This window comes from Hirundo rustica, chromosome 10 (genome assembly GCF_015227805.2).
Source record: "Hirundo rustica isolate bHirRus1 chromosome 10, bHirRus1.pri.v3, whole genome shotgun sequence".
Classification (NCBI taxonomy): Eukaryota; Metazoa; Chordata; class Aves; order Passeriformes; family Hirundinidae; genus Hirundo; species Hirundo rustica.
In genome coordinates this window covers 14,876,526-15,011,689 of record NC_053459.1, presented here as the reverse complement: position 1 = coordinate 15,011,689, position 135,164 = coordinate 14,876,526, and the positions used below count along the sequence as shown (strand labels likewise).

Sequence of the window (135,164 nt, the reverse complement as noted above, 5' to 3'; positions counted from 1 at the left end):
TGTGAAAACACAGAGACAATTTCACATCACTCTCACTGCACTGGCTGCCCCAAAGTTACTCCAAATGTCTCCATGCTTAGGACAAAGGCTTGAGCTCTTTCAGTCTGGTTACTCATCTAGATTTGTAAATCTGTTGCTTTTGAGCAACATCAGAAGGTTACTGACATTTCTGGGGTTTTCTCTTAAGAAGTCCTTCATTAACTTATTTTCCTCAGTAATGCCATTATTTCTGCTTCTGCCTTATATTAAAAAGATTCTGAGCTTGTGTTTCACAAACAGCTGTCAACAGCTGTCACTACGTCTCTTGGCTATTTCTGTGATCTTGTCAGTTTTTAGTGCTTTAATACTCTTTAGCTATGTGTTCAGAACAGTACAGAAAACAAAGCTAAATTTATTACAAGAAGCTCATGTGCAAATCAGAAGCTGAATTTGAAAAAGGCATTGAGCATGGATGATTTTTTAAAATTACTGAGTTGGAGAAGCCAAGAAATCCAACAGGTTGATGCTATTCCAAAAACATCTTGAGGTCTCTTACTCCTTTGAAATATCTAAGCAATATAAATGAGCATGTAATTCCCACTGACAGTGAAGTTCCCTGCATCGTATATAGAGCTCTGGCACATGTGAATAATAAATATGATATGGAGGAAGATGCCAAGAAGCAGTCAAAGTTCCCATTGTCTGCAGAGACAAATGCCATCATTTCATTGCAAGATGGCTTTAGCAGCAGGAATGTCAGTCACGTGCAAAGACTGAAATCCAGTGAGAAACTCCCCCAGCTTTCAACCCATGCAACTCCTTTTCTAAGCAACCTACAGCAGACATGGCCAAAGGGTTGCAGAAAATGTGTCTGAGTAGAATTGCATGATCATGGCAGAAAGGGAAAGGAAATGAAAGTTTGGCTTTGAATTTTGTCCAGTTAAAAGTATAGCAAACAAACAAACAAGGTAGCCTCTGGCTCCTGCCTCTGTGCCAGTCTCGCACACAGATCTGCATCTCCTGCAGTGGTTTATTTTTGCCAACTGCTGAGAAGTCTTAGTGACCATTTTATAGGTGGGATTATTTTCCTCTCTTCTTCTGCCCAGGAAACTTCAGAGTAGAAATTGCAAAAGTCCTTGGAGAAGAAGCATAAAAACATGGGAAAAAATTAATCTCAATGGAAATCCTTGACTAATTGACAGGTTGGAATAAGAATGACCATAGACCCCAAACTGTGCCAGGCAACCAGCCTGCTCCAGGCACTGCAAGCTCACTCAGCCAGCCACATGCCTGGCTGTTTTGCTCTGCCAGCTTTACGTGGCCTAATTAGCTTTGTTCCTATTGTTTGTAATTACAAAAGCAAACAGCCCTTGGAGAGTGAGGGACTAGAGGAGGCAGCTCCTTGACTGAGCTTAAGAAAATGTTTTAAATACAGTTTGTCTCTCATCACAAGTACTTAAAAATTTGAAAGGGATGAACTCAAAACCCCAATGAACAGAAAAAGGTTTCCAGGGCAGGTAGAAGGAAGGGGATAGAGCCTTGTTAGCCTGGAGAGGCATCAGTGCAGGTTAGAAGACCCCATGCCCAACAGGAACCATTCTCTACCAGGCCTGCAAAAAATAGAATGTCAAAATAGAAGCACAGTACACTCCCTAAAGGGCTTTAGAATGAGATGAAAGAGTCCCATAGGGATCAGCAGGACTCTCACTGCTCTGAAGGCAGAGCACCTCTCCTGGGAACACCTTGGCTCTGTGCCCCATCCCTTCAGCTCCCACTCCCCTGCAAGGGAGCCATCTGCCTTCCCCCTACCCCTTCCTGCTCCACCCAGGGTGCAGCCTGCCTTGCCAAGGAGCAGAGAAGACCTTCTGGTTCCTGGGCTGCAATCAGAGCAGATTACTGGGTGAGTTTCTGCCAGAGGCCACAACTGCCTGACTCACTGCAGAAGATCTGTCCCCACCTATGTCTGCTGTAGATACACAGCTAAACAAGCTCCATCCTGGCAGGCATGCTCCCAAAAGCCCAAGTCCCACTCTTCACTTCTATGTGCACCGTTCCAAGTTCTGCTCAAAAACAAGAAATGAAGTAATAGTCTGAATTTCCTTAAAAAAGTCCATTTATTGAAATTGTTTAAACACTTTGTACAAGTTCCCAATACAAGCATCTGTTCCCTGGCTCAGGGTTAATGCAAATACAAAAGCACAGACTTCAGCAGCTCTTCAATGTGACCTGAGCTGCTACCTCCCAAGAGAAGAGGTCTCCTGAGGCAGCTGCTGTGCACAGGCAGTTCCCCATGGAGAAGGGGAAGCCACATAGCCCAGCTCCAAGTCCAGGCCAATATCAACTCGAGCCTGAAGCAAATGCTCTGGTTGGTTTCTTTTAGTAACTTTATGCTGCAAGAGTCAGGTAAAACAGAGGTACAAGCCTTGTACAGACCACCAACGTGGTACATAGCTCAGCCAGAGGCTCTCCCTGTCTACAGAAGGAAATCAAGAGATCTGCTGCCTCTGAACATATACACAACTATAAAGCCTGGTCAGAAGCACCAGTTTCCTTCTATACAAAAAAGCTGAGCTTTTGGAGAAGTGGCACCATCCCTCTAGGAATCACAAAACTGAACACCCAGTGTCAGCCAACACCAAGTGACTGACTGGGTGTTTCAGAGGAAGAGGTGGGAACCTTTGATGAACAGTATTATTATTTTTTTAGATATGACTCAATATGCAAGGATGGCTATATCTTTAAAATGTTTGTTTCTTCCTCTTTGGTGAGCTTGGATTACAAGCAAATGCCATAACCTTTGGGTCAGTTTTCTTGGAATTTGCCTTCCTATCATCACTGAAAGTGTTTACAAGAAATAGACAGGATGGAATGGCAGCATGTGAGGTATCTTTGGGGAAACATCAGGGAGTGGCAGTGCATTCAGTTTGGTTCAACACAGCTAGCTGCATCAGGCAGAGATTGGGAAACTAAGCCCAAATGAGAAAGCCTCGAGGAAAGAAGAGTGTTAAAGGTGACCTGTAACACACACAGGAGGATAAAGCTTCAAGCTCAGCTGCCAGGATGGGAACATGGAGAAACAATCACTGGCAGCACTCGGCGTCTAAGGAACAGCCACAGTTCACCAGAGACACACAGTGAAAACAGAAGGCAATCCTTTTCCTTGAGCTCTTCCCTGGCACCAGGGAAACCTGCAGATGCTTTGGGAGTCTGGTAACTTCTGTGGTCTCTACCTTACACTGCATCTTCCATTAGCCAACAGCATGTGCACAGACAGTGTGGATTTCCACTTAAGTCACAGCAATTTGTTTCTGACCCTTTGCATGGAAAGGAGGGTACTGAAGATGATGTCAATAAGACAGTAAAAGAGCATTTTACATCTCTTCAAACATTCCTACATGTAAAGTCTTTTCCCCAAAATTATGTTTCCCCTTAAGCTATTGGTTTCATCATTTTGTATATAGTATATGTTCCTTTAATTTCTACACACACCACACTGGGCTCTAACTTAATGGGATATGGGACTGAATTGTTACCATCTATTAAAAAAAAAAAAAAAAACAAACAACAAAAAAAATAACCAACTAAAAAAAGCACCAACATCCGTCTATAAAAACAGTATCATTTTCCCTTTTGCTCCCAAATACTAAAATTAACCCAAGCTTGGAGGTTTCATCTTTCCAGTGGCAATACCTATGAATCTAGGCTAGCCTTCCTCCATGGGCTGGGAGAGAAAGGAGAAGTTACGTCCAGTAGCAAAGAGGATTACAAAAATATACACATTTTTGGGAGAAGAGGAAGGCAGAACCTAGAGCCTGGATTCTGCTCAAGACAGTGGCATTGTAGTGTCCTCTCCAAAATGCTTTTTCACTACCAGTGCTGGCGGCTCCTCTTCTTTGTTCCATTATACATAATCCTTCCCTGTGGAGGAGGCATTTTTGGGGTAGCCTCGGGTGGGTGGATATGAAGTTTCTCTCCGTGGACAGGAGCAGCAGAGGAAGGATCCCCCCAGTATGGCCAGAGATGAAGCTGCCCAGCCAATGAAGAGAGCTGAACCAAACTCAAATCTGGAGAAGGAAGAAGGGAGAAAGTGTGAATCACTGTAATCCAGGGGTATTACTTGTAGCAATACGTTCACACAAAGCAGAAGAAAGCCGAAACTGGAATGGATGTGGCTTCCTACAAGGCAGCAGCTTGGAGCAGTCAGGCTTTGTTGACCCCCAAAGCTCAGAGCTGGGCATCTCCAGTATTTTGGGTCACTCCCAACAGCTGCAAGCCAAGCTCTGTGTAAACCAGGCCTTGGCATGTAGTGGGGTAAAAATCACAGAAGTCACACCAGTGAGGTCTCTGGCAGTGATGTTACCTTAAAGCCAAGATCTAAGACCACACGGATAATGGGATCTGGTCCCAGCTCTTCAGCACAGCTTGAAGCCAGCTCAGCTAGTTCAGAATTTTCTTTTGTTTTGAGTGACTGCTACTCAAAACTAAGCCCTGGCAGTATTTGTCATACTCAGCTACAGTGTGTTATACCAAATGAGGCAGTACCTGGTGTTGACGGGGGTGAAAGGGTCATAAAAAGCCCGAGCCACTCTGTTGCCATACCACGACGTGGCTACCAGTGCTGCCAGACCTGCACATAAAGAGAACAAAATGTCATGGCTCAAGAAAAAACCATCAGCAAAGTCATTGCAAAAATAAGGATGCAGCAGAATCAGCATCTGGAGTAAAGCTGAGCTGCTGCAACCCTGGAAGTTCTGAGCTGTTCCATTTAGTGCTGGCTGGGAAAGAAGTTAACAGTTGGAGGTTTCCCACAGTTACACTGCAGCAAAGGCAGGACTGCTCTGCTGACAGCCTTTTCTCCACTGAAGCAGGGTCAAACTCAGCTCTGCCCACAGATATGCCAACAGAGAGTGTAATGCCAGTGCCAAGGTGCCTCAGGGAGCCTGAACCAAAGCTCTCTAAGGAGTTTCCAGACCACAATGCACTTGGATCAGCACATCAAGCCCTCCCACAGCCTGCAGAGGATATATGCCACCATAGGAAAACAGCACATTTAACACTCAGCATATCTGCACTTTACCAACCTGAAATGATGAAGATCACCCCACCGAAGACAGCCATCCTCATCTTCTTCACCTGGTCATCCTCCATGCACTTCATGCATTTCATGCCTGTTACAGCAACAAACACTCCAACGAGCCCCAGGAGTATTGAAGCCACCATCAAAGCCCTTGTGGCCTGCAGACTGCCTGGAAGACAATAGGACTTGAGTTACCCACAAAGCAAACTCAAGATACAAATTGAAATTCAAATTACTGGGCTCAGCAGTCTTGTATCTAAATCCTGCTCCCCGGTACACAGGAAACATCCAAGCAAGCCATTCCTTCTCAGCTTTAGTCTCAAGACTGACTTGCATCAGGATCAGAGGACTATCAGCCTCCTCTAAAATGCATGGCAAACAAGGGCATGCAGCGGGCTTTTTGCAGGAAACGACCTGGGAATTGCCCTCAGACATCTTTTGTTCCTTGATCATTTGAATCCCAATTGGAAGGACATATCTGTTTATCAAAAGAAGTATTCAGATTTAGGCCCTACCTTGACAGAGTGCTTAAGCACACGTTTTAATATGAATAGTGACATACATATGAATAGTGCCACAGCAGACAGCAAGGCCCATTTACTGCTCAACACTTCCAAAACCTGTCTTTTATACAAATAACTCAGTGCTGATTTAGATTTTTTTTTCTGTGCTACAGCAGTTTGCATCCCAGAGGGTACAAAAATACAACTCCAAAAGAAATAGGACTTTCACAGCCAATTGAAAAATACCTTGCTTTCTTTTCTACTTAAAATATTTAGCTTAATTGACTCAAAGATACCCAAATGCTTTAAGAGCCTCTTGTGCTTTTGAAGAGTTGGAGCAGGGGGTGATGCCTCCCATGGGCAAGCACTGAATTTGGCTGAGTTCTCAGCAGACAGACTGGATGTACCTTGGGATTTGTTTTTTATATGGATTTACCTGAAGTTGTGAAGACACGCTCACCTAAGAATGTGAGCTACTGAACTTACCAAAGAAAAGTAGTAATGTAAATTAAGTCATTACTAAAAAAAAAAAACCTCAGGTGACCGAACACCTGACTAGCAGTGAAATAAGAGCCTGAGCTTTATTGTCTAGCAAATCAGGTTTGTTTGAACAGGATGAATTTTCATATACAGCCCTGTAAAACCCTGAGAACAAACAAGGCTGGTTAATAAAATGAATGAGCTTCAAGGAGCATGCTGTAACCAAGGCACAAGTGTCCCCTGATACAGAATCTCAGGTCTGGAGTTCACCCCTCAAAACGCCCTGACTCCATCCTGGTAGAGCTCTGCAAAGCGTTTCAGGCTTGAACTGCAAGGTTTGAGCCTTTAACAGAGCACCTGCACACTCAGTCAGGGCTGGCATGGTGAACCCACCCGAGTCCTTGCCACAACAATGGGCTCCGTGGGCAATCTGAAACTCAGAGCTCAGACTGGCACCGGCCAGAACAAAGCCACACAGCCATCCTCCGCAGCTTCTTTACTACACTCTGTCCCACAGAACTGCTCATGGAGGAAGACTCCTGTGACCCACACCAACACCAGGCTCTAAATCTGCTCTAAAACAGATCTTGATCTGCCCCTTCACACACAACCTTATTGTTCTGGAAATAGATTATGAAACCAGACAGCAACAACACAATAAGAAGGCAATAATCAAAGCAACAGGAAGGAACACACTTTCATAAGATGAGTGTTGGCTTTCTTGGGAAAAATTCCTCAATCAGCTGGGTTAACATCATCTCTCACTTCCTTCAAAGGGGAACGTGACACACCTCTGCACCACCCATGTGTTAATCAAAACCCGTCTGCTGCACAGATGTACAGAAACCCATTAACAAAGCCATTTGTCACTTTAGCATAAATCACCACTGCCGTATCCTAACTCATTCTTAATTGATTTATCTCCAATGTCAGGGATTAAACTCCAAGAGTAATTTCTACCTTACAAAAGCGATGCCAATGTTCAGAAAGACTTCAGCTGACAGGTTGCCACCCAGGCAACCAATTCAGCTGCCATACATTTAAGGCTAAATTGTGCCCTACAGCAGAAGCTCTGGAGAGGCCCGTGGCTGAATACCAGTTTGTACTAGGCACGGGAAATCATCATCTCTGCAGACACCAAACCTGTTTTATCAAGGCTACAGTAAGTTTGGCTCCGTCTTGCTGCAGAAGAAATTACTTTATAGGAGATGGTTTTGAAAGAGTTCTTTCATGAAGCTCAAAATAGGCAATGCTATCTCCAAAAACTAGAAAAACAGTTATAAGGGTAGGAAGAAACATTTCACCTTCACACACAGTGCCACGGGACAAACACAGGAAAATGCTGGAAAAAGCTTCTATGACCTCTAAAAACCCAACTATGAAACACACTAAAATCTCAAGATGTATAAATATTAACTGGATGCATGCCATGACAGCTTTGCAGAAGCAGCTGAACAAAATACAGCATTGTGAGCATTCCCCAGGGCTGCCCACTCTCAGTAGACACTGGTGGGACAACTCCTACTGCCCTCGCCCCCTCCTCATGCATGGCTCCATGGCACAAGGGGACAGAAACATGTAGGAAACTTGCAGTGGGACAGCAGAACAGGTTGGAGCCTTTGCAGAACGTTCTGTTCCTTTGTCCCAAGAAGCTGTAATGTGACATGACTGTGTTAGCCAACCATCCTCCACCCGCCCTGTGCTCCCAGCACAGCCTGGGAGGCAGTGCTTTTGTTCTCCAACCACTTTTGCAATGTGTGCAGTGCACTGGCCGCAGTTAATCATCATACAAGCTACCAGTTATTAACTACACATTAACAGACGCGCTGTGAATGGAAGCTGCACATCCAGGGGCTGGGAAAGCTACTTTAATAATAGTTCTGTTGTTCACATGGGCCTTTTCAGATGCTTTAAAAATCCAAAATTATACAAGTACAATATTGTCTCAACCTGCTAAACAGGACAGGCTGCCGACAGCAAGTAGAAGTAATCCACAGCAATTTAACTTTACAACTTCTACCAAATTAGAGGGAAAACAGGATTTCCCCCACACTCCTTGCTGCTGCAACTGTCTCACCAACAGGAACAGGAAAGCCCAGGCAGTCTTGGGAACCCTTGGGGAAAAAAACAGTCCTACACAAGGTGAGACAAACTGGTCTGGCACCAAACAACAGCTGCCAGATGGCAACAGTATTTTGTCAATACAAACCAGTATTGACTCTGAACCCAAGCCTTTTGATTGCTAGTTAGCAATGAGAGACACGGCCTGAAAACCCTATTGCAACAAAGCAGCAAGAACTGAAGAACAGAGACTTAAAAGTCCTGATAACAATTAATAACAAATGTGCATTCTGCAAGGCATAAAATACCACCCAAGTCCACAAACATGCAGCTGCTGCTTACACCTGTTTCACACAATAAACCCCACATGTTTTAGAAAAATACTAACAAAGCATTCAGTTATTGTTAGTAGTTTTGGACACAAACACCCTTATTCAGTTTATCTGAAGCCTAAATAATAAGTTTTCCTTCCCACAGCTATCACTAACTGAGACAGAAGTAATTGCTGGTAACTGCTTTGCTATATAAAAAATACTTCAGTACTTCACCTGCAGATGTTTGAGGGTTTTCTCTATCATCCCATTTCCTTATTCAATCTGTTTATGTCATTTATATTACAGAAAAGCTGTTGGAAAAGTGCCATGGGATTTTTGTAATGCCTGTTTGTAAGGCAAAATTGCTGTAATGGCTCTGTGTGCAGATTATTCTCTGATAGGGATGCTCATCAACTGCCTTAATTTAAAATAAGGACTTTTCCTTCCCTTCCCATGGGCCTTCATCCAACTAACTGATGACAGAATACAGGTGAAACAGATGCTGTGCAGTTCCCTCTAATCCTTATGAGGGAAGTTCCCCAGGAGTCACAAGCACCCCTGCAGTATAGGAAGCATGTTGTTCCACCGTCCACCTCCGAGAGAAGTCAGCAGCCTTCAAAGCCTTTCCACCAGGGTTTCATGAAAGCTGGATTCCCTGGAAGGAGCGAGAGCTGAGATCCCGCTGCCCTACCATGCCAGCATGTGAAAGTTACTTTTGTGCAGTAGACAGGGGATTGAAGATCTGAGCAAGCCAGCAAACATCTCTCACACTTTGCAGCTGTTCTCACTGCACCCAAAAGCTGCTAATGGCTTGGAGGCTTTACCAGACCCTGTAGAGGCCCACCTTGCATACCCATCAGCATCTGATTCCAGTCTCTTTCAAAGCACTTCCCTACAAGTCTAAAAGACTGTACCGAAGTATCAAGGCAGGACAGGGGCTCTGGATCCTTTTTTTTTGACAAAATGGGAAGGTTGGGAACTCCCCACTGCATGTCCAGTGCATAAGAGGCAAGTTCAGTAGGTGACAGTGGCCTTGTACTCTGCATATCTGAAAGCAAGTGATGCCCTCCTACCCTCACTGACAAATAAAGATTGGTAGTAAGACAAACACGATACCACCATTTCCAGATTCCTGGTCAGAGGAGACCTGTTTTCCCACAGAGTCTGGAAACTCCTTTACCAAGAGATTTAGTAACACATAGTAACATCAGCTACTAAAAGCTGCTTAGAAGCTGCCTGTAGAGCAATAAAGCCAGTGTATTGCAACAGACTCCCATCCATCCCCTCTTGCAGACACTCCAGGGCACTGCGCAGGAACAGCCTCGGTGGCATTCCAAGTAACCCTCTACCTTCTCAAAGCCGGCACAAGTGAGACTGTTTTATCACTCAATCATGATTTTTCATCAGGAAGGAACAGGGATTGAGAAACACAGTAGCAAATTAACCCTTAACCCACATGAAAGCACAGATACCAGCAGGTTCTACCTGCTTAATCAAGATCTAAAGATGGAGAATTGGACACATGTCTCTCATGCTTTGTCCCTGCCTGGGCCACTGTCCCAAGTCCCCTACCACCACAACTGAGCAGCAGTAACCTGAGCATGAACCGTTCCTTTCCCCCACCCATTTCTCTTCCCCAGCTCCTGGAACAGGCTCAGCCAGGGTGGTAAAGGTGTAGGAGGGAAGATTTCACATTTCAGCCATGTTGCTTGACCCAGAGGGCATTCAAAACCTTGTTTATTTTCTGGGCTAGGGCACAAAAGCTCATTGTGGATGTACTAGGTTTGGTGATGAAGTGATAGATGAGTCTCAGCTTGTCTCAAGCACAGAACCTCTCCCAGAAAAAAAACCAAAGAGGTCGATGAGTATCTTCAGCTAAAACAGCCTAGACAGGATCCAGAACAACATCTGCTCTGAACAGGAGAATGTGGTTAGGTGGGGCTGGAAACTTTCAGAGACAGATACCAGGAGCCCTACTCTCTCCTGTCTAAGAACATCCCTCCCAAGACCCCGAGGAGTACAAAGGTACCTAAGCTTCATGGACCATGCTGGAGAGCCACAAGAACAATGCTGAGGCTGTGTGCAACAAAGCCTTGTTGCAAGGGTGGCATTTGTTGCCTCTATGTCTGCGTGTGGCCACGCACTGCTTTTCACGTAAGCCAGCAAAACGCAGCCTTTCTGTTGCCTGAATAGGAGCAGTGACATAAGCCCTCAGCTGAACACAGCTGCAGGACAAGTGCCAGCACGGGTGCACTCCAGCAGTGTGCCCACACGGGAAGCTGGAGGCCCCTCAGTTGGCTAATGGCGCTCATCAGCTTGTGCCAACCCCATCTCTGCCTTGCAGCCAAACACTGACAACATCCAGAGGAATGGCAACAGCTACCAGATATTCCAAAACTCGCTGGCAAAGCCTTCCAGCATTCCCCAAACCACGAGCCACTGCAGGTGCAAGAAGGCTCAGGGACAACGTAATTACAAATCTGAGCCTCTCCCATCAGGGCATGAGGCTCTGACATGTGGCTCAGAGCACCTGGGGCATGTGAAGCCCTGGCAGGAAAGCATGGCGAGGCAGAAGTTCTGCCCACACAGCTGTGCCACCTTCACCAGGACACAGATAAATGCAGTAAGGGAGCTCTCCACTGCACCTGTCCCGGGGTGCAGCTGTTGAATTGGGCATAAATTGTTCGGGGGGTTTGATTTGTTTGGTTTGTTTTTCGCACCTCCACCCAAACCAGCACTGCTGGTCCCTGCCCGGGCCTATGTGGCTGCAAGACTTTGAGGGGTCACCAGGAGGGAAAAGGACAGATAAGGTGCATGTCCCCAGGCATGATCTGCTTAAAAACAGGGAAAGGTACAGCCTAAGCAAGCTGAGGGACAGCAAGAACGAGGAGCCAGCCCTCACTTGATTTTCCCTGTGAGGATAACGTATCCCGTAATCTCCCTGTTATTTGAGAACTCCCAGGCATACTGTCCTGCAAGAGCTCGGCCAGAACAGAAAAGATCACCACAAGCTCCTCATCCTCGGTCCCTGTCACCTCCCTCCCCTGTAGCCCTGGAAGAGAAGAGCTCATATTGTTCGCGGCACAAAGGTGAGGGGAGCAGCAGGTTTCGGCGCTCAGCCATGAATGGGCCAGCTCCGGAGGGCCCGGGGCAGGTTTTGGGGAGCCTGTCCAAGGCGGGCTCCGCGGGCGGGTCTCATTTACAGCACAATGGGCTGCGCTCAGCCCCCGAGGCAAGGTTACCTTTTGCAAGCCATCCGGGGGGTGGATGGAGATTCCTCAGCCACTGCTGGCATCTTCGCCCCCCACCCCCGGTGAGAGATAAGAGGCTTGAAGCTGAGCTGACACATAATTACCGCTCCAAGCACTCCGGACCGCGCGCTCAGCCCTGCCCCGCTCCCTGCGAATGCCAAGCAGGTGCGCGGCACTCTCAAGGGGCGCAACCCGCACCTCCGCCAGCTGCGGGGCCCACCGCGGCTTGGGAAAAGGGAATAGGAGAGGAGGGACACACGTGGGATGCGATGGCCGCGAAGGTGGGTCCGGCTTTACCCACAGGTAAAGGCGTGACACACAGGATGGGCCGGTGGCAATCGCACTCGGGGACACTCCCCGCGGAACTCGGCTTACGTGGGAAAGAGAAGGTGACCAAGGTGACAATCATTATTTTATTAATTAGGGAGGGATGAAGGTGTTTCAGGACTCGAGATGAGACGAGGGATATTGAGAAAGTAGTTTTTTAACCCCATTAGGTGCAGCATGTTATCCGCCACAGCGCTCTAGAAACAGCCCTCTCTGAGGCTCCAGCTCGGCTTGAGCATCCGAATGACACCCCAGGCAGCCGGGCTGATGCCCCAGTGACACCCCAGGCAGCCGGGCTGATGCCCCAGTGACACCCCAGGCAGCCGGGCTGATGCCCCAGTGACACCCCAGGCAGCCGGGCTGATGCCCCAGTGACACCCCAGGCAGCCGGGCTGATGCCCCAGTGACACCCCAGGCAGCCGGGCTGATGCCCCAGTGACACCCCAGGCAGCCGGGCTGATGCCCCAGTGACACCCCAGGCAGCCGGGCTGCAGCTCCTGCCTGCACGAGATGCTTCACCGTCCCAGGACAAGATAAGTGACTCAAAGATTACCGTGGCATACTAGCCTGCCTAAAAACTCCAGGCAGTGCTACCTGGGCAGAAAGCCAGCTCACCTGCCAGCCCTCCGCTTAAAAGCTCCACGGGAGCAGCAGAGACTTTCCCAGAGAACAAAAGACCAAAACAGTCAAAGGCAAACAGGACCCGTGGTCGCAAAGCCCACTCCGGCCACGCTGCTGAGCTCTGCTCCCGCGCAGCTGTGCCCAGCGAGGACAGCCCAGACCCCGGCTGGACCTCCACAGCCAAAAGCTCTTGTTCACAAACACGGCGCTTTCCGGAACACACGTAGAGAATCTGACCCTTCCTCCCCTGGGGACATTTTGGGAGGGGAGGGGGGGATGGGGGGCAGCTCCGGCTCCTGCCCGGGCACTATCCCTGGAGCGTCCCCGCTGCCCTCCCGCGGAGGCGGCACTGCCGACAGTGCCCCAAAGGACAGTCGCCAGAGAGTGACCCCCAGCTTCGGCGGAGAGAGCCAGCGGGGAGCCCCAAGAGACGCGCACCCGACCCCCGACAGGATGAGGAGTCGTGTAAGAGATGGGGGACCCCGAACCCAGCACCTTCAACCCTGAAGGGACAGGCTGAGTAAATCCAACGGGACAGAGACCCTGAGACGCGACAGCAGCGGCACGGCCAACGCGCCAGGCACTCGGAGGTGGGCGAGGGGTGCGGGGACAATACGGACGACGAGGATGGAGATAGGATATTGGACGTGCAATAGAACTGGCAAACCCAGTCCAAATGTTTCAGCCTGAACTTCGACGCGACCGACACCGACGCGGGGTGACGACCCTACAGCACTGGTACCCTCCGCCCCGAGCGAAGCAAGAGGCGCTGGGGCGGAGGAGATAGCCCCGACGGGACGGACACCCCCAACCCCAGCCCCAACTTACTCTCCAGCTTGAGCAGCGAGTCGTACACCTTGCACTGGATCTGCCCCGTGCTCTGCATGGCGCACGACATCCACAGCCCCTCGTAGAGCGCCTGGGCCGTGACGATGTTGTCCCCCGCGTAGGATGCCATCTTCCACTGGGGCATGGCGGTGCTGATGATGATGCCGATCCAGCCGAGGAAGGCCATGACGAAGCCCAGGAGCTGCAGCCCTCCGCTGGCCATGTCTGCGGCCCGGGGGTGGGGGGGGGACGGTGGCAACCAGGGGACGGAGAGCGCGCGCTCCGCACTGGCCCGCGCGCCGCTCTGCCGCCCGCGCGCAGCCCCGCGCGCCTCTTAAACCCGCGCCGAGCGCGCCCCCTGCCGGCCGCGCCCCGGCCCCGCCCCGCGGGGCTCCCTCAGGGATCGGACCCCTCCCTCAGGGTTTGTCCTAGCGACCCCTCCCTCAGGGATCGGACCCCTCCCTCAGGGTTTGTCCTAGCGACCCCTCCCTCAGGGATCGGACCCCTCCCTCAGGGTTTGTCCTAGCGACCCCTCCCTCAGGGATCGGACCCCTCCCTCAGGGTTTGTCCTAGCGACCCCTCCCTCAGGGATCGGACCCCTCCCTCAGGGTTTGTCCTAGCGACCCCTCCCTCAGGGATCGGACCCCTCCCTCAGGGTTTGTCCTAGCGACCCCTCCCTCAGGGATCGGCCCTGGTGACCCCCGCACCGCCCCTCCCTTTGGACGAAGCCCACGTGGAATGATCCCTTCTATCCCCCACGGGAGTGCTGCACTGGCACCCCTGGATGTTTTGGCGCCTGGAAAGGGTGCCCTGGTTGTACTCGTGGGTCTGCCCCCTCCTCGAGCTGGGGGTGGTGAGAGCGTGAACCCCCGCTCGCCTTCCTTGGGACTGGCAGCCCGCCGCCGTCCTTCACCTGCTGGAGCTGGAAACTTGGCTCTCCGGCTCTCTCTCCCTCCCGGAGCCAGCACAGTGGGCAGGGCAGAACAGTGGGGACGGGGCTGTGCCAGTTCCAGCTGTCCAGGTGCTGTGTGTGTGACCGCCTTCCCCAGCCCACCTCAGTGCCGCCAGGAAAGGCACGGGGGCATTTCTCTCCTAGCAGATTCGCTGCCTGGCTCCTGGACATGCAGCGCACGTGGGATAACCAGCTACAGAGGAGGCAGTAGAGCAGCCATGGGAATTATGAGTCCTCTGATATTGAAGGGCTTTCAGAGAGGCAGCTGTGCAAACACTCATCATCCATGTACGAATCCAAACTTCTGAACCTACTGTTTTAACAGGGACAGTGTTCTGTACACCTCTGCATTACTGGGAGAAATTTTACTTCAGTGATTTGCTAAGGTTTATTGAACCAGGGGATTAGAGACCAGGAAGAAGTGTCCTCTCTCTTGGGGTGTGTGTTTGTCCAGTTACTGTAGTTTCCCTTTCTCTTGCACGAATATTTGAATATTGACACATCCGGACTCAGAACAGGCAAAGGGAGGAAACGCTGTCTCCTTCAGAGGGCACAGCATGGGCTGGGTGGTGCTCTCACCACAGGCTGGATAGAGGGGTCCTTCAGCCCGGACCTGCTGTAATCCCAGACTTTGAGATAAACGGGTGATAATTCCTGATAAAGGTCCTGCTGGAGGTAGGGATGGGGTTGCATTGTTTTGACACTGTGTTTTGCTGCATTCTGATGACTTAGGAGATTTTGCTGAAGCTGCTTCCTGAGATTTGCAAACAGACAAACAAACAAACTCGTGATTACCTGACCTGTCCTGTGCAATGCCAAGGGGGTCAAAGGGGAGAAAAGCCACTGCAATCCTGCTCCACCAGCCAGAGACAAAGCAAGGCTGGTTTGCTCTGAACACACTGGTGGCTGCAGGTCTCCAGTGTCCAGGCAGCAGTGCTGATGTGATGAAATCCACCCCAATTGCCTGGTAGCAAACTTTTCCTGTTATGTCTTTTTTCACTTTTGGAGGATTAGCTAGCTGTGATTCTGCATGTGAAGAAATGGTGTTCTCCTGTGTCTCTGTGGATCACAGTTTATACTTCTGAGAGTGAAGAAGGCAGCAAAGTTTTCTTTGGTAGATACATTTATCTGTGTATTAATGACGGACTCTGATAGAGGGAGCAGGGAAACCAGCATGGTGCTGGCTGTTAGAGCTGGTTCCTGTGAGGAACAATTCCTTGCCTGGTGAAGAGGCAGGTCAGAAACTCATGTGAACCTGAGGAGAGCGTTAGGAGTGTCTGGATTTGATCACTGACATCTGCATAGTCATTTCAGTCTGACAGTGTCCATCTTCAAAGACATGTGCAGTGTTCCTGGTGCTTCAGAGCACTGAATTGACTCACCCCTTTCCCGACCCTCCTGCCAGCCCCCACCCCGACAGACTGGGCAGCTCCTCACTGACTTCTGAGGTGCAAGGTCAGCTTTGGGCAGGGTTAAAAGTTACCAGGAGACTTTTAGCAGGTTTTGATTCTTTGTCTACAGGCTCTGAGCAGCCAGGAGGGTGGAGAGAATCATTCTGTATGGGAAGGTCTTGGACTTTATACTGAACCTTCTAGGAGAGTACAGGGACCAGTGATCCTGGGTACCAGTGATCTGACTGCACTGGTACTGGGAGGGACATCAAGAGTGATCTTGAGGAAATGTGTATGCCAGCTTGTGATACATATTGTAGCACCCTGACCATGCTGCTAGCTCTTGGACAGACTGAAATTCATGGCCACTCTGTCCTTGGGAAAATTCGGCTTAGGATTTATCTAAGAGTTTATCCTGGTGGCACTTTGTGGACAATTTGTGCCAAAACTGTCTGTAGTGTCAGTCTGACTGCTTGCTCATACAGTTGGACAGCATTGGTACTCATTTTCTTCCCCTTCCAGGAGGACACGGAACTTAGACTGGAGACAGCAATATTCTGTGAGGGTTACTGTGGGATTGGAGCCTACACCTGCCTGGAGATGGACGCTGTGCTTCTGAGGGGTTGTACAGCCACCCCACTGCTCTCCTGTCCTGATGGTGCTCCACTGACAGAGTGGCCTTGGGTCAGAGCCTATGAAAGACAATAGGGACACACATCCATGTGCTCTCAGACCTCTTGCAGTCCTCACAGGCTGCAGCACAAGCTGCCAGTGTCTCTTTGACCAGCGAACATCCCTGACAATCTGTACACAGAGTTTACACAGTTTCCTCATTCACAGTGCCAGCTTCATGAACACCTAATTTGTATTTTGCTTTCTAGGGACAATTTGAGGTCGATACTTTTTATTCATGTTTTATGAAAAATTTCAAAACCCAGAAACTATTTCTGTGGAATCATCACAAGGAATTTACATAGCAAGATAAACACTGAAACTCCACTTTTTCCCTTCATCACTCATCAATGTTCTCAGTGCTCTGGAATTTGCAGTGGCTTTTACAATATCCCTAAGAGCACCCAGGCTCCTCTTCTGAACTTCCTTCCTTTCTTTGAGACATGAGTACCTTATTTCTTTTCTTGGATAATTTTCTGCTCTGCTTCAATGGGCAAAATAAAACCTGTTTTTACTCCATTATTACTTTATTACTGCCTTTCCTCCTCTGTCTGAGGTGGGTTTGTTTGTTTGTTTGTGTTTTTTTTTTTTTTTTTGGGGGGGTGGGTTGTTTTTGTGGTTTTTTTTTTTTTTTCTTACATTAGAAGTCCCAAATATTTCACTCTATTTTCACCTAGTTTTTATACCTGACTTGTGGGAAATACCATTCCTTCAAATCGTTCTTCTCAGCTGAAAGACCTGGGCTTATCCAAGATGTTGCAATCTCCTCTGTATCCTTTAGGCTAAAGGTACTCCCCCAGTGACGGACCTTAGTGATTGGCCTGCCCTTAAGTAAACATGAGAGTTGGGGTTTTTTGTCCTTTACAATAGCATGACCAAGTGAGAAGAGGCGTGTGTTCAGACAGTCCCTGAAATCAAACCTGGCTGTTTCTGTCTGCAGGTAGAGAGACTCTAATTGTTCAGCGAGCTTGCCCTGTGTGCCACAGCCCTGGCTGCACCGGCCAAATGCTCAACACCTCGGTCATGTCGCTCCCCTGGAGGGGGTGAGTCAGAGAGCAGCCTCAGCCCTGTACTCAGCAGAGATCTCAGCTCTGTGGGTAGTAAACGATACCTGTTTCCTTTTCTGGCAAAAACAAGCTTTAACACTTGCCAGGACTTGCAGGTGAGCAGCCTGCTTTCCTCTTAGACATTTCTTGGGGAAGGTCCCACTGTGTGTGCCTGTGTTTGGGAAACACAGGCTCACATGTGGTTCTCTGTCCTTGTGTACTCTAAAGCTTGCCCCAGACTCCCTTGAATTCATCCTTGAGCTAAAACTCACGTCTGAGGGTAAACACCTGATTATAAGTTCTTATAAGTATGGGCAGGTGCACAGAGCAGCAGGTGTGCAGAGCAGGCACAGCTACATTATTCTGGCCTGAGAGTGAAGGCACAAGCTTCACAACTGGACCAGAAAATGGGAATGGCTAGACACCAGCCCATGTTTCTGGTGGCAGCTGGTTGTAGAACCAGGAAATAATGCAAAAACAGTGACCCTTCCCCAAAATGTGTTACAACCTGCCCTGATCCACATCTGAATATATCTTGAGCCAGTGCCAGTACTTTTAGCTTTAATTTTGTTCACTCGATTTTCCCTCCATGAATTCTGCTGTTTGTTTTTTTTTTAAACTTCTGGCACTTGTGGCGTTCTGCAGGAAGGAGTTTTGCAGATTTACTCTGTGCTTCATAGGAAAGTGCAACACCTTGTTTCTTTTGAACTTTGTGACTTGCAAATTCATTTGAAGTCCCCAAGGTTCTGGAGGAAGAGGGCAGACTGGTAGGACCACATGTGTTTATTTCAAGTTTAGATTGTCTAGAAAAACATTAAAAATACTTCGTTGTTTATCTGCAGGCTGCGTTTTCTTCTCTCACTCCTCCATCCGTTCAGGAGAAACACCCCTGCTGAACCTTAGCTCCAAGCACTGTTTTGCAGGCAGCGCCCAAATGTCTTTGCCCAGATGTCAGGAGGATCTAAGACCTCTGGAAATCTTCCCTGGGATTAGTCAGGATTGTGTCCAGCCTGGTCTGCAGTGAGGGGCAGACTGTGTTTGACCGTGGTAGCAGCTGAAGCAGCCAAAGATCACAGTTTGCAGGGCTGGAGAGGGCAGCAGCACAAGGGAAGCTTAACCCTTCATCTGCTGCTCACTCCTGCAGGGCTGCCATTCAGTACAAAGTTTTACAAAAATGTTGTTGGAGAAGACTTCCTTCAAATGACTCTCATTGCCCATAAACCACAGGGCAGTGAACAGCAGCAAAACCAGAGCTTTTACCTACAGAGATGAATTGAAACCATCATCTCCAAGAGCAAAGCTCAGACTTCCTCTTTGGAAATTGGATTGATATTTGTGGTTGATGGAGGCAGCATCCATTGGAGGGACTGATGGGACTTATTTGATACTGATTACACACAGGGAATATATTCTGAAAGTACAATTTAAAATAAGCTGTAGTAATTATTCATTCTCAAATATTGAGGACAGAAACAGCATAAACCTATCTATGTTTGGTCAGCAGACATGACCTGGAATTCCTAATCAGCTGGAGATAAGCCAAGCTAATAATCAACTCTCTTCTTGCAGTCATTCAAACATTCATATTTTCCCACAGGTTGTAACAAGGTTACAGTTTTTGGAGTACTTTAATTCCGCTCTTCACATGATGGATTTCATCTGGCTGTAGCTAAAATGTGCTTATATGTAACACACTGAAGTTGTGTGAGGCTGGCTGAACTCCTGACTTCTCCCCAAACCTCTCTCTAGTGAGGACTCTGAAAGTAATTGTGTTTCCTCACCAGCTTCTCAGTTTTCACCTGTTACCTTTGTTTTTTTCTTCTCTTCTGAATCAGCAACCAACAAATGACTACAGGGCCCGAGACTGCCTCAGAATGCCCCCAAAACACTGGAATCTTTCTCATCCGTAATAAGTGGTTTTGGCATGTGTAGAGCTGCCCTTTGTGTGTCATTACCCACAGCTCTCAGATCTCAGGGCTTGCCCGTGCAAGGCAGTGAACTGCTGAGGAATAAAGGTGGTCCTGAACTTGGCTGCTCATGTGTTGTTTCCCAGAGCAAAACTTGAGGCTCTGATAGAGATTCCATGGCACAAAACCCAACCCTTGGAGGCCAAGAGATCTGACCCTATGGTAGGATTTATTTTGTTTTCAATTTTTCTATTTTAGTATTGTTCTTTCACTGGACATTCTGTACCCAGAGGCCAGATAGAAAACAAAAGTCAGACACAATCAAATTCCTGGAAACAATGAGTTTCATAGTACTAATGAGGTAATGGTGGGAAAAGCAGGGAGTTAAACGTTGTAGATAGAGGGTAGCTTTACGTCATATCAACAAATGTCATTTTCAAAATGTATGAAACTAACTGTGACGTCATGATGGCACAGGTGCGGTGAGGCATCTGGGAAGAGGTTCAGCAGTGACGTGGCAGATGGAAAGTGTGGCCTGTCAAAAGGGTCAACCACACAGTGTGGACACTTTCCCCACCATGTACCACTAGGAATACCTGGAGCACAGCAGTTCCTCGTGTCACAGTCCCAGGGCAGGAAAGGGGAAGCAAGGAGATGCAGTGAGACCCAGGCTGGACTGAGAGGGAGGTAGATCCATGTGTGTGGGGGCGTCATGTTCAGTGCATGAGCCATAAGACATGTGCACCAAGGCCCTGACAAGATAAAAATCATCCCTGGCACCATTCATGGAAGAGTTTTCTAAGTGCGTTTCCAGGAGATGGGCTCTGTAAAGAACCAATCTTTGCCATCTACCCATTCTGTTTGCTCTTATCATTTTCCTGATGCTTCCAAGGTCTTGGTCATGATCCTTCAGGAACAGTTATAGCAAGAATCACTTTTCTACCCAAATCTCACCAAGTGTGCATCAGGAACTCAGTGATGGATGGTGCCCTCGCTCATTTATGAACTTGATGCCCTAGTGAACTTCCTGAGACTGGCAAGAATCTGATCACCGTCAGAATCACCACTGAAAAATTTTCCTCTTTGGAATAACCCCAGGTTGCTCTTCCTGAAATCAGATGAAGGGAGGAAGGGGAGATTGGAATGATATTACAAAGAGATAGGGAGGAGAGAAATTGCCTAATGACTACCTCTGAGGTCCCTCCACAGGAACTGCTGTTCAGACAGTCCTGAAGACAGAGTTACCTCTGTGAAGTCAGTGTTACCACCATTTACATTGCCCAACCACTGAATGAGTGAGCCATCAAGATCAAGTACCTGTGAATCTGGTTTTGGGGGCAACCTTCACATCAAGGAAAAGCCCAGGCTGTACTCAGCATTTTAGAAATTACTCAGAGATTCTCATCTCAGGGTATGGCTATGTCTCACCTTTTTGTGCCTGGACCACAACCTCTGCCCTTTTCCTAAGCCCTTATGACATGTCAGATAATTTGTACTGGGAAGATAAAGTGATCCAGTGTCCTTCCTAGAAAGGCTCTACCACAAATTATTGCCAGATTTCTAGATCAGACTGTTAGGGGCAATGCAAAGATTAGGAGATGAAGTTTCACGTCTTTTTCAGGTTGCTGAACTTAGTCCCTCTCACATATTGCTAGGAATTCCTCTGGGGATCAATAAGATCAAACACATTTGTGCTGTCCTTGGACACTGGTAAAATTCAAGATACACAGATTACTGTGCTGGAGGAAATCCCATGACATGCCAGAAACAGTTAATAACTGCCCAGCATCCTCAGAGGTACACTGGCCTTGTACAACCATCTTCCAACAAGTAGCTGTCTCTGGAAACTGAGAGGAGCAGAAGGATGGGATTTGTAAGAATTGACATTCAATGTGGTCAGTTCTCTTTAAGACACCCAAATCAAAGCCAGGTATTTCTGAAGCATTCAGTAGCCCCTGCCATGACAGACGTGGCTGGATTTTTCAGTAGGGAGCGGGGTTAAACACTTAAAGAGTGTTTAAATGTGGCCAGTTATTCTAATGCCTGTAAGGAAATGAAACTCTTGAAAAGCCTTGGCTAAGTGCAAGACCCATCTATGCTGAAAGCAGATCTGTGTGTTGGCAGAGGAGGAGGGAAGGAGTTTCTTCCCTGGACTTTCCAACACACCCTTTATCGCTAGGACTGGGAGAGCACATTGGAAACCCAAGGTCATATTTCAATGCCTGGAGGGAGTTTAAAACCCCAGTTATCTGGCTGGAGGTCAGAAGCTGGGGGTGTTTCTCTCACAGCTGGGTCTCTGCTCCTGAAACTCTCCCTTAAGCCCGATGTACACAGAGCCTTTGCCGACGGGTGTTTCGGGAGCGCTCCTGAGCCCACGCCCTGTGCTGTTGACAAAGAAGGTGCAAATGAAGCTTTAAACCTGAAAAAGGGGGAGGGATGATCTCCTTTGGGAGAGTGTAGGTGAGGAACAACACATCTCCATAAAGAAGAGAAACTGGGCCCAACATGAACTAGGACCACCAGGGCAGAATCGGGGTAGGGTAAAAGAAAGAGGGAAAGGACATGCTGTGCTTTCAAGGAGGGAACAGGACAGTGAGTGTGTCGGCAGGGACAGATGTCAGGCAGGTGGGCAGACACTTTAAGAGTCACAGCCCCGGTGCTCTGTAGGGAAACTGCAGATCCTGTACCCAAACCTGGCCCCCACTCATCTGAACAGATCTCAAAACTCTCCTGTGTTGGTGGCCTGTAAATCACAGCAACTACTGTTCTCTCCGAGCCTCAGCTCTTGTCCTGCTGGGCTTTTTTTTACAGTACAAACGTCCTGTTACCAAACTGTGCATTTCTAACCCCGTAGTTACTTTCATCCCTTTCTCGTTGAGTCTCGTAGAGGGTCTTTCGTCACTCTGATAAGCAGGTTGGTGAGTATCAGCGAGAGGCACAGAGGTCTGAGGCGGATGTTTCTTGCGCAGTGAGTCACAGGAGGGGCTGGATTGCAGCCAGGAGAGCCCTGCAGGGCAGAGCGCACCTACGGCCGCTCCCACCGCGCTGAGGGAGCAGCCGCCCGAGCGCGGACACGGCACAGACCCCTTCCACCGCGGCACCTATTCCCTGTGCTTTTCTCTGGTACTCCGGAGAGTGCTGAATGCCCACGCTGCTCTCCCCTATCCTTCCTGCACCATTGCTAGTAGCGGCACAGAGCTTGTGCTTCGCTCGCATTTAATCACCTTGGTATCAGCGCACGGGAAAGTTCAGGCTCATGCTGGGAAAGGCACGCTTGGATGAGGATGACGCCGCAGGGACGTGGCAGGGCATCGACAGCCCCGGCGTGCCTGGGGACGAGGGCTGGAACTTGTGACATGCCGAGAAAAGGTGTGTCTGATCCACTGCCCGGCTCCTCCGTGGAGCTGGTATGCAGTGACGGGCACCGCGCATTCTCCGGCGGCTTTCAGGAAAGCCGAGTGGTCACACACGTTTTCACTGATAAGGATCTCACCACTCCCAGGCAGAGAGTCCTGCCCCGGTGCTAAGGAGGAGCGGGACTGTGACTCCTCGCTCTCGATCTAAAGGCCTCGTTTTCCCCAGCTCTGAAATGGGTTAGTAATACATCATTGAGATTATGTGTTTCTCAGGTGTGGGATTTCATAGGCAGCCATAAAGCTAAATTTATTGTACTGAGGAGAACGTGGTACTTTAAGAGCCTGAAAAGACTGTAATGAAATGCTTGTTTCACTATTTATTGCTTTGGAGTGACTAAAAAAAAGCTGTTTTAAAGGAGTGTGTGCATGCATTGTACCTGTGTGCATAATATACAGACACACACATATATACAGTTTTTATTTACCAATCCTTTAAGCTCTCATCTAACAGAACATGTCTTTGCTTTCCTATTTTCTTTTAATCTTAGGTATTGCCTGCTTGAAAAATCATAGGCTGCTCAGAAGTCTTATTATTTTCCTTGGGGTTACTGAGCTAAAGCCAAGCTAAATCCCAAGGTTTTGTGACTGCATGAGCATGGATGAAGGAGTACATTACACACTGCTCTGTAATTTATTTATGAACACATCTCACAGCTAAGGATGTGAGCACAGCTCTGGATGTGAACACACTTAGGGGCCGTGGATGGTGGTGTGTGAAGCAGGAAAATGGAGGGGGTACAGCCAGGAGGGAGGAGTGGGAAGAGGTGGGCACACAAGCCCATGGAGCAGGAGAGCTCTTAGGGAAACCCCTTCCAAAGCTCTCCATCACCCCTGACTCCTGAGCCTTTCCTGCTGGAAAGCCCCTGGCCCTGAACAAGAGTCACCTCACAGGCTGCCTGGCTGTTCGCAGAGAGGCCTGTATTTCATGCATGAATGCACAGCATCACCACTTCCTTCTTGCTCCAGGCCCTCTGCTACACTGTCTATTAGACACTGAGGGAGTAAAGGCAGAACACCACCCTTCTATGCTCATGGGACTGCAACTTCAGTGGGGTGTTGCTGTAAAAATGGTTTTGTCAGTAGACTGGTGACAACCACCTCCCAAGACCAGCAGTAGTTCCTCTCTCTCTAACATAAATAGCTTGGCCTTAACGGAGAACACAGACCACCTTGTGTTAATGAGTAATAAAAGCAATCGACCCATGGTGCGTTTGTCCCTGAGCTGGGACTGAGTGTAGTCAAGGTGATGAAACTCTTCCATTAGCAAAGTTTTGCTGCACTGATACCATGCAGAGTAAGATCCCAACAAGGCCAAGCTCTGACAATCGAATATTATCCTAATGCTCTTGTTGGTATCAAAACACAGTTAGCATATGTAATACAGCCTACAAATTCATTGGAAAGCTACTCTGAGTCATGTCAGCAGGGTTTTAGGCTACACAAAGACATGTTGGGAGATTATTTTGGGAGAGCTCTTTTCTGAAGATGAGGGGACATCTGTCATTCAAGTTAGGAAAAAAGACCATGATAAAAAACTGCTACAGACTTTGCTTCAAGAAGATGCTGACTTGTTTTAAATAAAGAGTATTACACATGTATCTTGCCATTTTCTGCTAAATAAAGAATTTTGTATTCTTTCCAGTAACTACGGCAGATTCCATGAGACTGGAGACACGGACCTAAAGGAGGACCAGATACTGGATTGGTCTCTCCACCAGGTGAAGAGTCACAAACAATCTTCATTGTGTTGGACACTTTGGAGCAGTCTTACACCAGGGAAAACTTGAGGATCCTGACCTGCTCTGCTGTCCTGGCCAGGATGCTCCAGAGCCCCAAGCTAGATGCAAATGGCCAGGGAGCCACTTCCTGTCCCCAGTGACTCATGGCCAGGGAAGCACTGGCATCCTGCTCTAGGAAGGGTCACTCACCTGCCATGCCCTACAGGGAAGGTGAACACAGGGAGGTGGAAGGGCCTGGGACAGCAACACATTGCTGGGCATGTGGAAAATAAACAAGACATCACCAGGACTGCAATAACAGCTGTGGAGAGATGGAGTGAAGCACAGGCAGCACTGGTGTCCCACATGCTGCCTCCACCCCTCAGTGGAGTTTGCCTCTTGATCTGACATCCATGGACATCTGATGGGCTGGGCTGGAAGAACAGAGTATGATGTGTCCATCACAAAAGCTTAGAAACAACTCTCTGGCTATTACCATGGGAGATTTTCACTTTCCACCTCTATCATTCTTGCATTGAGACACTTTCACCATGCACCAAATAAGAGAAAAACTTTCTTTCCTCTGTGCTTATCCTCTCTGAAAGCAGCTTGCATTTGGGTGCAGGACAGAAGGAGGCAAGGACATTCATGTGGCTATAATACATTTCCTGGTTAATGCAGGCTCTGTTGCTGTAAAACTCTGGTCTTGACACTGCTGAGGACTTAATGCTGATTGTGGGAAGGCTGTCTCAGATTTTTCAGGCCTTTTCTAGCTCACCACCACTTCTTCTGAGTTGCCATTAATAATAACTGACTAGGACACTTTTTTAAGAATGGGTGCAGACAGAAGTTAATGAACACAGTACGAGACAAATATAGGAAGATGATGTGTATTTTCAGTACCTGTCTCACACAAATGCAATCCATATACATGTATGTGCTAATGAAAATCATTATTCTTTATGGGACCTGTGTGGCCACTGCCATGTCCCCATGGGTCAGAACTGTTGAAAACACAAAGCTACCTTTGTCACAGAAAGCCATGAAGTAAAAATCATGGAGGTTGCTTTGACTTATCCAGATATTTGGATACCAAAACTCAGCAGAAATCGTCATATCCATATAACAACATCAAGACCTGCATCTGGGAAAGATGGAAGAAGAAAAGTTCCTCCCTTGTCAGCTTCTACAAATGGAATTAGGAAAGAGAAAGCAGAAAGCTGAAGCAGCAGAGCCTCCTGCATACCCTGGCTTTATCACATGGGACTTCTGTTCTCCACTTGAGCCTCCCAAAGGACGTGTTGAGGGATGTGCTCTAGTCCACAGAGTCACCTCTGAGGAGTGGAGTGAGCCTGGCATCAAGGGTAAAAGTCGTGTTCTCTGTCAGCGAAACAGTTTCACGAGGTTATGACTGGAATCACAGGAGTCGTGTATTGTAAGAATAAACGTCTCATTGCTGCGGTGTTGAAGGGGAGTCCCCGAGAAGCTTTGAGCAGCTCTGTAAAGGTGCCGCTTGGCTCCATCTGGAGGTGACGGCTGAGACGACAGACACCGCCGGGGCTGGAAGAAAGGCGAACGCAGAGCAGGAGTCTGCTCCTCTGCCCTGTGTCGAATATTTGCCCATTCAGGGCAGGTCTGCAGCCTGTAACTGCTTCTCTTTATATTAAAAAAATAACCATCGTTGAGGATGCGATCGTGTCTGTGCGTTTGTACCATTGGGGTGGGAGGAATTTCTGCTCCCATTCCTCTTTGGTTTTCCTGAAAGGTGCTCTGGAGCCCTGATGGCTTTCTCAGCACTGCAGGAGAGGAAACACTGAGAAGCCTCTTCCAGAGGCATCAGCCTTCTGCCCCTGGCAGCCTGTGTGACCCTTGCTCACATGCAGAGTCCTGCAGGAAAACAGAAGTTTGCAACCAGAGTAAGAAAGCAGGGAAATTCCAGTCAGCTGAAATCCTCCAGACTGGCACTAGTCTGAAAACGTCAAAGATTTCCACATGGGAGTTGTACTCATGCCATGAACAAATTGAGGCCCAGGACATGAGAGGTATTGAAGTTTGACTTAAATTCAGAATATAGAGTTTTGTATCTGGGATGGGGTGGATGTTGGCTCTGAAGGCCCATGACTGCTACCTTTGTCTTTTCCTCCCTGGTGACGTTTCTGCATTGACCTAGATCATCACTGCACCGGAGACCAACAGGGCAACAACCAAGGGACCTGGGATTTATACCAAGACACTTTATAATTGCTCCCTGTTGAGGCATAAACCATTGAACAGGAATAAATATGTGTGTGCACATAAGAGCTCCTCTCTGTGTCCCCCGGCAGTGCTCAAAACCTCTGCCCTGGAGAACAAGTTTTGAGTCTTTTTTCTAATCAGTATTTTGACAAACCCTGCTGTGATGGCTGCCTCCCCTGCCAGTCCAGGGCTGCAGTCACCTGCATGTCCCTTCTGCACAGCCCCATTTCTCTTCAGTCAGGCATGACAGGAGCAGTAGCGGTGCGGGGCGGATTGGCTGCAGCAGCTCCCGTGGGCGCTCTCACCCTCCTCCTGACCCCTGGCAGGTGAACCCTGCTCCTGCAGCCATCACTACCAGATGGCATCTGCACAAGTGAGGAGGTCCTGTCCTTCGTGGTCACCGTGAGAGGCTGATGGTCATCTGGGACACTGAGGCTCTGTCTCTACCCTGGCTTTAGGAACAAGGCTGGACGCTCTTGTCCGCACTCCCTGGATGTGCTGAGCACCTGCTGGCATGAAGTTTTTCCTCCAATATGTGGGCTGCATTTTTGCTTTTTTCTCTGCTGGGTTTTTGGTAATATCTACCTGGACAGACTGCTGGATGGTGAATGCTGATGACTCCCTGGAGGTAAGGCTGGGGTGAGGAGAACCTGATCACCAAAACCAGTGTGTCCTAGAGAGGGTTTGTCCCTGGTGTCATTGCTCCACTACACTCTCAAGCTCTTTCTCCCTGTTGTGCTGTATGAAAATGGATGAGAATGAAAATAATTACTGTGGCAAGAGTGGGAGAAAAGTGGTATTTTGTGTAATTCTCTTTGCCAGACTTTTTTATCCAGACTGTGTTCTTACTTAGTAAGTTCAGGAAAGATCTACAGGCTCTTGTTTTAAGTGTGCATGAACTTGAGAGGAGTTATCCTGTACCTCCAGCCCACATGGATATTTTGGAGATGTTTCTAGTATTGTAGTTCAGACTTCTTGGTGGAGACATCCAGCATGTACAACTGTGCTCTTCAAGTCTTTTTCTGAGCAGCCATTGAGCTACATGGCTACCAGAAGTTTAAGGGGAGCGTGGGGACCCAGCATCTCCTGGAACTCGTGTGAACAGTAGCACTCTCATATTAGAGAAAGGTATTGGCAAAAGTTAATTGCAAACAAGGGAGCAGATGGCTGCTTACAGTCAAGGTGTGCCCCAAAGACTCCAGGCCCCCAATCATTGCTGTTTCTCCAGCACTCAATACTGCAAATTTGTAATTTTCTTCCCAGCACAGACTTTCATTTCTATACATTCAAGCTGCAGGTCCACAGTGTAGGAATCTGCTCTCTGGCAAATTGGATTATTCAGGCAGCGAAGGTGAAACACCTTCCAGGACAGAAAGTTTGGCTGAATGTATCAGGAGGAAATTTTCTATCTCCTATCCAGTATATGAAAACACAAGCTCCTCTGCACTCGGTGATTGCAATGCAGCATTTAGCTACAGCACATGAAGGGGTGAATTACCCAAGGAAAGAAGGATAATTACAAAGAAGACTAATTACAAGAAAACTTTTATTTTTTTTTTTTCTCTATGCCACGAGAAATTCTGACAATCTGACTGTCAGAAACCCTGAAAGGTGGATGTAAGTGCTGAAGTGATGATCCAATGCAGCGCAGTTCCTGGTGGCTAGCGTGTCTGCTCAGTGAGCTTCTTTACAGGACAAATAGATTGCACCCAGTGATGCTGGATGGGATATGACTCTTCATTTGGGAAATATTACAGATTCCTTTCAGGACGTACTCAGATGAAGGTATCAGTACACTCAGAAGAGCCAAGGGAATCCAATTGTGGGGAAAACCAGATGAGATAAGCCCAGCTCCTGAGCAGAGTCCAGTAGAGAACTGGTCCATTACTCTGAGGCTGTGTAACCTTGTCTTCCTGGCACAAAGGCACCTGCGATGGGCTGTCCGAAGCGCTCCATTAACACCCAGTTTGGTTATTAGCAACCACTATTCTCACATTCCGGCTCTGAGTGTGAATACTAAACAATGGAGCAAAACGCCCCCAGCCTTAATACCTGACCACTGATCTCCTTAATGACCCTAATGACTCACTGCCTCTCTAAACAGGGGAATGTCCACAGTCAGAAAGGCTTAAAATCCACAATGACTCCTGTTTTCAGCTGGAAAAAGGGTAAGTTAGGTAACTTTGACTCCGGGAGAAGGGAACTCCATCCTTCAGCAGCTGCTGGCTCCTGGCTTGTTGCTTGGCTTTGACCCTGGCCCGCAGCAGCTGGGGAGGATGAAGCCCTCACTGTGGTCCCACTGGAGAGGAGCATCCCAGGAAGAAGAGGCCAGGCAGTGCCAGGAGCAGCCACCTCCCGAGAGGCTGCGGGGGCCCTGACTCGGCTTTCACAGCCCCTCACCTCCCTTCAGAAACAACAGGATACAGACACACAGAAAGTTGCTTAAGTTGGTGACTCCCTGTGAAGCATCAAGACGGGGCTGGGTCAGTTTTTGCGGTAGTTTGTAGTGGAAAAAGCCCATAATCTGCTGCTCAAGGAGTGCTGCATTGTGTAGACAGGCCCTCCCTGCTGCAGGTGGATTATAAATACCGCCACTACTGTTAAACGCTGCCTGTTTTACTCTCAAGCTGGGCTTGTAATCATTGTCTGCTGGCACCTTCTGAGAGTGCGGTAAAACACCGTGACTAACATCGCTTACGTGTTTGTCTTCTCCGCTTTCCCCAGAAGGAGAAGTGGGTGCTTGTTCTGTAATCTTTTATTTTTTTTCTGTATGAGAATTATTTTAATATTAATTATACATTATGAATAGGATATAATTATGTGTATTACAGTAATTATGCAGTTCATGTTTTACATGCATACTTGTGTTAGGGAAAGCAGCTCTTTGCAACGCGTTTCACAATCGGAGAGGGGGATGGGGAGCATGGCTGTGAGGTTTGGCTGCTCAGGGAATCCTCGGCTGGGTCCAGGGAACCTGGGGGAGATCTGCTATGGAAGGAGAGAGGTGATGGGGAGTTAGTGCTACCAACATGGTGCAGGGGTCCAGCCGTGGGATGGGGAAATCCGTGTCTCTACACGATGCCCCATGCCCTGACCCCTGTCCCCTTTACAGCAGTGAGTAAAGGGAGGTCTGTGCTGGCAGGGTAAGGGAAGATGCCCAAGGCTGGCTTGGGAGCAGGTTAACAACCAGAAGGATCAACAGGGCACAAAGCAGAGGGGAGCAAGTGTTGGCCCTTGAAACCAGAACAGCTCAGCAGCGGGTCAGGGCAGCCACAGGTCCCCACAGTGACCCCTGTTCCTACCCCTCTTGCACCAGGCAATTGGACATTTATCCCTGGCTGCACACAGGCTGTGTGGAGATGGGCTGGTTTCTACTTTGTCACGCTGGCTCTAGCAGGAGCAATGACAGTTGAAACATCCCGAGAAACTAAAAACATTAACCAAGTTTCTGTTAGTCTGGGAAGGGGGTTATTTCACAAGCTAGACCGTAACTGTTGTGCTTAAGACCTCTGTTTTGCTTGGAGGGTGACAAAGCCTGGAATCCTGTTAGTCCCTTTATAACTTAGATGTAGATGCTGCTTGTAAGATTTGAAAAACAGCAATAATATCAGCAAGTGAGGAAGTAAATGACATTATTAGCTGAATGCAGAGTAGTATAAATAAGCCTATGGTGGTTTGGGAGGAAAGAGAAATGATATAAATACAACGGGAACAAAATGTAATTTAGTAAAAATATGCTAATTTCAAGCACAGCCTGAACAGCGGTGAGTTAAGACAGAAGAGGACCTGCAACAGCATTAAGAGGGCCATGGTAAAAATACATTCAATGTAAACATAGAAAATTGTTTTACAAGACTCTGTTCTCTTGAAAAGCATAGAATCAATGAAATGAGGGTTTTTTCCATCAGTGCTTCTCATTTTTCATCATATTTTTCATTAAATATGCACTGGAATTCTCAGAAATGTTAAGCACTTCTCATCTTCACAAAACAAAACACATAGATTATTTTTGTTCATATATAAATAGTATCTCTTCTGCCAGTCTGAAGTAGCGAGTAATTTTCCTCACCTTTGATCCAAAGAGCAGTATCACAGAGGAGGTGCAGTTTGGCTCAGACATTGCGTTGTGGAGAAAATATTGTGGTTGGCTACAGACTTCAATACATCCTGAATAAGACTTTATTACGTGTCTGAGATATGTTATTATCTGCTTTGTGATTTACACAGTGCGAGAAAAATGAATTTATTGCATCACCCGAGCAAGCCTGGTCCCCTTCCCCTGCGTGAAACTCATTTGCTGGAAGTTTCTCTTTCCATTAACTGCAGCAGGTGTCGCTGGCAGCAATGGGCGGGCTGGAGTCCAAAGCTGCACCGACATTAACTCTGCTCCTTGTATGAGCAATTCCAGGAATATTTCAGAGGTGCTTGTTGCCATATTTGCATTGGTAATGAACACGCCTTCCATATTAAAGTGATTTATGGAAGGCTGGGCTGGGAATGGTATCTACAGCTGGAGGACAGCGGAGACGATTAACCGTGATGCTGCTGCATCGTCTGCCCCAGCCTGGATGTCTCGGTGATGACTGTGGCTTGGGCACACGTGGTCCCACGGCTGGCAGCACAGCGGCAGCCCCAGGGCCAGGATCAGCACCGGCTGCCTCTCATTTCATTTTCCAGCCAGTGTTTACAGCTGAGTCATTTGGGGGCAGCCCTCCCCAGGTGTCTGCAGAGGGGTTCACATCCAGACTCCTCTGCACTCCTCTCCCACTCTCTGAGCTGCTCCTCCTCCATCAGGAGGATGGTGTAAGGAAGGGGAGCGCAGGCAGCAAAGTCTCAGGTTGTCTGGTCCATGGCCCTGCCCAGCTCAGCCTAGACAAGTGTTTGGCAATGAGTGAGCAAACCTGTGCTTAGATCTTTCTGGTCAGCCACCCCCCAGCTCCTCCCAGAAATTTCCTTCAAAATTTTTATCCTTATCAGTAAGCAAGTTGTTGAGGGTTTTTTTGTGTTTTGGGGTTTTTTTTTGTGGTGGTTTTTTTTTGTTTGTTTTTGGTTTTGTTTTTTCGTTTGTTTGTTTGGTTTTTTTTCCCCTAATGTCTAGGGTTTTTTGGGTTTTTTTGTTTGTTTTTTGGTGGTTTTTTTTTTTTTTTTGTTTGTTTGTTTGTTTGTTTTCCCTAATGTCTAGTTTTTTGGGTTTTTTTTCCTCTAATGTAAAAACATTAGTAGGGACACAGAAAACATTGTCCTTTTCCTCTGTTCTTCTGCTTTTTCTCTTCTAGCTAAACCCTCTGGTTTACCATCATTGTAACTGGACCAGGATTTCTGTTGAAGGGCGAAGATGCCCACCTGCTATGTTGGTGGATATTTTAGCCTATGGTCTTTTCTGTCTTCTCAATCCACAGGTGAGTACAAAATGCCGTGGCCTGTGGTGGGAATGTGTCACAAACGTTTTTGATGGGATCCAAACTTGTGATGAGTATGACTCCATCTACGCCGAACATTCTGGTATGTAAGAGTCAGAGATGTTTCTACAAGTGGTGGGAATACTTGAGTGTAGAATAAGAGTATCTGTTCTACTCAGTGGCAGATAATTAGAGGCATGTTTCTTTTCTCAGTCAGGTGTTACTCCCAGGGGAAGCTGAAAAAAAGCTGAACACAAGAAAAGAAATGTTCCTATGGGTTCTGACCCCATTACCTGCCCACATTTCCATTCCTTGTGCATTAGAATGATCTGGTTTTGTCCTGCAGTGAAGCTGGTGCTGACCCGAGCCATGATGATAACAGCAGACATCCTGTCAGGACTTGGATTTCTCTTCCTGGTCCTGGGACTGGACTGTGTGAAATTCCTTCCCGATGAGCCTCTCATCAAGCTGCGCATCTGCCTGGCGTCTGGGGTTATGTTGCTCCTTGCAGGTATTTCCCTGCTGTGTCCCTATTCTGTAGGACACCCTTTAGCAAAGAGGAGAAGTGTTAAAACCTTCTTTTATTTTGGCTGGTGATTTTCTGAAGGAGGAAGGATCTTTATTTGTTTGTGTAATGCAGCTTCTTCTGTTCACCACCTGCCTCAAACAGCTCGTAGTTATCTGCTTTCAGTTCATGTTTTGACCGGGTGACTCGGCTTTGAGTTGACTGACTTCCACTTATTGCTGTTTCCCTGTGGAGCAGTCAAGGTGGTTGATATGGCAAAGAGACCTTACTACAGGTCTCCAGACCAGTTGCTGAAGGACTAAAATGTTCTGGCATCCTGGTTTGGTTCCTGGCTTCGCCACAGATTGTGTGACCTTGGGCAAGTCACTTAACACAAAATCTCTGCAGCTGATCTCTTATAAAAGGATAATAACATGTCTGTCCCTTCTAGGTGATAAATGCCCAACTAGCTGAGGTGCTTTGCTGTTACAGCCCGTGGGAGAATTTTAAATACAAAACTAAATAGCCGACTAGGTATCCAGTAATATAATTTGACTTTATGCCAATATGAAGCAGCTGCCTCTTGCTCAGTATAAGCAGATTTAATAACTCACCCCCACCACTGGGAGCACATTGTAAAACGTGTTAAGAAGCTCTTTCAAGCATCTTCCATTCACTTCTCAAAGTCTGTCTGAAAAGCATCATCGAAGTTCTGAAAAACAAAACAGATCAGAAAATTAAATTCTGGAGACAACTTTACAAGTAGCTGAGAGAGGAGGAACATTCTGCCTTTTGCCGCAGAAACCTGAGTGCTGCCAGTGTGCTGGAGGTGTGTGCGAGTTCCAAGCCATGTCCTCTGCCTGGCAGTACAGGATATCAGCAGGAGCCAGGGTGAATCCACCAAAGGCTGAGCATGGACAGAGGCTAAAACCTGCTGTGCCAGGAAGGTCTTCCTTCCTGAGGACCTGCTGTCTCCACCCTGAAGTCTGACCCAGCAGACAGAGCTATAGCTGTAGGTTTGACCCCTCTGTGGTTCTGTGTGTGGCTCCTCTGTCCCTCCCTGCAGGTCTCCCTGGCATCACGGGCTCAGTGTGGTACGCTGTGGACGTCTACATGGAGCGCTCCTCTCTGCTCTTCCACAACGTGTTCCTGGGCATCCAGTACAAGTTTGGTTGGTCCTGCTGGCTCGGCATGGCAGGGTCATTTGGCTGCTTCTTGTCTGGGTCCCTGCTCACCTGCTGCATGTATCTCTTCAGAGGTGAGGAAGCACAGCTGGAGCACAGCTCAGGGATGGAGCCATTGCTCAGGGTGTGCTACAGGTGCACAGCGTGGGGAAAGTCCTTTGCCATGGTTGCTCATCCTCAGTGGTGATGTTTTCAGCTGTAAAATAGGAATAGTCTTAGGCAGCTCTAGAAAGCACATTAAGGTCTTCATGTGGGAGCTGAGGTGTAAGGATGACATAAAGTGTGTTATTATGCCACATCTTAGAGTGCTGCTTTTCCTGAATAATGAAACTTTGCAGCTGAAAGTCACCAAGCACTCATTAGCAGTTCCTGTTTCTCTCCCTGTGCCTGACAGAGACCAGTTCTGGAAGACTCCATTATGCCTACTCCTCGAGGAAAGGCTATTCCTCAGCTGTGACCGTCGTAACAAACATGCATTTGCCATCCTCGCAAACAGCCACCTCCAAAATGTATGCGGTGGACACAAGGGTGTGAGGAGGAGGTAAGTGCTCCAGAAAGAGCTCTGCTTTTATTTGTAAGAGATTGCACAGAGACTCAAGTTCTTGTGGTTGTGATACAGATGCAGTTGAATTTCAAGGATCTACTGTATGCTGCAACATTTGCATTATGAGAGCTTCAAAATACCTTTCCTCCAAGAAAGTAAACTCTGAGAAGATCCTTCTTCCTGGAATCCTCTTGTCTTGGGTGCTGAGGCCACGTGCATAAACATGGACTGAAATAACCAACACAAACTCTTCTCAGCATTTGTCTTAACACTATTGGTAGAAGTGAGATAAATCAGCCATTCCTGAACCAGACAGCAGTGTTCTGCATGAAGATCCCCAAACTGCAAGATGGATCTCTTCCATCTCTGGCAATGTGTCAACAGAGTCTGCAAAGGAGAAATCCCTGGCAAAAGGAGGGACTGACTGTCTGACCAACACATCTGGACCCTGTGCACTCAGCGTGGGGGTCTGCCCCTCTTACAGGCAGCTGGGGAGCTTTTCAGGAGATAAGAGATGTGTTAAATGTCTGACCCTCTCTTTGGTCCATGAACCTCTGCACTGAGAAAAGAGTGTAAATGCAGCTGTGTTCTTCCCTGAAAAATACCGTCCTTCTCAGTCAGTGTTAAAAGGTACACTACAGAATCTCTAAACTCACTGAAATCTGGAAACCGCCAGCTTCATTCTGCTTAATAAAAACATTGCTTGGACAAAGTGAGTGAAGATCCAAAATCTGAACTTGTGCATTACAGTATATCTACATCAGCTAGAAACTAGGATAAATGATACTAAAATCTATTGTTCCTTTCCATCAAAAGGTATTTAAACCTAGGTCAGGACTGCTGTCCCCTCCTGCAATCCAGGCTGGATGGGGTTAGAACATCACCCAGGTCTTCACTAGGGTGGGGAAGGAAAAACCCTGTATGGCTTAATATGTTCCCTAAGGATGGATGTGAACATTCTTTTGTGCCTTTAATAGAAAGAGAAGCTGAGACATAGTTTTCTAAGGGCTGGTAGGAACTGTCCAAATTCAGTCCTTTCTGACTATGGGCACCACACCATACCATTACTGATTGAGAACACTCTCCCAGCACAGAGATTTCTCTGCTTAGGGGCAGAGGAGAAGAAAGGTGGAGTCTCAGCTGGGTGTGCACAGCTGTGGGTGCTGAAGCACCACAAGAGGTAGGATTCCTCCATGGACTGCTTGATGGGGAGGCTGAGTTTCCTTCTCCCAGACAGTATGAAGCGAAACCTTATGTTATGTGGGCCAGGGGGAGATGGGCTGGCTGAGGATGGAGTGAGCTGTATCCCAGGCAGCCCTTCTGATCACTCCTATGATGGAAAATGAAGGGCTGAGTCCTCTGATGGGCTATCCTGGAAGCAGCACCTTGTGCTGCAGCACAGAACTCACCGGCAAGGCCAAAACATAACGCAGCCCTGACACGGCTGCAAGTCGAGGAGAACCCAGAGCCTGGAACAGGCAGGACAACAGCAGGTCCACATGGCTGTGCTGCAGGCCCAGGCAGCTCCACAGGGCTCAGAACACAGCACAGCCACCTCAGCAGGAGCCCTGGTGGCAGCTCTGCTGCCCGGGCAAGGGAGGCTGGTGCCTGCAGAGTTTGTGCCTGCAGAGTTCGTGCTGCTTGGACTGGCAGATGTTTATGCCAGCCAAACCGAGGGCAGGTTACTGCCAACAGATGAGCTATATCAAACAGATGTAAACACAGTAGGAGAGGTGATGGAGGCTTTTTTACAAGGTCCTGAGAGACGAGTGCAAGAGTTATGAGCGATGTGATGAATTCACAGATCATACCAAGAATGCACAAAGAGGTGTGGAGGTGACAGGAATTTCTGTCTATTATTGCAGGAAACTGCATGCAGAACTTGGTGGTTGTTTATTTTTCTTTTTGAACTTTTTAACAGTCACATCAGAAATGTGTTTTCTGTGGGTCTTTGGGGCAGGAGAGCTGGCACTGCTGACACTCTCTGCCCGGGCAGGGAAACCTTTGTAACATTTGTGGGTCTGTTTCCTGGGCGGTGTCCCTGTGCTCCCCTGCTCCTTCAGAGACACACTGGGAAGGAGATGGAAGGTGAACACACCCCAGAGGAAGAGCTGTGTTCACTGACTGCTCCACTGCCCACATCCCCACTCCTGCCCAGAGAGGCAAATGCTCCCTCAGCCTCTCCGAGGGCAGCCACAGCCCTGCTCACCCAGCTCGGAAATGCTCCTGGGGAGGAGGTACCCAGCAAAGACATCATCAACTCTGAACCAAAAACTCCCCAGCCTATGCAGCCAGCACATTATCCCTCCCCATGAGTGCTCAGGGATGCCTGCCAGCCTCTTGCTGCTGTTTTCTATAGCTTTTTCTGAGCACAAAGGTTATTTCTTGCTGTGAAGATTTATTTTTTGTTTAGCACAGGAGAAATGCAGGTGTAATTACAAATCTCAGACCATTGATTTCTCCTGTTCAGTGCTTGAGGAGAGTTCTGGGCCTTTGTCCTAATGGTCTTCAGCTTGTTTTAAGGTGGTGGGGGCTGTTTTGTGACTTGCTACATGTGGGTCACACCAAGCAGTGGCTCATGGGCACTGAATATCTATGCCCTGATCAGGGATTATTAAATATTACTTTCTTTAGTCCCTCCAGCCCTGTGTTCCTCCTTGGGGTACACAAATGAAGCACACAAATACCCCAAATACTACCTTAACCCATCCTCCTCAAATAAAGTTCACATGCAAAGAATTTATATGCAAATATTCTTTGCATATGAAGAGGAATATTGCATCAGCATTTGTGAGCCTCTCTTCTTCAGCATCTGTATAGAGTAAGAGTTAATTCCTTAATCATACTTCTGTTCTAGCCAAACTCTATGGTAGGTTCTGAGGATCTATCTCCTGCACAAGAGACCGGGAAAAGGTCACAGCAACTCATAGTTTTGCTAGGTTAATGTTTTGTAACCAGTCCAGTACTGCACTGCTTCATTATTCAAATTCTGCTGACAGTCTATCTGATGTTTTGATCGACTGTTAATATTTAGTTGTTAATCTCTGTTTGATTTAATACTGCCACTGGTTTCATGACTGCAGGATTCACTCCTCATTAGCTCATTATCAGGTCACTTTGCAGATCTATTCTACTTTAATTGTATATTCATTAGCAAGAAAACTCCCAGAAAGTAAACAAGACATTTCTTTCAAAATCACAACCAGTCCCTAAGGCTAAAGATGTATCAGGTGAGCTCAGTTATTAAGGTATTTCCTTAAAACCTACCTGCATTCCATTCAGCAGCAGCTCACTAGAAAAGACAATAGACTGATTTTCCCCTCCCGATGGCCATTGATGGCTTACAAAGGCTTTTTGTTCAATTGCAATTTCCAGCTGAGATGAGGCCCAACATTTAATCCATCAGTTCCAATAATTTTTTTAGGTTTCTCCATATTTTCACCAGTTTACAAGGGGCATTTTTCTATGTTTGGGCACCTCAGTCTCCATTTCCCAGGGCATAGGGAGAGTCAGGGATTTAGCTGAGAGCTGGGAGTAGAACCTTTCCTCGCTGTGTGCCTGCCCCAGGGTGCTTCCTTGAACTGGGGCTCCCCATTGTCCTCTCCCCTGACAGCTCCATGCACTCTCCCTGGTTGTGGAAAACAGTAAAGTGTTTAGGTAAGATCTTTGCTAAGTTGATTCCATGCCTTACAGATAGCTATTGATTTCCCATTTTGATACAGGCAAGTGAGGGGAGATTAAAAAATGGCATCTGCATCTGCAATGGCTGTTCTTTTCTGCCTGCAGCATCTCATCCTCTCCCTGCCTCTATCAGCCTTGCTCATGAGGGCTTTTAATACCTCCAGCTTAATTAGTGCTCACTCTTATTGTGACCTTGTGAACCAGGCTATCTCCTACTGCAGCTGCATCAATGTTTCCCAAGATATGCATTTCCTGCCTTTTCACAGTCATTGCCGTGTGATTTTGGTGCGAATGCAGGAGATCCGAACAATTATTTACCGCAGACAGGAGCAGGAGTGCAGAACTGTGTTTTTCTTACAGGTTGTAACATCAGTGGCTTACAATAAACACAGCTGTCTTTGGGTGTTGCATCTCTCTAACCCGCATCCAGGTTTTGTTGCCAAGGTGCTTTGCCAAGTGACCTGCTTGGACTCCTGTGAGGGGAATCACGGCTCTCCTGCAAGGACACACAAAAGGCAGAACAAATAGGACCTGGGACATGGGGGAGTGATTTTGGAGGCTCTCTAGACCTTTGCTTGTAGCTACAGGCTCAGTGAACATCTGCAGCAATGCATCTTCAGCGGCTGAAAACTTTGTTCCAGCTTAGGCACTTCTGCTTCGAGTCATTTCATAAACTTTCCAAGAGAGAAAAGTAAAATTCCACCAAGAATACAAGATTTTCTCTCTCAGCTTGGGCTGGACTCCCACAGTTTGCTCTTCTGCATCTGTTAAATATTGTGGGCAAGTGATTAATGACTGAAATACTCAGTCCAATCGCCGTTATGGCAGCGAGAACTATTTTCTCCCTGCAGCTCCTGGGCTCCTGCTGTAAAATGCCTTTGAGCGAGAAAAGAAAAGAGCCAGAATTGTGCCATCTAGTGACCCAAAGAGAGCGGGCATCTGTCCCCAGCCCCGTCCTCATCCTCCCTGCGCACAACTACTCAGCCCATAATGAAGAATTTTGAGTGACAATTAAAAAAAAAAAAAAAAAAAAACCAAAAAAACCCCCAAAAAACAACATAATAATAATAATAATAATAATAGTAATAATAATAATAATAATAATAATAATAATAATAATAAGCAATTCCCGCCCCCCCCCCCATCTTTCATGTCCAGCTCTCCTGGTATTCCAAACTGACACCTTGTTATGGCTCAGCTACCTCTGGTTTTGCTCTATTTTGCCCGAGAGCCACTTTATGACTTTATTATTCAGCTGTTAGTCTGCAGAGGTGAAAGTCCAGCTGCGTGCCTCACCACATTCCCTTTGTCTTTTTCCTCCAGATGGTCACCAGGCACAATTGGCTCCTCGGCACTGCTCCCATTTCGCCCCGCAAGTCTTGCTGGTGACAATTTCCCCCACAAACACATCTGCATTCTAGTTTTTCTGCTTTTTTTTCTGGAGCTGTTTGCCATTTCTTCTCAAAGTCAGCAGGAAGTGTAAGTCAGAGAATGAGTGGCAGTCAGAGAGCCACAGCAAGAAAAGTGCTTTTCCAAGGTGAACCCTGTTCCCAAGGTGATGAATTAAAAGGAAATGGTTCTTCTTCCCTTGCAATTCTGGAAACATCAGCCAAACTGCATTAACTGCCCTCATTAAGAGCTGAGTGCTTATAAAAATATCAATTACCCAGCAAAATCTCTGCTTGTGTAAGAAAGGGAACAGAGGTCTGGAGTAACCTTGTCCATTCTGCTGGAGAACACAGGAGTGGGGTGGCAAGCTGGGAGAAGCAACTTCCACAGGGAATAATAGGTTGGTAGAGCCACCCAAAAAGCTTTTGTAGAAGGAAGAAACCCATCCTCTTCTCCATTCCAGTGACCAGGAAGCCAAGGGCCAGGGCCCTGAGCCCCTTCTCAGGGTGCCTCCTTCCCTACCCCAAGCCAGCAGCAATATTAGTTTATGTCCTCCCCAGAGCAACCCTACATGAGCTTTTTTTGCAGATACCTCCTGGCTTTCAGCAGTTTCTGGAAGCTCCTGTGGCTCCTGTCACGTTGCACAGGTACCACAGCACACAGGTTCTCCCACGCTGGTGACTCCAGATGGAGCCTGATTTTGTGACAGCTATTGCTTACTTTACCCCGAGCCACTTGTCGCAATTCTGATGGAATAATTTGATTCCTTTCGTGCATAATTAAAGCTCTTCAAACATGAAACAATGCACATGAGTCTCAGGGGAACAAACCCGTTCCCTCGAATATTTCTGTGTGCTGAAAGTCTTGCTTGCCCTCTGTTGGGTGTCTGGGGAAGGATTTACCACCTCGGGAATCGCTGGTCCTCAAGAAAGAGGGACGCAGAGGGATTGGAGGCGCTGAAACCTGAGCAGTCCTCGCTTGTTAGCCTCTTCAGCCATCTGATTAGAAGGTGACATTCAGTGAAATTAAAGGCAGCAATTTATTTAGAGCCAAGCCATTAATAAGCAGGAGGCAGTAATGTTTTATGCAGCACATAATGCAGGCAACCTGTGGAGTTCTCTGCCGTGAAGGGGTCACCGAAGCAAACTGTGTAGGTGGGAATCAAGTGACAGCTGATTTAATGCCCACTAACAGGCTATGCAAGCTGCAGTGACAAACATAATCAAATCTCATGCTTCGGGGCATAAATTGAAGGGGTTGAGTGGTGGAAGCAGTTATGTACATGAAAGATCTGATCCTGAGAGTTGCTGATTACCTGCAATTCTTACTAAGTTCAGCCAGCAAAAGGACACTCAGAAGTTGCTCGATTTCTCCCCTGGCTGAGTCTGTACTTGCTAATTTTCCTTATTAATAAATCCAGTAATAATTTAGCCTGCTGGCACAAACATTCATTCGGCTACAAGTAACATTTATTTCCTTTCACACGAGAGTCAATCATTAAAGCTGCTTCTAAAATAAGATTTTACGGAGATAATTTGCTGTGGTGCTGGCAAATAATTTTTTTCTCAAAATATGGTGCAATTCTTTATCTGGAAAATGTACTTACATAGAATCATCATGAGATATCATGATAACCTTTAGTGCATTTATCTTCCCAGTTTCCTTCCTGAGCACGGGAACTGGTGCTATCCTCACTCTACAGGTGGAGAGGTGCTCCATGAAGCAGGCTGTGGGCTTCCATTAATCTTCTGGGGTTCTAATCCCAGGTGGACCCACGTGCCCAAACTGGGCTCCTGGCTCCATGGGAGTGCAGAGCATGGGGTGACCTTACCTTCTGCAGCAAGAGAGCTCTGACTGCACCCCCAGCCCTCGCCACTGCGAGAGCAGAGGCAGAGAGGTCAGGCAGGCTGAATTCAGCCTTCAGTGACCTGCCCACGATAAACGAAGGGGAATCTTTGCTTTCATCTGGAATCCAGCTAAGGGGGAAATTCAGCATCTTTCTTCAGTAATTTGAGAACTAGTTAGGCTAATACCTCCAAAGAATGACTTTAGTTGAGCTGATCCTGCTTGGGAAAAAGGCAGTCTGGATGGCTTCTTAAGGTATTTTTCCATCCTGTCTGCAGCGATCACCTCAAAGAAAATGGCATTCTTTATCCTAATAGATTTCTGTAGCTACATACTAAGTACTTAAGCCCCTAATTCATGTTTGTGGGGAACTTTTATGTGGGTCCTGGGCCATTCAAAGCCTTCCAGTCTGCAATGCTAGGGCAGGAGTAGCTGAGGACAGTCACCATGAAATTCAGAACAGCTCAAATGAGCAAACTCACTTTTTTTTTAATGCTCTGTAACCAGCTCCTGCCACTGCTACTCCTCCATAACCCTGTCTCTTGTTTTCTCTTCCCTGGTCATAAATTGCTGCCTTTTTCACGAGACAAAACTGATACGCTGTGCTAAATATTTTAAATGTGGCAAACAATCCTTCATCAGAGTGGCACGATTGCATTGCGATGTATTAGGACAACATGACTTTGCCAGAGGGTGTTCCTTGGCACAGCGCCGAGTGAAGGAGGCAGCCCAAGCCCCAGAAGTAGCTATCGAGTAATTTATCAACATTTGGTCCTAAAATACGAGGGGTTGCACCAGCTAAAGCAGCCTTAGAGAGATAAATCTAGAGGCTGAGCCAGAAACCCCAAATACACACAGGCCTTTGAGGAAGCTTCCGGAAATCCAGAGATATCAAAATGTCAAGCTGAACTCCTGTGACAGAATCAACACACACTTTTCCCATTTATTCTGTTGCATTTAGTCTCGTCTTTCAGGTTCAGTTGAAATATGTGCTGCTTTTCAGTCTCTCAGCCAGCCTGTGGAAAGGGCTGATTTGATCTCACACTCCCTTAGCATGATGGAAGATCTCTGATGAACCAAGTAGGATCACTGAAAGCCAACATGTGGTGTCTAGAGCTTGTTTTCCTTCATAACATCCTCATAAGATGGAGGCAATTCAGTTCCCCCAAGGCTGAAGCATGGGGCAGGAGAAGAGGAAATCTCTGCAGCCATGCAGGGGCTCAGGGATCCAGAGAATGGGCACGGAGGTGCTTCAGTAGCTGGAGAAAAAGCAAAGTCACAACTGTAGAGCACACAGGCATGAAGGGCAAGTGTGGGAGTGAGAGGGGTGAGCCTAGGAGGAGCTGCCAAACCACTTGGAAACGAGAAAGGCATGGACGTAATTTTTGAAGGATGGCATCACAAAGTCTTTCACCACAAATTCCAGATACAAGAAGTTGGGACAGAGGAATTTGGGTGGGTTTGGGGTGGGTCCTCCCTATGGAGACACTGTCTATAACCACCCAGAAAGCAGATAATATGTCCTCTGGGAAGGGCTTAGCCTAATGACAGGATTAGCTTTATTTTTCTTGGAGGGATGTTGTCTGGCTCAGCCTGCTGATGCTGCTGGCCATACTCCAGGTCAGCTCTGGATGCTGCACAGTCATTATAGCCCAGTCCTCAAAATCTGGGTGCCCCTGGGGGAATGTTGATGGTGGCTGCCACAATGAACAGCACCCACCAGGACAAGCTTTTGACAGCCCCTGGGTGTGTTAGCCAGTCGAGCTGGCTACTGGGGTGGCTCAAGTCAGACAGTTTTGCCTGAGTGAGAAATGAGGGCCACATGCTGGAAAGGGCTGCCTGAGCCCTGTGGCTGCATGTCTTGGGCTGCTGAGTGGCCTGGCACTGAGGAGAAAGTCCCACACACTTCCAGTGTTTGCCTGGCCAAGCCCCAGCTAGGCACCTTTGGGACACATGGACACACAGGGACAGCACCAAGGTATGGCTCAGTGAAAAGTGGATGTGGCTTCAGCCCCCAGTGCATGGTCTGGACACGTCCCCAAATGCCAGAGCCGGGCACCCCACCGCTCACCACCAATACAGCCCCTGGCTGCATCCCAGCTCCCTGACTGCCTTTGACTGGGTTATGGGTGGACCTCAGGAAGGCCACCAGGCCCAGCAGGACCTTGCAGCAGGGACAGGACTAACCACAAAAGGAATCCGAGCTGCTGAGGGCAAAGACAGCCATGGTGCGTCGGGGGAGGCAGCTCCGCCGCTTCAGCCAGCACTGCAGGCAGCAGCAGATCCCGCAGGACAGGAGCACGGCCAGGAAAAACAACACCAGGAACCTAAGGCAGAGGCAGCAGGGGAGGAACAGTACCGTCACCATCTGCGGGCAGCACCGACAGATGGCTGCATGTCTTGAAATTAACATATTCATTAACATCTTTTGCAAATAGCCGTTAATTGTTGCGGTTTCCTCACCGGCGCACTGGACACGATCAAATTTCCCAGAAACCAACGTCTCACTCCTGAGTGCTCAGCAGAGAGTGCTGGCTGGAAATTCAAACATTTCTCCCTGAAATCATCCATCGTTTTTTCCCCAGCTCAGTTGTCAGCGTACAGTGAAGAGGAGATGGATAAATGATTTCCATTGCTTTGTAACGACAGAACACAGGGACAGCCCAGGAGCAATGCTCTCTAGCTATCAGTCTTTCTTAATGCCTTTCTCTCCATATATCCATCAAAGAATATTATTTGCCAGTTTTTCCCCTTAAAGCAGATCTGAGACTTACCACACGTACCAGCTGCTAAAGTTTTCATTGCTCTGTCCAATGCACCTAAAAAGGGAAGAATAAAAAGGACTTCCAGTCTGGTGTGAGGGGGCTGCTGTACCCACCCCAGCACATCTACCAACACGAAGACAAGCACCATCAGTAAGCAGAAGACTGAGAAGTTTTCTTCCATGCCCGTTCAAAATTTCTCTATGTGGATGGGAGCAATGCAGGCGGCGCAAGAAGCAGAGTGCCACTGGTTTGCCTTTCAACACTGGCACCCTTCACCAGTATTTTTACTGAAAACCCAAAGGGTTGCCAGCCTCCATTTCCTCTTTTGGAAAAAAAAAAAACCCACGGCAGCCACGGGTGAGAGAATGAAGCCACACTCACCTCTCGCCAAGCTCACAGTCCGACCCAGAGTCTGCTGACTGAAAACACACATGTAAATCAGAGAGGGCAGGCATGCTTTGTTTTTTACAATTTACCAGTATGATTACTGTTCTTTGAGTGGGAAGTTGGAGAGGAAGAGCCATACCAATGCCGGTCCTGCAGGGTTGAAACCAGACCTCTCCTTAGGGATCTGCCTCTGTGGGTCTCTGCTTTGAGCCAGCTCAAATCAAAACCAGCAGAGAACCTCACCAGGAGCTCAATAAATTCAGTAGCTTGCAGATGAAAGCTAGGCCAAGGAGAAAACATTCCTTTTGATGTGAAAGAGGGAAAGACAACAGCAGGGAAACACCAGCTGGAGTCTGAGACCTGCTTACTGCACTGGTCTTTGCTGTTCAGAAGTATCTGCTGAAAATGCCCCACAACCAAATTTTTGTTCAGTGGCTCATTTTTTGGGGGGAGATAATTGTGAATGTAGCAGTAAATTGGAGCTGTTTTGACCAGAAGTTTGCTCAATCCAGCATTTTCCTGTTTTCGGATAATAGTGGTGCATCATTCCCAGAGTCAGGTTTCAGGTATTGCAAATATGTGAACCTGGAACTTGTTTTTCGGGTATATTTTCTACTCTCAGCTCAAGCCAGTTTATTTTTGCAAGCCTTGTTATCTTAGCCTCAGTTTCATATTATCTGTGCAAAAAGTAACCAGAGCAGTTCATCAGTATAATTGAATCCAACTCAATAGATTTTTTTTTTTGGCTGACTGGTGTTAGGTGTGTTATTACCATTGCCCAATGCTGCTACCAAAAAAAAAAAAAAAAAAACCAACCAAACAACAACAACAACAAAAAAACCCAACAAAAAACCAAAAACAACAACAACAACAACAACAACAACAAAAACAAAAACCCACAAACAAACAAAAAAAACACAACAACAAAAAAAACACCAAAAAATTCTGATCAGGTATAGAATTGTGACAACAGTGGAAAGCAGAATGAACAAGATAGAGGAATTTAGACTTATTTCTCTGAAAAAAAAATATTAGAATGTAATTTGTAAATAATTACTTTGGATTTTCCTTTGCATATATCCAAAACACCTAGAGATTTTTGACTTTGAGTCCAACTGGAAGACTCTGTTCCAAATTAGAAATTCGTATCAAATATGCATAACTGTAAGATCTCATTTTAAATCTCTAATTAACAGGTTCTTTTTGTTATGCAAAGCTCAAGCCACTCCAAAGAGTAAGAAATCCTCCCCCCCCGCCCCAATCTCTATAATATGTCTGATCCTGTGCACACAATGTATTTCAGTCCCTTGTTTCACCAGTGGTCTTCAGGTGCAGTAAGTCTTTCATAGAAAGCAATATCTGTGAAATTTCATGAGTGGCTGAAGCCCAAATGAGGAAGAATAGAGAAAAAGACAGAAGCTTCAACTCTTCCAGACGTGTCCTTTTAAAATTGAGCTAATTTGCCATGTCACACATGCACCCTGGTGCAGAATGCTTTAATTCTTTTGAGTTTTTTTGCACTTCAACTGATTATTAAATAACAAGTCAAAAGCAGATAGCTGATTGCTGTGATTACATGTATCCTGAGTATTCTTCATGGCTGAATGACAACCCCTGGACTCTTATCATCCTTGAAACCAGCTCAGCAGAGCCACCTTAGCGTAAACTGCAGCAAAGTGCATCTGCTCTGAGGCAGGAGTCTGTCAGAGGAGCCAAACACCCACCCGTGCTGCTGAAGCCCCAAGCTCTTCCATTTCAATAGCCACAGACAGGATAAAAGACAAAGGCAGGAATGTTTTCTCTGCATTAATTGGAATTTTTGTGGGCATTAAATCTTCCCCAAATTCATTAGGTGCTCAAAAAGTCCTTCACAAAGTAATAATAGTAATAATAATAATAATAATGACTAAATTCTACAAAAGTTGGAATCTTCCCCCCACAAAATCCCTAAAATCAGCCCAGTGAAGGGTTTGGTTACCTGGAAGAAGGTTAAACACAGAACTCCAATTCCTGCTGCGATCCATGAAGTTAAACACAAAGCTCCAGGTCTCCTCATCATTAGTGTGAGAAACATTGTGAGGGCTTTGTTTGCAACAGTGTTTTACCCTCTGTAATTTGGTGTTTTTAAAACTTCTCTGCACATCGTGCCTGCTGCCAGAGAATGCGTTACCCAACGGCTTCCTGCGCCGCAGAAATTACCGCTAGCCAGGGAGCAAATTTGGGGTTGCAGGGACACAAACAGCCACCAGAAGTTAAAGGAACACTGGTTTAAGGTCAGCACCTTGCAGTTGTTTCGGTATTTTCATAGCTGTTCACATATTCCTGCTGCTGAGGCTTAGTTCCATATTAACCCACGGCTGCATTTAACAGGACCTGCTACAAATGAAAAGTCACTGGTGTCCGTGCAGTGGGGCCACGCTTTCACGGAATGCTGCCTTCAGATGGAGTATTGGCATTGCAGAAAAAGCAGAGGTAGCCCCAACCATGCCCTGTGCACTGTGCCTACCGCCTCAAACCTGTACCAAGGATGAAGGAAACCTTCCCAGCCTGAGACAGCCACCACCACCACCAGTACTGCTGTTACGCAGCTGTCAGCATTTGCCAGGAAAACGCAGCTGAAAAAACCCCATACATCCCCAACGGGTCTTACAAGGGACACAGAATTTCACTGCACACTCAATTCCCAAAGAGCCACCCAGGTGATGTGGTTAAACAGGGCGAGAAGATGGTTTGCACTCTGATCCACTCGGAAGGGACAATCCCAGTTTGTTCAGCAGTCAGTAATAGGTTGTCACTGAAGTTTACAGCCCGTGGCTGAAATGCACCATTAACTGTGGTTCTTCCAGATTTTAACACAAAGGGTGTTGCCATGAATATGTTTAGTTGTCACTCCGGAGTTAAGCATTATGTTGGGATGCCATTACTTCTGTAATGATTGACAAAGCCCAGCTGCTCTTGAGGTGTACCTCTGTGGTTTTGCTTCAGCTGAAAGGTCGAGAAGTCTAACCAACTATGATATACATGCACAACACAGGTTTGTTATTAAATGTTCAAGTTTTTCCCAGTCCCAGGCCAAGCCCTGGTGTTCTCTAATGCTTACTTTCATCTCAGCACTAACGAAAGAGGAGCCCCTGAAATGGTGCCTGCTGAGAAACATCTCTCATGATGGTGCTAAGCACACGTGCTACACAATACAAATGGTCTGAACATGCTGTCCTGCTTCAGACCAATCCTTTCCAGTGTTGCTCAACAGTAAATTGCCAAACCAATTTCTTAGCTGTTTTCTTAAAGAAAAAGCTCCTGCAGTATAAAATTGTGCGCAGCCTTGCTGGGAACTGTGCGACTCTTACAATTTCAGGCTTCAATGAGGTCATCCATCATTGAACTAATTTCAGTTTTCTTCCTCTCACAATTACTTCCCTCATGTCAGCACCTGGGGTACTTTCAATTCAGAGCCACCAAATGGATCAACCTCAGTATTTCAGGGGGCAGGTACCTCAATGAGCTCCTGGTACTGAAAAATAATGTGTACCATCTGTTCTGGATCTATTTCCAGAAGAAAAGTCAAAGGATTGAATTCAATCCCCGCTCAGCTCCTGGCCTTGAGGCAAACTTTGATGTTTTCTGATGGCTGGACCCATGCAGGGATCCCAAGGGATGATGGCAATTTGTGAAGCCTGTCCTGCGCTCTGTGTAATGACGTCAAGAGGAGAGGAAGTTGGCTTAAAGGGGGTCCATGAATAGCCCTGTCTTTTGCTTCGGGATTGATTCCAATACTGAAGAGAGCCACTGCCTCAGCAGGAAACTCTCCCTGTCCATGATTAGCTGAGCACCTTGAATACATGAATGTCATGAAGAGCCTCAGCACTTGCTCTAAGACAGCCAGGACTGGAAACCAAAAGCCCCGAGGAGGCTGGGATCCTCCTGCTGCTCCCTGCCTGCTGTGGCACTGCTGCATTCAGGTTCTGCAAAACTGAGACCCATCTTCTGGATAGCTCTGTGTCTGAGGACTAGCTCCAGTCAGAGGGATTTCTCCAGGCTTTTTGTCATCCTCCCATGAGGAGATATATGCACACGTACTTGCACACACACACATAACGATAACCTCTGCTCACTCCTCCTCTACTTACTGGATAACAAGTTTGGTGTCTCTTTCATCCTCAACAATATTCACCTCATTGGTGCACTTGGGAGGCTGCTCCCTGAGAGATGTTAACTCATGGCCATTAGATTTACATGCTGTTATTTCCTCATCACCTTATGTCGTTGCTAGGTGACAAATGCATCTCCCAGGCAGCAATGGGAACTACTGAAACATACAGCAATTTATGAGTGTCCATTATCGCTTTCCTTAAAGTGCCTGGTCCTTTCAGTGGGGAGATGTGCAGTTCTAAAAGGGTCTTTTAGAATTTCCACAGAAACCACCTCCACTGGGGGCTGGCTCTTGCTGGGTTTCATGAAAGGCATGAAAGGGAAGGCAAGATAGGGAGACAGGAGGAATTTGGGAGGAGCTGATTTATCTTGTCAAGTCTGAGAGGGCCAGGGTTGTGTCAGGGGTCTGAATTTCAGGAAATGGGCTCCAATTTGTATTTGTGTGCACTAGGAGTGATGGCCTATGTTTCACTGGGTGTCATACAATTAATTTCAGAACATGCTTTTAGACTGACCTAAAATTTCAGGGGACATCCTGGGGACTTCTGGATTTTGGTAAGAGTGGGAGGCAATTCACTGGCAAACAGAAGCCCACATAAAACACCTGGCAGCCTGTAAGCACAGGTACCGGCTTAAACTTGTTTCAAGCTCTCCCTAGGCTGTCTTCAGAGCATTTGGTGGTTGTTGAGGATGACTTCTGGGAAAAAAAATCACCTTGCTAGGTTCTGATCAGCCTCCCAGAACAGTCCAGAATAAGACTGTCAAAGACTCAGAAAGAGAAGAAAGAGAGTGGCAGCAGGAGAGGTGGGACATGGGACAGAATGGAGAACCCACAGACATGGAAGGGAGACAAGGAACATCAGGGCAGTCCCACTCTCTGTATTAAGGTCAACTGACAAGGGTTAAACATGTGATCACTTTTTTACACTGCAGTGTTTTCACATCACCGCCACAATCAATTCTTGCTCCAGTTCAAGGCCGCTGGGATCTCGCCTCTCCCTGCTTGCCTGCACCACCATGAGCATCTCAGTCTTTGCTTTTGCACCTACATCCTTGGCATCAAGGCTTTGTCAGGCTGCCACCGTCCCTCCTGGCCTGGCCTGGGATGGCTCAGCAGGCAAAGTCAGTTTACAGGCCAAGAGAAGAGCAGAGCAATGGGGAGGACTGAGCATTTCCTCTCTGCAAGGGGAGAACTAAAGCAGCTCCAGTCTCCCCCTCTGCAAATGGAAACCACAAGGAGCTGCTCGCTCCCCACACACACACTGAGATGACTAAATCCAGCACTGGGGAGAGCTTTTTAAGCTAATGGCCAGTGCTGGCACGGGAACAAATGAGAACAAACCAACCATGAATAAATTGCGGCTGGAAATGCAAAGAAGGTTCACCCCATCCAGAGCAGCAAGGTTGAGCAGCAGCTTGTCCGTGGGAGGAGCATGGGCATGAAACCAAACAGCTCCCGGGACACAAGTCAGTGAGCTCACACACGAGGTGTAACCACTTCAACAGGACTTTCTGACCCAGGGAGCCCTTTCCCCACCCCATGGAACCACCCTCTAACACCTTCTGAGGTCCTTAGACCCTTGAACCCCTCCACGTGCACAGGAGTCTGCCAAGGTGGCCCTGGGCTTGAGTGAGTGAGGAAGGATGAACATTTTAAACCAAGCCCTGGCAGAGCTGGCACAGCCTGTTGTCTTTCAGTAGGATTCCAGCCCGTTGCTGGTCCCTGATGAATGGGGCCCTTTGTGAGCCCGTGCGGGGGCTGTGCTGCACAGGGGAAGGAGAGACTCCGCGCAGGGACTGAAATGAGCGCGAACAAGGACGACGTTGTTCTGCTGCATCCTCCCCAGGAGCCAGGCTTCGGAGGTCACCCCTCAGATCTGAGACAACTGCAGCTACCTCGTCATGTGGGATGGTCCCAGAGAGCCTTTCTGTTTGCCTTGGTGTATCAGGAGGGAAAATCCAGCAGAGAACGGGGTCAGTGAAGGCTTCAGCCTGGCAGGAAGGTAAAGAAAAAGGAATTTCCTCTAGGTTATGCATAAGAGATTTCTCCCACATGTGCATGCATATCCCATGCTGAGAACTACAGAAAACACAATTCAATACACAGGTGTCCACATAGTCATGGAAGTCAAAACTTTAAACCTACCCAAAGTCCCAACATGGAAGTTTTATGAGAAATTGCTGTGATTTGTCAAAAAAAATGCTGTTCCAACCTTTTAATGAACATCTGAAATAAATACTGTAACAACTGAAGTATTAAGCTTATCTGGAAGGGCTGAGGCAGGAGCTTTCTTGCTCTGGAATTCTTGCACTTTGAGAATGTATATTTCCAGCAAACAATTTGTGTGTGCTGATGACTTTGGTGCTGTCTTTGGTCTCACCATTAAATACAGAAAGCAGTTTTCAGTGATTTACTGAGAGCTGTGTTGTGGTGGGGCAGGGAGAAGCTGAAAGAGTTTAGAGAAGTGGCTATTTCCTTTCCTCTTCCAAGCTGAGTTTTGTCTTTAAAATTTTAGTTGGATCCTAAAAAAAAAAGGAAAAATGTGCCAAAATAACAGGATTTGGATAAGTGTAGCAGTTGTTTCGTTGTATGAAAACTCAGAGCTCAGAATTACATTTTAAGATCTCCTGCACCTGAGAAACAAATGATAGTTGGGCTTCTCTTATTTCTGGATTGGACATTAGGACATGGGATAATTCTGAGCTTTATCACTGACTTCCCAAATACCCAGGGACTTCTGTGTGTTGCAGCCCACCTGGAAAAAGAGTTTAAGAGATCTTTCATCTCAGTTTCTCCAGATACCACCATACCTTACACAGAGCATGTCAGAAATCAATTCAAAGGGCTGGATAACCCTCAAGAGTTAAGGAACAGAAGACCAGAATTAAGGTTAAAGCCGATAAAATTAAATGAAGCTTGAAAAAAGAGAATTATGAAGTATACCAGAAATGCAAAGTCATCACCAGCAGATTTTTTCTCTTTTCATTTTCTAATGTGAAATTGAAGCTGATTACAACTACTTGAACTCTGAAGCCTGCTGCTGTTTCTTTGTACTCCAACAGGTTCTCCTACTCTTAATCAGTTAAAATTGTATGTGGATTTAATCATTAAAAGATATAGTTAGGCTTTGGTACTTCTTCATAATATCTCTTTCTTTGTTGTTACTCGGTTGCCAGGGGCTAAGAAATTACACTGAAAAAATTAAAAGCCTTTTGTATTTTTATGCCTCTAATATACTTAGCTGCTGGATGTAAAAAGACAAAAGGAGAATAAATTGCTTGAAAGCAAATAGAGGCTTCATTTTCCCCTGCCTTTGAGTTACTGATATCACATTGGACACCACATGGGACGTTTTGGCTGAGAAATCAGCGTGCGGCTATCTGGCACATCCTGAAACACATTTTCGAGGCAATTTTCCAGGCAGAACCGTTTAGCAATGAATGCTGAAATACATCGTGATGCTGGTCATTATCAGCTGGCACACGTGCTCCTTCAGCAGGAAACCCCGTGGTCCAGGGGCTCTCTCTGCAGGAGGGGTCATCTGGGGACAGGGACAGGGTCAGGGACAGGGACAGGGTCAGGGACAGGGAAAGGGTCAGGGACAGGGACAGGGACAGGGTCAGGGACAGGGACAGGGACAGGGACAGGGACAGGGTCAGGGACAGGGACAGGGACAGGGACAGGGACAGGGTCAGGGACATGTCTCCCGGGCTCCAGGCACCACGGGAGCACCCTGTGCTGTGTCCTTAAGTGTAGGCACCTGCTAACATTTCAGCCTAAGTCTTCCTCAGATGCTCCAAATACCCACTTTTACCATACCTGATTGCTCACCAGCCTCCCATGAATCTTGAATTCCTTCTGGGTGCCCTTTCTGGGTTTATTTTGAATTGTTGGGGCCTCAGGTGCAGCCTGTCCCCTGCCAGGCACCTGCAGCCCACCCGGGCTTCATGCAGGAGGGGCAGGGATCTCAGACCCTCACTCCTTGCAGGCAGAGCCAGTTCAGAGCAGGCTACAGCCACGCTCCTGGGTGCCCAGAATTGGTGAGGGCTGATACCAGCATTCAGGGATTCAAGAAACATGGGATCAGCAGGCTGCTCCCCAGCCTTCCTCCTGTGACAGAAAACATGCCAAATGCTCTGCCTGGGAACATGGTGAGCTGATGCTTGGGATGAGATGCTGTGTACAAACCCACCTTGTGCTCCCCAAGGATTTTGCAGGAACGTGTCTGGGCTCAGGGTAAGGATGAGACCATGAGCCTCCTCTGGGTTTGCTTCCCCTCCCCATGAGCCTTCAAAGCCCTATACCATGGCCAGGCTGCCCTCTGGCAACCCAATTCAGAGCTCACCTCCTCTCCAGGCTGGTGCCAGGATGAGAAACAACGTCTGGAAGACCAGATGGAGAGCTTGCATCTTCCTCCCCACTCTGCAGGAGTTTTTTGCATGTATAAACAGAGAGAGATATGGGGGATGCTTCCAGGGCAGACAGGGATTGCAAATAAGACCACGCAATAGGAAGGCTTAGCTTAGCCCTTTCTCCCCCTCAACAGCTTTACTGTTTTACTTCATCTCCCACTTTTACATCTTCCCCAAGAATATATCTGAAAAACACACTCCTGTTTATAATTTCAACACAAACAGCCAGGCTCTTCACACTCCTTTCTTTTAACTCACCCTTTGATTTCCCCACCAACTCCTGCTTCTGCTCTCTCAATTTCCCTCTGGCCAAGCAAAATTGTCCTAGCAACATAAATCTTCCCAAGCTCATTTCCCCTCCTTAGAGACCTGCTCAAATACACCAAAACCCCTTATCTTACTCTAAGGCAGATTTTTATAACCTCTCCATCTCCCCCAGGTCTTTGCAGCTCTGGAAGCAAAAGGTGCAAACTGGAACTGCCCTTGGAACAGGTGAGGTTAATGGTGTAGGGCCTGTTCAATAGGAAGGGAAAATGAAAATGAACCTTCCGTCCTCACTTGCTCTAATGATAATCTCTGTCTTCTAGAGCAAACAAACTCCAAGTGGCCAACTCCTTCCTTGTATTTGTGGGGGTTCTTTTTGTGCTGCAACAGCATTTAGATGTGCAGGGTGCCATGGGCTGGAGAAATGCAGGGTTCCTGATACATATGAGAGTCCAGATGTCAGAGAAGGGACACTTTCCAACTTCCACTTGGATGGCAATCAGAATTAGATGCAGACCTATTTTTTAAATCTCCCCTTTCTTACAAGGTATAACTCCTGCATCACCTCTCCACTGTGCTACAGTTAACAAGGAGCTCTAATCCTATGAGAGAGGAAGAAAATCTTTAGCTTCATTCCCAGCTGTGGTCCATGGACACATGGTTTGTGTGACAGAACATTCTTCCAGGGTCTCAGTGGGAGAGCTGGGGCTGGAACCCAGCCGTGCTGAGGTTCAGCTGTGTTGTGTGAAGTATAGCAGCTTCTACTCCTAAAAGTTATCCCTGAGGGATGTTTTCTAGAGGAACACCCTTACAGCAACACCAGTACAAACACTGAAAATCGCTGCTCAGACACTCAGCTCATCTGTGCACAGTCTTCTTCTTCCTTGATGTTCCCATCCACACTCCCATGCTCTCCTTACTCTTGAAATCCTGATGCTGGGGACAGACCTGGGACATTAGGCCAGAGGGGGCCTAATCCCATGAGATGCAGAGTTCCCAGAGCCTGCAGGCAGGGTGGATGGTGCTGGGTCATCCTTGGGGTGTAACCTGGGCACTCTGGTCCTGCCAGGCAGGATGTTGCACCAAGGGCCCAACATTGGTGCACAGCGGGCCCTGAGTGGAGCATGACCATCTGTGAATTTACTATTCCTTCTCAAATGCTAATTAGTTATTTACATAAAACTTTGGAACATTTTAATTAGTTGTGTTAATTTAGAATTCACAGAAGAGAGCTATAAAAGTCTATTATATGGGATGCTTATTCAAATGAAGCTTGAAATGGCACATGGTGATGTACTCACAAATCTCCTGCCAACACAGTGAGAAAAACGAGAGGGTGGCCAGGCTTCGAGTGAGACAGCGGGAGATTGGCATTTCTGATGCACTGGGTAAAGCTGAGAGGCTGGTCCTGGTTAGGGAGATGGTCCTTTCCCACTTGAGGTCTCAGTCTGACAGTTCCAGATTTATATTGTCCCAATGTTGCTGCATTTGATGTGTCCTCCTCCTCCTCAGGGAAGGATTAACAGTTCTCTCTTTTCTATCTTTTCTATCTGTCAATCTAATTTTTTTTTTTTTTTTTTTTAACTTGTAGGAAGTCATGATTAGGTTTGAGTCGGTTTGAGATGATTCAAATCAGGCTAAAAATGGCTGACAGTTTATAGAGCCAGAGGAATCAGATAGATAGACATCGGTTCATCAGTCGTATGTCCAAACCACACTGTTCCTCCAGGAGATTAGGTGATGCAAACAAATGTACTTCAAGTACAGTGCTGCCAGGTCTAGAAGCACCCCTTGCTCTGCTTCAGCTCAAACCCTGGGACAGACACCACAAGGCAGCAAACCTCCTCCTGCTCAGCAGCCCTGGACAGCATCACCCTGCCATCCCACCTGCGGGTACTGCACTGGCAGTGAAGGCAGAGTGTGCTGCTCCTGCCTCAGCTGGGCCTTTATTCTCAAGGCAGGTGGAAAAGGCTTTCCTTCATCAAGTTCATCTTTTTCACAGCACTAAACTCAATTAAAGTAAAAATGCCTGTAAGTGGCTGGACTGATAACTCTGTAAATCCAGCTGTCTCAGGTTGCTACAGAATCTAAATTACTCCTTCACCATTAATCCCAGGATAGAGAAATGTCCAAGCAGCTATTTAAAATGAGACACTCTGCCCTAAGATTTCATCTGGCAGGGAAAACCATTTTCTTTATAAAATACAGCCCACTTTACCTCTTGAGGTTTTAAGACTTGATTCAATAAATCTGGAATTACACTATGGAAAATCATCTTCCTCCATGGAAGGTAAGTGCCAGCATCACATCCAATTGTGACAGAGCTGCTGTCTGCCTGAAGAGCTTGAGGACAGCATGGAGCAAGGGAAACACAGTGGTCTATCCAGAATGTTATCAGCAGAATTCGTGGGTGGTGACGTCCAAAGTGAGAGGAAACAACAAATCTCTTATGTGGTCCATGACAAAACACCTGTTTTCTTGGTGTTCACGAGGTACCTAGGAATACTTTATGTCATTTTCTGAAAAACAACAGAACGGTGGGAGCATTGCACTAGGACAGATCCACTAAAATCAGTGGCTTAGCTGGGCTTCCTGTACTCCTCTGAGGGCCCATAATCTGGTGTTTTGCAGACTGTCAGGCACATAATGCTAGAAAGGGCATGTTTTCAAAACAGAAAGAAGGGTTGGGCTGCAGGGATTCCATGGATATCTATTACTCTGGAACATGTGGTTGTACATAGCAGGGAGAGATCAGAGGACTGCCATGAGAGGCAAGAGGACACTGCCAGGAGCAGGAGAGCTGCTTGTTGGTCTGTGGGTTACGCTGGCAGCATAAGAAGCAGAGATAAGTCTTGCTATAAAAGCTGATAGGAAGGGGAGTGGAGAACACGTTGTGAAGTTCAGCTTTATGCTGATGGACCAACCTAAGGATGGACTACTTCACCTGGAGATGAAAAAACTAACCTGGAGGTGTCCATCCCTAATGGCTTCAGGGGAAAGGACCGGGACACACCTCAAGGCTGTGCAATCCCATGACAGTAATTTGCTGATTTGATGGAGGCCAGCCTGAGATTGTTCAGTCTTTATCAAAGAAGATACCCATCATTGCCATCATCAAGGCAAGTCAGAAATATTCTCTGGGCAAGAATTTGCTTGATGACAACAACAGAAAGGAGTGAAGCTGGAAGGCACTGTCAGCCAACTGGCAGGTAGTTCATGGGTGTCAAATCCTTTAATCCAACCTTTCAAAGCTCATCAGAAGATTTTACAGCAAGTGCGTAAATGCCCTGTGGAATCCAAGGCTGCTGGAAATTATTTAGGACAAGAGCCCAACATAATTCAGGAAAAAAAAATTGGACATCACTATGGAAAATTTGCAGAACAATATTTTTTGGAAAGCTTTTCTGTTATGATGCTTAAACTAGATTCACACTAACAAATGCGCAGGAGAAACACCACTCATAATTACTCTCTTACTTTCCTCTGGCTGTAGTGGGAGCCAGGACACCAGAATTGTGCTCAGCAAAGCAATCCCTATTTCCAGTTTTGAGCTCTTACTGTTTATTCAGAGCTCACCCATTGACCCATCTTCCTGTCACAAACTGATGAAGCGCACATGTCAGAAGGATTGCCAGCAATCGGCAGCAATCACTGGAAAAGAAAAGGGAGCTGGAGGCTATGAAACAAGCAGCTTTTCACTAGTGACTTCACTGTGAAGGAGCTGGAAGCCATGGCAGGCCAGTGGCACATGTCAGGATAGTCCAGAGGAAAGATGGAAATGGCTGGGGAGCTCAGCCAGGAAGAAGTGCCCCCAGCCCTGCCTCGACCTGAGCGTCCATCCTCCTCCCCAGGTTCCTACAGGCAGGCTCCCAGGGTGGGCTTGGGATGGTAGGCACAGCATCACCTCTCTGTGCATGAGAGGCACCCCAAACCTCAGTCCTACTGCCTCCAGCCCTCAGATGCCTGTCTGACACTGCCCAGCATGAAAGCCTACATGGAGGAGCATCTTGCAGGAGGCAGGACATGCTGCCTGTCCCTCTGGGTGGACGGAGCAGGCTCTGAAATGAATAGGCTTAGTCTCAAAGTCTTCCATCTGCTGGATTAAAGCTGTGGTTTCAATTAAACCAAGGAGGAAAAGACAGAAGAGGAATGGTAAAAGAGAGTTTGGGGTGTGGAGGTTGTGCTTTGTTTTGTTTGTAAGTTCAGTATTTTGTGTGTGAGAAGAAGTGGCCCAGTATGGTAGAAACTGGAGTGAGTTTGTCCGCAGCATCAGGGTTGGGACATCATCTCCTGATGTCCCAGCCCTGGGGGCTAATCTGTGCCTTGAGTGACAGCTTTGACATCTCCCAGCCTGGCCAGCATTTCCCAAGACTGCAGGCAGGGTGAAAAAAAAAAAAATCACAAAGGGGTAGATGTTTCCTCACCAGCTGGGAGGGGTGAGTAGATCTACTCTACACTTCAGAAAACAGTTTTGTAAAACTTGTATACCCAGCTGATGAAGAACTGCACTTGGCAGATAGAAAATGCACAACACATCCTGTAAACCTTTTCTAAAAAGCAATCACAAATTAGTCACTCTGATTAAGTTCTTATTTTGTTTTTAGAACATCATTTATCAGTTTAATTTAACGTTACTTCAGTTGCTAAGGAGCCACGATTGCAAACCTCCACCAAACAGGAATTATGAACACTAATGTCTGGTCATCTAATTGGAAAATATTACAAAACTCAAGCTGAGGTCTACCCTCTCCAGCCACACTGCTCAGTGAGACATGGAAATGTTCTGTATTATAGACAATAACACTGTTTCTTAGTCAAGACTTGTAACTGTAGGAGAGAACAGCAAAATCACAAAAGGCTCAGCAGAAGAGACTTGCAAATTAGTCTCACTACTCTTGAAATTGAGCTGCTTTCCCTGCTCCTGGCAGAGATACCTCAAGGATACTGAGATTGCCTGTGTATTGCATTTCAGATCATGATCGTTCTGCTTTACACAGTAACGTACTAAGTCTCCATCAGGCCAGTGATGGGAAGGGGAATATTTACTTAGTGATGTGTGAAATGATGAATAAATCTTCAGGAATTATTCTGGGGGAGAGGGAAGTGAGGGAAGAGCTTTATTACATTCCCCGATCACCACCGACTGCAGAAATCCAGAAATTTTGCACATCTTTCAAATAATGAGCATCAAATGGGGGAAAAAATAAAAAGGAAGGTTCAACGCTGGTTCACATTTCTGCACTACCAAAAATGTTCCTTCATTTCAATTAAATCTTGACCTATTTTTAATCAAAAAAGCCTGCTGTGTCTTTGTGCCTCAGAAGGCTGACACTGTCAGCAGGATGCTGCAGTCCCAGGTCCCAGCCCCCTGGGCGGTGGTGGAGGCTCTGCTCCATGGGGCCATGGACTGCACCCCTCTCCAGGGCCCCTGTCCCCACTGCCATCCCTGCAGGGACTTACCTGGTGTCACACAGGAGGTGTCAGGTGAACCAGCAGCTGGAAGCCTAAGAATGAGCCAGGTCCTTCAGCTCCCAGCCCAGGCCTGGCACAGGACCCACTGTGGGATCACAGAAAGGGATCTGAGCTGGCACCGAGAGGGACAAGGCAGAGAGACAGCCCAGTAATATTTCTAGAGGAATATTTTCAAAGAAAAAAAAAAGGTAGAGCAATGTTTTGAATAAGCTCCTGTGACATAAATAATAAATAAGAAATATAAACTGTATATCCAGACATATACCCATACATGCATGCATTATGGAGAGCTCCTCTTTACTCATTAATTCCCTTGGGAGTTAGAAAATCGCAGCTAAAAACAATCATTTGCATGCAGAGATAGACTGCACAGAGAGATAGGATTTTCTGTTCTTACCAAGACAATAATGTGAGCCATACTCAATAATTTTGTCTAAACAAACAGCAGAAGAGATATTTTCAAAAAGTAAGGAAATAAAAAAAGGCTGATTCATTTTTATATTTGTAATTTCATAAGCTTTGATTTTATAGCACTCTTCTCAAGACCTGAGCAATTCAACCCTTGTATGGTACTTCTGAAAAATGCAGTGTTCATTGCACAAGCATGAAACGGGGCCAAGTACTCACCAGAAGAAAAAGGTAGAACTCCACATATTAGATTTTAAGAGTGTTTAGAACCATCTTTCCATTTTTCTGATTCACTACCAAAGCCAAAAGGTTCCCAGTTCTCCCAGGGAAACTCGTGTGTCTGACAAGTGGGCAGGTGAGCCACGAGCCAGCAGCTCTGCTTGTCCCTGCCACTCTCTGCTCTCACCACCAGCCACGGTGGGCACAGCCAGCCCCACTTCTGTCCCAGCTCTTCCACTTGAGGTTGCATCTTTAAACTACAAGGCACAAATCCTTGAGCAATAATATTCCATCTGATATTGCATAATCTGTTGAGTATAAAAAAATTAGGAAGATTAGAATAGTGCCTACCATCAGAATGAGTTTGGTGATACCGACTGATTAAAAAAAGAGTAAAAAAATACATGTTTTCTCTGGACATTGGGAGGATGAGATGTTCCCTTAACACTTGTTGGGACTGTCAATCAGTAATTCCTGCTTTTTCACGGCTTTTTGCAGCATCCCTCTGGCTTTATTTCTGATCTTGAACACTGAAGGTTTAATCAATCATTGCTCTTCCTGCTTCTGGAATCTAAGTGGCTCAAAGCACTCGTATTTACTGAATGTCATTAGGCCATGGTGATGAAGTAGCTCTGCTTGGATCTTTAATCCATTCCTTGTTATTAAAAAACCCCATAAGATAGAGCTGTCTTTACCTGGAAGCATTTTATCAGCTGAAGCCCTGGACACTACTTGGAGGGGAAAAGGAGTGATCTTCCACATTTCTCTTGGCTAATCTTAAGTTTAATAGAAAGTGGACAACAGATGCTTTGTGAATTATTGCTCTGCAAATTAAACCTCCTTTCTTTGTTGAAGGCAAGGCTGGAATGTTCCTGATTTTGTTAGGGAAACCAGCAGTAGTTGATTTGATCCATAGTACCACCAAACTTTATCTACTGCACACCTGGAGAGCTCCTTTCAGGAGATGACAGATGCCACCAGCAACGACAAAAGCACAGGCCCTTTGATGTGTAACTGAAATGCAAAAGACTCTTTTAGCTTCTTCCAGAGGTACAAGCACACCTGGCTACAGCAGGAGAGGAAAACTGGAGAGCTGCTCCCTGGGGACTTGAACAGCCCCCTCTTCTGCAGGCAGGCAGGCAGGAGGCCAGTGGGATTCACAGCCTCTGCCACTGCGTGTCCAGGCTTTAGGCAAGTCTCTAGGGATCCCCTCAGCTTGGTTTTTCACGGTACAGAACAAACTCCAGTGAGGACTCGTGCCATGGATTTTCAGAAACCCAGTTCCACAGAGCCACAAGACTTCACGGTGCCAAACCCTACCATGTTAGGGCTCATCAGGTGTTAACTAATGATAATATCTGTCATAAATACTTTTGGCAATGGCAAAACATCAGCCTGCATTGCAGTCGTGCCTCATTCTTTGTAAATACATGCTGAATATTTTGAACAAATAATTATTACTCTTCAGACTCTCTCCTTCAAGATTTTCCCCAGTGACAATTTTTGCTTCACATCGAAAGAAACTGGTTCTTCATTCAACAAATTAAATGTTTGCCAGAACGGCATATGAAGCATCATACAATGGTTTGGGTTGGAAGAGACCTTAAAGATCATCCAGTTCCAACACCTCTGCCAGGGGCAAGGACACCCTTCACAAGACCAGGTTGCTCAGAGCCCCATCCAACCTGGCCTTGAACACCTCCAGGTATGGGGCATCCAAAACTTCTCTGGGCAACCTGTGCCAACTTCTGGCCACCCTCACGGTAAAGAATTTCTTCCTAACATCTAATCTAAAAGACTCCAAACTCTCTGCCCCTCTGCTGCCAGGCAGGGCACATCTGGAGGGGACTCAACAGTGCATCAGGCAGGAGCTGCCCTGAGCCTTCCTTGAATCCCCAGCAAATAATCCCACAGCTGTTTTGCCTTGAACATCTGGAACACTTATTTTGTTTGGGCAAGTCATCAGTAAGTGTTATCTCCCCTTATGAACAAGAGCACTTAAACTTTTCCTTAATTTGCGGATTCCTATTTAAGGTTAAACTCCTGTTTAAACAACAAGCAATTCTTCTTCTTTTAATTAAGATTTATGCAGGTTCCCATGTGTAGATGAAGCAATGAAGTCCTAATGAGCAGAGAGTCTAATTATGATCATTCTGTAATTGAAATAGTGGTGTGCCTCAGAATAAGACTGTTATGTTGCCAGATAATGGACTAATGAGCACTAAAGAAGTAGTTAAAAAGGTCTGTAAAAGACTCCAGCAGTTCTTATGAGGACAGGCCTGCATGTGAACACCTCCATGTAGTATTCAAACATGTATTATGGAATATATAATGCAATCTGTCCAAAGATTTATATCAAGGTGTTGGAAGTGGCTGAAGGTCAAGGGCATAGCAAAAGCAATGGAATTAATTATTAATGCGAGACAGAAGAAAATAAGCCAGAGACAGCTGCATGAAGTGATTTAGGAGACAGATTAAAAATATAAAAAGGGAAGTCAGTGGGAGGCAACATTGGGAAAATTATCAACATCCACCACAATATTGGTCCCATCGGCTGAAACCAGCTCCCTCCATGTTCTGATTGATGAAATACACCAGAGTCCGATATTTTTTCTTGTCTAAATGACCAGCTCTAATCATGAGCTCTACACAGTGCTGCTTTCTTCATCGTTCAGCTGGTCAGGAAAGAAAAGATAATTACAGAATGTTTGTTTAGTAATTGTCTGCTTCTATTTTGGAGTTTGCTTCTGGTGCTAACGAATGTGACTCCATTATGTCATTTATCATGTGAACAGTCAGGTTGAGGAACAGTTTAAATCAGGAACTATTTTGGTTTGCATGAGAAATAACCCCACAGAACAACTGACAGCATGTGTGAGCAGAAAAATTCCATGCCTGAAAAGGATAGGTTAGGTGATTTCTCCAGATAAAAAGCTTAAGGAAATATCTTTTCACCAGAGTTGTACCCCCAGATATTTCCTCACAAGGAAGTCCAGATTTGAAGTTATTTACCTAGTTTGTTAGGTTACATTTGCTTTTTATTACCTTTTCTCCTATCACCCTTTGAAAAGGAGAACTTCCATTTCATTGGATGTGCTAAAAATTGTACTTTAAATTAATACCTGACTTAAATACAGGCAACACAGGTTGTAATTATATCTCAGGTGTGGTAAGAATAGAAAAGTGGCGCTGAAGGCAAGAACCAACCAGACGTTACCCACAGATATATCTGGAAAGGGATGGGGACTCACAGCTCATTTATAAAGAGCTCCCTCCCCACGAACCTGTGTTAATATCCAAAACACTAAATTCCCTGTGTTACAGTGTAGCACCAGGTACATGATGTGTTCCTGACTCAGTTCAGCCCAATCCCATGCGCTTGTCCATTCGGGTGGGATCTCACACGTATTCCCCACCCTGTGGACAGGTGTAATTCTTGGTGAACCTGAACACGGTGGCTGGGGCTCAGTCAAAAGGCTGCTGGGAGCACACAGCCATGTGAGAACAAACTGGGAATTTCCTCCAAGGGTATCTTTCAACTTCAGTTTGCTAGATGATTTCACAAGTGTGGGTTGAGAAACCTGTCTGAAGTGACTGGCCAGAGAAAAATCCCCATCCGTATAATAGGGTGTCCTCCCAGTAATAGTGGAGCAGAAGTTGTTTGACAATACTTTGGGTAATGTCTTGAGGACTGTAGATGACTAATAATAGCAGCGCCTTTTTTTCCAGAAATATGAAAGTCATAAAAATGATGGTTTAGAAGGACCAAAACTATTTATAAACTGAAGAAGAATTCAGTGAAGAGTTTTGACTAAAAAGGAGTGGAGGGGAGAATTTTAATGTGCTTGAAATAGAACTCAAAATCTTAAAGAAAAAAATGCAAATCTGAAGTATTTTAAGTGGTTTAAAAAAAAGTTGAGTGGCTCAAACATGAAAGGACACCTTTTGTTTCAGATCAGATGAAGATTTTATGTTTATCAGGATGAACAATCTTGATTTGAAATGTCCTCTAAGTTCAGCCTTCTCGGGACGGGCAGAGGACCCCAGTTCACTCAGGATCTTTCATCCATGCTGCACACAGAGAAATCGTAATACAGAGAATGTTAAGTAAAAAAAAATTAAAAGTTCTCAGGAGCATTGACTTCCATCATGGGGTTTTACAGTTAATTTCCTTTTGGCCAATTACTCTCTTCAGAAATGTCTCCTGCATATTATGAAGACTGAGTGTTAAACCTGGGAGGTCGTTTCGCTTGCAGCCTGTCGAGGAGATCTTTGCATTGCTGGTTAACGGCTTGTGAACTTCATTGTCAGATGCTGCTCTGCGACTTTGCATCTCCCAGCTGATGGCTCTGTGCCATGAGCCGAGCAACTGCCGGGGTTTGAGGGCGCCTCTCGCCCTTGTGAAATTCGAGTTCATTTTTTTCTGCTCCCCGCGCTTTCTCCCTGCAAATTTATGACTTGCTAACAAATGCGTTGCTCTTGATTCCCTCCTCTTCAGTGATCTTTAAGATCTCTCATTTCATAAGGAAGAGGCAGGTGGGAGATCTGCTTCCAAAAAAAAGAAGTTTCCATAAGCATGTTTAGTGGAGTACGGCTGCCTGCATATCCATCCCATTTCCATTGACTTAATTCAGTCTTTTTCTGTCAGGTTGCATAGCAGTAGTTAACTGCCCTAACCGAAGTGTTTTCCTCAAGATGCCCACATTCCTGAGAGCTGGAGGTTTTACCCACACATGCAGCCAGCAGCCTTTCCTCATTCTCCATATAAATTGAACACTTCCTCTGCTTGCCTTTACAGCTGTTCTCTGAACACCATCCACAAAACGAATGAAATATTCCTGTGGCTCACTCATTCCTTCAAAAACCTTTGTCCAGGCTTGTTTTGTCCTGGGAGGCTAACAATATTTTTTGCACCTTTGCAGTGGCACAGGGCCGCATTGCGCTGCTCTGGCACCTGGGAATCAATAGCAGTCAGGGTGGGAGGAAATACAGCACATTCCTAGTAATTGTGCAAATGCAAATTACTCCAAAATCCTCTCTAATGTAAATCCGGTGAGGTCAATAGAGGTAGAGCAAAAGTGGCCATTCTGCTTCACCTGTTATCCTCATTTTTATAAGGATGGATAGCAGCTATTAAGAGAAAGGAAGTTTGAAACTCCTGGAAATACACTGACCTGGGAAAAGAGCTGCAAGGATGCCAGAAATCACTCTCTGTGCAGATGGGTATTCTGCTTAACCAGAGCAATCAGCACTGCCAAAAACCTTCACCAGTGTGAGCTGCTACATCTCCATTAGCAGTGCTGATTAACAGGAGCACAGGGTCCTGCCCTTTGGTTAAACACACCAGCCTGTTACAGAGGAATTCCCGATTTTGGCAAGTAACAGCATCTCCCTGCATCAAGGCCTTGCTAATCTGCAGCTGCCCTTTCCAGAGATTGTGTAAGGTTTTCTGCAGTTTCTTGAGTTTGCTCCTAAAATGTTCTGTTGCGTGAGAACCTTTTTATGAGCTGCACAAAAGAATTGTTTTCCTTAAGGAATCCTTAACATATGCACAGATAAATGCAGAGACTAAAGGTTAATGTTGCTTCATCACTGCTGAAGTGAAATCAAAGAATTTTAAAGTCATTCTGCAGAATGATCTTGCATTTTTATGGGAAAATTGACTATAATATATATATATAATTGACTATTGTTATTGACTATAATAATAAGATTTTGGAATATGCTAATGGAACTTTTTTCATTAACCACACTTGATGCTCTCTTTTTTTTCCATAACCATTGCAGTTTGTTATGAGAGAGTTATCCAGAGAAGCTGGGTTTTGTTCAGAAAAAAAAAAAAAGACTGTTGAAAAATTATTAAAGCATTGAAACACCTGTATAAACCTATGTCAAGACAGGAGGAACTCTTAGAAGTAGGTAGGATAAAAATACACTATATTAAGCCTTTTCTTGCTTTTATAAGATCTTTTAATAGGCTCCATTTACCCAGGAAAGACAGTGTGCTAATTCAGTGCCTTTTCCCTTCTGCAATGGTGTCAGCAAACCATCAGCCAGAGAAACCAGGAGTTTGAAACCATCTCCAGAGACCATTCCCTGTAGAAAATACCCATCAGTACAGAATTGCCTTGATGCCAAGGCTGTATTCAGCCTATCTAGCTTTATTAATCTGCTGACAGCTTGCCACTTCTCACTGGCATCACTGAGCAAGGGAGGTAAACTGCAGCCTAATTAATGGCCAGGCTAGAGGCTTTCTTCAAAGACTGACTGAGACAGATGCTGGTCTTGCCCAGCAGAAATGCCAACCCAGTTTAAGTGCTCCTGCAACCTCCACAGTCAGGCAATTTATACAAATTTAGTGTGTTTGAATACAAGAACAAAGGATGTGCAAAAGGATGTCCAGGCATCCTAAACACCAAGGGTGTCCAACATGCTTGTACTTGTGGGTAAGACACCTGCCAAAAGCCAAAGTCCTCAGCAGGATGAGAAGACATTCCTCTCCACAACTGCTTTGAAATCGCTTTAGTTTGTATGAAACACGGACTCATAGGACTGGAAATACCTCCGGCCTTAGGCTGTATCAAAACATGTGTGACAGAGATTTAAATGGACTTGGATGCAGGTTATGTAAGGTCAAGTTTCCATTTAAGAACCATTTGCATTAGCAGTCCTACCACCGTGGTAACACAGGGGAAGAGACACTAATGATATTTAGCACATTAACATGGACAAAAGCTATTTGCTACATCCAGGAATAAACACAGACAAACTCATAATGAAGCTGTGTTTCCAATCCCTCCTCATTGTGCAGGGCTCTTACAGAGGCTCACACAGAATGCCTCACCGGGCAGTGAGGTCCAAGATCTGGTTTGGACATAGTCAATACAGCAAAGAATACACAATCTCTGTCAGCCAGGCTCACCTGACACATAAAACTGGGACTCCTCGTGCATTTTGGTGACCAAGCAGTCCATACCTGTCTGAAAGCCATGCCTGCCTGCTCAGCCAGGCACAGGTTCCTCACTGCAAGATGGTCTCAGCAGAAAATGTTCAGCTCCATGTGTGGGTAACATTAGCTCCCTTGGCAGAGGCAGATGGGAGGTCCATGTGCTGCTGTGTCAGAAATATCTGTCATTCTCCTGTTTTCCCTGTGTCCTGTGTCTTAGGTTATCAGGTGTGCTCCTCTCAATGCCAGTTAAAAGGCAGGTGTCAAACACAGAAGGCACATTCATTTATAACTACACACACTATAATTATATGTAGTCTAGGGCTTATTTCTTGAACTAGGAAGGAAGAAAAATGGGTTAGGTGGGTGTGAGTAACAAGCAAGAACATGTCTTTTAGAGGTTATGAAACTATCTTGATCTCCCAGTATCAGAAACGCTGCCTAAGAACAAACAAATCAGAAAACTCTGTGCAGGCTGAGAGTTTGGTCAAAAACAAGGGAATTGGGAACTGACAAGGGAATAGTAACAAGTTTCTGATCGAGGCTGGGAACAGAGTATTGCAAGCAAAAAAATGGAGGAGAAATATGAAGTCACCACTACACCTTATTTGCAGAAAGATAAGTGCAATCTTGGGATTACCAGGTGAGATATTTCAGTGAGAAATGGGGACTTTAATGTCAGTGTATGAAGCATCAGTGACACCTCCTTCCATTTAATACTCTAACCACTTTTGGTAATCCGTATGAACTTTGAGAATAATTGGAACTACAGCAGATGGAGGGAAGAGGTCGGAGGTGAACTGAGAGTCATTTAGGAAAGAAGATTGAAAAGCCAGTCCTGTGTAGCTCAGCGAGAAAGGGAGACAAGAACCATCTCCATAAAAAATACCTGAGTAAGGAGAAGTAAGCAAAACATCTGCTGAAATGAGAGCCAGTGCTGGTGCCAGAACACCTGGGGAAAGGTTCCTGACCACCAGGGACATGGACAGCCTGGGAGAATCTCACAGAGGGGTAACAGGCAAAAACACAACATTGTTTAAAGTTATAGCATGGTCCTTTCACAGGAAGGACCATAAACAACATTATTGCTGGCATGGCAGAGAACTGGGCTCTGTGATCCAGGATCCTCCTGTGCTTGTAACTTGAAATTGCCTAACGGGACTAGAACAGCAGCAAAACAAAGCCTTTGGCCACTTGTTACTGGAGGTCTGTGGAACATTTTCACAGCAGTTGCAATGCCAGAACTCCAATGTCCTGGCTCAACACCAACACATTCCTCTGCTATTTAAGTCCCCCCCGTGGTTTCACTTAGTAATGCTACTCGTTGCTCCCTGTCCAAAAATTGTGGAACAATGCTGCCTTTTCGAGCTTAAAAATGTTTTCTATTTACTGAATTCTCTTCAAAACGTAGTATAATTCACTCTAGGGTGTAACTGTGTTGCATTTTACCCTGCACAGAAATAGCATGTGCAAGTGTGGAGAGAGGATGGGAGAAAAAATAGCAGAACAAAAATATCATTATGACAACACTGAGTCCAAGTGAGAAATATTACCCTTATTTTACAGTAGGAAACTTTTGATTCTTTTAATACAGAAACAAATGGGTTTGAAACCTTTCCTGTGAAAACACAATGAGAAGGTGTGGCTTGGGGCTTTGCTGTCAGCTATAGCTTTTAACCAGTCTCTGGAAATATGGTCTTGAATCTTATTTTATGAGCCTTTCAACGAAGTCTAAAGTTGAATTCTGGCTTTTGATCAAGATCAGAGAAAATTAATGATCCGGGCCTAAAGACCCTAATTTGCAGTGGCAGGCTTGGAGTTTGGAACCATATGAATTTCCCAGGGTGTGTGTGTCGGTGACAGTTAACCTGCATTACCAGTATTGCAACAGTGCCTGGATCCTCCCAAACAAGAATAACGACATGTCCTGTCCCAGATCAGTATCTATGGATGGCAGATATGATGTAGAACAAGGAATCATTATTATTATTATTATTATTATTATTCAATTCTTGTACCAACCACCAGACTGCTGAGCTACTCCCACAGCTGCATTAAGTGTCATGACTAAAATACGCAACCCTTTTGTTATTTCATCTTCTATGAGAAAAGTGGACTGCCATATTTCAACAGACCATTTTAAGCATATATTTCTCGGTAAGTGTGTTGGAAAACACAGCTCATAAAATGTGCCTTGCTATTCCAGTTTTGTCTATATTCAGTATTGCAGTCAAGTTATACAGACACCTAAAGAAGCTCCAGACAAGATTGGGTCCTGGAGCAGTGCAGGTCGTATGGAACAAAAGACACCCTAATCAGTCCTTAGAGTGGGGTGAATTAGTCTTCACAAAGCTCTGCCTTAACAAGTTGCTTTAATATTTGGATGGAATTGGGTTAGAGATGGCTTGAGTAGAGCTGATTCTAAGCACAAGCCAAGTAGGCAGATTTTCAAGGGCATTCACCACCAGGACACAAAAGCTGCTGAGATAAGAAACTTTATGCCTAATTTTGCTGTGCCAGAACCCTGGGAAGGGAAGGAGAGAGAGGTACAGGAGGAAAAGTTTTCCTGCTGGAGCTGCAGGAATAGCACTGGCTTCCCACCACAGCTCCTTCCCTATCCTGTGCCACAGCCAGGCTGCAGCTCCTTTTCCTCAGGGCTGGGGGAGCTTTAGGTGTGCCCACCCTGGAGAGCTGGTGGGGCTGCTGAGGGCAGGGACCCCCTTTCACAGCAGCCACGTGTGCAGCAGTGCCTCATGCAGCCTCGCAGAGGGATCAGGACATGGGGGCCATCAATGTCGAGGATGCCTTGGCCAGACCCTGCTCCCCAGGACTGGTTTGTTGCAGAGGAGCTTCATGGGATGGGGTGAAATTTGGTCTCCTAGCTATCCTGGAATCACCTTCTGAGGATAACAACTGAGGTGTTGAACTCAGTCCAGGTGTTGTAGCCAACGGTGCTAAGAAGCGCTGCAGCACTTTGAGCAGACAGGAGTTTCCTTAGCACTACAGGCTTTGTGTCCAGCCATTTCACTCTGCTGTCAGCCTGCCAAGAGGTGATAAAAGTACCAATAAGGGCAGGTTACTCACTGCCAGGATGGAAGAGACTCCAGGCCAACCTGAGAGGACAATGAGCTTTCCTGGGCAAGGGCACTCCCGCACTAAGGGCTGCACTTAAAATCGCTGGTCACATTCTCCCGGAGCAAGTGCTGGCCCAAATCTCCACAGATTTCTTATTCCACTCCTCAGACTCCCTGACACTGCTCTTGCAGTCAGGTGCCCACTCCTCATCCATCAACAATTTCAACCTCATCAAGGCTGTGCCAGCGATAGAGCAAAAACGGTGCCACTCCTCTGGGACGAGGTGGCATCAGAATGTCCTGGGAGGGAATTACTGGGAAGGAATCCCAGCACACCGGAGAGGGGAACTGGAAACTTTACTTTCCCAGGGGCTGGTGGCCCGCAGAGCGCTCAGGGGCTGCGGCAGGGCTGTGCGTGCCAGTCCGCTCCACCCAAAAGGTGTCCAGAAAGCTTCCAAGGGCTCCGGGCGCGTCTCGGCCGCCGGCAGCTCCCGCAGGCAGGACGGCTCCGGCCAGGAGAGGGAGCCGTGGCCCCGCGCACCCCGCCTCGCACCCCGCCTCCTCCGGCCCGACCCGTCAGCTGCGGAGGGACGGAGCCGTGCCCGCCCCGGCCCCGCCGCCCCGCAGGGACCGGACCGGACCGGACCGGGACCGCCCCGAGCCTGCGGAGCGCGGGGAAAGGGGAAAGGGGCGGGCGGGGCGGAGCGGAGCGGAGCGGAGCCCGGGGGCGAGCATCGGGGACGACGGCGAGGAGGCAGGAGAGGAGGAGGAAGAGGAGGAGGAGGAGGAGGAAGAGGAGAGCGCGGCGAGCCGGGCGCAGCTGTGCGCTCCCCGCGTCCTCAGGTGAGCCGCGCTGCGTGGGGGTGCGCGGGGGACGCCCGTGTTCCTGTAGGCGTGGGAGGAGGCAGGGACAAGGGACGGGGAGCCTGTCCCGCCCCTCCCCGGCCGTGAACTTCCCCGCACGCGAAGGGAAAGTTTGTGTCGGAGGAGGCGGATTCCAGCCCCGGCGCGGGGGGAGCCGGGCGGCGGCGGCGCGCAGCCGGCAGCGGCCCCCGCTCCTCGGCTGGCACCGGAGGGAGACAGGGAAGAAGGAGAAGGAACCGCTCGGGAGAGCCCGAGGAGCGGCGCCCGGCGGCCACGGGCGAGGAAGGACAGGTGGGCACGGTGAGAGCGGGCGTGCGGGGCCGGGGATGGGGGAGCGGAGCCGGCACCGCCGCGCCCGGGCACCGCCGCGCACCTCGGGGCATCCTCGGCCGCGCCTCGGTGTGCGGGGACCGAGCCGAGCTGCGGGATTTGTCCCCGCCGCTCCTGCAGGCGGGCTGGCCGTGCCCCCGGTGCCCGGCGTGCGGAGGGATGCGCTGGAATTCGCTCCCGTGAGATCTCGGTGTTCCCGGCTGGAGCGCTGCACGCGCTGAGAAACGCAACTTTGATTTTCATCCGAATTGCCGATTCCTGAGCCTCTGATACCTGCTCCCCGCTGTCACACCGGTCTCTGAGATGGAAGTGGGGAGAGGAAGGCGTCGGGCTTAAGCCGTAGTGGGGAAATAAAGTGGAAGAGGCATGTCCAAGAGGAGAGACTGGAAGCGGTTAGATGCTGGCAGCAAGATGGCCTTTGCTGTGTTTGTTGGGGACAGCCGCCCCCTTTTATGAAGCAGTTTGGGGTTGTGGAGGGGTAATCTGTAGGGAAACTGGATGGTTTCTTGAAAAAGAAGGGGGAAAAGGAAACCATCAGGGCTTCGCTGCTTCAGGTGTCCCTTTTCTGTGCCAATGTCGCTTTCCCTGTTACAGTGGCAGTGCTTGTTCCTCGCTCTGGGCTGGTTTCTTGGAGTGTGCCTGTACAGTGCTTGGCACAGCCAAATCCTGATCTTGGGGCCTTAGGATGTAACAGTAAACTGGATTATAAATGCCCTCTCACATGCACACTCTCTCTTTTCATCCTGACCTCTGCTTTGTGAATAGCTGGTTACAGTGCTTGGATAAAATTCTGGTTGGCTTTACATGTCTTTTTTTTCCTCTTATAAGATGATGGATTTTGTTCCATGCATTCAGCTTTTTGTCCTAGGAAAGGCTTTTCACTTCTGGATTTGGGTGATTGCAGCAAGCTCCTTATATTAAAAAAACCCACACCTGTCTCCTTTGCAATTAAAAAGTATAATTTTCCTGACATTCCATTTTTAACTGTGCCCCTCTCAGGCAAGCAGAACTGTCACCCAACATACGTTTTCATACCTAGAAGGATTGTGAGGTGTTATTTATTAACTGTGCTGTGGAGAGTCCATATCTCATAACTTAGAGGGTCATTTATAACAGGTTGCTTTTGGCAGCTCTGGAAGATTTACTTGCTGTCTTGTATTCCTTTCAGGAAAGGCATCCCTTTTTTTCATGGAGAGCATCACTCCAGCCCACAGCTCTTGGGTGGGCAGGCTTGGTGCTGGAAAGGGTCCTGCCTTCTGTCTCCATTGCCTGCCTGTGGTGAGCAGGAGTGGGCAAGCAGAGAGGATTAAACTCTTATACCCAGATATTCTTCTTCCCTGGAAGTAGGCATGGTGCTATTGGTGGGAGCGTCTTGTCTGGAGGAGCAGTTAAGGATGTAGGGTAATGAGGGACGTGGAGAGGAAGCTTGTGGAGACTTGAGGTGGTGGCAGGGCACTGCAGTGGCTGGGAAATGTGAAGCTGGGGAGGTGGGAGCTGCCACAGGGAGCTGAAGGAAGGGGCTGTGGGGAGAGAGGCTGTGTTTCTAACTCCATGCCTCTGTGCAGGGCTGCAGCCACACAGCCCTGGGATTGCTTCCCATGTCATTGGTTGTAGCTTCAGTTCCAAGTGTCTGCATATGATATGATGCTTGCTGATGTCTGTCCATGCCTCCCCAGAGCCCAGAAGGTCCTCTGATCCCCCCAGGGTGTGGAAGAAAAGCTCGTGTATGGACACTTCTGGGCTCTCCCCTTCCAGACTCTGTAGGTCTGTGCAGGTGTTCTGCATTTGAGCCTGAGCACATGCAGTGGGGATGAGCTCTGCCCTCTTCTGGGCTCCAGCAGCCTCGTCCCCAGGGTCAGGTGGTGCTACCCCAAAGCACACACAGATAACAGAGACTTAAGAGGGTAGGGAGAGTGGTGTGACAGCAGGCTGGATGGTGCCTGGATACTTGGAGGTGTGGGAAATGCCTCTCTGCTGGCCTCAGAACTGTAATTTTAAGGTCTAAAATAAGCATTCAGGAAGATTGAGGCAGAAAGATTTTGTCCCAGCTTTATTCCTTCAAGACCAGCATGAACCAGATGCCAGCTTCAGGGAAGAAGAATTATACTCATTCAGAATAAGAGGCCAATATTTGAGATTTTATTCCTTCTTTTCACTTATGTTTGCGTTTCTCCGTTGGTTATTTTGGCAGGCTCTTGGTTCATCTTTCTTTCCCCATCTGTCCTGGGTCCCCTCTCTTGTCAAGTGTCCTCCCATTTCAGCAAGACTCTGACTTGCAAAAACTTGCCACAAAGCCCTTGTGACTGGTGGTGTGGGAGAGGAGGTGCCCCAGCCTGGCTCTCAGAGCACAGCTTGCATTAGCCAGGTGGACAGTTAGGAAGGTTATATCAGCATGTGAATGCATTAATGTCTTTTTTTTTTTTTTTTTTTTTTATCATACAGTAATGGGGGCTGCTTTGGGAATAAAAATAGAAATAGGGAAAAGCCTGTATGAGCTGAAATCTGTGAACAGCGCCACGTTATCTAGGAACTCAAACACGTTCTACAGTGCAGCTCTGCTCTCCTCCTTCCTCCCCTGTCCTTCCCTCGACACAGCTGATGGATTTCAGTGCCCCCATGAGCAGAGCCTGTCTCCTCTGTGCAGCCTGGCCGGTGGCAGCCCTGTGCCTGGCGGGGGGAGCTGCAGCATCTCCGGCCGGGCAGAGCGGGACAGATGCGAAGGCAGGAGGAGGCAGAGCTGGCTGTCAGGTGTGCCAGGCTTGAGCTCACCCTTCTCCACACCGTGTGCAGGTGGGGCTCTGCCATCCACGCTTTGCAGCTGCCTTGTTCTGCTCCACCATCATCAAAACGTGCAGCTGAGATTCACTGCTGAACTGGGACAAAGCAGCTTCTTCTTTTGGGAGGTATTTTAGGATTTCTCCTCCCCACGCCAGTGCTTTTTTCCAGACAGAGGGCTACTCTGACGTTTCTCAGCTCTGTGTGGGGCTTTTGCACATGGCTGAGCCAGATGAGCTCAGAGAGAGTCCAGGGAGGGAACTGGTTTGGGGAAATGACTCCAAATGGTGCCTAAACTTTAGGGAATTTTGATCTTGGCCACTGTGTTTACTGTGTTCAGCCTCAGAGGTCCCAATAAGACACATGCACAGCACATGATATTCATAAATTCAGAGTCTGATCTTGCAGGAAATTAAATACAGAAAAAAATGCAGAAAATTAGTGTACAAGCATATGTATTTTGTTATAGGGTTCTCTAAAAATAGTTGCTTGTAAAACAGTATCTTCACTACAAGTCAAGGATCATTAGTCTTTAGTCAGTCCTTTAATTTAACAACTCTCAGTTTCATCTAATGGGAATATATCCCTAGGAATTCCTCTGACACAGGTTTCCCCTGAGTCTGGATGATTATCCAATTACAATTTAAAGAAAATTACAGTAAGGATAATTGGCTAAAGATAGAAGTATCTGAGAGCGTTGGGGAAAGAGGAGAGAGTGTGAGAGCGTGAGAGTTTCACTTTCTCAAATGAATACATGAGAATTATTTCAGTCCTTAACTTTTGCAGTGAGTGGATTCAAGGTCCCTGGTGTTTGGATCTCCCTCCCTCTACTCTGTCTTGTTATGTGTCGACTTGATATTTAGATGAAAAAGTTACATTGATTCTCACGGAGCCTTTTTTTACATTCACATGTGTTAACAGAAAGGGAACTGTTAAACACTCTCTTTGCAACAGAGAATAAGAGATTTCCATGGATCCTGGGCTCAGTCAGGGAAGTGGGAGGTGGCTCCTTCTCCTGGGAACACTAGGAAGGTGCCAGAGAGCCTTTTGCTTGGAAATCCCACTCGGAGTAGGGCCATGGAGATCCCCCAGCTCCCTCCAGGTGCCCGGGGAAGGAGCTCCATCACGGTGCTGCCAGCTGCAGCGTGGTCCAGCGCTGCCGTCCCACGCCCATCGCCGTGTGCAGAGCCCTCGGCTGCCCTGGCAGAGTTTCCAGTCGGTTCAGGAGCGTTTGAGGCTGCCTTCGAACCCCCTGGCTCCCTCTTTTTCATTGCTGGCAGCGTGTTGAGGCAAGCCGTGCCGTTTAGCCCCTGCAGCGCTGGCTGTGGCCGTGGCTCAGGCTCTCTGGGTGCAGGTGGCAGCTCCGTGGCGCAGCCTGGCAGTGCCAAGGTCAGAGGATGGAGCTGGGCTCTCCCTGCAGCTCCCTGGACAGCTTTGCTGTGCTGCAGCCGAATGAGAAGATTCAACGTGAGTCACTCACTTACACAAGTGCTTAAGAAGCCTCTTCAGCTTTACTAAGCCGAGGTGTTATCAGAATTAGAAGAGGGCTTTAAAAAAAGAGTGAAGAAAAAAAGACTAAGTTTTAATACCTCTTTATATGGGAAAGCTGCTGGGTTTGATTGCTTTGTTTGTTTGTTTTCCTCACAGTTCTGTTTAATCCCTCGTGTTTCTGAAATAAAAGTGTAGTGGAGTATCTTGCCTCTCTTAGGCCTGATGCTGTTTATTTAGAGGGATGAGAAATTTTTCCAGTATTCTGAGGAAGACTCTTAGATATCTGATCAATTTGTTGTAAAAGCTTGTACCACTGTGACTTAAATGTTTATTCTTAGTGCTGACAGGATGTTATGGAGTTGTTTAACTGTATATTTGTAACAATTATGCTGCTTGGCAAGAAGGACGTGTTTTCTTCTCAGAGGGAATTTTTGTTGGGTTTTTTTCTTGGCCTTTTTCTGCCTGTGAGTTGTGGTTATAGCTGCCTTTCTTTATCATTTTACTTTTTGTTTTAGATGTAAATAAAGAGCTAATTACAGTTAATCTCAGTGCAAAGGAATGAAATCTTAAAGAGTGAAAAATAACTCCCATCTGTTGGATTTGCAGTAACATTTTGGGGTTTGCCTTCTGCTTGGAAGGATGACAAAACTTATCTTGCTCAATTTAAAGTTTTCTTTGCACTATTTAAACTGGATTTTTAATAATTTATAAAAAACAAACAAATGGAAATAGCTTTTCAAATTATGTTTGGTCATGTTCTTTATGTGGTGATTGCTAAAATGTGAGCAGCTCTAAGTGAAATGAGTTCAAATCCCACTACCAAATTCTATAGGAGCAGGTTGAAGACTGCCTGGAAAAGCATCTATTTTTCATACTAGTGTATTGCATTTCTCTGTTTCCTGCCTGCTGGGGCTCCGTGTGCCCAGCTAACTACCCCCAAAATGACTTGTTCCAAGGGAACTGTTCCTTAAGTAGTTTCTATTTAAGATAGGCTGAGAACCCCATTTTTTTTTTGTGGTGGGTGTTACTTTTAGCCCCATCAGCTCCACTGACTGTTGAGCTCAGGGAATTAATCCATACTTTGCTCTCATTTGTTATCTTTGATGTGAGCATCTCTAAGCACTTTAGAGATATTAAGATGCACTGCTGTGGTGTGAGATGGGGAGAGGCTGTTCTAAATGTGGCTGGGGAAACAGAGGCACAGAATTCAGAAGCCTCTGCTAATGCACTCAGTTCAGGGGAGAGCCATTTATAAGTTCTCTAATGCCTGATTATCAGGGAGGCACTACAGTTTTTCTTGCACTGCATTTGGTGATTGATGCCTGCATACAGATTTCATGTATATTAGCCAGAAACTCATATTTCTGCCCTAAACTAGAGACTGTTTTAAAGTCTTCAACATTAGAGATTTAAAGGAGCCTAGTAAATGGCAGTGTAAGGAGTCCAAATTCCTAGTTATTTTTTCTCAGGTTAGTCCTGTTGCAAAAAGTAAAACCTCACCTCCCTCCCACCATAGTAACATCCAGGGTCCCACCTACATGAATTTATTAGCAATCTGTTGAGCCAAAGCTCTGAGATGTGTAAAAAAATTACTTAATTTGTCAGTAAGAGCCATGCAAAGTCACTCTAATACAAATAATTGGATTTGTTCTGTTGAGAAATAGCCCCTCTTCCCTCAAGCACAGATACCTCCCAGCCCTTGTTTTTCAGAAGGGATCTGGGTGGTGGGAGGAGGATGTTGCTGCCCAGCTGCCAGGCTGTGGAGGTCTTGAGGGCACCCAGCCTCTCTGGATGAACACAGATGTGCTGCTGGATCTGAAAATGTGTTGCTTTAGCAAATTGTGCTGGTTGCATTTGAGCTTGGGTGACTGAAGGACAGAACTCAGACTCCACTGGAATAACATCCCTGTGGACGGGCGTGGGATTTCCCCCATATCCATTCTGTTGGAAAAATAGCTGCAGTCTCAGTGCATTTACCTTTCTTCACCTTCCTGGTCCTCTCTCATGTTTTTGGGAGCCTGTTGAACTCTGTCTCCTTGGGAGGTTTCACACACACAGACTCCCTGACCCCAGGCCATGGAGAGATAGAAATGCTTTTCTCCAGGCTCGTTGTGTCTTCCTTTTCTCCTCTTGCACAGGGGAGCTGTACCTTGCATTTCAGCCATGTTGAATAGCCCAGGAGGGTAATGTTTCCCCCTTACAACATTTTTAGCCCCCTTATCTGACAGGTGCAATGACTCTGCAGTGGCTGACATGAAGTGTCAAAGAGCAGGAGGGAAACCCAGCCTAACTGTGGTGGTTTTGCACAGCCTGGTTTTTTGGTGGTGATGGGGAAGCCACAGAGGTGGCTTCTGTGGGAAGCTGCTGGATGTTTCCACCACGCCCAGCAGAGCCAGTCCGTGGTGGCTCTGAAGAGGGACAGGCTGCTGGCCAAGGCTGGGCCAGCTGGAGAGTTGGTGGCACCTCTGTGATCACGTATTTGGGAGGAGGAACAAGACAAAGTGGGGCAGGCACAGTTTTTCATCCAGTTAGAGAAGAGGAGGTGAGGAAGTGTGAGGGAAACAACATGGGAACACCAAGGTCAGTGGGGAAGGAGGGCAGGAGGTGCTCCAGGTGCCAGGAGTCCTCTGCAGGCTGTGGTGAGACCATGCTGAAGCAGCTGTGCCCCTGCAGCCCCTGGGGATCCACAGAGATGCAGAGATCCACCCACAGCCCCTGGGGATCCACGGGGGATGCAGAGATCCACCCACAGCCTCTGGGGATCCATGGGGGATGCAGAGATCCACTCACAGCCCCTAGGGATCCATGGGGGATGCAGAGATCCACCCAGAGCCCCTGGGGATCCACGGGGGATGCAGGGATCCACCCACAGCCCCTGGGGGGATCCAAGGGGGATGCAGGGATCCACCCACAGACCCTGGGGATCCACAGTGATGCAGAGATCCACCCAGAGCCCCTGGGGATCCATGGGGGATGCAGAGATCCACCCTCAGCCCCATGGGAGGTGCCCATGCTGGGGCAGGTGATGCCTGGAGGAGGCTGTGATCCCGTGGAGTACCCAGTGGAGGGAGGTGCCTGCTCCCAGGCTGGAGCAGCCTGTGCTTGGGGACTGCACGGTGTGCTCCAGTGACCCACGCTGCAGCAGTTTTGGGAGGACTGCTGCTGGTGAGATTTGGAGCCATGCTGCAGAAGTCCCCAGAGAACTGTCTCCCCTGGGAGGGACCCCAGGGTCTCACAGGAGGAGGACTCCTGTCCCTCAGCAGCGGAAGAAGATCTTGGTGATAAACTGACCCAAAGACCCCCAAGCCCTGTCTCTCTGTGCTGTTGATGGGAAGAAAGGAGAGGTTGGGGAAAAAAAAGGTGTTTTAAGGGCTTGCTTTTGCTTCCCATTATCCTCTTCTGACTCTGCTAGTAATAAATTCCCTTTGTACCTCTAAGCCGAGCCTCTTCTGCCGTTGGAGTGTTTTTCCTGGTCCTTATCTAAACTCATGAACCTTTCATTAATTTTTTCCCTCCTCTGCCCAGCTGTGGCAGGGGAGGGTGAGTGGCTTTTGTGGGTGCCTGGCATAGTGCCAGTGTCAAACCATGGCACCGACTTCCCAAGGACACTCAGTGATTGCTTCCTCTCAGTGCAAAGATGTGAGCCAGCCCAGGGCTGGGGTCAGCACGGATTTGAGAGTGTGAAGCCATCTACTTCCTGGCATTGGAGGCGCTCAGAAATGAAAATTTCAGAGGCTTTTCAGATTTTTGGCCCTTTGCAGAAGCGTTTTAGTGCATAGCAGTATTTCCTCGTGTCTCTGCACCTCGTAGCCTTTGGAAATGTCAGCAGAGCCTGTATTGCCTTTTGTTTGTCATTCAGCTGGAGGAATGAATTTCATTGCCCTTGTGAGATCAATCATATTCTCCCCAAATAATTAATATTGATGACAGTCACGGCATGCTGCTGCCTGCAGCTCCGTCTCAGACTTCCCACCGTGTAGGTGCTGTGGGTCACAGAGCAGACTTTCTCAAAGGAGGCTCCTGGACTTCAAATTTCAGGGTGCTGTTCTTTGAAGGTTGAATTTCAAGCTGCATTGATGGGGCCAGCTCAGGCAAAGCCTGGGCAAGTTCCCTGTGATGATGCAACTGAATATTTGCAGAGGGAAATGTTAGAGCCGTGGGGAGCAAAAGGAATACACATCACAGGGGGGAAGGATTGCCTCACTCTTGTTTCTCTTTTCCTCCTTTTTTTCTGTGTCTCCACAGGTTTTCCTAGTTCCCTTTGCAGATTGCAGCTCTACTGTGCTGGCCAGAAAGGGGCAGGGATGCTCTGATAGTCACCAAGAGGACCAAGTGGGTGGGTTGGGGATGTGGAGGGCTGGAAGGACCTCCAGAGGACTGCTTTTAAGTGAGGTGCTGCCTTGAGGGAGGCTGGTAGCTCCTGGGCTTTCTATTTTTATATTGCTTTAAATTGGTTGGTGTGCAAAGCCCACTTGGAGCAGCCTGTCTGAGCTGCAGGACAGGGACTTGATGCCTTATTCTTTTTTGCTTTTACTTATAAGGTTAAATGGGATTAAATTAACACGATTAATGTAAGTACCAGGTGTGGAAATGCTGTGTGGCCCAAACTTGAAAAAGAAAAGCTCATCTTGCTTTTAGCCTAGAATATGTTGCTCATCCCAGGATACCCAGAGTCACTTGAGGAAATCATTTCCTTGTGCTGGGGCTTCTCCACTGGCAGCAGCATGGGTAAACCCAATAGTGGTGCTGGAGACATTGCAGCTGCCTGAGGAGTTTGTGGCACCACAGGAGAGCAGATTCTTGGGAAGTCAAAGACAGTGATGACGTGCTCTGGAGCGTGGTGGTGCTTGGAGGATTTTGGCCTGTTGTGCCCCTCTCTGGAAGAACAAAAAGGGAAGGATTCTGTCTGAATATAGAGCAGCCATCCTGGGAATCTGCCCCTCAAGCTCTTAGTGCTGTGAGGGGAGGAGATGAAGTGAAGGATCAGGTATGTAGCTGCCAGCAAGGGCTTGGACTTAAGAAAATCGGCTCTTGGAGTGTTTTTGACACTGAGAGCCTATTGCAGGTGGTGCTGAGCAGGGCTGGGTGTAACCCCTGGTGTGACAGGGGAGGTGTGGACTGGGGCTGCAGGGCACTGGTTGGACCAGGCTGGGCTGGCAAGGAGACACCTCCTGGGAAAGCTGCTCTGGGGTTGGAGAGTCCTGGGCTTGTCCTGAAAAAGGCATTTAGCCCACCTGAACACCTGCTCAAATCTGCACTGTGTTCTCTGGATTTGGAGACCTGTGCTGAGCTGGCTTGGGGCTGCTGCTGTGCAATCTGTTGCAGTGTGGGCGTGCTGCTGTGTCCGCTGGGGCAGTGGAACAACCTCCTAGGGAGGGCAGTGGAGCTGCTGACGTCGTAAAACCACTAAAAAGGTCAGGAGGCAGAATGTATAAATTAAATGCTTCTTGTCAGATGTCTCCAAGGGTTCCATGACAGTTAATTGGAACTTTTCCAGTGAAGGGGGGATCTCACTTCGGATTCCTTGAGTCTTCTCAGGTCTTTGAGCCACGCTGATTGCAGATTTCTTCTTTCCTGTGCAAAGATTAGTCTCTCAGTTTATTTCGTGGCAGCACAATATGTGCGTGTTTCTCAGAGCTCTCCCTTCACTATAACCTAGCTGTCCAAAATAGAAGCATTGTGTCTGGCTTCATGGAAGATCTCAGCTCTCTTTGAAGCACGGTTGGAAACTTTTCATTCCCTGGCTATTCACACATGAAAAATAGACTGTCCTAGCTGGAAACCTTGTGCCTGAGCACAGAAGTGCTCTTGTAGCTCGGTGGCCAGCGTGGATCCATTTGTAATCTGTGCTGTTTGATTTTATAGCTGTGGCTCTACTTGCCCCTCTCCAGCCCACTCCACAGATCTCCAGGCAGTAGTCCCAGTGCTTATTTGACTTGTCCAGGTGTGTGTATTCTGTAGAGGTGACAGAGAGCTCGTTTATTTTCAGTGTATGAAATGCAGCGTGCTCTGCCTGCTAAATTGGTGGCAGAGTACAATCAGTGGCACCCTGGATTCCAGCAGAGCAGTGTGCAGGATCCATAGCATTTCTGCTTTTCCAAGTGCTGACAGGACCCCAGGAGAACTGCAAAGGGAAGCAGGGGATTCAAGATTTCTTCAGGAACATTTTCAAGACCCGCTCCACTTCTCTCCACATGCCTAGATTGCACTTTTTTTCTTTTGAGAGGGAGGAAAAAAAGCTTCTTCCTCTGAATTCTCATTGTTAGCATTAAATCTGCTGAGCCAAAAGGATGCCAGGACGTGGTATCTAAATGCCAATGGCAAATCACAAATTCCCTGCCTGGAAATCTCGCCTCCATGTCCCAAACATTGGCGCTGGCACAGGCAAATCTTGCACTCCCAAGGAAACTCCCAGGAATGACTCACTGTGAGTGAAAGTCTCCACACTTTTCCCGAGCCTCTGAGCTTGAGGGGAGGCTGCTGCCAGCTCTGCCCTCGGGAGCTCTTGGTGCTCTGGGAAGGGGCAGCCTTGCTTCTGCAATTTGTGCTGCTCCATTGAAGGAGAAATAGCTTGGGATCACCTCCCGTGGTGACTCTGGAGCATCACTGCTGAGCTTGCTCATCCCCATGTCGGGGATTTTGTAAAATGTCATTATTAAAAAGCCATCAGGCTGCAGCCCTTGGCCGGGATGTGCAGGCAGGGAGCCAGGGAGGGGCTGTGGTGGGTGACAGGCAAATGGGGCCACCTTGGATGCCTGGTATCATGTCCTTGGCTGGCAGTGAGCTGGTTGAGCCACTGGTTAAGACTATTTCCAGATTTTCTTGTTATGTGTTTGGTTTTGGTTTGGCGTTCTTTCCCTTCAGGGTACTCAGCAGCCCTGGGTGTAAAGCTGTGTGCCAAAGGCCAGGTCTGGCCAAGCAAGGCAGAAAATCCTTTGTGCTGGTGACAGGAGACGCCTCTCACCAGAGCAACTTGCCATCTGACTCCCACTAGTTCAATTTTTTTTCCCCTTTGCAAAAGCAGGTTTGTAATATCTGCTGTGATTCTAGCTGGTGAAAAGCTTTCAGGCTGCTCAAATTTCGGCATTTCCTTCGGTTCTGGTGACACAAATTGCTTTTGCAACAGAAACATTTCCGAGCAAATTCCTTTCAGCCCGCTCTGCCGTCAGGCATGCGATGGCCTGGTGAGTGCAGCTACCCTGGCCCAGGTGGGACTCCAGCACTGTCTGTGCAGGTCCCTGCTGCAGATGTGTCGCCAGTAGATGCAGTGGCTGGGTCACACCCACGCTCCTGTGATAGCCCTGATTGCAGGGACGGCTTCAGCTCTGCTTGGTTCCTGCTGAGCTGTGCCTGGCTGCTCGGGGGCTGCTGCCGTGACAAATGGGGCTCCCTGCCCTCAGGAGGGATGTGGATGTTTGTTTTTCCTGAGGACAGTGATGAGTGTGGCGTAGCATGCACGGGAGCAGGGTGCTTTTGCCAGCTGCTTTTGGTGCTCATCATCAAACTGCTGCTGGATTCCTCCCCGCTCTGTTCCTGGAGCCGGCTGGGGGTGAAAATTGTAATGAACGTGGTTATTCCTGCTGGGCAGTAAAGGCTGGATTCCCAAAGCCTGTCTTTCTGCCAGGTGTCACATTCGGTTCCTCGGGAGGGCTGTCGCTGGGACTGAGCGGCTCTCTGCAGGAGGGGCTCCCCTTTGGGCAGGACAGTGGCACCACGGGCACCCCAGCCAAGGACGGTGCCAGGCAGTGCCCACGTGTCCTCTGGAGGAGACGCGGGGTCAGGGGGACACTGTGCAAACCCTGCCTGAGTGGCACCAAGATGGTTTATGCTACAGTAATTCCTCCTTTTGTCTGGCTTACTCCTGCACACACTGAAAAGCAGAAGTGTTTCCTGGAGGGCTGAAGGCCCTTTTCCCATTTTCCATTAGTGTTTCTGCTGTTACTTTTCTGCGGCTGCTTTTTCAGGCTTCCCTTTGTCTGCCTTTTGGATTCTTTGAATTTACTTGAACTGTGCATCTATTTTCCCCCATAAGAAAACGCAGCAAACTCATCGAGCAGCCTTCTCCAGTGCTGCTGTGTGATGATGCAGGGAGCCGGGGCTTGTGGGCACGCTGTGGCTGGGGGCAGAGAGCTGTGCCCCTTTCCTGAGCACCAGCCCTGCTCTGCAGCCCCTCAATCAACCTTCATCTCTGCGTCCATGTGGCACAGAACCAAAGCATTTCCTGAGCTATCCCACTCTGGATTTTGCCAGCCTTCCTTGTGTCCGCATCCTATTTTTTGGGGCTCTCAAATGCTTTCGAGCTGGGACAGAATTACAGAAAGAAAATAGTATGTAAAACCTGCTTTGGCTGAAATGATCTATTTCCTCTTTCAGGTACTGCTTTATTTTATATTCTCTTTCAGTCAGAGCACTTAGTGGCAAGGTTCTGAAGGGTGCTTTTGTTCTGCAGGCCATAGTGTGACTCTCACTGAAAAGCAAAAAGCCTACCAGCTCTCCCTAGAGGCCTGTGGTTAGGAGGGACAAAGGCATCTTTCTTGGAAAATGCAACATTGTTCTGTAGAATTGGTGCAGTGTCTTTGAGAATAGGTCTGCAGTTGTAACTTTGAGTGCAGTTCTCTTTGTTAATTACTTGACATCTGTCTTTGGTTTTATAATTGCTTGGAAAGTGCGTGGGCTTTACGGGGTCCATGCAGCTAAAGGCAGGAGGGAATGATGCCTTGCTGACGTCTCTTTGGCCAGGGTGTTTTATTAAAAGGTGTTTTATATAAAAATATTCACGTACTTTTCTGACATAAAGGCCACTTGTGACCAGTCCTGGAAAAATCAAATCTTTCCACCCCTTTGATGTTAAGAGCACGAGACACTTCCATGACTGTCCTTCCCCCCACCCCACTTTTCTTTGCTCCTAAGTAGACAGAAGGTGAAAGTTTGAAGAAAAAAGTGCTTAGGAAGGAAAAGGGAACAATTTCTGATTTCAAACAAAGTGAACATTTCAAGTTAAGTTCCTTAAAAAAAAAAAAAATTCTAGCAAGGGCTGTGATGGATCGTTTTCCCTAACTGCTCTATGAATTATTATTAAAATGTTAATTTATGGAGGCATTAAGAACACCTCAGAGTATATTGGTCTCGTGAGAAGTTCCTGGAGTGCTGAGGATGTATCAGAGCTCTCCAGCTGCCTTCTGGCTGCTCTGCTTGCCTGCTTTCTAGCTGCGGTGTGAATTCTGAGCTGGTAAGATCTCTCCTGCTCACTGATTTTATTCCTGGCTCCCTTTAGCGTCTCCTTTTATTTCTGTTTGCTCTGGGTGCATGCAGTTGGGTGAAGCCTTCTGGGTTTGCACTCCCTGGCCTCAGGCTCATTCGGTCGCAGCCTCAGAAGCTGGTGTTTTGGTGCAGCTCTACAGAATTGCACAAGAAGTTCATCCGACGCCACCGGGATTGCATCACAGGCAGGGAAAATGGCAACATGCCCTCTCCAGTCACGAAACACAGAAGCAGGTTGCTGGGAAAGGCTGAGAAAACTCTTCTGTTCTTGGCAAGACCAGGGTGGGTTGTAGTCCTGTGGTGTCATGTTCTTAAGGGCATTGCAAAACCCATCCCTCTCTGCAACAGGATGCAATGCTCTTCTCCTGTGCCACCACGGGGCTGCTGTGGGAAGACCTTTCTGTTTGGGGGATATCACACCTTTGGGGCTATTGGTTTTTGGGGTTTTTTTTTTGAGTAATCATGTGCCAGAGGAGTGGAGCTGGGCTGGCAGATGCTGGCATGGTCAGGGCACCCAGGAGGTTGTGATGCCTCCCCTTGAGCAGCCCTCGGCTCTGCGTGTCCCTTCCACGGCCCCTTGCATTCCGTGTGGAATGGGAGCAGCCAGGGCTGTGGTCATCTGCGTCCCTTTCTGTAATGGAGAAATTGCTGTAATCTGACAGGCTCTGTGTCCGTCTGTCTCCTCTGATAAGATCTCTGGAAAGCCTGGAATGAGCCAGAAGCAAATCACTCTGCGTGTAAGGCTTCTGATTTTATAGCTGGGTAGAGCAAGGAAAAAAGGATTTTCCTACTAGTAGGCAGAGCATGGGAATCTTGGATACCTTGCTCATGGGAAGAGAGACCTGGTGTCTCTGTGAGACAGTCGAAAGGAGCATGTTCCTGTGAGCATAGTTAATGGATGTAACTGTTAGCTCACTGCAGAGTTCATGTATCACCAAGTGAAATGTAGTTGTTTATTTTGGCCTCAGGCCACGCAAATGGTCTTGCTCAGTACAAGGCAAACTCATCCAAAGTCTGTAGTTCCCGCTCGCTTCAGGGCTGAATTCAGTCTGATTTGTGCAAAATGCAGGAGAGAGTCACAGGAAAATGAGGGTGAGTTAGGACACGCTGTGCATTTAGTTAATGACAAATGGGAGAGGGAACCATGAGGGATCTTTATTATGGGAGTGATTCCCCCCCACTGTTTACACCCCCTCTCTTTGAGCATCTCAGTTAACAAAAGTTCCTAAATTCTACCAGAAGTGCAGCATATTGGATCTCTCTGTCCAATCTGACGGTGTGAAGATGTTTAATCTTTCTTCAGCATTTCCAAGAGGTAGGAATGCTTAATGTTGTTTCTTCCCTATGGAGTCTAAAGTAACATCGGGAGCTGGTTGTAGGTGGCAATAGAGAGGGTTTGATAAGCAGCTGGCATTTCAATTTGGAGGAAGGTGGTAGGGGATGATCAGCCCTCTCAGCTGGACTCCAGAGAGGGGAAAAAAACCCACCCCTTTCTTCCTTGCTTCTTGACCATTTTTGAAAGCCTGATGTCTTCAGAGGCAGTGTGCAGCTCTTTCCATGGACGGTGCAGGGGAGAACAGGCATGCTTCAGATTTCCTTTGTCTCTTTGAGATGAGCCCAGCAGAGGGAAGGCATCACACAAAGGCTTTTCAGATGTAAGCACTGAAAAGGAAGGATTCAATATCCGCTGCTGGGTTTTGAGTAGTGCAGTTCACGTGTCGCATTCTTGTTAATCTCTGCAATCGGCGCAATCTTAGGTGCTCTCTGCTTATGTGCAAAGCCCTCCTGTGTACTGCATATATTCTGGACAGGTTTGTGAGGGACAGGTTTAAGGGAGCTCTGTGGCTTCTCCCCCCACACTTTTAATGCACCCTGTTGGAGCAGGTTTCTCTGTCTCTCATGAGCACATTCCTGACAGTATCACCGTGCTCATTACTGCATCTGCCTGGCAGAGCTGAGATGCTTTGATGAAGTTCAGCCTTTTAACCATCTCTTCTCCCTTTGTTATCTGACAGCACCCAGGAATATCAAATGTGACCTTAACCCCTTTAATGAGAGCATCTAGTAGATGTCAGTTTTCATGACTACCAGCTTATAAATTGCATCCTGAAAAACCTAGAAACAGAGGGAAATTTAATTCCAGTGAGTGAGCAGCTCTGAGAGCCGAATGCCAGATACTGGAGCGGGCAGCCAGTGAAACTCTGGCAGTGTACATTTATCTCAAATTACAGGAAATTGTGTTCTCTAGCGGGAATGGAAAAGTTTGGGATTGTTTTTTGCTTATCACTGCTGCTTAGAAAGTATAAGCCTTTGCTCAGATCATTTCTGAAAAGTGTACAAACCTGGTGCTTGTTTACTCCTGCGAGTTCCAAGGAGGGTTTGACTGGGAAGAGCTGGTGAGGCCCTGCCTTGCCTCCACTGCCTGCAGGAGCAGGCTGGCAGCCGGCCCCTTTGCAGGTCACTGGCAGCAGACCTTGCCAATTGGGACTGCTCTGCTGGGGCTGTCCTGTCAAAGTGTCAGTGCAGATGTGCCGCAGCCACCGCGAGTGCTCTCTGCACTGTTCTTAGAGATGGGCAGAAGGAGGTCTTGGCAAAGAACCTTCTTTTGGGAGTCACAGCTTGGGATTTGTAGCCTGCAGACGTCCATTTGACCCCTTTTGCACTTGACTCACCGAGGTCAGTGAGCTGGGCTGTCCTCTTCAGAGCTGTCACCTCCCAGGCTTGGCAAGCCGCCATGAGGGTTCAGTTCTTTAGGAATCTTAATGAAATAAAACAGGGATGTGCCAGAATTAAAGGATCACTGGGTGGATGGAGGGATAAACACATACACTCAGAGTTAAAACATGGCTTGCAGCGATAAAACAGTGTCAAATAACCAGGTCTGTGTGCTTTGTCTCCCAGGATGAAGATGGTCAGTGTCCTGCTGGTTTCACTCTGGCTGTCCATGGTCACCCTCGGCAGAGGCTCGGGTAAGGACGTGGCATGTGATGGACCTGCCCTCTTTCTGCGCAGACAAGAAAACTGTCTGCAGCGAGTTTTGAGCAGTTATATACAGTATTTCTGGATTAAATGGATGTGTGCACAATACTTTAGCAAAATGCATGAACACAGTGTTAGTTCTGGAGGGGTGTTGTACAATGCTCTGTGTAGAGACAAGCAGCGTGGTGTGAACAGGTTCATTAGCAAATAGCAACAGCAGCTCGACCTGAAAGTGCTTTGCAAACTCAAGCTGCCCCTGTTGTCAGTATCATTATTGCCCTTCTGTGGGAAGTGAATCCAGGGCTCGGCCCATGGAGCTGCCTTATCACTGAGTTGCAGGAAAGACCCAGACCTGAACTCTGAACCTGAACTCTGAACCTCAGCTCTGCTGTCCCTGGTTGGATCCGCAGGGGACTGAGATTCAGCTCCCCGACTCTGACTCATGCCTCAGCGATGCAAGGGGAGAGGGGAACTTCTAGAGTAAGAGGAGCTCTGATACCCGTCTCACTGAGTCACTTTCCTGACAGGAAATATGTTGTCATGCTCGCAGCTCCTCTGGCACTCGTTCAGCCCAGCTCTTGTGAAGAGGCAGATTGTGCATGTCTCGGCTCCGGACTTCCTATTTGGGGGTGGAAGGAGACAGCATGATTTGCAGGAGGCAAGTGGAAAGGGGGAGGGAGGAAAGAACAGGAGCTGGTTTTATGGGGGGAAATGTTCAGAAATAAGGGCTGTGCAGGGGTTTGGTGAGTCCCCCCATGAACTCTTGTCCCTCTGCAGTGCTGGCAACCAAGCAGTTACAATACACCCTGAGCAGATGAACAGCTCTTCTGTCATCCTCTCTCGGACCACACTGAATTATTGTGGGCCAGATTCACAACGTGCACTTCAGCGAGGTTCATCTCAGTGCAGTGCTCATCGCAGGGGCTGAAGCCTGGGAGGATTTTCTCCTTGGGCTGCCCAAGGGCTGCAGGCACTCTCAGCAGGCTGTGATCTTTAGCAGGGGATGTCCCATCCTGGCTGACAGGGGCTGGGTGGAAGTGGTGAGCAAAGGAGAAACAGCAGAGGACAAAGAACATCCAGCCTGGGTCCCCTCCACTAAGCCCTAGGTAGAAGGAGCTCGTGGGGAAGGAGGGAGTCAGCGACATGGATCTCAGCTGCTCACGGGGAAAATCCCTGCTCTGCTTGTGCTTCTGGACGAGCTGTTCTGCTCTCCACCAACGCAACATCCTCCTCCTGCTGAGGCAGCATTACAACACCCCACGTGCAGTCATCTTGGGCTTTTGCAGAAATGGGAGGTAGGTGCAATTGAATCAGGATTGCCCAAAAAATGTTAGAGCAGCTCTGAAAGCTGACGCAGGGGGCTGGGAAGAAGCTGATTTCAGTCAGGTGAAATGAGCACCCTGGCATTTGGGTCACAGAGGCTTGTGCCAATTGGTCTGGCAGAACCAGAACCCTCCATGCATTTCTGCAGGACATTTAGTAAGTTTTAAATATTTAAATACAGGTTGGCCAGAACCCTTGTAGAGTGCTGCAAGAATGTAAGCCAAGGGGTGATACATGAGATGCCTGATCAGTTAAAATACACTTCTGGAAATCCACTGCATTTAATTTCCTGCAGGTCTGTGGGTGTCAGACACACTCCTCAGTTCAGAGCTTCCTTTTTGTACCATGGACTTCATAAACCGGTTTGGGCTGTCAGAATGTCCTTTGTTATTCATGATGGGCTCGGATGGCTGTTTGTACTTGGATGGAGGGGCAGCCGTCTGTGCAGCCCTCTGTTTCACTGCAGGGTTTCCTGGGACTGGCACCAAAAGGAGACCGGAGCTCGTTTCACCCTTGCAAAGTCATAAATGCAGTGCAATATGGGAGACTGGCCTTGTTCTGGAAATGTTACAGCATTTGGGCTTGTTTTTCCTTCTTGAAGCAGGGTGTGTAGGTGGGGGAGCAGAGCTGAGCTTATCTGGAGTGAATGCAGAAGGGCTGTGCACAGTCTACAGCTGCCCTGGTGGTCACCTAACATCAAGCAGCAGACAGGTAGCTCTCACTGGTGAACCTGGCTCCTGGGATATTTAACATGTGTGACGTGGTAGGGATTTGTCATTTCAGCTGAGTCCTTTTCTGTGCTTTGACTATTAAGTCATGTAATGCTGTATTGTTGGGACCAGCTCTCTCTCCAGGCCAGGCTGGACTGAGGAAGGCTGGAGGGGAAGGACAGGAGTCTTGTGGTTTTCTGCTACTTCTCTTGCCTCTGCCATCCTCCCAGTGCAGCAATCTGGTCAGCAATACTGACCAGGGACTGCCCAATCCAGGGGCACAGCTCTGCTGAGTCCCAAGCTCTGTGAGCTTACAGAGGAGGGGAGGAACCAACACTTGCTGAATTCCAGCTCTAAAATACCAGCACTGCTCTGGCTGCAAGTGGCCTTTCCGTCCAGTTAAACCACTATGGCTCTCAGTCTCTCTGGCAGTGTGTCAGAAAGCTTTAGCATTATGTTTCACCCTGCTTCCTACTGGAGAGACAAACCCACAAACTTTATTTCCCCTCCAGATTTTGCCTGCAGCACTGTGGCGCTAAACATCTGTTCTCTGGGCTCTGGTGTTTCTGCTGCGGATGGAGGCTGGTGCTGAAACAAAATCAGTTGCTGAAAGGGAGGTGCAAGCTGTACGAGGGGAGAAATGTGATCTGAGTAGTGTAGAGTAAAAGGCGTAGAACCTGAGGCTGAATTGGTGCCTGAGTCTTCTGTTGGCTCACGCTGAGCGCGTGGGCAGACCTTCTCCTAGTCTTGAGAATGTACATGATTGGCAGTGAATTTGAATTCCTCACTTGTGACCCTTTGGGTCAGTGTTTGCAGTGGCATTCAAGGTCTTCTGCTTTCCTTGCCTAGCTGGCAAGTTCCATCCTTAAGATGGAACTCATGCTGTAGGATGCTTAATCCACCCAGATGTTCTGACAGCCAGGGAAGGATAACAAAAACTGATGGGCCCTGGTCTGGTCGTACAATAGCTTCTTTGGCGCTACTGAAGTCATATAAATATACACTGGCTTAAAAGAGATGAAAAAACAGTCAGACAAAGAGCATAACAGCTAGTAGGAATACAGAGAAATGCTATCTTCCTGTTTCTGAACAAAGCTGGCCAATGTTAGATATTATTTAAAAGATGTAGCTGTAATTGTGCTTCTTGTTCCATTTTTTCCTCTCTGCTGACCAGGCTGCTCTCTCACCCTCCAAGAGTTCTGAGCTTTTGCAGGGTGAGGGCTGGAAGAGGATCATGGTTGGGAGTATTGTCTTAGGGAATTGCAGAAACAGAAGAATATTTCTGCCAGGAGAGGAGGAACAGCCTCGTGCTGATTATCTAACAGACCCATGGAGTGTGAGCAGGTACCTGCTGTGCATAAATAGCCCTTTGGTGGGGGGAATCATCATGTTTGCATGGGAAGTGCCTCTGTAGCTCCCCTGGGGGCTATCAGACAGGCTGTGTGGTAGGATGAGCCCAGGACTGGGCCAGAATGATCCCCCAGCAGGGCAGGTAGTGGCTGGAAGGCAGCCAGGAGCTTCTCTCCTGGGAGCTTTATTTCAGGCTTTGCTGTTATTTGCTGGATTGTGAACATGTCTGTTTACACTCCCCCTTATCAGTGGCTTTCAGCTACTTTGGTTTTGTCTGTTCTGAAGTTGGCTCTAAAGTGGCAGATGTCACCACTCCTTCTGAGTTCAACTGGTGGCTGGAGCAGTGGAGTTCTGGCTGCAGTGAGAAAGAAACAGAGGTCTGAGACTCTCCAGAGGTCAGAGCCACTGCCTGCACTGTCTCTTTCGAGTGCTGAACTGCACTGTGTGTCTCTCATACTTAGCAGAGAGGCAGAACAGTTACTTTTGGCCAGGGGAAATTTGCAGATTAATAAATTACTGTCTGTAAAACACTTTGAAGATGGAAAGCCCTGTGCAGCTCCTCAGGATTATTACTATATGGCTCTTATTCTACTGATAGGGTTCCAGTGGCCGTATTTCCTTATGATTTGTGACAGCCCCAGAAGCTGAGAAGCTTATTTTAGTGTGTAAAGTCAAAAGAAAAATAGATTAAACTGCATTATTGTTTTCTAAAGAGACTAAATCCCTCCCCCACCATCATCTCCTGGGATTTCCTCACTTCCTCCTACTCTTTCAATCTCAGCTTCTTGCTGTCCTAATTTAGGACGTGATTTTATAACCATCCATACCCATCTGCGAGCTACTGCGCTTGTAGAAGTTTATGGCGCTTGGGGGCATGAAGTCACTTGACACTGGGGGTGTTGAAAGGTGCACAGCCCTGGAGTGGATGGAGATAAAACCCGTGGAGCAGAGCTGACCTGGGTGCAGACGTGTCCCCGCAGCCGCCAGCCTCCCTCCACACCAGCCAGAGCTGAGGAGATAAAACCTCACGTCTGCTTCTTGTCAGCTGAGGAAATGGGTTGTGAGGGGTGAGCTCCGTGCTGGCGTCACCACGGTGTGACCTATCTGCATAGAAGTGCGGGAAGGTGTGGAGGAAAGCAGCCCTGTTTGGGTGTGTTGCTGATAGGGTATTGAACAGTCACTTCTGCTCCTCTGTGTGTATCAAATAGGGCATCAGGGAGCTGTCATGGCCCCCTCCTGCAGCTGCAGAGTTGTGCTCTCATTGTCAGACGTTTTGTGGCACCCAGGTGACTCTTGGACCCTTACACAGTGCATTTTGCTGCCTGCTGCGTTTGTTCAGTTCCCATCCTTGTCCGAGGACCGCTGCTGCGGTGTCTTTGTGATGCAGACATCCCGGTGGGATGGACAGGGAAGAATTTCTGACTGCGTTTTAAAGCAGGCAACAGAGCACCTGGCTAAGTGCAGTAACGGGGCTGCATGGTTTTAGCTAAGCAAGCCTGTTGGCAGAGCCAGGAGTTTAACCTGAACCTTGTCAAGTCCCAGGCACACGGGAGTCCCTGCCAGCTTAAGCACAGCTCAGCAGTGATGCTGATCAGATGATGCTGCATCTCCTACAGGTGACTTTGCAATGGGGTGTTCCACTTCCTGTACCTCTCCTCTTCCTACGCTGCTCTGCTTTTTTCATGCAAAATTTTCTCAATGAAGTGGGATAGAAAGTAGCTGTTTGCTCTTCTTCTCCTTCAGGGAAGCAGTTCAAGCCTCTACCTTTATTGTTTTGATCTTGAATTTAAAGAAAGCCTCCAGAAAAATATGTCAAGCTTGCTAGAGAATCTGAATATATATATATTTTTTTTCTTTGGCCCAGTTGCTGGAGGTAACCGAAATACTCTGCCACATGCAGTAAACAGCTTTATGCACAGATAGAGAGTGAAGTCACAGAGCTCACTGTGGAGGAGTTCTAGGAGACACAAATAACGACTACCCCATGTTACAGGCTGTGCTTGATGAGATAAGGTGATTCAGAGTCAGAAGCTTTGGGTTCCATTACAGCACCACCATTTTTTTGGATGTCTTTCTTTGGCTGCTTCCCCTGCAGTCAACAGAGGTTTATGCAGTCAGCTTGTTTTTCATGGCTTTGGCAGAGGCAGGTTTTCACACCTGTTTAAATTAGACATTCAGGGTCTAAAGGTAATCAACCACAATGTACAAGTGCTTTTCTAAACTGAGCCACTCTGCAACAGCAAGTCCCTTTCCTTCTTCTTTTCTCAGCTGCCTTCAGTATTAAAATGATAAAAGCCCCTGGGGAGAGAGAGAGAGAGAGAGAGACCATCCTAGCGTGCAGCATCCAGATGAGAGGCTTCTGTGGGGGCATCACAGCTCAGCGGGAACACAGGATGAATATGATGGAACTTGGGAGAAGTGTAAAACCATGTCACCAGTGCCATCACAGCAGAACTACATGGGTGGGGTTGGGCTGTGTAGGAAGCTGGTGCCAGGACCGCTTCCACCTCCTTGCTCTACTGGAGAGGCTGTGGGAGGACGGCAGTGAGGTTATGGGAGGCCTCTTTGGATGCATTTCCACTGGCAGTGAGATCATAAATTCCTGCGGAGTTGGCACAGCTTCTAGGCTGAGCCTCCAAGGCAGCATTCAGCCACAACCAGTTTTTAGGTGTTCTGTGGCCACTGTCACTGCTGCAGAGGTAGTGAGAGCAAACGGTGAGAGCCAGCTGATCTCGGCTGGGCCTCACCCAACTTCTGCATCATTCCCGCCCATCTCTGCGTGTTCTGGGTTGTGCCTCTTCTCCCAGTTAAGGGCAGAACTTCTCATTTGTTTTGTTCCATGCTTCTCTCCTCCTGCCCTGTTGTATGGTCAGATGGGATACTACTGAGCAGAGAACACAGCCAGCTCTCATGCTGGGTGGAAAAGGAAGGATGCAGGCACAATGGGAGCTCCTGGCACTGCCATAAATGGGAGATGCACCCACGTGTGGGGCTGGCCACAGCTGGTGCCTCCTGTGCTCACAGCACGGCTCTTCCCTTCAGCCTGGCTTCCTCTGCTTCCTTCTCACTGACTGAGATTGAAAGATGGTGGTGAAGAAAATTTTTTTTAAGGTAGCAAAGATAAATTCTCACTTGATTGCTTTGTGTGATCAGCTTTTTCTGCCTTATCGATGCTGACTCGTGCATCACAATAACAGGCTGGCCTTGCTGTGCCCCCTGGGTGGAGGCTGACTCATGCCAGCTTTGCTTTAAGGTAATGCAGCAGGGACGGATGAAGAAAGCAGGAAACTGTTGAGATATGGCTTGACAGCCCCAGAAAGCCAACTGTGTCCTGGGTCACTGCAAAACAAGCATGGCCAGGAGGTCAAGGGAGGTGATTCTGCCCCTCTCTGCTCTGCTGAGACCCCACCTGCAGTGGTGTGTTCAGCTCTGGGGTCCCCAGTGTACAAAGGACATGAATCAGTTGGCATGAGTCCAGAGGAGAGCACAAAGTTGATCAGAGAGTTTCACTGTTGTGTAAATTCTCAGTGACCAGGGCTCCAAGTGAGCACTTCTCCTTTGAAGGCAGGTTGAGAGAGTTGGGGCTGCTCAGCCTGGGAAAGAAAAGGCTCTGAGGAGACCTTAGAGCCCTTCCAGTACAGAAAGCTGCAGAAGGACTTCTCACAAGGGTGTGTAGTGATGGGACTAGGGAGGATGACATTAAGCTTAGGGAGGGTAGGTTTGAATTTGATATTAGAAGGAAATTCTTTGCTGTAAGGGTGGTGAGGCACTGGAACAGAATACCCAGAAAAGCTATGGATGATCTATCCCTGGAAGTGTTCGAGGCCAGGTAAAATGGGTCTTTGAGAAATGTGGTCTGAAGGGAGATGTCCTTGCACCCACAGCAAGGGTGTTGGAACTGGGTGATTTTTAAGGTTCCTTCCAATCATCCTACGATAGTACAGCCTCATCTGATGCTGCAGCTGAAGTGTGTGAGGAACAGGGATCATTCAGCTGGCAGCACCGATGGCTTCATGTCCTGCTGCCACTGCACGGTCCCAGTCTGCATGCAAGGCAGGCCCCCTGAAGGCACACAAAATCAAGGTGGGCATCCTTATCCTCACCCTTCTGCCCTGCCTGCACTTCAGCTTCCAGTTCTGGAGTGTTTCATCCCTCTAGCCTGTATGGTCCTCACCCCTTTTCCTAAGCAGGGCTGTGCAAGCAGGACCATTTCTTGCCTTTTCCTGTGTTGTCTGTCCCAGGTAGGTGTTATGGGTTATAGGCTGCCTCGCTGTGTGATTGCAGAGCGTTCAGCAGTGAGAGGGGTCAGGGTATCTGCAGTGCTCTTGATTGGTACTGAGAACAAGGTGGCTTCTTTCAAAATCGTTTTGCAGAGGCATTTCTAGGAAGGTGCATTTGTGGGATGGTGTATTTTTAGAGAATTTTACTGCGTCCCTCAGGTGTGTGTGTGCAGTGCTCCATTTGCTGCAGCATAGAAGAGAGGTGGAGCTGGCTTTAGCTCCATTCCTCACTAGTCTCCATTTGTTAGGGAACCTCTGGAGTCACAGCATGAATGCTGATCCCACTTGATTAATCAGGAGCTGCTTTTAACTCCAGCAGCTGTTTTGTGCAGGAAACATTTCAATAGAGAGGAAAACTCACTTCTGAGGCTTAGCCAGTGAAAACAAGTGTGAGTTGCTACAAATGGGCACAGCACCGCAGAAGTTAGTGCTCTTTCTCACAGTTAGAACTGGATCCTTGTATCTTCTTTCTGCAGTGCTCCCTCAAATATTGTTGCAGGAATCAGGATATATCAATGTGTGTATATATATATATATATATATATATATATATTTAATTAATTAATTAATTAATTAATAGTGGGACTGTTTTATGCCAATCAAGGGTCAGTCATGCCATTTTTTTTTTCAAGGTATCTCCAGTTTAGACTGACCCACAAGCAGCTGCATGCTGATATTAGTGGCAAATAGGCTCTGAATATCCAGTAGAGCTTAAAATAGTGGTAGGAGCACAGAATGTTGTGGGGAGCTGTTGGATGCAAATAAAATTATAGCAGTAATTATGTGGGTATCCCTTCTACTTAATGGATGTGTGTGGACATGTTGTCCTGTCTGCTGGGCTCTGCTGCAGACGTGCCACCACTGCAAAGGTTGTTGTTACCACGGGGAGAAGAGCACCATCACAGCTGAGGAGGAGGAGGCTCACAAAGCTGTGTGTGAGGGGTGCCCTGCAGTTCTCACACATTATATCAGGCAGATCCTGGCTATCTTGGAGGTAAAACACCCCAAAATGTAGAAATAGCAGTGTAACTGTCAGCATGGCGCAGGGAGGAGGGAAGCTGTGCAAAGCACCACAATTTCTGTCCTCGGTGTTTTATGAGTTAAGGACATTTTGCTGCAGCCTGTGGTGTTCCTGCCATCTCTGCTGTGAGTGATGGGTCATGGCAGTACTTCCTGAGCCCTGGGAGTCGTGCTGGGTGGCTTTGCCCTGGCAGCCAGGAGGAGTCCCTTGGGAGGGAGGCACAGCCTGGGATCTCACACTGCACGGCTGCTCCTGTGCTCTGGGTGCAGCTGTTCATTACCAGCAGTGATGTGCTGTGTCTGGGCTCAGCTCAGAGCTTGCAGCACCCCAGGGCAGGGCACACGTGGGGAGCCTTAGCACCACCTGTTTGCTGTGACAGTGTCCCTGAGGCCAGGCCAACTCTGAGACACGATCTCCAGGTACAGCTCTCACAGTAAAACAACAACAGCCTCCGCTTCCCAAGCCAAGGAGGCAAACCCTGGGCATTGTTTTAGAGAAATGTTGGAAGAAAAAAAAGAAAATAGTTGTATTTATTTTCAATAACTCATTCAGGGTGAACGGTAAGTAGTTTTACAGTGCTGATTTATGGGCTGTTGCAAAATGCAAGAGCTGCTCATGATTGCAAATTTCATTGATCTTGACTCCAAGAATTTCAGTACAGTAATGTTTTATATAGTTTCTTCTCTCCCCAGTCCTGCCATTTGAAGTAATAAGGATGATTTGCCTTTATGCAGCCCAAGAGGACACGCAAGTCAGGTGCTGGGAAGAGAACCTGGGCATCCTGATTTACAGACCCAGGTCTGCTCCTTTCAGAGGGGAAGCCTTTCTTTACAGAAAAAATATTCCTTGTCTCCATGAGTAACAGTCCATGCTTTATCGTGCAGTTAGCAGGCAGTCCCTGCAGGCTCCTTTGTCTCATTACCACTCTGAGGACACTTGACCATGCATAGTTTGTGGCCACACCAGCATGAAGCAGTGTGCTGGTTGCAGTTTGCCCTGATCATGGTGGTGATGGGTCATTATGCTCCTTCCCATGGTGTGAGGCTTCCAGCAGTGGTTTGAAGCCTCTTTGAAAATGACCCTTGGCGCTGCCTGTGGAAGCAGCCATAGTGTGTGATGCTGTGCGCTTTTGAAAGATCTGTGTGTTTTTAGGTGATGAGTACTCCCCAGATATTTGGGTTTGGGCTTCCTCTGAACAAATGCTTGTGTTCTGGGTAGCTTCAGTGCCTTTTCCTAGCCCAATTCATTCTCTTCCTCCAGAAGTAGCACTCTGTCATATGGGTGTTTGGCATACTGCAGGAGGAGCAGTGCAGCTTGCATTTACATTTATGTGTAAACCCGCCAGAAAACATTTCTATTCTTACTGGCCCAGATTCCTCCTGCCCATGACTAACCATTGCTGAGCCATAGGAGTTAGCATCATTGCCTTTAAGTGCTGCAGGCCTGCCTTCTCAAAGGTTTATCTCTGTTGGTTTGTTTTGGTTCTTTTTTTTTTTCAATTAAGTATGAATTTGGGGGCAAGCTACATTCCACTGTTTTTTAGGGAAGAATAAATGCCAGAAATTCTGCTTTGGGCCTATGAAGTCAGTTCAGAAGGATTCAGAAGAACTGGTCTCAAAGAGCATATTGTATTCTGTTTCTCCTCTCAGTCTGAGTTCTTCTAATATCTGCAAATGGGAGAGGCTTTGCAGTGTTGTCTCTGGTGAGCCTGTGTGTGATGTGCTGAGACACTGCTCCCAAGGATTGCTGCAGGCAGCACACCCCTCTCCTGTTTGACTCATTTTGGGTTCCCAGACGTCAGGCTGCCCTAGCAAATACCTCCCAGCAGCTCCAAGAGAGGCACTGGGACGTGTGCCATGCCGTGCTCTGCCTCGTCAGCATGGGGAGACAGGAGGTGCAGTGACAGCAGCTTCGTGTGTCTCAGTTGGCTCTGACAGTGCAGGTTGCTCTCAGGTTTGCTGACACCCTGCTAGTGTGCTTTGCTTGCTCCGAGTCCCTGCCTGCCTGGACATCCTGATGGTACGAGGAACAGAGTGGAGAAGAGTCCTCGGAAGAGAAATGGGTTTGGACTGTGCTTTTTGTCATGAAGCTGTTTGCTAAGGACAGGAATATTTTTTTTAAAAAAAAGTAATTAAAGAAAGAAAGCTCTATACAGCTTTTTCTCATGCCGGCTGGTTTCTATGTCAGTCCAAGTCTGCTGTGAGCCACACTGAGCCACTGCCTGTTGTTGAACTGTGCTTGGAGTTTGCACCTGGGCACTGTCTGGGAATACAAGAGATCCTGCTGCTACCTCCTCCATACTGTCCCTTCTGTCCCCCAGCCTTCAGTTCTAAACTTCACTATCAACAGTCTTTCTGTGTCACTTATTGCTTCTTGTACTCATTGTGTTATCCTGGTGTGCACAGATGTCACATGAATCCATCACAGGAAAGACTTTCCTCACTTCTGGAACCCACAGTCCAGCTTCTTCTTGCAGGGAAAGTGACCCACAGCTCTAAGGGAGGGTTGATGTTTGAGTTCTTTTTTTTATTTTCCTCCTCTTTCAGCGCATCTGTTTCCATCTTCCCTATCATTGTGTGCACACACACCTCTCACATTGTTGTCACCCAAATTTCATCTTCCCACATAAGACTTCTGTGGTAAATTTTCTTGGAGCTCTCAAGGAAGCCTAGTTTTATGCAGGAATATCCTATTCAATTGTCCTGATGAGAGATAAATAGCTTTGCAGAAACGTAGGAGGTGTACAAATGAAAACAGAAGTTTCCAGGTTCTCTAGAAATGAACACAATGTTCTTGCTCTGTTTTATAAAAGCCTGGTTTGCTTTTCTTGAAAACACTGTGGTTTCACCTCTGATTTTAATGGGGGCAGGACCAAGGGCTGTGGGGAGCATGGGCAGAACTGTTTTCCTCCTGCAGACTTGCAAGCCTAAGGCACCTTGTTCTTCCTGGCTGCAGAACGCTGCGACGACTGGGGTGTGGACACCATGAAGCAGATCCAGATTTATGATGGGGAACCTGCCAAGATCAAATGCCCACTTTTTGAGACCTTCTTGAAGTACAACTATAGCACAGCCCATTCTGCTGGCTTGACCCTGATCTGGTACAGGATTGCTCAGGACCGGGATCTGGAGGAGCCCATTAATTATCGCCTCCCGGACAATCACATCAGTAAGGATAAAGACACCCTTTGGTTCTGGCCTGCTCTTCTCAATGACACTGGGAATTACACCTGCATGCTCAGGTAGGTTGTGTGGTGCCGTTTCTCTAAGTTGTCAGTGCAATCAAAGGACTTCCATGGAAGTGGGGAAATGATCTGTTAGCACCAGATCTTTCTGTGGGGAGACGGCCATGTACATAAACATTAATGGGAAAAGAATGTTACAATTATAAGACGGCTCAGTGCTGAGCCAGTTTACATGGCAATAATGCTTGGAGCCTTGCAGACACTAATGAGCATGCCTCTCCTTGCTGCAAGTGTCCATGAAAATATTATTGCTGAGCCCATGGCAAAATCCACAGGCACTCACCATTAAGAAGTGATCTGCATGTCTAGAGCAAAAATAGCTTCAGATGCAGGGGTAATGTTTTGACTGCACACTAATTTGGCAAAGATTCATTGAGATTCAGACTTCTAGGAAATTAAAAGTGTCTCTAACTGTGGTGCAAAATGAACATAGCATCTGCTATGCACAAGAGCTCTTTTTGATCTTCCTCATGTTGTCTTTTGTCTGTGTCTTTGACCTTATGATCTGCTTTAGCAGCAGGGGAGTGGATGTTGCTTGTTAGTCATCTTTATAGGCTTTTGTGAGCTTGTGTGGCCACCTCTGGTGGGGTTTTCTTTCCCATTTATAAATGAGTCAACTAAGGCTGTACATACCTCATCAGCACTATGATGCTCATTATTGCAGATGTAATTTTTATTTCATTTCACTCCCCTGCTGTAGGAGTAAACAAGTTTCAGCTAATCAGCCCTGTTCTCATCCACCCTTAGGAACACAACCTACTGCAGCAAAGTTGCTTTTCCCTTGGAGGTTGTTCCGAAAGACCAGCACTCTTGTGTGAGCCATTCCATAAAGCCCACTGAGGAGATGTTCTACTTGGAGCACGCCAATCAGAAGATCACGTGTCCAGATATCGATGGGTTTTACCCTGCCAGTGTGACACCGACTGTCAAGTGGTACCTGGTGAGAAGGACTTACCTGGGCAGCGGGGGGATGCCGTGGTGTGTGTGAAGAAGCAGTGGTTGGCATGACAGTCATGGAGCGGCGTTTTAGAGATTCCCCAGTGATGATGCTGTCAATGAAGCTTTACTAATTTAAAGAGCTCTGCTTCCATTGAGTTCAAGGGTATAAAACTGCTCATGGAAAGGAATTGAGAGCTAACACTGAAGTTTTTTTTGACCAGTGTGCACAAGTGAAAAGTACTCCTAGGAGGGATTTAGGTGGCTCAGTTCAGTTATGAGCAGTGTGCCTGATCTGCTGTGTGTGAGCCTCCTGCTTCCCTTTAAAGGAAACTGTCATTCATATTCCTTCTTCTTTAAAAAAACCCACCTGTTAATGAAAATTACATCCTTTCAAAAATCCTCTGGGGTCAGGAAGTGAAGTTGTACGTCAGGCTCTGCAAGGACAGTGGGTGTCCTGTTCGACACAATTCAGCAAACCTTTTTTCTGAAGACCGAGGCATCTCTACCCCACCCTCCATACTTTTCTGATTATTAGACTGTCTCTCAGGCTCTTGCCTACAGAATTACTGCTCAATTTTATTACATTTGATTTCACTCTTCCTCTCTAGGTGGATGCCTTTAGTCAGTAGAGAGTAGGAAGTCTCAGGGGATGTAAAGTCTGAGAGTTATGGGAGTAAATTCTTCAATAACATCCTATAAAGTGCTTTTATATTTAGAGATAGAAGATTTTATATAAATGAATAAATTAATAAGGGAAGTTGTAAACAAATGTATCTGCTGATTAAAAAAAAAAAAAAAAAAAAAAAGACCCAAAAGGAAAACCCCACCTCTAAAACCCTTCAGGAAAAAGTTCCTCTCGTATCAAGAGGAGCCGTTTCACTCCAGTAGTTTAAATGCTTTACTGGTATCGTTCATTGAAATTCACATCTCGGCAATCAATTAGCAGAATGAAACAAAAAGCCCCTTGGAAGTAATTTTTCAGGCAGCAAGTCATCCCATGCCTAATAAAAATCATTAAAAATGGTATATGACCCCTGCCTTAAACTACCCCATTAGGATGTATCTGATTTGGAAATGTACCATTCAAAAATAATCTCTTAGAAAATGTGCACATCTTTGGGTTTTATGACAATGTAGATGTTATCTGCATAACTTCTTTCTGAAAAGGGATCTCCAGCTTGGTATTTTGGCAGTTTTCCTGCCTCGCCTGACAGAAAGAGAGGAGTTATTAAGGTTTATGTACTACAGATTCTCGTTTGCTATTTGCAAATTCTGGGGCCTCATCCTCAGCTGAAGTCAGCCAGGAGAGCTTGATTAGTCCCGAAAGATGGACATCAATGGGGTACATGTCCTTTAGTCTTAGTATCCATTTGTGAATACGTCATCATTTTCTTCTTATCACTTTTTACTTTTATTCTTCACTCTGCTGAGGTGCTCACTTTGATTGCCAAGGTACTTCTGGATCAGAGATCTCTCCTTTATAGAATTGTCTGTGTTTAAAGTGGGATAAAGCCATTAGGGTGATCAGCATCATCACTTCATTTTCAAGGTGAACATAGCAGTCCATGCTTCAACTTGCTCAAAGTTCGTGGTGTTTAGGTCTGACCTACATCACGATCCCAAGTGTCATATTAATAGTTTAAAATCAGATCTTTGTAGTAGCATTTAAACCAATATCTGTACTTTTGAATCCCAAATTCAAGTATTTTTCTGCCCAATTCCAGAACTGCCACTCGGTGGATGGCTTCTATGAGCGATATCCCCAAGGGCCCAGGCTTGTCATTGGCATTGTCCGCAGTGCGTATAAAGGGAATTACACTTGCATTGTGACATTCAAGGACCACGGAAGAACCTATAATCTCACCAGAACCATAAAGATGAAGGTGGTGGGTAAGAATGACTTTAAAATGTGTAAAATGCATGTGGGTAACTGCAGAAGTGGTAGAAACAGCTGGAAGAGTTTGTTGCAGGATCCATTTGTGGTTGTATTCAATCTGAGTTACCCAACTGACCTGGCGGGTTTTTTTCTTGCTGGAGTCAGAATTCTGTGACTGCTCAGAACATACTGCTGTAGAGGTCTCTCCACCACCATGTTAAATGCCCCAAACACAGAGAGTGGGCAGGCTCAGGCTGGTGAGGTTCAGCCCATGAGGTGGCCAGGGGTACCCTCTGCTGGCGTGTGAATGCATAACCTTGGCATTCCTGCTGGTGGTCTCCTGTACCCTTTGCTCGTCACTGTGGGATTGTCACTTCATAGCCAACTTGTGTTGATCTCCATGGAATCTCAAAGCCATTTGTGCTGGGATTGAGGCTGCTAATCAGCCAGGCAGAGCTCCAGGTACCCACTGCTTGGACTCATCCATCCCAGGCACAGAGGCTCAACCTATCTGCCAGGGAAGTGTAGACTTTAAAAACCTAGTAAGCTGTAGGATGCATTCTGAGTTCCACAGAAACAGCTGGTTTAAGGGTCAAAATAAATATGTGTGACATGAAATGATGTTTGTATTTTGTTTTTTGGAAGCAGCAGTTAAAGGCCCAAACTAGCTTACCTAAACTTTGGAGGAGGCTCAAAATCTGGATCTGGCCCTGAGTTTGGAGGGTAGGATTAGATTTGTGTGTGCATGGATCTCTCAGCAGGAATACATCACGAGTTAGACTGGGGAACGTGCAGTGCGGCATGAGGGCATTTGGAGTGAGGCTGCCAGGATTCCAGGTTTTCATGAAGTGTGTGTCCCCATGGGGGCTCTCTGTTGTCTCCTACAGGATCTCCAAACAAGGCCTTGCCACCACAGTTCACCTCTCCAAATGAGAAAGTGGTGTATGAGCTGGAAGCAGGTAAAGTCCAAGACTCACAGCCAGCCATGGGACTGGGAGACCCAGCCAGGCACAAAGCTCTCCCCTTCCACTGCATCCCTGGTGCTTTCCCTCTCAGAGCACACGAGCTGCCATGGGTTGCCTGGTAGATAGCGTGGGATGCCAGTTCTTGATGCCAGAATAGGAGAGCACAGCTTTAAAAGCTGATTTTTTTGCAAGCACAACTAAAGACAGTCAGGCATGGAGATGCAGAACTGCAGCTGCACAAGCAAATGGAATGGGGACACTCAGCTGCTTAGGAGAATTCCTGTAGGACATTGTCTCAGCCCTGGCCCTGGCAGTGGTTTGCTCCCATCCTCTCTCATTCACCCCTAGAGTGGCTTCAGCCTTCTAGCTAATTCTTGCTTATGTCCCTTTTTTTTGGTTGACGACTTCCTAATTAATGACAGCTCTCCTTCTGCTGACCTCGCAGCACTGGGTAATGGGGTACCACACCCCTTCCCTCACTCTTTGGAGCAATTCCCTATATCAAATGAATTGTGTCCCATTGCTGTAATAAATGTGGTGGCAATGATGATGATTAGCACAGAGTCTTCATTTTAAAGAACAGCTCTTTTGGCTCAGAAGGTCTGATTTCATACACGGTCCTCTGTAAGATAAAAATCACTTACAGGCTGATCACCAAAATATTCACAGTCCCAAGTCTGATCTTGAGCAGAAGTCAAATTCCTGAAGAAGTATTTCCAAACTAAAATGCTTTTGTGGAGCTTGATGCTTCACTTTATGGCATCTGTCCCCTGTGCAGTGGGATTGATTAGCACTGCCCGGCTTTCCAAGGAAGTGGTTGGCATGGAGCATGTCCCTTTGGGTGGATCCCTTGCTGCAGTCAAGGAATTTGTAACACATTTGAGAAGGCAGGATGCTTTTTTTTCGATTTAACTGTCTGTCACAGATCATCATGTCCAGGGATGTTAAGCTGTTATTACAATTCTTGTCAGAAAGTGGATGTTGGCCTCATTCCTTCCTGAAGGGAGGCAGAGCTCAGGCTGGTAGGATTTTGGAAAGCTCTGATGTAAGGGTGGTGCTGTTCCTCCTCTGCAATACCTTTTCTCCTAGGAGATGATGGTCCTTTCTTTACAGGTGATGACCTTATCCTGCCCTGTGAGGTTTTCTTCACATTCCTGAAGGACTCCCGGACTGAGGTGTGGTGGACCATAGATGGGAAAAACACAGATGACATCGCGGACCCCAAGATAAAAGTCACACAAAGGTACCGTGCAACATGAACCTTCATTTGTGTCGAATCCCCTGGGTCCTGTGTGGGTACAGGCGTGTGACTGTCCTAATGGAGTGTGTAGTCTCCCTGCTAATCAGAAGCCTCTGTGTCTGCACCATGCTGTGATGAGCACCAGGACCTCCAAGGAGGAGAACTCCAGACCTGGACAGTGTCATGTCTTACAGATGGATTTGGGAGCTTTGTTAACTGGTACACATCATCATTTGTCCAGGACCCGGTAGTGATGCCAACAGCTGCTGCTGTTGTGGGGACTTACAAAACAGGGGCAGATATTTCTATTTAGAGGAATAGCCAAAGGGATAAAAGTGTTTCAGAAAAACAGAGGCTGAAAACAAAAAAGTAATATTATACTTAGTATTGATTAGAAAGACTAGAAATTCAATCACATAAAGAACCCAAATGAGGATCAAAGTCCCATTTTCTGGATGCTGAATTACAAGTGGAAGGCAGTCACTGCCCCAGCTGATTTGCAAACCACTGTAGAAAAAGGAAAGGCAAAAGGAAATACTGCATCCTCATTTTGCAGACGGTCAATTCAGGCAGAGAGAGACAAAGTGACTCATCCAGGGCTGCATAGGGAATGTGACGTGGGCTCTGAATCTTGAGTTCATGAGATCGTCTTGTTTATAGGCAAGAACTTCCATTTCCTCTAAAAGGCAATGTGGCACAGCTGCAATGAGAAAATTATGAGTGGTAAAATAAATATTAAGGAAAATCAGATAAAGGAATAGCTGCAGCTGTATTACAGTCTGAAGTGTATATTGATTTGTAACTATCAAGTTATGTGTTTTGGCCTTTTTAAAGGAAGAGGCTATATCAGGGAAAGGAGTATCTGTCACTAAAAACTTGCTGCATTTCACATGTGTAATGCTCTCGTTTTTGTTTTGCAGTGAAATTGCTAGAGATTTTGAGGACAAAACTCTGATAAGGACTCTAACAGTCGCAAAAGCCACGGCAGAGGAGCTGAAGCGGAATTACACTTGCTATGCCAGGAACGCCAAAGGCGAGGAGCGCAGCCAGGCCGTGGTGCGCATGAAGGGTACGGTACCTGCGGGGCAGGGCTGTGCAGGGAGGGTGCTCGGGGGGGCTCCTGCTGCTGCCTTGAACCTTGCCCTGAAAAACAGTAAGGGAGCAAAGAATTCCATCAGGCCTTTCTGCCTAACGCAGTCTGTTCCGTAGGCGCTGCTGTCATACTGCGCCACTTCTTGGAGGCAGGGGACAAAGGGCCCTTCCATGGGCAAGTTCCTGGGAAGAGAAAGGACAGATCTGTTGTCCTTATCCCGTCCATGTGCAGCTGAAGTAGAGCTGAGGGGACGGGCTGCTTGAAATTATTTCAGGTTATTTGGTTGTGTGAGGGTTTTGCGTGACACAACAGCTGCCAGTTGGCGTCCTCCAGAAGACAGTCTGCACTCGTTGGCATTGCTCAGGGAGTGAGATGAGACAGTCACACCACGACGCTCTCTGGTTTTACTCCTTGCTGTCATGATGCTGCAGTCTAGATACAGCCACCTCAGCATGGATGGTATAGACTGATTCAGCTCTGTTCTGTGTGGGTTTTTCCTACATCTTTTTTTTTATCATCAAAGATTTTATTCTTGTTTCCCAGACCCACCTCTCAGTAATAAAAGCTGTGTGAGGCTTCCTGATTAAGGCGGATTTTTCTGCCTCTTTATCAGCCTCATCTAGAGCTTCAGCACCTGCTTTTAGTGTGAGACAGACCTCCCCTGTCCTACAGGGAATGCTGCCATGCCTGGTGCAGCTCACACCAGACACCTTCTTCCCTCTACTCTGCATTATGAGCATGGGGAGGCTCATGGATGTCTTTACTGAAAGATCTTTTTCTTCTTGGTACTTGTCCTCCTTTTTTAGTCTCATTCCATTGAGACAAACCTATTCTGGATTGTTAGGGAGGAACAATAGACCACACACATAAGAGAGAAAGAGTGAAACCATCTGTCACAGTGTTCATACTCCATATATAATGCTTCTGGGGTGATAATATTTGTACATGTAGCAGAAGTGAATCTGAAATACTCAGATTCTTTCTCTTTATATCAGTGCCTCAATACTGTTTTCTAGTGGACTGATCTGTACTATCCTCCCTTTTCCTCCCCATATCTGTTCTTGGTTACTTGACTGGGTTTGCTCTAAGCAGACATGGTTACCCACCCACTTCTTCTTCCTGCTCTGTTCCACAGCAAAGTCCAAGAACCATCCCTAGCTGCTGCTGGCAGAACAACCTTATGCGAAGCTCAGTGCAGCCCGTCCCACTGCACATCCCATAGGAGCATGAGGCATCCCAGAACCTAACCCCTCAGCACCTGGCTTACAGATTTTTAGCAAGTGGCTCTCTGTGTTGGTTCTAACTTTTTCATTACATTAGGGCATATACATTTCTTGCTTTTTCTGGATGATTTCCCTCTCCTTCTCATGTACTTCTGCTGCTCATCACCTAATGAACATTGATAAATTCCTTCCATTTTCCATTTTGTAATTCAGTTTTATTAGAAACTTATTAAATACTGGAATTTGGTGGTGTTTCCACTCTCTGTTGATCTTTTATTGTGCAGTTTGCAAATTTGCACATCAACTGTCACCAACACAGTTGCCCAGGGATATAGTTAGAAATTTTCTGTCCTTAGTTCAAAGAAGCAGCAGTTGTGTGACAGTGTGTGAGTTGGGGGAGGCCTGTGATGTTTTGACTTGATGCCCACAGGTTGTCCTGTTTGTTTGCAAGCATTTCAGCTTTTCTGTAAGGAGCTCTGATTCTTCCTTCATGGTAGAAATGAGTCAGGCCATGGCTAGTTGTATCCTGGGTGTCAGTCTGGGACCAGCCACAAGACCTGTGTCTGTTTGATAAAGAGGGAGAATGGTAACCACTGCCTTTACTTTGCTGCAGATGCTTTATCTGGATCTCTTAGAAGTCAGAGTAGTTGTGTTGCCCCAAGAGTTTGCTGGTACTGCTGAGAAGGTCATGTTCACATTCTGGCTTTGGACTGTGCAGGTTTCTACCACCAACAGGTCATTCTACCACCTGGGTACTCCCAGGGTCTCACTCAGAGACAGAAGTCCAGCTACGGACTTGCTCTGCCAGCATAACCAGGCCCAATAATCCAGAATGGGGCTCCAGGGTGGCCAGCCATTGTGTGTCCTGTCAGAGAAGCCTTGGCTTGGCGGCCTCACTCTGAAGGGTCAGCTTGGCTCCTGGCTGTTCCTCTGTGGTGTTTGGCTGCATGTGACACAAGCTTGTTCCTGCCCAGCTGTTCTTTAACCCTGACCCCCTGTCTATTTTTGTACTCAGTTGTAGCACCCAAGTACACTGTGGAGCTGGCCTGTGGCCTGGGGGCCACCATCCTGCTCGTTGTGGTGCTCATAGTCATCTATCACGTGTATTGGCTTGAAATGGTCCTCTTCTATCGGGCTCATTTTGGAACAGATGAAACCATTCTAGGTAAGCAGTTAAAAAGCTTTCATTTATTTATCCTGCTCCAGGCCAGGCCCTTTGTTTTTGTATAGTAATTTTCCTATAAGCTATTTTTAACCCTCTTCACAGCATAATGATATTTTGACCTTCCATTTCTCTATCTACATGCAGTTGTGTGGGTCACTGCTCATTAGAGCAAGAGGAATCAGGCTTTTGGCTCAGCAAAAAGGAGAAAGAAGTCCTCTGTGTTCTCTGCAGAGGTGGAGCATGGGCATGCCAGGCTCCCCAGGGCCCTGCCCTGCTGATCCAGCTGTATCATCCAGTCTAGATTGTCAAAATACATCATCAGGTTTCAATAAGTCCTTGGTTTCCCTGATGACTCCATGTAAGGGATTCATGATATGATCCAGAGTGAACTGCTTTAAAATGTTGGAAGGCATCATTTAAAATGATGGAAGGCATCCAAAAGGATGGATGTGGAAATCACCCTTCTGTCCTCAGTTCTTCCACAGCTTCCCTGTGTTACTGGGAGTTCATTGCGAGGGACTCTGAGGTGAGATTTCCTCCTCTGGAGGAGGAGGAGGGTGTTTGAGCCCTTGCAGCTCGTGGTGTGAACCTGCCACGGGGGTGCGGCAGCTCTCAGAGGGTGTAGGCAGCGTGCAAGCCTCTGTCTGGTGGGACTGCTCGTGTGGATAGACAGCAGCAAGAGGGAGCAGAGTCAAAGATGTCAAAAGACCAAAGAAAGCCTGGACAGAACGGGTTGGGCTGTGCAAATCTGCGTGCCTTAACCTGCAGTGCCTGGGCTCCAAGTGAGCCTTCCTACCCGCTTCTCTGGCAAGTGAAAGGCCCGGCATGGGCAGTATCACAGGTGTCCCTTGTGCCCTTTGTGTCTCCCTGTGCTCCCACTGCCCAGACGGGAAGGAGTACGATGTGTACGTGTCCTACGCGCGCAACGCGGAGGAGGAGGAATTCGTGCTGCTGACGCTGCGCGGGGTCCTGGAGAACGAGTTTGGGTACAAGCTGTGTATCTTCGACAGAGACAGCCTCCCTGGGGGAAGTGAGTATCTCACAGGGGGCTGCGCTCCGTGCACGCCCTCTCTTTATTGTTCTTTGAGGGATTGGTCATTGATTGCAACAAGCCTATCCAGATTATCTTTTGTTTTTGTTTTTTTTTCCTTAGTGAACTCTTTATGCTGTCCTCTAATGATTTTTGCTTCCATGACAGTGTTGCAGATGCTCCAGGCCACCAGAATGGTAGCTGTGGGGATGGTGGTTGGTTGTTTCAGTTGCTCTTTCCAGGAGTGATGTGCAGGAATGTCAGCAATGGGAACTGGAAAACTGACCTTCATGCAAGCCCTCTGAGCTGCCTTAAAAAATAGGATAAAGTCAAGGCTAGAAGAGGCAGGAAAGTGTTATACTGGATCAGCTCACAGAGAGTAATGGTGAATCCTTGTAAAAACCAGGAGTGTCTATTCCAGGAAGGAGTGGAAGGTGCAAAAATTCATGAGAAGATAATGCGTGTCCCATTCATCCTTATTAATTAGAGAGCTTGTGTCTAATATGGCATACAATTAAGCTACTATTATTAAAAGTACTTTGTTGCAGGTAGTCAGTCTCATCTCTTCAGTAAGATGTAGTCCTTTTTTACTGTTTTGACATAAATCATACTTGGTTCTGGACATAGCGTCTGCTTCAGGGAGGCAGGGAATCACTGAGAATGGAAGTTTCTAAAGCTATCCAGATACACATACAAGTTCCACAGCAAGGGCATAAATCTAGACAACAATCTTGATTTTCAGTTTTTTGGAGGCTGAGTTGTATGATTCTGATGCCTATTAAAAGTTCAAAGTCTGAATTTCTGCCAGTGCAGACTGTCCCACTTTGAATTCATGGGCTTTGGCTCCGGACCCCACTGGTGACAAAACCTGTGCTGAGAAAGTCCATTGCAGGGGGTTGCTTTTGAGAAGGAACTTGAGGGACTGCTGGATTGTCAGCCCACATGCCTGACAAGGGGAGCAGAATCATCTGGGTTCTGTTGTTTTTCTCTCCTAGATTGTTGCCAGGATCTAATAGCACCTTGAAGTTTGAGGGTAAATAAATATGTGTGTCTCAGTGAGACAGCTGCAATCCTGGTGCTGTTCCTTCTTGAAGAGAGCCTGAATGACATGGCAGGGCACCCTCCAGGCTCAATATGCTTGGTGCCAGTGTCAGGCTCAGAGCAGGTTTGCTCTCAGCCATTTTCACCAGATGCCCATCTCCCTCCTGTTCCCTCTGCTGCTTCTTGCCCTGTTCACTCTGGAGGGTGTAATTTTCTCCCAGCACAGCTCTCCTGGGCTCTCTGTCCTTCATCCCCACTCCTGAACACTCCCATCTCTGCCCCCCTCAGTCCCCACCAGCCGTAAGCCAGCTCCAGCCCTGCGGAGCACTGCCAGAGTGGTTTGTCACTGCACTGCTGTCCGTGATGCTGCTGGGGCTTCCCCGGAGCTTCTTAGCCAGGATTTGACTAATCTCCTTCTCAGGAAAGCACGGTGGGCCAGGAAATAGCTTTTGGCAGCTGGTGTCATGCCTCCAGAGCGTGCATCTGTGTCATGGGTAGAAAGTTATGTTGTCCTTGATGAAGAAACTGTGGGAGATGGATTATCCCATGAGTTAGCTGATAGGAACTAATCAAACGTGCTTGCCAGCTAAATGAAGTTGTCTGTCAGCATTATTTTACTCTCCATTGTAATTTCTGACCAGTCAAGAGTGTTCCCTTATCAAGAAGGTGTGGGAGATCCTGCAGCAGAGAGTACAAGCTCTGGGATGTACACTCACAACAGATTTTCACATTAATTACAGGAAGGTGGCCAAGGACAGTCTACCTGCAGATGTTAGAAAATTAAAGATGATCCACAGTTATTATGATATTTCTCCAGCTCAAAGGGTGTCATTTTTTGGACACTTAACTAAAAGTCCTCAGAGTCAGTTCTAAAAATGGTCTAATCTGCTATCATAGATGACGGCAGGAACAGATGGATGAGTAACAGGAGTTAGGATGGTAGCATTACCAAAGCAAATTATCCCACGAGGATGCTTGTGGAGGGTGTAGATACTTATTTTGTGTGGGGAAACTGAGGCAAGAGGAGTGAAGGGAGCATACAGAGTAATTCTGGACATCTCCCAGAGAAGAATGTAAGCACAGATATTCAGGTTTCCTGAAGCCTCTTCAAGGGGAGTCTTTCCCTTGAGTTCATGTGTTATTCAGCTGACAGTTTCCCTGCTTTGCTCCAGAGACCCTCTTTTTCCCCTCTCACTAGAGGGAAGCTGAATCTCAGCCTGAGATCAGCAGCCCTCTTGGCCACAAGGCACCCTCACAGCACTGGGTGGTGTCACTGATGTGTAGTACAGTGACTTTCAGGAGTAGCTCTCTTGGTTACCTCTGTGTAGCCTGGGGAGGAGGAAATGCATCTCTAGGTAGGCTGGAGCTGATGGAGAAGATGTCACTGTACGGGGTAGTGGGAACCAGCCCTAGTGTAGGAGGTTCCACCTGGAGTCACTTACCGGGTTGGGAAGCACCAGCATAGTCTAGAGAAAGCCTCCAAGGGATTTAGTCCCCTTCAAGAGGCGCCTGGTGTCACAGCAGAAGCTCAGCAGCATGTTCTTGGGCATCACTAACCACCTCAATGTTTCTTTCTCCCAGTTGTCACAGACGAAACGCTGAGCTTCATCCAGAAAAGCCGACGTCTGCTTGTTGTCCTGAGCCCCAACTACGTCTTGCAGGGGACACAGGCCCTGCTGGAGCTCAAGGCTGGCCTAGAGAATATGGCCTCCAAGGGCAACATCAAAGTCATTCTAGTGCAGTACAAAGCCATCAAGAAGAGCAAAGTGAAGGAGCTGAAGCAGGCCAAGGCGGCCTTGAATGTCATTAAATGGAAAGGCGAGAAATCCAAGTTCCCAAAGGGCAGGTTCTGGAAGCAGCTGCAGGTGCAAATGCCAGTGAAAAAAATTAGCAGGAGTTTAAGCCTTGATGGGTTGATGCACATCCCTGAAAAATGTTTGACACAATCAGAAAACAAACCAAAGCACCCCTCAAAAATCCACAAGGGATTAGGCCAGGGAGTGGGGAGGAACTCAGGGTTTTTTCCGTGAAGGACCGTGTCCCGAGCATTTCAGAGGATAGTCACGTTTTCCCTGCAGTTTTGATATTGCTCTGTCAGTAGAGAGACCAAAGACGCAAACACCTGCTCTGCAAATGTACGTCCTTGTTATCAACTACACAAGCCCTGGGCTTAAGGTCTAAATTCGCTTCCAGGTGGGATGCATCCAGCACCTTGTGATAGCATGGCCAGTACTCCTAGATCCAGTTCCTATGGGACCTTCATTAGCATCCAGGACAGAGCTTCTTTCCACTCTTACGTGACTTCACTCCTTTCTTGTCCTCAGTCCCTGTTGCAGAGGCTGAAGAATAATTTGCAGCGTGGCTCCAGTGTAGAGCCTTTCCTGTATGCCCTCAGTCCGTAGTTCCAATCACTTGTGGGATCACAGACCCCTGCTGCACTGTGGGGAGCATAGACTCTTGAAGCTCCTCATCTTTGCTCCCCAAATTTCCTTTGAAGCAGATGCATCCAATGGGAAATGGCTGTTACAGAAGCATTAAGTAAAAAAACAAACCCAAGCTCTACTGGGTGCTATTTGTATTGTAGCACCTCTAGTAACAAGTGGTCAGTCTCTGGGACTCTGCAGTCTCACAAGTACCCCAGATCCTTCAGAGCTGCTTGTAATCCAGGGAAATCTCTCATGAATACAGGCTGTGGAGCATGTGAGAGATGTTTCTTTGTAGAGTAAACTCAGGGACTTCACAAGCACTACAAGGAACCCCAATATACTACTGAACCTGCCTACTCTCTCTGCCACTGGCTGGGGGAAGGCATCATGCAAGGCGCTTCCAAGGTCTTTGAGATGACACTGGATAGAAGTCCAGCTCAGAAGGACACTCCACAAACTTACTTGAACTTCCTAAAAACTACTAGTTCTGTCCATGTAGGTAAGACTATGAGGACAGGCTGAGAAAGCTGGGGATGTTCTCCCTGGAGAAGGCTCCTGGGAGACCTTTTTGTGCCCTTTCAGTGCTTAGAGGGGTCTTATAACAAAAGTGGGGACACACTTTTTAGTAGGGCCTTTGCAATTACCCGTTTAGGGACAAAGGGGAATGGTTTTAAACTAAAAGAGGGTAGATTCAGACTATATTTAAGGACAACATCTTTTACAATGAGGGTGGTAGAATGCTGGCACAGGTTGCCCAGAGAGGTGGTGGATGCCCCATCCCTGGAACCATTCAAGGTCAGGTCCAACAAGGCTGTGAGCAATCTCATCTAATTGAATATGTCCCTGCTTACTGCAAGCAGGGGTGCCTTTGAAGGTTCTTCCCAGCCTAAATCATTCCCTGATTTTATGAACACTCTGTCTTCACTGCCTGGTTATGAACAATGTTGCCATTTCTAATTCACGGCTTAGGTTTAAACTAGCTTTGGCTTTACAAAGCAAGTCTCTCCCCGTCTCGATTCCAGCCCAGAGCTGCAGAACAGAGGGTGTATCTCAGCTTCTGCAACATTTTTACAAAACGGAAGCACAAAACCCGGCAGTGTAGGTAGGTGTCCTTGCTTCAGCAGGAGAGGGCAGGGTGAGTAAGCCCCATCACACAGTTCATGCTGAGGAGGGCAGTTTCCTCTCTCTTGTAGGACGGACCAAAGCACAGTGGGGCTCTGGCATTAACTGGTGCTATGGTTCACAATGTTTTCAAATAAAACTTCAGGCTCTGGGGGTGTCTCCATGTTCCTACAGCTCCTACTGTAAGGACCTGCCCACTTAATTGTGGAGTTCAGTATTACATGCACCAAGTACGTGCTTATTTTTATTGGTGATGGTTGCTCCTGAGTCACCTTTGACTCATGCACTCATTCTGTTGGTGTCCAGTGGGTGTAGCATAAGCATTCATAATGGCACTATAAAAGCACTACAATTAGGAGCCTGTGCACTGTTCACCCAGCTGAACTGGGAGCTTTGAGAGCATCCCAGTAAAGAGCCCAGCCTTAAAGGTGTGGGACTGAATCCTGGTATCAGGAAAACCTTTTGCCTTTAGTATTTTATGATTATTAATTATTCCAGGGCTGCAGGGAGCTACAGCCCCCCATGCCTTAGTCAGGTACTGTATGTCATGTTTAGGAATGGTACCCCACAATTCAGTGCTTCCCCTGAAACCATTTGCCCCTCATTTTCCCCCTCTCCCTCCCCCTGCAGATGCAGGAGAGGAGAATTGGAGGCACAAAAGGTAATGATCATGCCGTGAGATAAGAAAAATTTACTGGAAACAGCAATGAGACAAGAAAATTAACGTTAACAACAACAATACTGGTGATAGAGAGTACAAGAAATGAACAATTCCCATGGAAAAAACCCCTGATATTTGACCATATCCAACCACTCCTTCTGCTGCACTGCACTGGCCCAGCTGTGCTGTGCTGGGACCCTTTCTCTCCAAAAGAGATCCCCTTGCCCCCACTCCTTACAAATTCGAGGTGATATAGAACAACTTCAGTGTCCTGGACATGACCCCTTGTGACTACTGCAAAAACTAACCGTGTCGTGGCTGGAACCAGGACACTGTACAAATGTGTAAGGCTTCTTTCTTACCATCCTCTTCATCTTTCCCACCCTAAGTAAGCTTTGATTTAAGCAGGTAAGATTGCAGTCAGCTTCACTGGAGGCAGTGGAGCTCCTCATCTGCTCAGAGGTGCTTAAATGTTTTGTTATGAACTTTTCTACTGCGATTGTGTATGAAAGGACAGACCTGCTTCCCACACTCCAGAAAACTTCATTTATAAGAGACTGCACCCAAACCCATGCTTGGCTTTGTTAACCCATTGCAACCCTGTCATTGTGCCCAGCTTCACCTTCTTGATTGTGTTTTAAGCATCTCTGTAATCAGCTGCCAGATCTGCAGGCAGGGGGAAGGCCCTGAGGCCAAAGCAGAGCTGTGTTAGATTCCCATATGATTTTAAAAAGATTCACTTCCAAATACTCATAAATTGAATTGACATCCCAAACCTCACTACATCACATCTCAGTTTTGGCTGACTTACCAAGATAATTTATGCTGATGTTTTAGTAGGTCTGATTATTTTAGGAAGTTAAATGCTCCTCATGTATTTAGCTGATTTTCTTGAGTTTTTCAAATAATTAATAGACCTGGACTTTCTCAGGCATACACTGCAGTGGCCTTTGGTTAACAGAACAGGGTTACTGCGAGACATCAGCGGAGCACCCACAAGGTGGAAGGTGTGATGCTTTGGAAGGGGCCTGAGAGGTCAGAGGGAGCAGTGTGGAAGGAAAGGAACAGTCCTGGAGCAGGTTCCACTCACCCAGGAGCTTTACCACTGGCTTTGCTGGGGTCTGATCTTCCAGGCCAGGGTAAAGCCCCGTCCCAACTGTAAAACAGATCTGCAAGTGCCTCAGTCATTTCATTCTATGCCACATGTGATTTCCATTTGTGGGATTCTGTCACAGCATCTGTCTGAATCAGTTGATTCATTTGAGTTTCTGTGCTCTAACCTAACATTTATCAATATGCAGCTCATGCAAAGTTCCTCATTGTTTTTTCATCGGGAAACAGCGTGTCACAAATTGGAAAAAAAAAAAAATCTTCCCTTCCCGTGCTGTTTGATGTTGTACAGCTGTTCCAGAGTTTTCCCTTTTCTGTATGTTTTTGCCTTTGTGTGATTTGGTCTGTGAAGTATTATTTTATTTTGCTTTTCAATAAAACATTTTCATTTTTGCATTTCAGTCCTTGTGCATTTCTCATAAGTACCATCTTCCCATTATGTCTGCAAAATGCTGTTAAAGGTGGTTGTGTGTAGTCCAAGCATCAAGATCATTTGGGGCTCCTCCTTGGAATGAGACATTTTCCTGGCTGTTTCATGCTGTGCCTGCAGAAGCACCTGAGGCCCCAGGGCCATCCAAGCAGAAACACTGTGACACACAGCATTCAGATGTCTCACAGCAGTGGACATGCACACACAAAGTCTTTGATTGGAAGTGTGCTCACTTGGCAATCACAAGACAGAAAGATGGGAAGGCAACATAATCTCTTTGCTTTAAAGAGCAAATCAGAAATTTAGAAATCTGCCCAAACCTCAGAAATCAAACTCGCTCTCAGGCTACTTTGTCCATCAGCTTCTAGGTTCAGTTAGCTTCATGTTTTCTCATCCAAGTAATTTTCTTGCCTGTTTCCCATGTTTGCCTGCCCACAGGTAAGTTGAGAGACAGCCCAGCACTTCCAGATCACTAGCAAAATGAGTAGCTGTGACAATCTATGGATTTGAGGTCTATGGGTATGGGATCTATGACATAATCCTTATAATCTCACGTCTTTGGGCTGCGCTGGGGAGACACAAGTAGACCAATAAAAATGTGCGGTGTCTTTTGCAAACATTTGGTAAAGATGAATGGGTTTTCCAGTAAAAAGCAGATAACCAAGAGTATTGAATCCCCACGCCCCTGCAGTGTTACTGCTGCCTGTCCCATCCAGTGCTGTTTCACTGAGAGGGAATATCCAACCTGCACTTCCATCCTACTACGCAGTGTCTGCTCAGGATTTTTCCTGAGTTGGGTAAACATTGCAAACTGAACATCCCAAGGTATCCTGGTCAGCCAAATCTAAATGCATCCCATTCTCTAAGTCAAATATATCTTTGGAAATTTGGACACCTTCCCTGCCAAAAATGAGTCTTAAAAAAAAAAAAAAAAAAAAAGTAGTCTCAAAAAAGAGTCTCAAAATGTGTTGCAAATTCAAAATTGATAAAAGAAAACCAGCACTGTCACCTCAATCAAAACATTTCATTCCAGCAGCGTCAGTCGTTCATGTTAATTGAACCTGGGCTTTTTGAGCAGGCAAGTAGAATAGGTGACCTCTCAGGGGCTGCTCCTGCTTACATTTTGCTGTGGTTCTGTGATTCCGGTTTCGAAAAGATAGACCTTTCAAATCAGCAAAAGAGCTTTTCCTTTCACAAACTGTTGAAGCCTAGCTGTTTTCAAAATAGATTTCAATCAGTTGTAGAAAAGTTTGAATGAGGTCTGGACTTAGTGAATTGGAGATGGCTGCCAGTTGTATATGCTTTTGAAATAGGGTGGTAAAAACGTGTCATGGTGGTAAGTGACAATTCTGACAGAACTGACTATCATCTACTTTTGGTTTCCATGAATCAGTGTTTTCCTGTGTTGGGAGTAAAAATCCCCCAAAACTTTTTATACAAGAAAAAACCCCCTCAAAATAATTCTGATTTTAATTCCATTATTTTGTTAACCAAACAGTGCCCTACTTTCTCCATTAGGATATTACTTTATGATCATTTTTCCTATCTTGATCTCCAAATAATCTGGTGACAATGAGTTTTACAGCTAGTCGTACTTCTTTGAAAAGTACTGCTCTGTACAATATTAAAATAAGGTTCATCCAGATGCAACACAGTACACCTTCTTCTGTGAGATAAGAGACAGCCAGCTGCTGGGAGAATTAAGAGGCATTGCCATTGCAGGGAAAGAACAGTATTTTAATTCACATAAAAGACCAGTGTTCCACTGTCAGGGAGAGAGGAGAATCTCCAGCCTGAGGAATGAAGGCTTTAGCAGTGTGAAATGGAAGGGAAGCAGGAGGTAGCTCTTCTTCCTAGAACAGCTCTTTGAAAAACATTCCTAGAGGCAGATTTTTCTCTCTGAATGTGCAAGAGCTCTTACTGTAATGATCCTTGTCCTGTTTGAACACCAACTTGTCCTTGGGTCCCCTCTCGTCTCAGGCACCAGCACTAAGTAAGTGTATGGGTTTTTAAATTCTTTTAGTTTTATTATTCAGCTTTTGTTAAATTGCTGAGTGCCACAGACCTATAATCCCCGTCCTTTCCACTGGTCACCCTTTAGCCACTACACCTTCAATATGCTTTCTGCATCCCAAGCCACAGGTAGAAGTCCAAGGACATCCTTCAGGTTTGCTGCTTTTCAAAATTCAAAATAAAAGAAATGTTGCTCTTGCCTGGCACAATTCCAGCTAAGCTTCTTGCTGAGCTTTACAACTTGCAATTAATCCCAAGAAATGCTTTGAAGGAGAGTATTTCCATGCCCCATGATGCCTAGGGGAACTGGTGGAGGGGTTTAAGGCTGACATTTTTGCTTTCTAAATTTGGAGGTTTCAACTTAAGGATGAGAGAGCGTGACAGGGGGGAGGTGGGTCAGCCCCTGCAGTTCGAGCTGGGGCAGGATGACACGATTGCTTTGATCCCCTGATGCAAAGAGTTGCTCAAGCTGTGGGCAGGTGGTTCCCAAACAAGACCCACCCTTTATCAAATGCCTGCACTACCCTGGGCGTAACTGATGCTGTGCATGGCAGAAGTCAGAGTACAGTCATGGCATATCCTGGCTTCTCATTTACCACCTCAGCCTTCTCCAAAACCCACTGCACAGCTAAAATGCAGCCAGCAGGAGTGTGGGCAAGTCAAAAGTCACAGCGCTTGTGCCAGGTTTCCCTCCGTGGGAAGAGGGATCTGTGCAGGCATGCCACCAAACAGCTTCCTTAGCTTTTCTCTCCCCATCCCTTCTCCTTGTGCACCCCAATTCCTCTGCCCTTGTACTCTTAGATACCACTGAAGCCGTGTTCGACTTCATCCAGAGGAGCCGCAGGATGATCGTGGTCCTGAGTCCTGATTACTTGACAGAGAAGAGCATCAGCCTCCTGGAGTTCAAGCTGGGCATCATGTGCCAGAACGCCATCGCCACCAAGCTCATCGTGGTGGAGTACAGGCCGCTGCAGTGCACCCACCCCAGCATCCTCCAGCTGAAGGAATCTGTCTCCTTCGTCACCTGGAAGGGGGAGAAGTCCAAGCGCTCCGGCTCCCAGTTCTGGAAGGCGTTGCGGCTCGCCCTGCCGCTGCGCAGCCTGAGCGCCAGCGCCGGCTGGAACGAGAGCTGCTCCTCCCAGTCGGACATCAGCCTGGACCCCGTCCAGAGGAGAAGGAGCCGGTTGAAAGGGCAGCCCGACGCACGGGGTGCCGCTCCTGTGACTCTCACTCGCGGAGGGACGGCCTCGGCCTCCGAGTCAAAGGCCAAGCACCGAGCCAAGCGCTTCCTGACGTGCCGGTGTTGTGGGACCTACTGCCAGGGCAGCAGCAGACACAAGCAGCAGGCCGCGGCCGAGCCCAGGTGGGACAGCCATCTCTGCAACCCGGGCTCGGGCAGGCCCCCGGCACAGGGGCCTCAGGGCAGGGCTCGAGCCGAGCCCCCGCCGGCACAGGCCCCCGCGCTCGCCCTCTGCCATTACAGTGACCTGTCCAACAACAATGACTTCTACGTGCTCTAACCCGTGGGCTGAGGCGCTGCTGGTGCTGGGCCAGCGAAAGAAACTCACTGCGGCCCCAGGATATTTTTACCGTGTCACAGGCCAGCACGGTGCCATTAAGTGTCAGTCCCATGCCTGCATGGAGGACTGCAGCAATGTCACTGCTGGTGACCTGAGCCAGGGGACCTGCAGCCATGCACAGAGCAGCGGCTGGGGGCTTCCTGCCCGAGAGCTTCTCCTGAATTTAAATTGCAAAGTGGAGCTGAAAATGTGTTTCTCTGGCGTTGCTTTCCCCACACTGCGGCTGTGTTTGCGGCAGGGCTGCTGCAGGAGGGCAGGTCCTCAGCTGGGGCCTGGGAGGGAGGCAGCAGGAGAAGCCATCCTGCTGGCAGTAACCTCTGGAGAAAGGGGAGCGAGCCGGCATTTTGCAAAGGCTAAAACTTTGCTAATGAGGGTAATGGGAGCCCCTGCTACTGCAGTTATCTACTGTGGTCTAAAAGAACTTGCACAATGGTTTTAAGACGAGCCCTTTCTCTCTAAATAAAATTGATTTCTCTAACCTGCTGTTGTAAAAATTCCATAGGAACTGGTAAATGCTGTAGCATTGTTCACCAGGCAGTGCTTGGAGATATGGTTTGCTCAAGCTGGCTGAGGTCCCTTCCTGTTCCCAGAGCTTGCAGTGGGCTCTTGGGCTTGGTCCCTATCCCTGTTTCACCGTATGATGAATTTGTTGTGTCAGTTGAGTGGCCTTCCACGCAGCAGGAAAGAAAACCATTACAGGGAATATGATTAAAAAAATTCTCTGAGTAGTCAATGAGCTCAGGGATAGGAGCAACACCTCAAACACTCACAGAAAACCTCTGGCAATGAAACTGAGGGGTCAAAACTCAACCACACTTCATTAAATACCCAAAAGAGCCTTTGAACAGTCTCCCTGGGGCTGCTGTTTCATCAGTCTGTTGAGCTGGCTGTCAGCAGTGTTTCCCACTCTTCTCCTGCACTGAAAACTTCATTTGTCTCATTCCGCATTGTGTAAGGGCTTATCTCCCCACCAAGGAAGGATGCTAATCCTGGGAGTCGGTTGCTTGCCTTCAGCTGATGCTCTAGCATGACAGACCTGCTAATACACGGCGTTTGTTTTCTTTTCCTGAGACCAACAAAGGTCTCCTTCACCACTCTAGTCAGTGTAGTAATTGCGTATCATGTTGACAAGTAATTATTTTTCTTCTGCCTTGAAAATATGATCTGAGCCCTTGGGGTACAGGGTCTGGTGGCCCCCACGACCTCTATCTGATGGCCTCAGGTGAACTTGCTGGAGCTGTGAGGAGGTAGGGGGACATGTCTCAACCATTTTCATAGTGCTGAAGTCCAGTTATAATTCATATATCACTTTCCTTCCCTCAGAAGACCCTCTCCCTCAGTATTGTCCTGGCTTTTTTTATCCTTTCCTTCTGAGATCAAGCACAGCTGACAGCTCTCCTGTTACAAACCTTAGTGAGATGAATCCTAACAGCCTTCTGCAACAGACTGAGAAATAGAAACCAAAAAATCTGGTCCTGAGTCTATATAAATAAAACAAGGGCAACAAATCCCTTCCAAAACATAGGAGTTAAAAATTCAGATTCTGGAGAAGTTTCCTGGTGTGGATTTCTCTCGGATTTCTGTAAGAAACATTGTAAATTGCTCAGAAAAGCTTTGTCCAGATGTGACTATTCTCAGTGATCAGAGGAGAAGCAGGAATGAGATATTTGGAAAGCAAGCTGATACATTGCAGGATGTGCTGTAAGACGTAATCAAAATTCCATGAAATGACTCCACTTGCTTACAATTAAATGTGGGATGGTACTGTCAGTGAGTCTGGTAGTGCTGAAAAGTGCAGCTACAAAATATAAATAATTTGTAATCAATCAGCCTCTAGAGTCAACATATTTGTTATTTGTTGGCATTTAAACAGCTTTTATTTACAGACTTTGCCCTTATTTGAGTGTGGTACTGTCTCGGTCGACTACAACAATGCAAAAATAGAGGAAACAACAGCTGGAGCTCCTCACAGATGCACAAAATGGCCAAATGCAGCCTTTTTGGGGCAAACTGTTATCTTTTCATGAAAGAACAAATGGAAACTAGTAATGACCATTGCTTTTCCTGATGCTTCAAAAGAGCCAGTGCAATTTTACCACTCCTTTTCTGACCCATCAAGTGGATCCAGGGTCTCGTTTGCTCCTAACAAATACTGGGACATGGTGGGTTCCAGTGTGTGCAGAGACCCTGCCCCCAAGGCCAAGGTCCCAGGGGCCAAAGGCGCATCACATTGGAGGGATGTCTGAGCAAGGACATGGGAACAAACCCTAGAACCAACTTCTATTCTGTTTGTCTTTTATGCTAAGGAAGTTGTTAGAAATGCCCTAACTCCCAGCTTGATGTCCTACTTTAGGACTAGAACAAACTTGTTACAGAGTTGAATCTGCTCTCTGAAAATCTGTTAAAATCTGTTCATGTCCCATCTGACACCGGCTGGTGCAGATGGACTGTAGTCACTGCTCTTTTCTCTGGTACACGTGCATTTGCCAGCTGAATACAATAATACAATAATTTCCAAAGTTAACTGGCAGTGCGGTATTACAACCTCTTTCACCCCACATAGTTCTTTAAAAAGAACAGTTCAGCAGGAGCAGAGTTAGTGTATGTGTAGAATGTCTACTATATCTTAATATAAAAACATTCATGCAGTTGAATACCCTACCTATGGCAGGCAGTGGTAGAAGGCTACCAGGTCATGATGTGCAGAGCCATTTGTGCAATATTTCCACTGCCACCTGGAGGTTTTTAAACTGTGGAAGACTGGTGCTGTCAGGGAGACACTGAACACAGGTAACTCATTAGGGAACACAGACAGGTTGTGTGGTCAATCTCAACATCAACCTGTCTTCACCTTAATGACTGCAAAGGTCTGGTACCTAGGAGGTCTCTCCCTTGCAAGTGCCACTGGACATGGCAATAATGGGCTTCTCCTCACATCTGAAATGCCAGATGAATCTCTAACCTGCAAGAACTAAAAGAAACTCTCTTTCTAACATCAAACAGATTTCTATTCTCATCTGTTACACTAGATGCTGATCTCAGAGCATCTGATCTAAGTGTATTTATAGCAGGTATTTTCCCAAACAATGACAAGGTTGTGAAGGAACCATCAGATGCCAGAAACAGGGAAAAAGTGCTTCAAACCTTTACTCTTTGCTCCACATTTATATTTTATCTTCCATGATTGATTCACCACCAATACCTATGAAGGGCAGTATCACCTCTGGGACGGCGTTTGCCCTGTGTGACACACCCAGCCTAGGAGTATAACCCAGAACCATGTCAAGCAGGGGAGGGCAGACCATATGAGGGTGCATAGGGGGATATAGGTGTTTTCTGCTCACCACCCAGGCATTTGGCCTCACCTGGCATCCAGAAAAATGTTGTGCTGTTCTGGAAATGCACAAAACACTATGGACCAAGCAGGCAGCAACATGAAGGACCCAGCAGCTGCCTGCCCAAATCCATGTGAAAGGGGTGCCTGGGTTTGACTGTTGTCCACATGGATGTTCACACTGGGTACCATCACTGGTCATGCTGGGGAAAGGCAATGGCTCTGAAATGACATCATGAATGCACCACACAATCTCCTTTTGCAAAGATGTTAATGACAAATAGAGACGCTGCAGAATGGTTTACAGAAGAATATGACTTGAATCTTTCATAGCACCAGACACAGTAATGGCCAGACATCAGGGGACACAGCATTTACACTGATATGACTGTAATCAGGCTAATGATTTCTACTTCACTAAAGTTTATATGCCACAAAATCACTTGGCTTGAAAACACCAAAGAGTTTTCCAACTAATCAGTATTTGTTCAAATGAATAATCAGACTCAGCCTTAATATTGTGCCTGGTTGTTTTGTGACCTGGGTTTTGCTTCCAGATGGGGTGGTGGTTCTACTCCTCTGCTGCATCGAAGAGAATTTTCAGGTATTTTTCTGCCTGTGGGAGTACTTGCACGTCATTGCCAGATCATCTGTCAATCCATTGCCCACAAAATAATTGTTTTCCAAAAGTTTTTCTTCCTTTCCTTTGCTATTAATAATTTTCAGACCGTAGGTGGCAGAGTGTCTCTTCTATTGCCTGGGCTGCACAAGGAAGTGAAGTTCCTGACCTGCAGTTATTCGCTACTTCCCACTGACCCTGTTCTTCATCCCACTGCATCTCAGTGGGAAACTGGACTTGATTGCTTGTCGCCTCCAACATCTTTCCCATGGAAGTGCTGTGGCTGAGGCTTCTCCCAACATTCCACTGGTATGATCTTAGATGAATTTTTTGCTGCAGTGCACTGTGCCTGCTTGAGGCCAGTTCATCAGGCAAGGCAGATCACGTTGCATGCTTGGTGAAGCGGGAAATAGCGATGACAGGCAATCTTTGTTCCATCTGCTGTGGTTATTAGCAAATGATGCTTTATTTATCTCCTGATCCACCATGAAGACACTGAGACACTGACTCTCCTCAGAAACTTGTTCAATAACAAGTTCTTACCTTCTGAGGTAACCTATAACCTATGGATGAAGAACCAAAACCCTGCTATTAATGTGTGCAGGGTGATGCTTACAAAACATTACATCTATGTACCCACAGTTACCAGCCAAGATGGAAGTACTATTGATGGAAAAGGGTCATTTGGGAATATCTGCTTCTGTTGAGCCATTTTCCCTGGCTACTTCTGATTACAATGACACCTTGATATTCCACATATGGGTAGTTCCATATTTACTAGTCTGGGAATGAACCTGCAGTGAGCTATATAGATTCACAAAGAACTTGAGTTTTCTGTTCACAGCAAATCCCATTTCTTTGATGTTATTTTTTCCCTCCTCTCCTGTCCTCAAGCAGAGCAAAATCAGCCCAAGATGACATCAAAGTTTTCCATGAAAATGTAAAACGTGTGATCGCCATTTAAAATTATATTTTATTTAACATAAACATGTTTTGAAAAGTTTTTAAACAAAGCTCAAGATGTGCTATACTGAGAGTGTCAAAATCAGCCTGGTATCTCACTTCTGTTTTGCTTACAGCATGCTTTGTTAAGACTAATGCCTTCTAAAACATTTCAACTTAAATGAAAACAGCATTTTCCTTTGGAAAGCAGATTTCATGATAAACACGTTAGATCTGCACTGGTTATCAAAACTGCCTTTTTCTGCATATTGGCCCAGCTCTCTCAGTTTTCAGTATTTCCAGTTTCCCAGTCTGCTGATTTATTAAAGATTTAGGTCAGTGATGTCACAAGCTCCCTAACCACCCTCTAGCAATTGAAAAGCCTCGAACTGTATCCTTACAACTTGCTGGGAAAAAACCAACACGTTTGCATATCAGATTGTATCAGCTCCTCAAATTGCCATGTTTGTGTATCAGGTCCAAGAACTTGGCTGTGGATAATACCTTACTAGCTCTCTTCTCTGTACACTGCCAACACAAATGGGGATGTCTCTGCAGACAGCAATCCATGCCTTCTGCTTTGCTCTCACTCTTTCGGTGTACACTGTTGCCAGTGAAAGAAAATTCTGCTCCATTCATGCTTACATTTTAATTGCATGCTCCTTTCTGGAGGCAAGCAAGAGTAACATCTATCATTTTGTTTCACATCTCTGCCTCGAAAGCATCTGCTCCATTTGGGGATGCAGGAGATAGCAGCTGCTGGCTTCCATTCAGTGTCAGCCTCCCTGGCACATGTTCATTTACCTGAATTTAACATCAAACAGCATTTCAAACTCACTATTTCAGATCTGCAAACATGAAGAAAACCCACCCCAAATCAGCCAACAAATATCTGGCGTTTCACCCTGATACCCACATCTATTTTGTCTGGTGTCATCCACTCTAGCAGCACAATACTGTCAGAGTCCTATCTGACCCAAACAATAGTTTTGGCTCATTTGTCACCAAGCTGGACCAGAATGAAGAAAAGTGAGGGTGTCTGGGCTATGTCAACATGCAGCTACTACCCAATTCCTCAAATAACCATCAGACCCTCTGCTAGGCAGCTCTGTTAGTGCTGAGTCCTAGTTTTCTGCTGGCTTGGCTTCCTGCTCCTTTTTCCCTTGAGGACTTCAAGGCTGTAGTTTAATAAATGCCCACAGTGTCAGCAGGATCCATTCATATCACTAATTTTAAGCTTTTATTACTGCTTTTTTGGGTGTTAGATAAGAAGACCTAAGTAACTGGGCTAAGTTACCCTTTTCCCTGGGGACACCTTGCACTTCTGTTTCTTGTTGTTATAAGTGAGCCAGACCTCTCCCACAAGCTGCCTCTCACTCCTGCCAAGCTCCTACACACAGACATGATTGGGAAGATGCCCAGAGCTTGCTCCAAACTCAATGCTTTGCTCAGTCCAGCTCAGCTGCTTGCAATTCCTCTTACATGAATTTATGTCAAGGGGGGACCCAAGGTCACCACTTTGTAAAACTAGATCAAGGTGATTTAGCTTCCCATCTCCTTTTCTAATTTAGCTACCCCTCTGCCATGCCTGTCTTAATCTGAAGCTTCCTGATAGCCATTGCCATGCACACAAGCGGCATCCAAATATTTCCAGCTGTTCTGCACCCTGGCCTGACTGTTAGAGAGAGACAGACTCAGCAGGTGGCTGGGGCTCACCATCTGGCTGTACTCCATCCCAATCTGCTTGCTTGCATTCTCTCACTTATTCTTCTCTGGAGTACAGCAGCCTATGTCCTGCCCTTACACTCCTCTGCTCCATCAGTAGCCAGGTAATCCATTCTCCAACATATTCTTCCTCTCCATCCTCATGGCTGAGGAAGTGTGTGCCAGGTGCTACACAGATGTCAGGGAACACCTTCTCTAAAGGGGCTCTGCTCTTATCTTGTGCAATCCCAGCTGTCTGACAGCAAACTTCCTCAAAGTACACTAAATTTGTTCAGTTCAGCCCTGCTTCCAGTGCAGAGGTCGCTGCAGCAGATGCCTTGGAGCGCTGACTTCATCAGCGAGCCTGGCCCAAGCCTGTGTGCAGAGGTGTGTCTGCCAGTTACCAGCAAAATGCTGGAGCAGCCAGATCGGAGCAGCCTGCAGGGTGTCACCTCCTGTCACCGGCTGTTTCAGCTGGGTGAGTGGCTTATATTTAGTCTCCAGTCGGTGATCTTATGAAAGGATGTGGGACAAGGAAAGATGTGGCATAGAAAGTAGATCACACCATTCCAATTTAAAAAATGTATTCATCCTGGCATTTCCAGTTGTACTTTTATACTTTTTTTTTTTTTTTAATTTTTTTTTTTTTTTTGGAAATACAGTACTTGGCAGGCAAATAGCAGCTCTCCATTATACTACTACAAAGTGAAAGTGTCACCACTCATTTCACAGACCAAAGGCAACATTTATTATTCTCTGTTTAGCCAATGCTTTTACAGAAACTGGAATAAGGAGAGAATTGCCCAAAAGCAAGATTTAGGGCTTTTGTTGAGAATTCCTTGCTGCCTGGCTGACACCTTAGAAACATTCCCCATTGTCACCTTTATCACTGAATTGGACTTACTACTTCATTATTTGATTTTTGTTGCTTTCCTCTCAGGTTGGCCTTTGGCCTTTCTTTCAAAATGCCTTGTGCTGCAACCTCCCTCCTGGTATAACTAGGGAAAGTTTGAAGTTCTTTCTATCTCTCATTGTCTGCAAAAGCAGAGCAGATCAGATTAATATTAGATGAGTTACATTAATATTTTCCTTCATTTTTGAAAGATAGAAGGCACCAAATAATTAAGTAATATTGCTAGCAGGTGGCAGGGAAAATCATTGCAACAAGTCCCACCTGCAACAACTCCTTTACTGCCTCAAGCAACTCTCTTCAGGTCACCCCATTAAATAATCACTCAGCATTTATTAACCACATCAGCTTTATCTAATGAACACAGTTAGACAAGCAAGCCCTCACAGAAATGTCTGAGAACTGGGGCTGGATTGAGATATATTACCAGAAGGTCACCAGAGATCACTTCTCCTATGGATCAGTATGGTAAACTATGACTTATTACCTCCCTTGATAAAAGGTTCTGAACGGTGGATATTTGAGTGCTTCCAGATACCTTAGTCTAGGTAACTGCCCCTGGTTACATGCAGTCCTCATAGCAGGGAGAGATTTTTTTGCAGCCATTAAGCTCAGTTTGAAATATTTCTGTATTTCCAGTCTCTGTGGAAAAACTGAAGGAAAATGTGCTGGTGCTTCCCTGCCAATTTCAGAACAAGCTCCTTTGGGTTTCGGGGATCCAGATTCCCAGGAGCTGCACTAGACAAGATTGTTCACTCACGTATCCTCACGTCCTATTGCATGCCAAGTGTATATTTCTGTATATTTTAACTAGTGAGCTTAACAGCCTTCAGTGTTCTTGCTCCCTCTCCACATTTTGTAAAGTTAACCCTATTTATGAAGCTCCCCTACACTAGCAGTTGCAATGCACAGGCTGTGCTGGACAATCCCAGACTGGATTAGTCCAGACCATTTCTTGTCCTCTCTTGATCCCCTCCTCCCAGCTCTTTACTACTCCTTCTCTGCTGACCTGTGTTGAAGAGACACACACAGACTCTTGCCTGGCACTGTGTTCATGGCTTGGTCTGCACAGTAGTCAGAAAATCAGTAATTCTAAATACATGGAATCCCTGCCAGTGAGCACCTTCCTCACTGTGCCATCAGCCATAGCCAGCAGGAGCTGTTTGACACATTGCCAGGATATCACACTTTCCTGAAGTGCCTCTGGGGTGGGGGGAAATTGTGAGTAGGTTACTTTGTCCAGTTCTACATTTTCAAGGGTGTTTGGGCTCCTAGTGTAAGGATTAGTGTATGAGAGTGAAGGGTTCATTTTGTTTTTCCCTTGTGGCTGGAGTCTTCTAGGAGCTGTGCTTCCCTGTTAACCCTTGCTAAGTTTCCACTCATCTGCAGAGACCAGTGGTGTTTTCTACAGCTGGAGTCAGGCAGGGCCCTTCAGGTGCAGAACAAAAGGCAGGTTATGCCCACAGGGGATACCACCAGCAGTTCCCTCTGCACGAGGCACATCAGAAAGGTCAGGAGATGCCTTGGAAGGGGCTCTTCAGATCCCTGGCAGCTCACGGATCGTCCTGCTCAAAGCACTCGTGCTGGCATCTACCTCTTGTGTGCTCTGGGCTCATTGGTATTTCTGCCACAGCACAGCACGCCTTGCCACTGTGATAAGGCAGCTCTCTGGAGACGTCTTGCTCGCTCTGGATGCTCCTGGGTGCAGGCGTCAGCTCCGGCCGCGTTATCGTGCGCATCAGGAGCGCTGTGATATTTGGCTCTGTGCTCCCAACAGGAGCTCTGTTAGCTCCCCCCACCTCCTTCACACACAGATACACACACTTCAAGCTGTCCAGTGTATTTCAAGAGAGCAGAAAGTATTTGCTAAAAATATTTATGCAGAAGTTATTTATGGCCTGGCCCACATCAACCCCGTGGCAGCCGTTACACAACGCGGCACAAAGGAGCCCTTATCTGGAGAAACACACAGCCAGTTTTGCAGTCCACAAGTCACCAAGAAGCAATTCCAGTGGCTTTTCAATCAAATCAGGAGGCCTGGATATTCAATTTAGATGTCAAGTCTTGTCAAGCAGGCTCTGCCAAGCTGCTTTCTCATGCTTCCCAATTTGAAGGAGACTCTGGTAGAGGGGATCAGAAAACTCTGCACTATTTCAAGGTATGGCAGCTTTTTCTCAAAAAGCTGGAGGCAAGCAAAGCAGATCTCTTTAGATGGAATTTAGTTCAAGATTAGAATTATTTTGTCTCTGCTTGCTGTAGAAAGCATCTCAATAGCCTATAGAAGGGAAAGGAGACTTTCCCCTTGGCTGACACTGGGTACATACCCACAAGGCTGGGCAGAGAATCTGGTCACAAATATACTCTACTGCTAGAGCAAGAATTTAGGCAAGGTGGCTTTTGGGTAAAACCCTAATAAAAGTATGGGGAGTTTATAAAACTCCTAATTAAAAAAAAAAACAAAACAAAACAAAAAAAACCCCACAACTCAAAATTCAGTGCAAGACAGTTCCAGCTTTTTGTCCTGGAGGGTCTCCACCTTCATATAGTTTTTTTTACTACCTTTATGATCTGCCTCATGGGTGCTGATCTTTAAAGGTCTACACTGGAACTCCCAGGCTCATCTGTTATGGTGGAGACGTGAGATATGAGCTTATGTAGGTAAGAAAACAGGAGATGCTCTTGATGTAATAAAATTGGTGGGATGCAAATGCACCAGAGGAATGACAGGAAAATCAGCACTTCCCTGCCCAGCTGCTCAGTGCCATGAGTTAGAAGTGATTACAGCCCAATTCCTCAGTTAACTTATGAGGTGGAAAATAATTGAAAGCCAGGATCTCAAATTAGGATCACACACATTGGTTCTCTCTTCTCCATCATGCCACTAACCTTCTCATGGAATTCAGGTTGATTTGACATGCTTGTTTTCATCAAACCCCTGGTGCCAGGTCCTTATGGTTTCCTTATCCATTCAGTACTGATGATGGGATGCTCTGTAACCACTCTCATGTCCTGGATCTTGGAAAGGCTCATCCCAGAGCCCTTCTTTGGCCTCTTCTTAAGATAAGTATTTTGCTTGCCCTTTTCCATTCCTTTGAGACCTCTTATGCTGTCTTTGCCTCCTCAAATGCAATCACAAATGGTTCAGAGGTTTAATTAAGCTAATTCTTTCCAGAAGCACTCCAGGGGGAATTTCAGCAGCCCTTGCCAGTTTGAATACATAGAGTTTTTTAAAGTCTGGATATTTCTTGAAATCATTTTTTCCCTATGCTCCTTCACAGTAACCTATTCCATTATACAATATGCCCTGCTGGAATTTACTTGTTTGTGAAAAATAGAACAGGATTAATTTTGAGTCCTTCAGTTTTAATATATATAAATTTTTTTTTTCAGATGTTTTCTCTTTTCCCCCACAAAGCAGTAAGTCAGTAGCATCTTTTGTCACAGCCTATTCCTCTTTCCCTTGCACCTCCAATTCTCTCCTTTTGAATGACCAGGCCAAAGTGTTGCCTTCTCAGGACTCTCATTAAAAAATAAAAAAGAAAGAGGGACACAAAGAAACCTTCTGAGTCAGAGAATCAGGTGGGATATACATGCTGATAACACCTGTCCACTTTTGGGAAAACCTTCATGGGACTGCAAGACTTTATCAGCATCACTTGGGTACAGGTGGACCACTCTGGTAAGAGTTTGTGCCCTCTTACGCATTTACTAGTTTTTGTGTTGTTAGATCTGCCTTGAGAAGATTTCAGCAGTCTGACTAAACTTGTCTCAGTGTTACCTGGGATCCCCAGGCTGAGGGGAAGGACATCCTTGGAGCTCCCCCCGAGGAGCCTCAGCTGTGTCCGTGCTTACCCTGTGGCTCTGCAGAGCTGGAACAGCCTGGCAATAGCCATGTTTTTGCCACAAAGGACACAACTCTGCATGAAATGGGCATGAAACTGGCTCACTTAGGTACAAATATGGGAACTCAGAGAAGAAATACTTTTGATTAACCTATTCAATTTCTTCCTGGCACTCCTGAGCTGGTCTGCAGGAGAGCTGTCAGCTGTCACTGTTCTGAAAAGAACTACTCATTCTTTTCCTGATGATTTTTCTACCTCTTGGAGATATCAAGAAGAGCTAAGAGCTCTGATCCATGAAAATCAAGTGATTCCATTCTAGTTTTTCAGGTCTAAACAAGTTATGAGCTACTAAGATGAGTCGCAAACTAACATTCAAAAACAAACTGTGCCAGAGACTATCAAACATCTGCTGCTGTGGTTTTCCTTCCTCTGAAGCACTTGGTCATTATCAGAAGCAAGATCTTGAACACTTGGTTATAGAGTAGTCACACCTATGTCTCTAAAGGGTCAAAACCCAGGAAGTTTTTAAAAGCCTCAAAATCACTGTTTTAGCCTATCAGCATTTTCCTGCTGCTCTGACTGTGTAGGGGCTGTCTGCATCAGTGTTTAGTCCTCTGGGATGGTAAAGCCAAGGCTGGATAGACACCTCCCTGTGCTGCAGATGACTGTGAATGCAAGCAAACAGTTTGCCCTGTGAGAGAAGCCCATGTGTTCTTACAGCTGCCTTTTGGGTGTATTGGCTTTAAAGCTGGTTTCTAGGTAACCTGCAAGAGCAGGACGCTGCTGGCGGGTACAGAGCCTCTCTGCAGGCCATCTGCTGGCTGCTGCAGAGAGCTCTCAGGCAGGAGCACTGAATTCATACAGCAGCCCTTCTTTTGGGATGCAGGCATTGCAAGTGATGGTTATTCTTGGAGTAATAAAGAATCAGGTAAGACCACTCTTAATCATCTACCGGCATGAATCAAGCCCCCAAATCCATGTCAGACCCTGGCATAGGCATGGGTCAGCAGAGTTTGGGTAGCTGTATCCTAAAAAAGCCTATCAGAAAACCACTTGTGAAAGTGATTTTGGTATAGAAAAAGAAAGAAAAGGAGCATCCTTAAAAAACTACAGATGCTAATGTGAAGCTCTGAGTCTCCACTACAGACGTGGAGCCGACAGAGAGTGGTTTCAAACATGATTACAGACTTTGTGTGAGTCTTTCCCAATTTCTTCTAAGTCCTGCAATATGTCCAAGTGATTTAACAACCCTTGACTAACATTTTTCCTCTATCAACAGTATCCCAGCTGATAACACAGCTTTGCAAAAAATCCTATTTAGGATTGAGTTCTTAAGCACAACTGTAGGTATTGTAATAGTCTAATGAAATGTGTCTAGAAATCAGTGACTGAGCAAGTCATCTAATGCAGGCTTGCCTCTTTCATTCACAAATTAGCTCGGATGGACTTTGTCTTTTTTTTTTTGTTCTTGTTTTGTTTTGTGTTGGGTTTTTTCCCTCACTCTACTCAGTGGTGTGAGAGAATGATTCCAGCCTGCCTGAAATATTCCTGTTAATCAACCTTTGCATAAAAGCTCAAGGCTATTTCTGGGCTTAAGTTTTCTGCTAAAATTCTTTTATGTTCCCCAGGATTTTTTTTGTTGAGTGAGCATTAGAACACGAAATGTCTCTCTTGTCTTAGTATTTGAGAAGACCCTAATATCAAAACATCTAAACTGAATTTGAGTTTCTGTAAAATAGTTTATGTAAAAACACATGGGAAAAGTATTTTTCAGTCACATGATAATAATCCTATTTGTGGTCAGAAAACCTGGCTGAATGAGAGTCTCCAAATAGAACTTTCTTTTCTGTAGAAAAGTTGATTTCTTTTAATTTCTGTGATACTAAAGAATTTAACTCCATTTGCATTCTTGTATCATCTTGGGTTGTAGCAAAAGTCTCTCTAATTTAGCAAAGACAGACCACCATCTTCAAAACTGAAAATATAAGAATTTTTTCTTAAGTTTAAAGGAAAAGTTTTCTCTACAGTGTTATCCAAGAGTTTGCTTTCCATATTAGCAGAGCAATTGCAAAAATCTTGATATCTATTCTAATCCCTCTCTTCCCTTGCTACTCTTTAAACAAAGATCAGTGTTGTTATTTTTCTGAAAAAGAGCTCTTTTAATTGTCACACAGACCTATCTCACAGGCTATCTCACAGTCTATGGCCCCACAGATCACAAAATATGAGCTCATGTTCTGATGAATTGTCGATTGTTTGCGGAGAGTTTGTAGGCAACATGGCTTTGGAAAGGAATTTGGAGCAACTATTTTTGCTTCCATTATTCATCCATTCCTTTTCCCCCCAAATAGTCTCTTTTCAGTTCCAAGGCATGTGCAGACTAGAAATAGCATCAGCCCCAGGGGATTTTCCTTTACCAATCTCTTGGACATTCATTTCCCAATTTAGGGTGTCTGTTCTCAGCTTTTCAGAATAGCATCTCCTTCCCTTGCTCCATCCTGCATGGACAGCAGGGACAGGCTGCCTCGGGAGGGAAATATTCTCAATTGGGCCAAACAAAGTCAGAACAACCCCACTGCTTGTCTCCCAGCCAGCAGATGTAGCTGGACGTGAATTTTATTGATGGCAATAGATGGTACAAGATTTCCTGGTTTATCCTTAATAGTCACTAGAGGGCAAAGCAGGTCTCCATAAAGCAAACTTGCAACCCACAAGGGAGGCTCCCTGGCTCTTGCCTTTGTCTCATGAGACTCTGGTGTGGTTCTGTCTGCAGGGACAGAGCTGGACAGTCCCAGCCTGACTGCTGACTTGCCTGATTTGGGACATACTCAAGTTTGCCCAGAGACTGCAATTCTCGTGTGTTTCTGGTTTTGGACACAGTGTTGGCATCTATGATAATGTTTTGCTCATATAAAAGCGTCTTTCAAGGTCCTTGTGGGGCAGCATCCATCCGGTCTCACATCATGATACTAGGGGATGCCAAGGGTAAAACACATAGTGCTCTTTTCCCTAGGATGTCCTCCTAGCCAACTGTGGCTAAGATAAATCAGAATGCAAAGCTCAGACCTTTTTTAGATTACATGCAGGTCATTCTTTAAGTTCTGATTCCTTTTTGCATCCCGGTAGCCCTTAGATATTTTCAGTGCTCTTGCACTGAAGTAATGAACTTTGCTTGGCATTGTGTGAACAAACCACCTCCTTTGGTCTCTCTTGAACGTGCTGCCTGATTGTTTCACACCATGTCCCCCCAAGCCGATACCAGAAGCAGAAAACTGCAGCCACCTTTTCATCCTCAGCAAGCCCACTGTGAATTAAAATAGCTGTGCTGTGTTCTCACTCATTATTTTTCTCTTCTGGGGTGAAAATTCCTAATGTCTGCAGTGGCTTGGACATTTATTAAGTCATCATCTTGCTTAGAAGATCAGAAACCACCCCTCGAAGTCAGTGTGAACCTAACTGGGGAAAATTTGACTGAGTGACCATAGGAAGACCTTGGGAGAGCAAAACATAGAGATGACAACTCCAGGCAATAAAACAGTTTTCCTGGCATGGCTGCAGCCTCAACATGTGAAAACCCACCTAAGCAGGATAACAAGAGATGCCAATGAAGCCTGAAGTATCTCATGTGTAGGAGTAAAATCTGTTGACATTATTCCAAAAGTAAGCTGTTTTCATGTTGGTGTGCACTAAAAGGCCTTTGGAGAATGTTTATGCAGCAAGAAGCCCTAACTCTTTAAACATGAGATTTATGCTGCTGAACTTCACGATTCTCGGCATCTTGGTGAATATTAAGCCTTCTGAATTAAAATTTCGTATGTTTTGGTGTTTCGAAAATAATTGTTGGGCTTCAAGACCTGCTGCCTGGAACATACTTCAATCCAAAGTGTTCCAAATTTGATTGAAACACTTAAAAACACCTTCCACTGTTCTCATGGACCTGAATCCCCATTTTACAAACAATTCAGCTGAAAGTTTTTGAGTACTAAAATTGAAATCCATGTCTGCACTCACAGTGCTCTGCCAATTACTAAGCCCTTCTCGTGTGGCGAGTGGAGGTTGCTGTGGGCCACCCTCCATGGCAGGGAGAGTTGGGCTGATAGCACCCGGTGCCATAGAGGTGGATTGAGCCCCACGTGGAAAAAGCCAGCCCTGAGCTGACAAGTGTTTCCATATGAGTGGCAGGGTTTCCCTTTCCAGAGTGCCAGCCTGTTTTTTGCTGTGCAGAAAGGCTTTTCAGTCCATAGATGTGATGGCAAAGCTCATAAACAGCACCTCAGGCGAGTCAGTGCTCCCAATTCTGAGCCAAAATCAGCAAAGCCTGTGCTCAGGCTTGGCTGTTGGGAAATGATAATTGCTTTTTGAGTTGTCCTACATGGAGCCATTTAGCTGAGATCTATTACCCTGAAATGAGCAGTGAGGATGCAATAGTCAGGGAGGTCTATGAACAATGCAAAGGAGGTTGGAAAAGCCAGGACTTTCCAGTCAGCAGGATCCCAGATTTGCTCCAGTGGGCACCCAGCTCCAAGGGGTGCACTCAGCAGAGACTGGTGAACTGGTGGGGAGCAGCATGTGATGCAGAGTGGGACCAGAGCATGCAGAAGCTGCTGAGCCACTGGCTGGAACTTTTGGGAAAGACCAATTCTCCCAGGTCACGCTTAGAGTCCCATGAAAGTCAGTGGATGTCTTTTATTTTGATGTATTGATATTTGCCGCTACTGCAGGAAGACAAGGATCTAAAACTCAATTTATTTTTTTTTCTTTTTTTTCTTTTTCTTTTTCTTCTTTTTCTTTTTCTTCTTTTTCTTTTTCTTTTACCCATTTAAAGTGGGGTAGCTGGATGCCTAGT

The 135,164-nt window shown here is 46.9% G+C and overlaps 4 protein-coding genes across 7 annotated transcripts; 2 read left to right on the top strand and 2 right to left on the bottom strand.

Moving 5' to 3' along the window:
- Window positions 1-2,074: 2,074 nt before the first annotated feature.
- On the bottom strand, window positions 2,075-13,748 carry CLDN1 (claudin 1). Its single transcript, XM_040074599.1, has 4 exons — window positions 13,442-13,748; window positions 5,061-5,225; window positions 4,522-4,606; window positions 2,075-4,043 (listed from the first exon to the last, which is right to left on the bottom strand). Exons 1-4 carry the CDS (start codon window positions 13,662-13,664, stop codon window positions 3,881-3,883), a joined length of 636 nt encoding a protein of 211 aa, XP_039930533.1. The 5' UTR covers window positions 13,665-13,748; the 3' UTR covers window positions 2,075-3,880.
- Window positions 13,749-27,192: 13,444 nt separating this feature from the next.
- CLDN16 (claudin 16) lies at window positions 27,193-35,111 on the top strand. Its single transcript, XM_040074509.2, has 6 exons — window positions 27,193-27,406; window positions 32,178-32,280; window positions 32,524-32,688; window positions 33,749-33,940; window positions 34,261-34,407; window positions 34,486-35,111. The coding sequence occupies exons 1-5, from the start codon at window positions 27,293-27,295 to the stop codon at window positions 34,398-34,400; spliced, it is 714 nt and encodes a 237-aa protein (XP_039930443.1). The 5' UTR covers window positions 27,193-27,292; the 3' UTR covers window positions 34,401-34,407; window positions 34,486-35,111.
- Window positions 35,112-42,435: 7,324 nt separating this feature from the next.
- Window positions 42,436-46,742, bottom strand: TMEM207 (transmembrane protein 207). The gene is made up of 5 exons (XM_040074662.1): window positions 46,456-46,742; window positions 44,472-44,509; window positions 44,100-44,144; window positions 43,513-43,652; window positions 42,436-42,584 (listed from the first exon to the last, which is right to left on the bottom strand). Exons 1-5 carry the CDS (start codon window positions 46,549-46,551, stop codon window positions 42,436-42,438), a joined length of 468 nt encoding a protein of 155 aa, XP_039930596.1. The 5' UTR covers window positions 46,552-46,742.
- Window positions 46,743-70,147: 23,405 nt separating this feature from the next.
- Window positions 70,148-118,907, top strand: IL1RAP (interleukin 1 receptor accessory protein). 4 transcript variants are annotated; one of them, XM_040074554.1, is made up of 11 exons: window positions 70,148-70,268; window positions 87,048-87,115; window positions 98,765-99,050; window positions 99,801-99,993; window positions 101,717-101,882; window positions 102,756-102,827; window positions 103,947-104,076; window positions 104,994-105,142; window positions 107,405-107,554; window positions 108,441-108,584; window positions 118,189-118,907. In XM_040074554.1, exons 2-11 carry the CDS (start codon window positions 87,049-87,051, stop codon window positions 118,905-118,907), a joined length of 2,076 nt encoding a protein of 691 aa, XP_039930488.1. In that variant the 5' UTR covers window positions 70,148-70,268; window position 87,048. The 4 variants fall into 4 exon arrangements, with proteins under 4 accessions (XP_039930488.1, XP_039930493.1, XP_039930491.1 ...); XM_040074559.2 differs by lacking the exon at window positions 118,189-118,907 and adding an exon at window positions 111,207-115,290; XM_040074557.2 differs by having other exon boundaries at window positions 70,226-70,268; window positions 87,026-87,115.
- Window positions 118,908-135,164: the final 16,257 nt, after the last annotated feature.

Excerpts from the sequence above, each read along its gene's own strand:
- CLDN1 (XM_040074599.1), bottom strand. The coding sequence starts at position 13,664 with ATGGCCAGCGGAGGGCTGCAGCTCCTGGGCTTCGTCATGGCCTTCCTC. Across the intron at positions 4,607-5,060 it reads GGTGATCTTCATCATTTCAG|GTCTGGCAGCACTGGTAGCC; the intron begins GTTGGTAAAGTG and ends CTTTATGTGCAG. Across the intron at positions 4,044-4,521 it reads TTCACCCCCGTCAACACCAG|ATTTGAGTTTGGTTCAGCTC; the intron begins GTACTGCCTCAT and ends TTCCTTCTCCAG.
- CLDN16 (XM_040074509.2), top strand. The coding sequence starts at position 27,293 with ATGAAGTTTTTCCTCCAATATGTGGGCTGCATTTTTGCTTTTTTCTCT. Across the intron at positions 27,407-32,177 it reads ATGCTGATGACTCCCTGGAG|GTGAGTACAAAATGCCGTGG; the intron begins GTAAGGCTGGGG and ends CTCAATCCACAG. Across the intron at positions 32,689-33,748 it reads GGTTATGTTGCTCCTTGCAG|GTCTCCCTGGCATCACGGGC; the intron begins GTATTTCCCTGC and ends CCCTCCCTGCAG.
- TMEM207 (XM_040074662.1), bottom strand. The coding sequence starts at position 46,551 with ATGTTTCTCACACTAATGATGAGGAGACCTGGAGCTTTGTGTTTAACT. Across the intron at positions 43,653-44,099 it reads TTTAGCAGCTGGTACGTGTG|GTTCCTGGTGTTGTTTTTCC; the intron begins GTAAGTCTCAGA and ends CCTCTGCCTTAG. Across the intron at positions 42,585-43,512 it reads CAGCTCGGATTCCTTTTGTG|CTACTGAAGCACCTCCGTGC; the intron begins GTTAGTCCTGTC and ends CTTTTTCTCCAG.
- IL1RAP (XM_040074554.1), top strand. The coding sequence starts at position 87,049 with ATGAAGATGGTCAGTGTCCTGCTGGTTTCACTCTGGCTGTCCATGGTC. Across the intron at positions 105,143-107,404 it reads GGCCGTGGTGCGCATGAAGG|TTGTAGCACCCAAGTACACT; the intron begins GTACGGTACCTG and ends TTTTGTACTCAG. Across the intron at positions 107,555-108,440 it reads AACAGATGAAACCATTCTAG|ACGGGAAGGAGTACGATGTG; the intron begins GTAAGCAGTTAA and ends CCCACTGCCCAG.